This window comes from Myxocyprinus asiaticus, chromosome 6, assembly GCF_019703515.2.
Source record: "Myxocyprinus asiaticus isolate MX2 ecotype Aquarium Trade chromosome 6, UBuf_Myxa_2, whole genome shotgun sequence".
Classification (NCBI taxonomy): Eukaryota; Metazoa; Chordata; class Actinopteri; order Cypriniformes; family Catostomidae; genus Myxocyprinus; species Myxocyprinus asiaticus.
The window spans coordinates 1,544,435-1,688,613 of NC_059349.1; the positions used below are offsets into that span (position 1 = coordinate 1,544,435).

At 45.3% G+C, this 144,179-nt stretch overlaps 1 pseudogene; it reads right to left on the reverse strand.

Moving 5' to 3' along the window:
• Window positions 1-1,595: 1,595 nt before the first annotated feature.
• LOC127442158 (zinc finger protein 830-like) lies at window positions 1,596-64,678 on the reverse strand (annotated as a pseudogene).
• Between the last annotated feature and the right edge of the window lie 79,501 nt (window positions 64,679-144,179).

A 144,179-nucleotide genomic window follows, 5' to 3' on the forward strand; every position in this document is an offset into this window, starting at 1 on the left:
CTGATTGGGAGATATGATCCCTCAAAGTTCATTGTCTTGTCATAGTAGGAAACAATTGTTTTCATGGGCAAGAGCCTTGCCATAGTATGCTTATGGGGGCTTTTGGGCTGGTTTTAAGGCAGCATTTTACAGTTTTCGGATGCAGCCATATAGAAATGACGTGAGACAGAAAGGATAATGGATAAATAAACACATAATTCCAGACATAAGTAAACATATCCCTAAAACAATGTGACAGTTAATCATGTCTGTCAACTTGACAAATATGTTTTCAATATTTTTAGGATATGTAAAAATTAAGGTGATATTTGATTATCTATAATCATTTTGGAAATCACAGATTTATTTGCAAACTAATATTATAAAAGTCAGAAGACATTGTCAGTATTCCACGTTTCTTCAAATAAATTTATATGTATTCATATACTCATTAAAGCCTTAGACTTATTAGAATTTAGTATGATTCCACAGAATGTCCTGTTTTCCATATTTACTCAGTTTTGTGAAGTTTGGCATTTGTGCACACAAGATACAGGAATATTAGTCATAATGGCCCACACTAGTCAAATATATCGGATTGTATCTTCTAGACGATTTAATGGATCAAAATTATTTTGATAACTTTTTGCCTGCATGGTCTAGCGCTGACCTGGGCCAAGTTTGGTGAAGATCTGATTAATGCCATAGGAAGAGTTCGAAAAAGTAGGGTTTTCAGTAAATTAGAATGGCAGAAACATTTTATAAAATGAAATAAATCTGAGATATACATTTTGTAGGACTTGATGCTAGGATTTAGAGGTAAAAAGCATTTTGATTTTAATGTGCTCAGATGCAAAGTAATTAGCAAAAACGTAAATGTTTTTGTTATAGCACCACCTTATGGCCGTTTCTCACAAAACTTGGTACATAGCCTCATTTTGACACTGTGTATGAACATCTCAAGTTTTGTAATGGCCGGCTATTCAGATTTGATGTTATTAGCTGCTGAAATTTGATTGGCTGCTGGCAGCCATGTTTTTAAAGATATGCAACTGTGCTCATAGACCTTGATAGCACCTTGGACAAAGACAGTGCATGCAAAATTTCAAGTCGATCGGACCAACGGTTCCATAGTTAGAGCCATTTTTTCATTATTATAGCGCCACCAAGAGGCAAAGGTGTGCAATATTTTGTGTGTGACCTCAGCATGAGCCCATACATAAGTTTACCAAATTTGGTGATAATACCTCAGTCTGTTCAAAAGTTATAACCGTTTTAGCAAAATGGACACACCCACTACGAACATTTTGGCAAACCGTTTGATGATAAATCAGAATTTCAAAACTCCTTTGATAACTTTTCATACTGGGACTCTGCTGAATCATTCTGCACTGGTTTGGTTCCGATCGGGCAAACGCCTAGGACGAGTTCGTTTTGAATTTTTTTCAAACAATCCAAAATAGCAGGAAAACGAAGGGGCAGAGCAAAATTCTGTCCTTCGGCATGACGCAAGGAATCAGAGGAAAAAATAATTTTGTTTCTAGCCCTCACGGTTCAAGATTTATAGCGCCACCTAGTCTCTGAAGGGGGGGGGGGGGGGGTATTTGGAACCATCCTGCCAAGTTTAGAATCTCTACGATTTACGGTCTCTGACGGCCAGTCACTTTTAGGGCAGAAAAAAAATAAGACAAAGAAAAATAAGAAAATCAGAACAAATACAATAGGGTTCCTGCACCTTCGGTGCTTGGACCCCTAATAATAAGAAGAAGAAGAAGAAAATCGGAACAAATACAATAGGGTTCCTGCTCCTTCGGTGCTTGGACCCCTAATAAGAAAAATAAGAAAATCGGAAGAAATACAATAGGGTTCCTGCACCTTCGGTGCTTGGACCCCAAAATATATATAATTTTCGGTGCATCCCTAATGGTTACTGTAGTAAAACCATGGTTACTTTCGTAAGGGACGGATAGCGCTATTGCAAGTGAACCCAAAATAATTGAAATGGGAAACTATTGAGATGGAAAGTAAAACTATTTCATAAAATAAATTATTGTTCTGTCCTGTAAGGGGCTCCATACAAAACATAAATTACAAATTTGGAACAAAAGTATTTTTACAGTTTACTTGCAAATATATTTATTTTAATGTTTATAATTTCATTTGTTCATTTTTGATCCGGTCCACCTTAGAAACATTGTCTTTTTTCGCATACAGATGGTACTGTCATTAATGAGAGATGCTCTTACACTTTAAACCTGTATTTTCAACTAACTGAGTTTTACTGTAAATTAATTTGTTTCATAAATTTTTCTGAACTCATTTCAAATATAGACTATTCAAAATCAGCTTGAAATATTGTGTTTAAATTAGTTCTAAGGTAGATCAGTTGTATCATGTCTAGAGTCTACTATAGAATTATTATAGACAACAGCTTTGATTATTGAAGAAAACAACACCACCAGAGAAATCTTTGAGTGAGAAAAGTCCTGAAACTCAAACAATCAACAGAAGAATTGTGCTGAGAATAATGAAACTTTCTGCAATAAAATAAGTCCACATTTCTTATTTCCAAAAGTCTTTGTAGATGGATGAAATACAACAATACTTGGAAATAAACAATATTTAATATGTAATAAACAGTATTTTGAGGAAAAATTGTTAGGGGTCAAAACTGGTGGTAGTACACAAAGCCAAAGTGACTAACATGAAAATCCCAGCAACACCTCATGTATGCCTATGTCTCTTTAATGAATGCTAAGCGAGAGCCCCTTTAGCCCTCCAGTCCTGCGTCAACACATGCATCAGTTCTTCCTCGTCCTCCTCATCACTGCCATATTGCTGCATCTCATCTCTCTGTTGTTTCTCTTTTGCTATCATACTCTTCACAATCTCTTGTTTAGCTCGTAACACCTCCACTCGCCCGTAATACTCGATCTGCTCGTCGATTTCTTCAATCTGTTGCTCCAAACGACCTTCCTTATCATCTTCGGCAACTATGGCATCAGACGCGGTGTTCACCAGCCGCATCTTCTTCTGAAACTCCTCCCACTCTTTATCCAGCTGACCTTTTGGCATGTCTGAGTTACGGACTTTGGCATCTCGTATGGGATTGTCGAAGAAGCCCTTAGGTAAAATTTGGTTGTGTTGTCCTTCTCTGCCACAATCTCTTCATTATCGCCAGCTTTGGACACTGAACCCGAGTGAGACACAGCTGCAACACTGTTGTTGATGAAGTCTGCGGAAAGAACGGCAGCAGCAGGGACAGTGTCTTTAGCTGGAGTTTTACTGCTAGTGTCCATGTCTGTGTCCTCTTCATCATCATCATCATCATTGTTCTGTCCAGCCAAAAGCCCCAGACCTGCAGAGCGATGTGAAGATGCAGCTTTGACCTCCCGGAGTTTGACTGCAACACCTTCACAGTCAACACATGTCAAGCAGTGACAGTTGCCTATGATGTGCTATTACCTAAAACTACTTTAGAAAAGGATTTTCTAATTCTTGTATAATAAGTCATTATTATTATTTTAATAACCTCATATTAGTTACCATACTATGGCTACATGTAATATTTAGATTTTTAAATTAGGCTACATTGATATAGAAATGGCCAAAACCAGAAGGGTACCAGAAGCTGTTTGCTAACTGTTTTTCATGTTCCACAAAAATATACACTTTAAACTAAGTGAAATTACATACTTCAGTGAAATCACATTCCAGTCAAATCAGGCATCAACACAATATAATATACAGTTGGAAAAATGAATAACTGATTAGCAATTTTGAAACCTAACACAGAAAAAAATATACAGTACTGTGTAAAGGGTTAATCCAATTTAAATGGTCCAACATAGGTTGTCTGATTTTTAATTTTCCCAATGTTTTTTTTTTTTTTTTTGGAGTGATTATGTATTGGTATTGCAAAACCACCCGTTTATTTTAATTTTACTTGGTTTAATCATCTTTGTGTCATGGCGCATGACTAATTTTAGTTATACAGATGTTTACAGAAACCTCAGTATCTCAGCTTAGGATGGTCCTAGCTCCTTGGAACAAAAACTGATCTCTAGAACACATTACAAGGTACTTGTACATATATAAACATTTTGCACATTCTTGTTCCTTAGACTAAGAAATTAAGTCCTAATGTAATGATCAAGATCGCTGAAAGTTCCACTTTTAGGGTCAATTTATAATGGTTAGGGTTTGAGTATCAGTCCTAATTTTTTTAGGGGGTACCTAGGTAAGTGTAGTGTGCATGCAGAACTTTTCATGTTTGAGACTTCTTTTTTTTATGAGGGCGAGAAATAAATATAAAATCATTTCTGCAGAGCTACACGCCCACTAGAAGCCTGCGGTTGGCTAAGGAACGTCGCCTTGTTGTACCAACACAAAGAGGCACCAAAACATTTTCCCAGACCTTCGGCTTCATCATACCACATTGGTGGAATGACCTTCCCAACTCCTTCCGTGAAGCTGACTCACTTTCTGTCTTCAAAAAATGGCTAAAAACACATCTTTTCCATGAGCACTTAACCAGTCACTAAAAATAATAAATAAATAAATGAAAATTTCTTGTTGCACTTTAATCTGTTTTGAGTGCTACTATTCTGATATCTGCTAAGCCTGTAGTAAAGACTGTAAAGAAATGGACCAATGAAGCAGTGCTGGAACTACAAGCCTGCTTTGATTGCACTGAGTGGAATGTTTTTGAGGTTGCAGACACCAATCTGGACACGCTCACAGATACTGTTACATCATATATCAGTTTCTGAGAGGATATATGCATTCATTCATTCAACTCAGGCAGCTTTGTCATGCCAAAGAGGATGCTTACAGAGGTGGAGATAAAGTCTTGTACAATCAGGCCAGGAACACACTGAATAAGGAAATCAGAGTGGCTAAAAGAAGAATACTCTGAGAAGCTGAAAAATAAGTTTTCACTACCTCCCCTGGAATCACAAGTTCGAATCCAGGGCATGATGAGTGACTCCAGCCAGGTCTCCTAAGCAACCAAATTGTCCCGGTTGCTAGGGAGGGTAGAGTCACATGGGGTAACCTCCTCGTGGTCACTATAATGTGGTTCTCGCTCTCAACGGGGCATGTGGTGAGTTGTGCGTGGATGCCACGGAGAATAGCGTGAAGCCTCCACACGCGCTATGTCTCCGCGGTAACGCGCTCAACAAGCAATGTGATAAGATGCAGGATTGACGGTTTCAGACGTGGAGGCAACTGAGATTCCTCCTCCGCCACCTGGATTGAGGTGAGTCACTACGCCACCACGAGGACTTAGAGCGCATTGGGAAGTGGGCATTCCAAATTGGGGAGAAAAGGGGAGAAAAAAAAGTAATTGAGTCTGTCCTCTGCACTTCAGTAACTGTCTGGTTTGGTTCAGCTACAAAATCGGATATCAGAAGACAACAAAGGACAGTTCGGACTACTGAGAGGATTATTGGTTGCCCCCCTGATCTCCCTTCAAGAACTGTACACTTCCAGAGTGAGGAAAAATCACTCTGGACCCAACTCACAATGCCCACTACCTTTTTGAACTGTTGCCTTCTGGCCGACACTTCAGAGCTCTGAGCACCAGAACCATCAGGTACAGGAGCGTTTTTTTCCCTCAGGCTATCCATCTCATGAACAGTTAAAACTGCCCCATTGAGCAGTAATTATGTGCAATTCACAGTTTAGTCTTTTTATATTTATCCAACACATCCAACCTCTTCTGCCATTACATTCCCTTGCACTGTATATAACAGATTTGTATTTAAATTTGCACTACGTATGTGTGTGTGTGTGTGTGTGTGTGTGTGTGTATATATATATATATATATATATATGTCTTTTTGTGTATTCTATATATACTTTATTTTCTATTCAATGTTTATTTTATTCTATTTTTTATTATCTCTGTCTTGTTGCTGTATTGTATTGTTGTGCACTGGAAGCTCCTGTCACCAAGACAAATTACATGTATGTGTAAGCATACCTGGCAATAAAGCTGATTCTGATTCTGATCATTCCGGTCCCCCCCCCCAAAAAATAAATAAATAAATATATATATATATCACAGGACTTAATGGCTATAAACCTGTCACTCTCATGTCTGTGGTCATGAAGTCATTTGAGAGACTGGTTTTGGCCTACCCCTGCTGGACCCCCTTCAGTTTGCTTACCAAGCAAACAGGTGTGGATGATGCTGTCAGTATGGGACTGCAAGGATCCTATTTGTGGACTTCAGTTCAGCCTTCAATACCATCATGCCTGATCTTCCCTCAACCAAACTGACCCAGCTCTCTGTGCCCACCCCAATCTGTCGGTGGATCACCAGCTTTCTGACAGATAGGCAGCAGCTAGTGAGACTGGGGAAACTCACATCCAGGACCCTCAGGGATGTGTTTTCTCTCCACTGCTCTTCTCCCTGTACATGAATGACTGCACTGCAAAGGACCCCACTGTCAAGCTCCTGAAGTTTGAACGTGGTGTCATCTGCATTGGCCTCATCCCTGACAGTGAGGAGTCTGCATACAGACGGGAGGTTGAACAGCTAGCTGTATGGTGTGGTCACAGTAACATTGAGCTGAACATGCTCAAAACAGTGGAGATGATAGTGGACTTCAGGACCCCCCCCCCAATCCTGAACAGCACTGTGGCAGCAGCGGAGTCATTCCTGGGCTCTACCATCTCTCAGGACCTGAAGTGGGACACCCACATTGACTCTTGTGAAGAAGGTTCAGCAGAGGTTGTACTACTTTCGCCATCTGAGGAAGTTCAACCTGCCACAGGAGCTGCTGACACAGTTCTACTTGGCCTTCATTGTGTCTGTCCTGTGTACATCTATAACTGTCTGGTTTGGTTCAGCCACCAAATCAGACAGAAGGAAACTACAACAGACAGTCAGGACTGCTGAGAGGATCATTGGTGCCCCCCTACCCACCCTCTAAGACCTGTACGTTTCCAGAGAGAGGAAATGTACAGGTAGAATCACTCTGGACCCCACACATCCTGCCCACTCCCTCTTTGAACTGTTGCCCTCTGGCCAGCGCTACAGAGCACTGACTGCCAGGACATCCAAGCACAAGAACAGTTTTTACCCTCAGGCCCTTTACCACATGAACAATTAAACTGTCTCAGGACTCCCCCATAGTGCAATAATGTAAATAAATATCTCATGTACATATGTAACTTCACATATTTAATTCAATAACTGTACATACCCCTACCTTGCACATACATTACCACTTGCACATGTACATATGCCATTCTGATATATGTCCTATTATTTGTATGTCTGTTTATACTCTTACCTTGTTTTATATTCTGTGTCTCACTGTAATGTTCTGTGTGCACTTATTTCTCCTATCACCAAAAAAAGTCCTTGTGTACGTGAAAACACTTGGCAATAAAGCTCATTCTGATTATGATTCTGACATGTCCGATGAGCAATGAAACAACAATGGCCAATAAGAGATTAGACCTCCTTCCTATCAGTAATGACAACTGATCACAAGTTATAAACAGTCTGATGCCCTGATGCTTGCTTTATGCTTCACATCTGTTTGCGGTGGCACACGAAAATGAATACTGAAGAAACATCACATGCCACTCGACAAGAAGCAATAGAACAAAAGCAAAAACACTTTAGAATTATTTTGGATTCATTGCATGTTGCACCACTCGCTTGCAATACAGGTGGTAAATACACTGCAGATGGTAAGTACACTGCAGTAAATAACTGAGTTATGCTGATTAGCAGGCATGGCTGGTCTATATGGGCAGGTAGTGCAGAGCCCCACCTAAATATTCATCCTCTTGAAAACATAGATTCATACTATAAACTGCCAGTAATGTAATTTGTTTGCCGTTTTTATCCTATTTTTAAGTCGAAATGTTGCTGAAAGCTCCGTTACACAGTTTTTGATATAGATTTTCAAGCGTGTATGGCAGAGGGTCTGCTGCCCTCCCGAACTCCACAGCGCCCCTCAGTTTTTCTAATGGAAATCTGTGGTCAAATATGGTACTGCAATGAGCTCTCATTGAGACCCATTGGGGCAGAAATAAATCTGCTCATAGACGTTCTGCCAAACCAGAGGTAACATTAGTATTAGTGCAGGCCAGCAGTGTGACAGATCGCAAACATGCCGAGCACAGTCGATGAACGTATGTAACAGTGTGTTGTTTCTACTGCAAATTCAACCAAAAAAAAAAAAAAAAAATGGAGAGGGGGTATTAACATTTAGTGGTATGGCATCTTACATTTTGGAACCACTGGCACATGCCATTCGAAGTTGTGGCACATCCAGTGGCATATCCAGTTTTTAGTGGCATGTGCCACTGACATTTGTGGCACATGCCGCTGGATTTCGTGGCATATGCGATTGCGAGTGGTGCGTGCCAGTGATTTTGTGGCACTGACACATGCCGTTGCATTTTGATGCCGCGTTCGGCTAGGAATTGGCAGCACTACAGTAGACTATACTGTGTAAATCTCCTGACGGTTTTTAGGCGTAAAAATAAGGTAAGTGGCTTGTTTGAAGTTGCTACTGTCGGTGTTGTGTAAACTAATCGAGTTAGTTATTAGCTAACTCGCTAAATCTAGCCAAATCTATCTTGTTTGAAAGTGTATTGCTACACATTTCATTGGAAATTAGTTACTTTTATTGAACTCTTTCTTGGTAATACTAGACATCATCTTTACTTGGTGATACCTAATGTATTCTTTATTCTTTAAATGGCCTTAAATGCGAAATCACTATATCAGCATGAAAGCCCTGAGCTGCTGGAGACCACTTCATATTGTGGTAAGTGTAAACTATGGAGGTATTGCAATTGGGTTTAAAATGTATGCTGTATAGAGCTATATATAGCTTCATATAGCTATAGTTCAGTCAAATATTGCAATTTGCACATTCTATTGCATGTTAATGTAAAAGTAGGTAAATGTTAATTAACTTTCAATATCAATTCTAGGTAGCGGTTTTCCTTTTCAGATAAACAATTATGTTGTCTGTCATGCATTTAGTCATGTTTAGAGTCAAAGTGGCTGATCTCTTATCAGAAGGAAGCCAAAAACAACTGTGGAGTATTTGTGTGCACTGTGAGAAATTAAGAAAGTTACAATAAACACAGTTATTTACTGTTTGTAGTTAGATATGTTGCTTAGCATCAGATATTATTTTTTACTTAAGATCAACAGATGTAGTAACACAGCTGAAAGGCTGCAAGTTGGCCACAGGTATTATCAAATATTATCAAACAATACCACGCAACAAAATATGATTAAAGGTACTATAAATGTCGGTTATCAAATAGATTGCATTTCATTGATCTGAAATGAAACTGCTATTTGTAACAGTATCTGGAAGTTCATTAACTTTTAACATTTTACCTCACAGAACTTCATGAATAAACAGTAAAAGTAATTGGAGTGCATCACTGGTGACTTGCATGCTGTTTCTAAAAAGTGGGCCAAGGGCAGGACTTCACTTTTAAATAATTCACATTTAACTCTGTGTGTAACATCTCACATAAATGGGTCATTGTATCCAAGTGTTGCAAAGCAGTGGGTACTGTGTGATCCATGTTCGGGTTGGCTGCACAGTTATTCTGCTGGAGTTGCAGAGAGTAAGACCAAGCCTACACTTCTGATAGGTGGGTTTAATTGAATATTCAGGTTAAAAACAAGTGACAGCATTTTTGACATAATGTTGATTACCACAAAGTATTTGGACTCATCTCTCCTTTTCTTTAGACAAAAGCAAAAATCAAGGTTACAATAAAAGTGAGGGTGGCCAATTTTTGGAGGGTGTAAAGGCAGAAAATAAAAGCTTATAATTTAATAAAAGCACTTACATTATTTTTTCCCCTCAAACTTTTGTATTATTTGAGCTGTAAACTTTAAATCATAAAACCATAAAAAAATATATTTTATTTCCTTAACTCAAAAACATTAATTTAAATGGACCACAGTCAGGGCATGTGTGTGCGCTAGCGCTCTCTCTCCCAGTCTCTAGCGTGGTTCCTCCTTATATCGCTCTCCCCATTGCTCACTGCAATCAGAAACAGGTGTTAGACATATTGTGCTCAGGTGTGTGCACCCTTACCGCTTCTCTCTCTCCGGACAAACGCTCCACCACGCCCCCCTTCTCCACAGCCACAAATGCTGTTTATTGAGCTTTACTTGTATTAAACCTGGAATATTTTTTAACTGCAAAGCATGGGTTTAGGTCATGGTCTAGAACAGAAACCTTGACATCTGCCACTATCCAGCCAAAGTTCTATTGGATTATGATTGATTTAAATCGGACAAAACACAAACGCACACAGAGAAGGTAGTATTGGCCATAATTTAATTACTATAAACTCTCTTGTCTTGCCACTAGTCAAGCTTTAAAGAAGGATTAATTAAACTTTCACACTGTAAAGCTCTAACAGCTAACAACCGGACATGACGTGCCACTGAAATTAGTGTCATGTCTGGTTGTTAATGGAGCAAGGCTGCCTGTTCTTTTAGTTCATGGAGCCAGCCAAGCAGACATGCCACTAAATTGAGTGGCATGTGTCACTGAAAATTGTGGCACATGCCACTAAATTTAATGGTGTGTCCATTATTAATTTATTCTTTTTGTTTCTGGATCCTTACAGTTTGAAAGTTTTATTAGTCCTTCTTTAAAGCTCAACTAGTGACTAGTTGAGAGAGTTTATAGTTAAGAGATCCTGGTCAGTGCAGCATTCTTTGCATGCATTTGTGTTTCAATTGTGTTTAAAAAAGTACATATGCCAATTTTCAGTAGCTTGTGCAAATGGCAGCAGAGTGAAAGATGCTATGCCACTAAATGCTGCAGTGGTTATAACATTAAACTGTATGGCATCTTGTGGCTCATCCAGTGGCATTTCAGGTCACTAGTGGCATCTGTCACTGTAAGTGCCACTGTAAATGCCACTAAAATTTGTGGCATGTCTGGTAGCAACTGACACATCGTACTGTATTTTGAGGTACTTGGGTGACATTTGAAGTTGACAGCTTAGACAGGCTGTTTCGTGATGTCACTGGGTGTTAGGTTTAGGTGTTATAAGTGAGCTGTGTGTGTTTTTGTGTATGATGCTCCTAGAGGTTAATTTAAATGGTTTATGAAATTAATTATCATCAGTTGAATCTTGTGTTGTATGTACAGTATTTTAATAAGTTGAGCCATTTCTAATTAATATGTTTTCTAGGGTACCACGGTGATACCTCTGCTAGCATGGACAATATGGGATGTTTTTGTCCCCTTGTAGAGAACACAGAATTTAAAACTGAGTTCTTGGATGTTCACAAGTAAACTTTGTATGTATGTGCACTGCATGTTTTTGCAACATTATGCATAAAACTTTGTAATTAAGCACTTTTTCTCTCTAAAGCCTTTGACAAAGGCATACATATAACAACTCCGTGTGTGTGATCAGATGAAGGCACAGATAACCTCTCTGTGTGAGAAGACACATAATCTCTCTTTGTGTTATCTAATGAAGATAATTAAAAGCATGTGTATCCCAAACTTCGTCTCCTACTTTCTCTCTTCTCCTTGACCTCAACCTCGAGTATGAGAAAAAATGGTACTCTATTCTTATTGATAAACTATTAGCACACCATAGCACCCAAATCCCTTTTACCAGTAAAGTATTTTGCATATACAGAGTTAAGTCTATTTACTTTCATGCCTGCTGGAGAGGTTTACAGTGTATAGCAATTGAAGTGCTATTGGCTAAATGGGTAAGATTCTTAATGCAGGAATGTCTACAAGTTCATTATAAATACAGATAAATCAAAGATAATTAATATGTAGGAAAAAATTCACATTGGTGGCTTTGATATATTTGAGTTATGTATGAGATATAACTATTTCTGTGTTGCATAAGTGCATTGATTTAAATAACTTTAGTAGACATGTGTTAATGAATGAATATTAATGTTTTTTTGCATCCCACTGTACAGTACATTCATATAATAATGGGAAAACTTTTGGTTTTAGATGGCATCTCTAGACCTATATTTACACTGAATTGTGAGGTACCAGTTCATAGATGCACAGGACACTTGCAATTTCTAATGTACAGTAGGGTCATTCCAGACAAAGGATGATAGGTGTCAATGTATAATCATGCATGACATTCCCACATTGCTAGATGTTTATAATGGTCTAAGCCAGTCCTGATTGTAAATTCTTGGTGGCACATTACCTTTTTTACTCTTAAATTGTACACCTGTAGTCACCATTCCACATGGACTCTGAAAAATAAATTTGAGTATTGGTGATCACAATTAAATATTAACCATACAAATATGAGGCATAAGGTTGTTAAAATATAAAGTGGCAATGGCAATACTGTAGGTGTGTTAAACTTTTCAAAATAAAACAAAATATTTTTTTAAGCAAAGTATTAAAAGACCAACATGTTGATGACAGAATGGCTTTATTAAAAGAAAATAAATACATTTTGTGCATACGCGTATTACAGCGGGTCACTAGACACCTAAGCTACAGCGTAAAACAGTCCTTGTATATGTTCAATACAATTTAAGTACGGTTAGCATGATAAAAGCTAATGACTGGAAATTACCGTGCTTAATATGTCTGCATGCCATCACTACCGTTAAGTAAAGCGCTGCGTGTCGCTGACAGCATCTACAATATGCCTCAAATTACAGTGGCATGTATCAGCCGACCAGACATGCCACAAATGTCAGTGGCACATGCCACCTACAACCGGATATGCCACTGGATGTGGCACAACTAATGGTACATGCCATTCCAGATGGCACTGATGAGAAGGATATTTCCTAAGAGTATGCTGTAACAGATGTTCGTATTTGGATCAAAAGGAGGATGTGGGACACAGCGATTCCAACACAGGAATGTCTTTAATTCAACTCAAATACTTGTTCTCTTTACAGTGCAACGGTACAGCTTCAGACGCACACAAAGTGCTTCAATAAAAGAACAGCAACAGCTGCCAACACACATATAGCTTCTCAGCTGGACTCTCTCTATCTTTCTGTGGACTGGGCCGTCTTTTATCTCCCTTGACTCTCACTGTGAACATGGAAACGGTAATTAGTCACAATTCATCTCAAGTGGACGTCCTTACCAATTTCTCTCTCCCCAGATGGGTGCTCGACCACGCCCTCACCTCCACATATACCAATTAGATAAACTTGCAATAAAAACATACAAATTCATTAAAAAAAGGTTTGCTTTATTGTCATTATTGTGACAGCAAGAATAATTTCCTCAATCGTTGACAGAACATGCATATTGTAGGAGCGAAATAAGGTACAGGATAAAAATGTTGGATCTCAAATTACCTTTATTAAAATAGCTTTACATAATAGGCTATAACAAGGTTGTAATACTATGACACTGCATGCTTTTTTACACAGCATATACGGCAGAGCCGCAACGTCCTTACTGTATCAAAAAGCCTAAATGGATGTTAAATAACTCCGGTAATATCCTGCTAATGTTTGGGAGCTAATATTTTAAATGTCATCATATCGCTACTACCACTACCATACCCTCAAGAACGCATCAAACACAAAAGCAATATGACATGAAATCCAGCGGCATGTGCCACAAATGTCATTGACACATGCCACTAACAACCGGATATGCCACTGGATGTGCCACAACTTCGAACGGCATGTACCAGTGGCACAAAACGTAAGAAGCTATACCACTAAATGTTAATATCGCTACTGACAAAATGACCAAACATATTGGCCCTAAAGAACCAGACATAAAAAATATGGCAATCAAAGGATAAGGGTAGGTGATAAGACATTGTATGTTTTGTATGATGACAAGTCGTACGTCAAAAAGCCTTGGCTCTTGAACTTTGTTTTAAATTTACTGTGATTTAAAACATTATTATTAATATAAAGCATTTAGTTTTTTAGTACTGTGGAAACGTGTAAATGATAGATAGTTATATTTCTCTCCATCTCCTCCATGGTGTTCTTCAACAACATTTATCATTGTAAAATAACATTATGACCTGCAGCAAGTCAACATTTTAAGATAAATTGTTCTTACTGAGAATATTAGAATCAACATTACGTTCTTAGGGTGCCGCCTTGTGGTGGAATAAGGCAAGGTCACCACATATTGTGTCAGCACATTTGTGTTTGAATAATGAGCTGAATAATGTAAAAAAAAAAAAAATATGAAAAAGAAAAAATAAATAAAAAAAAAAAAAGGGTCACGAGCAACTACTGCTGATTAGACAGCTTAGATTTTAATGAGAGCATTCGCAGAGAGCAGAACTCTGTTTGGAGCGTCATTGAGCTCACACTGAACTGCAGGGCTCAAATGTAAACTGCAGCGAGTAACAGCTTCAGTCATTGTAATGGGAAAGTTCGTTTCGTTGCTTGATTTCTCTGTACAATTTATTAAAACTTAAATAACCATTTAGATTTGTTTGTCATGTTTTTTTATGATTAACATTTTTATTCAAACACAGAAAAGCAAAACATAAATACACAGAATCAACTTTTAACAACCACTACCACCCCTCCCCATCCCCAACCCCACCCTGACCCTCAACAAACACCCCTGTGGTCATACATGAGCACATACAAAAGAAAACAACAAAAACAAAACAACTAATAAAAAAATTAAAAAATCACACACATTAATAACTACCCCTCTCTCTCCACCCCGAGAACCCTCCAAGAACACCAAGTATCTACCCCATTTCTCAACAAACAAATCCAAATTCCCCTTCTATATGACCCTTCTTCTAAAGCCGCCACCCTCCCCATCTCCGAGCACCACTCCTGAAATGGGGGTGCTCAAAATCACCTGTCTGGTGACCATAACACTGGTTAGGACCCAATCCTCCATATGTTTACTACCCACATTGATGATCGCCCCATCTCCCAAAATACAGAGTCTGGGGCAAAAGGAAACCCGAGTGCCCAAGACGACACATACAAAACTCTGAACCCTCAACCAAAACCCTTGGATCTTAACACCCCCCCCCCAAAAAACATGGGTTGTGTCTCCATCCTCCGATTGGCATTTCCAGCAGGTGGATGTGTCTTTAAGACCAAGCCTATACAATCTAGAGGGGGTCGAATAGAATCTATGTAAATCTTGAATTGCATAAGGCGTACCCTTGCATCTCTAGATACAGACTTGACATTTTTTAGAATCCTAGCCCACACTCCCTCCTCCAATACCAAGTGTAAATCTTTCTCCCATAATCTCTTGATAGAAATTAGAGCACCGTCCCCCAGACTCTGAATTAACAGGGAGTAATACACTGATGCCTCATGACCTTTTCCAAAAGCAGTAATTACCTCTCCCAGAGTATCTGCCACTTTAGGGGGGTGTGCTACTCCCAAAAACAATACAGAGTAGGTGGTGCAGCTGTAAATACCTAAAGAACTGAGATCTGGGTTCCCAAAATGTTGAACCAAATTTTCAAAGGATCTCAACACTCCACTCTCAAATAGGTCACCGAGTGTAGTAACCCCCCTCACAATCCACTCTGACCAGCAGAAAGGGGACTTATCAATACATCATTTTGGGTTCAGCCATATGCTTGAGGCAACATTAAAATAAATGTTCTAATTAAATACTCTGGACACTTTTGTTCATACTGAGTGCAAATGCGAGATAACGGGGTGTAACTTAACTTCTCCAAGTTTAATAGAAAGGCTTTCCAATGGCGAAATAGGGGCAATAACTTCCTGTTCAATACAAAACCAGGGAGGGGCTCTCTCAGGTGGAAGCAACCAATGAGCAAAATATCTGAGACCGAATGCATAATAATAAAACAAAATCTTGGGTAGGCCTAGCCCACCTTTGTCAGTCTGCCTATGTAACTTATTAAAATGTAATCTAGGATGCTTACCATTCCAAATGAAGGTCTTCGCTATGCTATCAAATTGCTTGAAATAAGAGAGGGGGACATCTACAGGGAGAGATTGTAGCAGGTAGTTAAATTTTGGAATACAATTCATTTTAATAACATTAACCTTCCCAATCATAGATAAATGTAATGAAGCCCACCTGCCCACATCACTCGAAAACCTTTTTATTAAGGGATCAAAATTAACTCTAACTAAATCAGACAAATTTGCTGGAATAAAATGGCCAAATACTTAATGCCCTGTTTGGGCCACTGGAAGGCACCCAGCTGGAAAGCTGTTACTGAGCAGTATGCTGTCAGAGCCAAACCTTCGGATTTAGACCAATTAACTCTGTATCCTGAGAACTTAGAAAAGGAATTAATAATTCTGTGGAGACAAGGCATAGATCTAGTGGGGTCGGAGATGAATAAAATATCATCTGCATAAAGCAAAAGCTTATGCGCCACACCTCCCGTCACCACCCCTTGAAAATCATCTTCCCTTCTTATCATGGCTGCTAATGGTTCCAGGGCAAGACAGAACAATAATGGGGAAAGAGGGCAACCCTGACGGGTGCCCCTATCCAGAGTAAAATAATCTGAAATTAATCCATTTGTTTGTACCACCACTACCGGGTGTCTATATAGTAACTTAATCCATCCAATAAAAGTATTCCCGAACCCATATATTTCCAAAATCTTAAAAAAGATAATCCCATTCTACCATATCAAACGCCTTTTCAGCGTCAAGTGAGATGGCCGCGACCGGAGTCTGATCATTTGCCACTGACCACATAATATTGATGAGATGCCTAATGTTATAAGAAGTGCTATGGCCCTGAATAAACCCCACCTGATCTATATGTATAAGAGATGTCATAACTTTATTTAATCGGTTAGCCAAAATTTTTGACAATATTTTAATGTCTAGCTGGATCATGGAAATTGGACAGTAACTCTTACACTCGCTTGGATCTTTGTCTTTTTAAAGAATCAGACTGATCCGGGCTTGTGTCATGGTTGGCAGAAGCTTTCCATTCTTTAATGATTCTGTATAAACTTCTATCAAAAGTGGAGCCAGTTCTGTAACATAAGATCTAAAAAACTCAGCGGCAAAGCCTCTGGCCCCGGAGACTTGCCTGTAGGCAAAGCCTTAATTACCACTCCAAGCTCCTCCAAGTTTATCTCAGAATCAAGAAAATTTTTTGCTCTGTCGTCAGTTTAGGGAGTTCTAATGGTTCCACAAAATTTCTAATATCCTCATCAGTAGACGAAGACGTGGAACTATAGAGATCAAAATCGAATTCTTTAAAAGCATCATTACTATCAATGGCTGAGGTAAAAATTTCACCACCAGCAGATTTCACTGAGGGAATAGTAGAAAAAGACTCTCTCTGCTTTATATATCTAGCCAAATGCTTCCATGCTTTGTCCCCCGACTCAAAATAGTATTATATCTGTATTTCAATCGGGTCAATTCTCGGGTCAATTCTCTGAGGCCATCAGACGACATTCAGTGCTTCAGCTCTGTCTCTGCACTTTTAATATTTCCTTCCAACTCCACAAGTTCTCGTGCTTTGGATTTTTTATGAATGAGGCATACCAAATGATCTGACCCCTAAGAACCGCCTTAAGTGCCTCCCAAGCCATGCCCACAGAGGATACTGAGGACCATATAAACATTGATTTCAGCCTTTAACATTTGTTGGAATTCAGGATTTTGCAAAAGGGATATATTAAAGCGCCAACTATATGATTTCTTTTTTTTGTGGCAACACCTCTAAACTCACCAGGGTATGATCTGAAACTAAGATGTTTCCAACTGAACAATTAACAAGAGATTAAATGAGGGATTTAGATATATATAAAAAATCTATTCTAGAATAAATCTTATGGACGATGAAAAAAATAAATTGTAGTCCCTACCAGATTTTTACACATCCTGTGAAGCATCAATGTTGCTCTAGGGGGCTTGCACACTTTTGCTTCACTATGATCAAGGACTGAATCCATGAATAAATTAAAGCCCTGATCATCAACGTTAGGTGCGTAAATATTAACCAAAATCAACCTTTGCCCCTGAATTTCTGCTAAAACAGTAATGACTCTTCCTAATTTATCTTTAATCTGTTTGAGACATTTGAATGTAGATGTTTACTTATCAATGTAATGACTCCCCTGCTCTTACTTGAGTCAGCGCTAAAGAAAACATGTCCACCCCATATCTTCCCAAAATTTTCAGCTTCCTGCAGGGAAAGATGTGTTTCTTGAAGAAACACTATATCATATTTCTTACGTTTAAGAAAATAAATAACCTTCTGTAACACAACTTCACAGCAGAAGGGAAGGAGAACACAGGGAAGTGGGTTTGCCAGGCTCAGGTAAGACTTTTAATCGGCCACTTCAATGCTTTACAACTTCACAAACTCATCAGCTTCACAGGCACGTAGTCACTTAAACACATCAGATTCACAGGCACGTAGTTAGTTAGATACATCAGCTTCACAAACACAACAGATTAAACACAACAGCTTCAGGAGCACCGTGGCCTTCCTTGTGCCAGACTCTCTCTCTCTCTCCTCTGCAGGTGGTGTGGCTGCTTATATGCCGCTCTCCCCATGCTCACTGGAATTAGAGACAGGTGTTAAACATAATCTAGCTCAGGTGCAAGCGCCCTTACCGCTTTCTCTCTCTCCGGACGGACACTTGACGATGCCCCCGCTGCCACACCTTCCTTCTTTTTATGGGGTGCCCCAACCCATTCACATTCTTCGTGGAGAGAGACAATCCACTCATATTAACATTTGAAAACTGATGAAACAGCCTACAGAGAGGAGGTGCACACTCTGACACGCTGGTGTCAGGAGCACAACTTCTCCCTAAACATCAGTAAGACACCCATCACCATCAATGGAGCACCGGTGGAGAGAGTCAGAAGCTTCAAGTTCCTCGGTGTTCACATCACTGAGGAACTCACATGGTCCGTCCACACTGAGGCCATTGTGAAGAAGGCTCACCAGCACCTCTTCTTCCTGAGACATCTGAGGAAATTTGGAATGAACCAGCACATCCTCACATGGTTCTACACTAGCACTGTTGAGAGCATTCTGACTGGCTGCATCACTGCCTGGTACAGCAACAGCACTGCCCTCAACCGCAAAACCCTGCAAAGGGTGGTGCGAACTGCCAGACAGATCATCGGAGTTGAGCTTCCCTCCCTCCAGGACATCTATACCAGTGTGGGGAAAAAGCTCGGAGGATCATCAGAGACTCCAGCCACCCGAGCCATGGGCTGCTCTCACTGCTACCATCAGGCAGGTGGTATCATAGAATCAGGACCCGCACCAGCTGACTTCATGACAGCTTCTTCCCCCAAGCAATCAGACTTTTGAACTCTTGATCGCTCACGATACATATATTAGCACTGCACTTTATTAGCGTCAGACTGGACTCACATTTTATACTTCTCTTAATAACACACTGACTATCAACCGACAGCTGAATGTCAACACAACACTTCATATTTATGGGGGGGGGGTATAGTGTATTTTTATTGTATAAAGTCTTCTTATTTTGTGTATACTGTATATTGTATATAATTAGGTGTATATTGTATATTGTGTAACAAGATGTGTAAATTGTGTTATGTGTAAATCAGATGTTTATTGTAATTGTCATACTGCTGTGTTGCTTGGAATTGCACCCAAGACTTTCACCCACTGATGCACTTGTGTATATGGTTGAGTGACAATAAAGGGATTTGATTTGATTTGATTTTGATTTGACATTTTAAGATATGAGAAAAAATAGATTGTGTCAAAAAGAAAATTATAAAGACTATATTCCAACATTAGTGCAACAGTCAAACCCCGAACTTCCCCCTGAAACAAACAAACAGACAAAAGAAAAACGTGCACATTAACGCATCCCTCTAAACTCAAACAGTCCATGTATGCCTACGAGAGTCCCCGCGACAACTTTGCCATCGGATTGCTCAAGTCCGGTGTTTTTAAACAAATTTTGTAAAACAGAATTACATAACAGAAAATAATCTATTAAACAAACTGTTGAAAACAAAGTTTCCTCAGACAGTCAAATGAATGTTCAGTGAGCCGGCTGTTAATGAGTGCAGCAGATTACCTAATCCTTCCAATGTCCTGCAAAAAATACTCCACAAAACAAATTCCAGCCAATAGGAGGCATAAACACAATGAACATGCAGATTCATCCACAACTGTCCCGAAGGTGTGTTATTCCACAAAACAAACTCCAGCCGCTAGGCAGAACCAGCACAAAAAGAAACAAAACAGGCACCCAGTTTCCTCGGACGGTCAATTGAAAGTTCAGTGAGTCAAGCTCAATTGGCTGCAACGTGAGAAACACACCATGACTTCCTCAGTCCATTTATTTTATGAAAGACATCGCTTGTTGTGGGCATGTAAATATTTTGCGGCCATCCTTAGTATCTATTCACAATTTGGCCGAGAACATCAGTGCAAAATCGACCTTCCGTTGATGTAAGAGTTTCTTGCATTCCATCGATGCAAAAGTTTCTTGAAGGTGTGTTATTCCACAAAACAAACTCCAGCCACTAGGTGGAACCAACACAAAACTCCACCTTCCGTGACAAAATAGTATTATATCTGTATTTCAATCGGGTCAATTCTCTGAGACGACATTCAGTGCTTCAGCTCTGCCTCTGCACTTTTAATATTTCCTTCCAACTCTACAAGTTCTCGTGCTTTGGATTTTTTATGAATGAGGCATACCAAATGATCTGACCCCTAAGAACCGCCTTAAGTGCCTCCCAAGCCATGCCCACAGAGGATACTGAGGACCAGTTGGTCTCCATATAAACATTGATTTCAGCCTTTAACATTTGTTGGAATTCAGGATTTTGCAAAAGGGATATATTAAAGCACCAACTATATGATTTCTTTTTTTTGTGGCAACACCTCTAAACTCACCAGGGTATGATCTGAAACTAAGATGTTTCCAACTGAACAATTAATAAGAGATTAAATGAGGGATTTAGATATATATAAAAAATCTATTCTAGAATAAATCTTATGGACGATGAAAAAAATTAATTATAGTCCCTTTATTATATATCCCTTTTCAAAAAGAAACAAAAAGGCACCCAGCTTCCTCGGACAGTCAAGTGAATGTTCAGTGAGTCAGGCCCACTAGGCAGCAACATGAAAATCACCAAATGGCTTACTCACCCCAATGTAAATATTTTGTGGCCATCCTTAGTATCTATTCTCAATTTGACCAGAAACATCAATGCAAATGCGACCTTTTGTTGATGTAAGATGGTCTTGCATTCCTTGAATCGATCACATTTCTCTTTTGTTGAATTCGCAAAGTCTGGGAACAAAAAATGTTGTGGTTTTTCCAAGAAAGCCTTCCTTTACTCCTTGCCTTGCATAACACGAGATCTTTATCGAATGATCTCAGAAATTTGGCCAGAATTTATCGGGCCTGTCTCCCTCAGCGGATCTCCGAGCCGGGACTCTGTGAGCTTGCTCGATTTCCAGCTTATGGCCTGTTATGTCGAGCAGATCCGGAAAGAGCTTGTACAGGAGTTTTACCATATATCGGCCTTCCAACAGTTTGGACGTTGTTTCGCCGATTACGATTCTCAAGGTCTTCCAGGTTCCCTATCTGTCACTCACTCGACGTTGTGTTGATGTGGTGACACTAGGGGTCACTCTTGGGAGCCCGAGACACCTCTGGTCTTTGATAAAAGGCCAATGAAAATTGGCGAGTGGTATTTGCATACCACTCCCCCGGACATACGGGTATAAAAGGAGCTGGTATGCAACCACTCATTCAGATTTTCTCTTCGGAGCTGAACGGTCGATGCTGACTGAGCTGAATTCCCATGGCTGTACATTCACCTCTGCTGGATCTGATGGCGCATTTCAGCGGCTTCTCCCCCCTCTGCACTGGTGCACTGCAGAGAATGCCCCTGGGCGCATCGGCAGAAATAAAAGATTATATTTCTCTAAAAGAGTATATTTCTCTAAAAGAGCAGCACACATGGAACGTCTTTTTAAAGAAGCGTCTTTTTAAAGATGCCTTTCCGTTTGTGTGTTATTCCTGGTTTCGCTCGTTATCTCTCACCCTCTGACGGCCACAATCACTGTCTTTCGTGTCTGGGCGCTGCTCACACGGAGACAGCATTTGTGGATGGGTCATATACTCATTGCGAGAACATGTCCATGGCAACAATGCGGTCGCGGCTTACCTTCATAAGAAAGGCCTGTAGATTTACATCATCCCTGACGGCCAAAGCCTACGGTGCCGCTGGACAAGCCGCCTCCGCCCTGCATGCCATGGCTCTCCTGCAAGTCCACCAAGCCAAGGTGCTGAAGGAACTGCATGAGGGTAGTTCTGCCCCGGGATTGATGCAGGAGGTGCACTCGGCGACCGAACTCACTCTCAGGGTGACGAAGGTCACGGCACGGTCTTTCAGGCGGGCGATGTCCACCTTGGTGGTCCAGGAGCGCCACCTTTGGCTCAACCTGGTCAAGATGGGAAAGGCCGACAAGGCACGGTTCCTTGCTACCCCCATTTCCCAGGTTGGCCAGTCCGGTGACACCATCATGGACTCTGCCCTGCAGTACTCAGCGGTGAAGCAGCAGATGGAGGTTATCTGGCACATCCTGCCCCGGCACGGCTCAAGATCCCGCACCCCATCTGCTCGTCACCAAGGGCGTATCCTGCGGTGACTGCACCGGCTCCGACGCAGCCCGCCCCTGTGACCCGGCCCTGGCGTGGAGCCCACCGCAGGAAGCAGACACCACCCATCTCGTGGCTGCCAAGAACCCGCGAAAGGCTTCGAAGCGCCCCTGAGATGGGCGACCCAGGGATGATGAAACCCGCTGCTCTGGAGCTGATAAGCAGACCACTCCATCCCCCGGTGGAGGGCCGGGAGGAGAATCTTTTGTTACCTTTGCATTTAATTGCGCCACATGCCCAAGTGGCTGCGGTACCCAAGAGTCCCACCCCCAGTGGTCAATATAAATACAAATAAAGGACTTACATATATAAACAAACACACAGAAAAAAGTGATTATCCAGATTGAAAAACAATAAAAAAAAACAAATACAATTTAAATGACTACATATAATGAAACAACATTGTCTATCTCCACTACCCGTTATTAAAACCCTCCAGGAAGGCAACATATCTGCCCCATTTCTTCCTGTATGCCTCCATGTTACCCAGCCGCCTATATGTAATTTCCTCGAAAGCCGCTACCTTGCCCAATTTGGTGCACCACTCCTGAAAGGAGGGAGAACCAGCTGCCTTCCAACCCCTAAGAATTATTTGCCTCCCAACCATCACACTGGATAGAACCCACTTTTTTATATATATACCAGAAATCCTGAATCATCGCACAGAACCAAAAGGCATGGGCTATATCTCCATCTTCCGACTGGCATCTCCAACAGGTGGGTGTATCTATTAAACCAAGTCTATACAACCTAGAGGGGGTCCAATAGAAATGATGTATGACCTTAAATTGCATAAGACGTATCTTAGCATTTCTGGACATAGATTTGACTTTTTTTTAATCCTTTCCCACTCCTGATCCTCCAGTGCCATGTTCAAATCCTTTTCCCATAACCCCTTGAGAGATGATAGAGCTCTGTCGCCAAGACTCTGAATCAGCAAAGAATAGTACAACGATGCTTTGTGACCATTCCCTAAAGTAGCAATCACCACACTAAGGGTGTCCGCCACTTCAGGGGGCTTTATACTACTCCCAAAGACAGTACATATTAAATGGCACAACTGTAAATATCTGAAGAATCGAGACATCGGAATCCCAAATTGCTGTATAATTTTATCAAAAGATCTCAATACTCAGTTTTTGTACATGTCTCCAAGCGTAGCAACACTCCTCTCAATCCACTCCGTCCAGCAAAAGGGGGACTTATCAATGCGTAATTTAGGGTTCAACCATATGCTTGAGGCAACATTCAGATAAATATCCAAATTGAACATGCGGGAAAACTTTGACCACACTGATTGCAAGTGCGAAATGACGGGATGAGATTTTACCTTTCTGGGCAATTTGGTAGAAAGACTTTATAATGGTAAAATAGGGGCAAGGTCCCTAAAATTAGGGGAACTTCAATGGGGAGAGACTGTAGTAAGTAGTTGAATTTTGAAATACTATTCATTTTTATAACATTAACCTAACAATAACATTAACATAGACAAATATAAAGAAGCCTACCTGTCCACATCACTCGAAAACCTTTTTATTAAAGGGTCAAAATTAACTCTAATTAAATCACTCAAACTTGATGGAAATAAAATGCCCAAATACTTAATGCCCTGCTTGGGCCACTGGAAAGTGCCCGGCTGAAAAGCTGTTACAGGGCAATACGCTGTCAGAGCCAAAGCTTTGGATTTAGACCAATTCACTCTGTATCCTGAGAACTTAGAAAAGGAATTAATAAGTCTGTGGAGGCAAGGCATAGATCTTGCCCTGAATAGCCAAAACTTCACCTTCCGCAACAAAATAGCTGGACAAGCCACCTCTGCCCTGCATGCCATGGCTCTCCTGCAGGTCCACCAAGCCAAGGCGCTAAAAGAACTGCACGAGGGTATTTCCGCCCCAGATTTGATGCAGAAACTGCGCTCGGCGACCGACCACGCTCTCCGGGCGACGAAGGTCACGGCACGGTCTCTCGGGCGGGCGATGTCCACCTTGGTGGTCCTGGAGTGCCACCTTTGGCTCAACCTGGTCGAGATGGGTGAGGCCGACAAGGCACGGTTCCTTGCTGCCCCTATCTCCCAGGTTGGCCTATTCGGCGACACTGTCAAGGACTTTGCCCAGCAGTTCTTGACAGTGAAGAAGCAGACAGAGGCTATCTGGCATATTCTGCCCCGGCATGGCTCAAGATCCTGCACCCCGCCTGCTCATCACCAAGGGCGTCCCCCTGCGGTGACTGCACCGGCTCCGCCGCAGCCCGCCCCTTCAGCCAGCCCTGGCGTGGAGTCCACCGCAGGAAGCAGATGCCACTCGTCTTACGGCCGGCCGCCAAGAACCCACGGAAGGCTTCGAAGCGCCCCTGAGATGGGCGACCCATTGAAGACGAAACCCACCTTGGAGCCGGTAAACAGACCATTCCATCCCCTGGTGGAGGGCCTTTTTCATTTAATTTCGCTGCATGCCCAAGTGGCTGCGGTACCCAACAGTTCAGCAAAAGAGCGGGTTCCTCATTCCCTGGGTCACATAACCAGCCATCATCACAACCACCGTCCACCTTTTTATCCTTGCAGGATTGGTGCTCCAGCAGCAGTCTCCCTGCCCCTGCACGCCCAACTGTGGCACAGATCCGCCCCCGATGTGACAGTCTCCACGGGTTGCGAGGACAGGCCTCTTCCTCCCCTGTCCCAAGCTGTTCCCAAGGTGGTCACAAGGAGCCAGGTAAGTGCTTCGATGTCCCTAGACTAAGCACGGCCACGACGTGGTGTGGCATCTCGAGCTTTGCCCCGCCACGAGGCCCCACCTGCCGGTACGTCCGACGATGTTGTCCCTTTTGTCCCCCTTGTGCGGAACTTGGACACGTGGCTCGCGCTTTACAATCCGTAGCAATGGCTGATCCGGACCGTCCGACTCGGCTACATGATTCAGTTCGCCATGCTCCTGCCCAGGTTCAGCGGTATCCACTTCACCTTGGTGAAGGACGAAAATGCTGCTACCTTGCGCGTGAAGATCGCCACCCTCCTACAGAAGGGTGCGATAGAACCTGTCCCTCCGGCCGAGTTGAAGAAGGGATTTTACAGCCCCTACTTCATCATACTGAAAAAAGGCGGTGGGTTGCGGCCAATCTTGGACCTGCGAGTACTGAACCGGGCTTTACACAGAATCCTGTTCAAGATGCTGATGACGTGTACTTCCAAGTCTCGATTCTACCTCGAAACAGACCCTTCCTGTGGTTGGCTTCAGACTCGAGTCCCGAGATGGGCATGGCGCCGCGGAACACATCGCGTGGTACCGCCTCTTCAGCCCTTGGACCGACTTCGCGTTTCTACTGGCAGGTGTTCCCCTAGAGCAGGTCTCCAGGCACGTTGTGGTCATGACAGACACCTCCGAGACGGGCTGGGGCACCGTTTGCAATGGGCACGCAGCCGGCGGCTTGTGGACGGGCCCACGGCTGCGTTGGCACATCAACTGCCTCGAGTTGCTGGCAATTCTGCTTGCCCTGTGGAGGTTCCGGCCATTGATCCAGGGCAAGCACATGTTAGTTCGGACAGACAACATGGCAACGGTAGCATATGTCAACCGTCAAGGCGGTCTGCGCTCCTGTTGTATGTCACAACTTGCCTGCCGTCTCCTCCTCTGGAGTCAGCAGCACCTCAAGTCGCTGTGAGCCACTCACATCCTGGGCGACCTCAATACTGCAGCGGACGCACTGTCATGGCAGATTACCCTCAGGGGAGAGTGGAGACTCCACTCTCAGGTGGTCCAGCTGATCTGGAGTCGATTTGGACAGGCATAGGTAGACCTGTTTGCCTTCCAAGAATCCTCCCACTGCTCGCTCTGGTACGCCCTGACCGAGGCATCTCTCGGTATAGACGCGCTGGCACACAGCTGGCCCCCTGGACTGCGCAAATATGCGTTTCCCCCAGTGAGCCTACTTGCACAGACCCTGTGCAAGGTCAGGGAGGACGAGGAGCAAGTTGTCCTGGTAGCATCCTACTGGCCCACCCAGACATGGTTCTCAGACCTCACGCTCCTCGCAACAGCCCCCCAGCGAATTCCCCTGAGGAAGGACCTTCTTTCTCAGGGACGGGGCACCATCTGGCACCTGCGACCAGACCTCTGGAATCTCCATGTCTGGCCCCTGGACGGGACGCAGAAGACCTAAGCGGTCTCTCAGGCTAGGGCCCCCTCTACGAGGCGCCTGTATGCCTTTAAGTGCCGTCTGTTCGCTAAGTGGTGTTCTTCCCAACGGGAAGACCCCCAGAGATGTGCAGTTAGATTGGTGCTTTCCTTCCTGCAGGAGAGGTTGGAAGGGCGGCTGTCCCCTTCCACCTTGAAGGTGTACATAGCTGCTATAGCAGCACACCATGACACAGTGGACGGTAAGTCCTTAGGGAAGCACGACCTGATCATCAGGTTCCTGAGAGGCGCCAGGAGGCTGAACCCCTCAAGACCATGCCTCGTTCCCTCATGGGACCTCTCTGTAGTTCTTCAGGGTCTACAGAGAGCTCCCTTTGAGCCTTTGCAGTCAGCTGAGCTTAAGGCACTCTCCTTGAAGACTGCCCTCCTGACTGCACTCACTTCCATCAAGAGGGTAGGAGAACAGCAAGTGTTATCTGTCAGTGAAATGTGCCTGGAGTTTGGTCTGGGCTACTCTCACGTGATCCTGAGACCCTGACCGGGCTATGTGCCCAAGGTTCCCATGACCCCTTTTAGGGACCAGGTGGTGAACTGCAAGCGCTGCCTCAGGAGGAGACAGACCCAGCCCTGACGTTGCTGTGTCTGGTGCATGCTTTATGCATCTATTTGGATCGCACGCAGAGCTTTAGTGTCTCTGAGCAGCTCTTTATCTGCTTTGGTGGACAGCGGAAAGGAAGCGCTGTCTCCAAGCAGAGGATCGCCCACTGGCTCATTGATGCCATAATTATGGCATATCACGGCCAGGACGTGCCGCCCCCGGTAGCGCTACGAGCCCATTCTACCAGGGGTGTAGCGGTCTCCTGGGCCCTGGCCAGGGGCGCCTCTCTAACAGACATCTGCAGAGCAGCGGGCTGGGCAACACCCAACACCTTTGCGAGGTTCTACAACCTCCGGGTGGAACCAGTTTTGTCCCGTGTAGTGGCACGCAATACAAGCAGGTAAGTCCGGGACAGCCAGCCGGGTGTATCGCTTCACATAGCGCCTTCCACCTCCCCTGAGCTGAAGACGTGCACCATTAACTCCCAGTAATGTTCACAAACTGTGTTCCCTGGTTGACTTCCTCTGAGCCCTGTGGCATTCGAGTTTTCGGAGAGACTCACTGCCGGCCCAGTACACGTGCTAACTAAAGCCCTGTAATGGGTTAGGTGCTCCGCATGTGGCGGTTCCCCGTAGGTAACCCCATGCGACGTATATGTTCCGCTAATTCGTTTCCCTGCTGGCAAACCGCGTCTTCCTTGGGCAGAGACCCCTCTGCCCCAGTCTCCATGTTTGTAGTAACTCTTCCCCCATTGGGTAGGACCTACCATGAGACTTCTACACATGACATACTTCTGACATAACTCGGCAAAACCATGTGATGTATTTCCACTTAAATACCCGCACTCTCTCTGGGCGAGATGTGGTCTCTGCGGTGTCCTCCCATTGGGAGGGACACCCACCAACTAGACCTGGTCGACCCAGTCGGATAATCCCCCTTTTTTTTAGGGAGTGGAAAAAAGAAGGGGAAAAGAGGCCACGACTGGGCTAGCCTGTCTCTATCTTTTAGATAGTCGACTTGTCCCAAAGGGCTGTTCGACACTCATAACAGTGTTGGGGGAGGTTACATGTCACCTGGTGCGCTGGCTACAAGGCACACAGTGGTCTGCCCATCACACACACCGCCAGTTCACATTACACAGTTCAGCCAGTTTCTGCATTTTGTATAGGGAACCCTAGTGTCACTACATCGACACAACATTGAGTGAGTGACAGATAGGGAACGTCCTGGTTACTTGTGTAACCTCTGTTCCCTGATGGAGGGAACGAGACATTGTGTCCCTCCTGCCACAATGCTGAACTACCCACTGAAATGGCCGGACCTTGTCTCGGCTCCTCAGCATAAAACCTGAATGAGTGGTTGCACGCCAGCTCCTTTTATACCCGTATGTCCGGGGGAGTGGCATGCAAATACCACTCGCCAATTTTCATTGGCCTTTTATCAAAGACCAGAGGTGTCTCGGGCCCAAGAGTGACCCCTAGTGTCACTACATCGACACAACATCTCGTTCCCTCCATCAGGGAATGAAGGTTATTCAAGTAACCAGGACGTTTTTACATATGTGATACTTATGCTATTTACAATAATGTACTACATGCTAACAATGTAAACTATTCATTGTAAAAGAGCTAACCAAATTATCGTTTTAGAGGATGATGGAGCTGGATGCTGCTGTGAATCATCACAAGTATATTTTTTGACGATGCACGTTTTAATCTGGAAAAAACCAGATGCCATGGAGGTAACCTTATTGACCAGCGAGCAACCATCCAAGTGCCTGGACAACGTGGGGGAAACATCTTAATGTATTCGGCTATATGTGAAGATGGTGTGGTAGGACATAGATCAGTTCTTGGATCATACAACACTGAACACCTGATAGCCTTTGTAAATGAACTTGAGCAGGCCTGTCAGGGTGAAGATATCAGCTATGTTATTGTGTGGGACAATGTCAGTTTCCACCATGCAGAGCTGGTTCGGGAATGGTTTCAGGCTCATCCTCGGTTTATGACCCTGTATCTCCCACCATACTCCCCTTTCCTCAACTCAATTGAGGAATTCTTCTCTACATGGAGGTGGAAGGTGTATGTTTGCCATCCCCATGAGCATGTCACATAACTGCAGAGGATTCATCATACTAGAAGGTTTTTCCCTCTATCTATTTCAAAACCCTCTTAAATTACAATATATTTTTTGAGAATTCAGTAGTAAATAATTGCTTTTAATTGATTAATAATTGTAGCCAAGACTTCAGTGTATGTGGCTATACAGATATATGACTTTAAAATATAAACCATCCAACCTACTCTGAAAAATATTTACTGAAGTAAATGAGTGACATCTAGCACAGGACGAGAAACATTTGGAATCTGATGATGTGTTTAATAGATAATGTCTTAATATATATACATCTTAATATATATACAGTTGAAGTCATAAGTTTACATACACCTTAGCCAAATACATTTAAACTCATTTTCACAATTCCTGACATTTAATCGTAGAAAACATTCCCTGTCTTAGCTCAGTTAGGATCACTACTTTATTTTAAGAATGTGAAATGTCAGAATAATACTAGAGAGTGATTTATTTCTGCATTTCTTTCTTTCATTACATTCCCAGTGGGTCACAAGTTTACATACAATTTGTTAGTATTTGGTAGCATTGCCTTTAAACTGTTTAACTTGGGTCAAACATTTTGGGTAGCGTTCCACAAGCTTCTTACAATAAGTTTCTGGAATTTGGGCCCATTCATCCAGACAGAACTGGTGTAACTGAGTCAGGTTTGTAGGCCTCCTTGCTCGCACACGCTTTTTACAAATTCTCTATCGGATTGAGGTCAGGGCTTTGTGATGGCCACTCCAATACCTTGACTTTGTTGTCCTTAAGCCATTTTTCCACAACTTGGAGGTATGCTTGGGGTCATTGTCCATTTGGAAGACCCATTTGCGCCTGAGCTTTAACTTCATGGCTGATGTCTTGAGATGTTGCTTCAATATATCCACATAATTTTCCTTCCTCATGATTTGATCTATTTAGTGAAATGCACCAGTCCCGCCTGCAGCAAAGCACCCCCACAATATGATGCTGCCACCCCCATGCTTCACGGTTGGGATGGTGATCTTCGGCTTGCAAGCCTCACCCTTTTTCTTCCAAACATAATGATGGTCATTATGGCCAAAAAGTTTTTTATTTCATCATACCAGAGGACATTTCTCCAAAAAGTAAGATCTTTGTCTCCATGTGCACTTGCAAACTGTAATCTGGATTTTTTATGCCGGTTTTGGAGCACTAGCTTCTTCCTTGCTATGCAGCCTTTCAGGTTATGTCAATATAGGACTCGTTTTACTGTGGAAATAGATACTTGTCTACCCGTTTCCTCCAGCATCTTCACAAGGTCCTGTCCTGTGCTGTTGTTCTGGGATTGATTTGCACTTTTCACACCAAACTAAGCTGATGAAAAAATGGAGTGGTGGTGGCGTAGTGGACTAAAGCACTAAACAGGTACGCAGAAGGTTGTTGGTTCAATCCCCACAGCCACCACCATTGTGTCCTTGAGCAAGGCACTTAACTCCAGGTTGCTCCAGGGGGATTGTCCCTGTAATAAGGGCACTGTAAGTCGCTTTGGATAAAAGTGTCTGCCAAATGCATAAATGTAAAAATGTAAATGTAACTACATTAATCTCTAGGAGACAGAATGTGTCTCCTTCCTGAGTGGTATGATGGCTGCATGGTCCCATGGTGTTTATACTTGCATACTATTGTTTGTACAGATGAATGTGGTACCTTCAGGCATTTGGAATACTATGCAAGATAAAAGAAAATGCAACCCAGGATACATTAAATGTGTAAACTGTGTAATGATGTGTAAACACCCAAGACTTTCACCCACTGTTGCACTTGTGTTTATGGTTGAGTGACAATTTAGAGATTTGATTTTATTTGAAATACAGGTTATGTTTTTACTATGGTGGGTCACCACTTGATTTCCAAAGTAAAATTTGGGTCTCGAAGCAAAACCAGTCGAGAAACACTGCTTTAACTTTACATGTCGTTCTTTTGATAAACACAGTTAACTAAATAACACAGATACAGATACTTAGACTATGCAAAACAGACTGCGCATATGCGAGAAGTTGACGAAAGAGGCGATTTTGCGATCTTGCCAATTCAACCAATCTCCACATTATTTGCGGTAGCTTGCCATTTTTATAATTCCCACAAATTTTCCACCAAAAAACCCCCCACAAATCTGAGGGATTCCCATCACTTTCCTTCATGTTTGACAGCAGCCAAACAAATGCTTGAAAAGCCTGAAGCAGTCGCAACATTTCCAAATATACAGCAGCTGTTTGTATAATCTACATATTACTGGTGTATCCTTCTAAACTTTCGCGGCACCGCAGACAGCACAATGTGGGGCTTTACTGGTTGTTTAGATCAGTGTTACTATCAGAAATAATTAATAATTATTTCTTTAGTTATTAATATTTAAATTAATTAATTGAATCTAACTCATTAAAACCTCATATGGGGCTCCAGTAAATGTAGTGCGCTACGTTTAGGAGCGGGTTTGGTTATTAGCAATAATTAATAATTATCAAAGACAATTATTAATTATTAAATTCAATTGAACATTGATGAGAATCAATGTTAGCTTTTTCTAATCCTTTAAATCAACAATTATCAAAGATAATCATTAACTGTTAACATCGATGAAACATTAATTAAAATTAACACTAGCTTATTTATCATTCAAATTCAACAATCATCAAAGATAATAAATCAATAGAATATTAATAACCTACAAAGTACAAAGGCTAATAAAATAAGGATTAACATTGATGGGGCACCACCCTGGAATCAGGGACTAATAACCAGATAGTATAACAGTCTCAATATTAGATTGTTTTCTTAGGAAAATCGACATCTGAAGAATCGATTTTCGGGAAAAACAATGAATGAAGGCTTGAATCCGAGCACTGACATCCCATCAGCATGACACAGGCGTATGCAAAACAAACCAAAACACTTATCTTTGTAATATAACAAAGTTTATTTATGCAGTAATTAAGAATGAATACAATGCAGTCAATAGACTTCCGACTTACAACTACAAACTAAACAGTGATATGATTAGATATGGAAATCAAAATAATCCTATAACACATGAGGGTGTGTGTGTTTGTGAGGGGTCGCGTGTGTGTGGTTAGTACGAGAGAGAGAGAGAATAAAGTGACGGCCCCAAAGCCGATTTTGCGATCGTGGGAGAGAAAGCAGCTGTTAGTTTATCACTCAGAGACGCGGTGGACGGCTCGTAAAAGTCCCGCGTTCTTTGACTCTTTAATGGATAAACTCAGTTTACCGGTCTCACCCGTGATGGCGAAATTGCACAACAGTCCAATTTGGTTGGACCACAATACAGCAAAACAAATTCGTGATAATTAATACCCTGAGTATTAATAATGAGCGGACATGGCGGTCCGTAAACTGTACAAGCAAAAACCTTGAAACAGAAGAATAACACACTATAATATTCTATCTCTGCCCAGACGTAAACCTCTTACTTGAATCGTATGAGGACGCAGAATGTGTGTTCATCCGTCCATTAACTCCGACCCGGTTCCTTGAGGCTCGGGTGATGACGGGAGGCCGTATCCTCGCTCTGTTGGCGGGCACGGCTGCTGATTCTCGGCGGGCTGGCGGAGAACTCAGAAATGTCGACTTGATTGAAGATGGAAGAGAAATCTTTAATCTCTTCACTTCTGCAGGCAAACGGATGAAGATGCGGATTGCTCGGCGGTCTCCTTCGGATCCGTTAGAGTGTTCGGTTGAACACAGAGTAATCTCAACTCGTCCAGCGAGATGGAGATTGTATGGCCACAGTTTCAAGTCGGACGTTACTTCCTTGTGCCACGAAGCTGCACCTGAGAGCAGCGATGAGCTGCGTCTACACCTGGCAGGCAAAGTTGCTGGAAGCAAATCCCGGAAGCATTTCAGAGGTATTTCTACTCCTGATGATGTCATGGTTTGAGGGACGTTCTGTTATGTGCCTCATCCAACAGGAGTTGAGAGTTTGATCCTTTAGTGAGCAAGGCTTCATGGGATTTGTAGTCTGTTTTGGACTTCCTTTGTTTGATTTTGCCACGATTTTTATCAGTATAATTTATGACCTGGTATGTGGGGGCCTGAGTTAGGTTTTTATGACTGTGTTAGGCCTGCCTTTGTCTTCTATCTGAATACATGAGGCTCAACAACAAACATCACAGCTCGCGTTTAATCTTCACCCTGTGTGCTGAGAATGAGACGCAAAAACCTGAATTTATAAAAAGAATCCCTAACATTCACTTTAAATCCCTATTAGTTGTGTAATAAAATGTGATTAGAATTTGAAGTGTTATTAATACAGTAAGAGAGAGTGGGGCACAAACTAACACTTTTTGGTAAATGACTTCTGTGCTCATATTAAAGAATTACATTTGTTCATTTAATTTAAAGCCGGTTTATGGATAAATAAAAATGGTAAATAACTTCATTACAATATAATCTTTAGATATTTAGACAACATTATGCCAAGACATCAAAGATGCTAAATTGCGAACAGATTTTTAAATATCGAATGGTGTTGCCATGGCGATTCACTAAATTAATGGCAAAAATAGGCAAACAGGAAGTGTCTCATATCTTCTGCGTGCATTGTGTGATTTAGATAAAAATTGAGCTGTATGTTTTTTCTTGGGGGCTAATCACATGGACATGGCTATTGTGCATCACGGTCATAGCGCCACCAACTGGCAGCAGGAAGTATGGCATTAACAACAGACTGAAAAAGTTCTCTTACTTTTACCCAAATTGCTTAAATTGTTTAGACACTGCTGATGGAAAATTTTGAAGGGATGCTTGATAGCTTTAATAGTGTTATCATGGCAATGGATTAAATTACATGAAGTTGTAGTCAAACTGGAATGGTGGCATATATCTAATACACATTTTATGTTTAGGGTCCAAGTTTACATTAATGTTGAGTTGTTGCTTTATCCATCATGCTTTGCTTTCCGAAAGCCACCGAGTGGAAATGGACCCATGGTGCTTGGGCCCGTCATCGCTGCTTGCAGCTATATTTATTTTTATTATTATTCTTTTCAAGGTTTTCGGTACTTTTGGGGTCCATAACATGCGTGAAAACTCTTGAAAGTTTGCACACACATCAGTGTCATTGGCCATTAGGGCTTGGCAAAGTTGCAGGGGGGGTCATGCAGGGGGGGCTCTGCAGCATCCCCTTGAACATGGGCCTGTTTGGGGGCACAACCTCTGTAGCACAACCTTTTTGAGCTAAAGTCACCAAACTTTGTACACATATAGATCTCATCAAGCTGGACAACATTCGCACTGACAGTCATTGGCCCAAAAGGAAGTTGGCCATTTTTGATTGTTTGAAAAATGCATGCTCTGAAATTTTATATACTCCTCCCAGGGATTTCATGTTACAGGTACCAAATGTGGGTGACATCATGCCAAGACATTGACGATGCTAAATTGCGAAAGGATTTTTGATATATTGAACGGTGTTGCCATGGCGAAGCGATAAAATAACGTCAAAAAAATGGAATAAGGAAATGTCTCGTATCTTCTGCATGCATGGTGTGGCGAAGCAATAAAATAACGTATGCATGCATGGTGTGATTTTACATAAAAATTGAGCCAAATGTTTGTCCTTGCAGGTTGATCACATTGATGTGGCTATTGTAGGTCACGGCCATAGCACCACCAACTGGCGGAAGGAAGTGTGTCACTTTTAACAGACTTTAAAATATCCCTATTATGTTAACCTGAATTGCTTCAACATTTTTAGAACAATGTCAAGAGAGTGCAGTTTTAAAACTATGAAGGGATTCTTGATATCTTAAATAGTGTTGCCATGGCAACTTATTAAATGTTATTATTCTTTTTTATGTATATTCACATGTTTTTGAGGAACTTGGCATGCTTGAATTTTTCATGATATTTTGCACACACATCAGAGTTGTCAGCCATTAGGCCTGGGAAAAAGTTAACACATGGGCATGGCTGGGAAGCTCTGTAGCACCACCTTTTGACAAAAGTTGTGTGGGTCAGTTTCTTCTATGATCACCAAACTTGCTACATATATTGTTTTCATCAAGCCGGACAACTTTCAAAATTACAGTCATTAACTCCGCCCAACAGAAAGTCAGCCATTTTGGATTGAATGTGCATTTTTTGAAAATTGCAGGCCCTGAACTTTTGAATACTCCTCCTAGGGAAATCATGTGACTGTCACCAAATTTAGGCAATATTATGCCAAGACATTGAAGATGCTAAATTGCGAACAGAGTTTTTATATATCGAACAGTTTTGCCATGGTGACGCAATAAATTAAGGGTAAAAATGTGAAACAGGAATTTCCTTATATCTTCTGTGTGAATTGTATGATTTTGATGAAAATTCAGCTATATTTTGGTAATGGGGGCTGATCACATTTATACGGCTATTATGGGTCACGGCCATAGCACCATCAACTGACAACAGGAAGTGTGACACTTTGTATGACTTTGAAAAAGTCCTCTTATATTTACCCTCTCAAATGCATGTGGCCACCATGCTTTGTTTTCCTAGAGCCACCAGGTGGTGATGGCGCCATAGTGCTTGGGCCCATCATCGCTGCTTGCAGCTATATTTATTTATTATATAAATTAATATTTATTATTAAAGCACTATTGTTTTTGGAGTGTTTTTTCAGAATTATTATTAGGGCCCAAGTGCGTAGCCCTATTGTTCTTCTAAGGATTATTATTTTTATTATTATTATTATGCTTCTTTTCAAGGTTTTCAGTACTTTTGGGGTACATAACATGCGTAAAAACTCTTGAAAGTTTGCACACACATCAGAGTCACTGGCCATTAGGGCATGACAAAATTTCGGGGGGGGGGGGGCTCTGCGGCACCACCTAGAACATGGGCCTGTTCGGGGGGCTCTGTAGCACATCCCTTTTGAGCTACTGTCACCAAACTTTGTACACATATAGATCTCATCAAGCTGGACAACTTTTGTGCTGACAGTCATAAGCTCTGCCCAAAAAGAAGTTGGCCATTTTTGATTGTTTGAAAAATGCATGCTCTGGAATTTGATATACTCCTCAGAGGGATTTCATGTTACAGGTAGCAAATGTGGGTGACATCATGCCAAGACATTGACGATGCTAAACTGCGAAAGGATTTTTGATATATCGTACGATTTTGCCATGGCGAAGTGACAAAATAACATAAAAAAAATGGAATAAGGAAATGTCTCATATCTTCTGCATGCATGGTGTTATTTTACATAAAAATTTAGCCAAATGTTTGTCCTTGCAGGCTGATCACATTGATGTGGCTATTGTGGGTCACGGCCATAATGCCACCAACTGGCGCAAGGAAGTGTGTCACTTTTAACAGACTTTGAAATATCCCTATTATGTTAACCTGAATTGCTTCAACATTTTTAAAATAATGTCAAGACTGCAGATTTAAAATTCTGAAGGGATTCTTGATATCTTAAATACTATTGCCATGGCAATGCATTAAATTTCATCATTCTTTTTTGTGCATATTCACGTTTTGAAGCATTTGGCATAATTGGATTTTAAAGTTCATTGTTAATAAACATATTTCTTAATTTTTACATAAATAAAATATTATAAAAATATCAACTGAAATGTAAAAATACTAGAAAATAACACTGAGAAGATTTTCGTGTTGTCTCTAGAAGGGATCCCTCTTTTGTACATTATGTATATGAAGTATGTGTAACTACGTTCTTCAGTTAATTATATTTCTCATTTCATGTGTTAAACATCTCCAGTTCTTGAGTTGGAGTTTCTTTTTCATTTGATCTGTGTATGTTTTGATTGCCGATCCAGCGCTGGAATGTGTTATTTTGAATTTATGATAAATATTTGTTCTGGCTGTTATCAGTGTCATTTAGTGACTCTTGGCTGTATTGTTTGTGTGTATGTAGAGCGTGTGTTTTGGCTTTATCACTCTCTCCCTCTTAATCACTCTCAGGTGTGGGGTAACCAGGTGATCTGATTGTTAATGGAGAGCAGTGGCACTCAGTGTGTTTCCTTCCTTTATAAACCTGCGATCATGGCTGCGATGAGTGTTCGTGAGCTGTGCCATCTTGGTCACCGGTGCTCTCGCGCAAATTCCCACTGCTGGAGTGGATTTTTCTGTGATTTTTTTTTACATTTTTTATCTACACAGTGTTGATATGGCAACAAGTAAACAAATTAAGTTTAGTTTTACCAGCGTGTGTGGAAACATTTATATCACGTGTGTGACAACTAACCCTGTGTTAGTTTGTGCCCCGTGCTCCTCTATGCTACGAATCTGAAAATGGAAATATATGCTGAACCCTTGTATGCTGAAAGTAAGTGTTCATAAATGTATTTACTGATATAAAAATGTCAATTATTTACAGTAGATATATGCAATATACAGAATATGACAATGACAAAAATGACAATTTTCATATGTATCTTGTTTTTAAACACTTGTGGAATTTAAATGTGTACATAAACGCTCAAATATATTAACTCTAATTGTATTTGTTCGTATATGGCCAGTGGCGATTTCTCAGGGCCAGCAAAGCCTTCTCTGCTGCATAAAATGCCTAATAAATATTTTTTCATCCTTTCATTCTCATTGACCTTTTTGCTTGTGTATTTTCAATCGCTTTCCACTCATAATTCATCTACAAACGAACAGCAAAAAATGAAAATGTATCCAATCAGAATTTATTCCTTGATGCTTACAAGCAAATGTGACAACTGTTTCACAAATCGCATGCCCGAAGCAGCTCGTGAGTTTGAGCTCCACCCGTCAAGCCTTCAGAATTCCACAGAATCCCTCAACAGTGCAGTGAACAGGTATCTAAAGTCAGATTGTCAGATTCATCAGCCAATCAGATTGATTTATTTGTTCTTGTGGGTGTGGTCTTTAGGATATGTTCCAGTCCACTTGCCTTCTGTCTTGCTTTGAGTGATGCAGTCATGCTTTAAGTGATGTACGTAATTTGAAATCAAAGAGCCTGAGATCTTGCTGACGAGTCTGTCACTCATAGCTGGTATAGTCGTTGAGAAAGAGAGCCTTATGGATTTACAAACCTGAGATGTTCTGCATGATCATGCGATTGATAAATTAAACAGGAAAGGAAGGCTGCTTTTCACATCAGGCATATTGGTAAGTGCTTTTTGCGTTGTTATAGCAACATCAGGAGTTTAAGTTTAAATTAGGCTGCTTGAGCATTCAGTGTCGTATCAAGTTTTGAAAAGTAACCGTGTACCCTGACGAAACAATTTACTTCATGGGCCGCAGCTGTATTTGTACAGATTTATTTAGGGTGACCATATGTCCTCTTTTTCCCAGTCATGTCCTCTTTTTCTGACCTTAAAAAAGCATCCGGCGGGATTTCTAAATTTGCGAAAATGTCCGGGATTCAGCTTTAGTTCCATCATGATGTGCATCTGGTCTAATACTTCATTGTGTGTGCGCGCATATTTGCATTGCTTTAAACCCTCTTTGTAAATCCTGCGTTCTCGCACGCCAATTGGTCGATTATAAGAGGCTTGCAGCAACTATTGGCCAAATTTCTGCCTGTTAATCTCTCCATGAACGCACAAAGCGCTGTTGTGTTAGGCATCAACAGTTGCTTGAAAATAGCAGCAAATGACAGCTGAGTGGAAACAATGCCACTCAGATGTATGACACTTATGTGTCAGTTGCTAATAAAAGTGATTTAGAAGCACACATTAGCTCTGCAAAGCATAAAGGGTCAGCAAAAGGTGAAAGTTCATCAGGTAAATTAACGGACTACAAATTTACCAGGTAAAATTGTTATCACATTGCTTCATTTTCCATTGCCATTCAAAATAATAGTAATAGTAAATGAAGGTACACTCATGGCATCAAATATTACATTTTAGTACATGGACATTCAAAAGAATGTTGGAACTTTTTATTTATTTATATATATTTATGTTATGCTAATAGAGTGTCTTTTTCACTGTATTAAAGTTTGCATTCATAGTATCACTGTTTTGAACCCTATTACCCCCCCCCCCACCCCGGTGAAAAAAAAGGTGTCCTCTTTTTGGAAAACCAGAATATGGTCACCCTAACTAATTTGATAGGAAAATTAGGTTAATTTAGAAACCGCTATTGATTTTTACCTGAACAACCCAGTCTCAAGAAATCAATCTCAATAGAACAGTTATTAAATGTAAAAAAACTGAACTCTCCGATTGGACAAGTACTTGTAAAATCCCAGCGCAAATTGTCGAGATGGAAACCTGGGGATCATATTCCTTAATCAAATAGACATTGTTCAGATGTCAGCCAGATGGTCCACTTGGCCACCAAAAACAGTTGATAAAAAAATAAGATGGTTAAATAGATCAAGATGCACTCTTCCACAGACGTCTCCACGACGTACCTGTGCTATCTGGGTCAGCTCAGCAAATTTGTTATTTTTTTAGTGTGTGTTTAGTACATTTTTGACTATTTTGTGAATAACAAAAAAATTGAATAACATTTTTTGGACACTTTAATGTTTTGTTGCTTAAAGGTGCAGTATGTAACAATTTTCATGTAATATGCGCCTGTTTTTTGTTTTTTGTGAACGGCTTGCAGGGTTGGGGAGTATTGGAATATATGTAATGGTGTTACGTATTTAAAATACAAAATATTAGTAACTGTATTCCACTTCAGTTACAATTTAAATAATTGGTAATTAGAATACAGTTACATTCAAAAAGTATTTTTTGAAAAAAAGAGATTACTTTGTATTTTATTGTCATTTGTTTCATTTAATATTTAGTCCTTTCAGATGGAAAACATTTATACATATAAATGATGTGATCCAAAGTGCATTTGAACAGCGGTGAAACACTTTCTTATGATGTGTTACAATCATATGAGCAGACAGAGAATTAAGTTTGAAGTAAGTTTGGAGCAGAAGAAATAGAAATAAACCTTGTGTAAATTGTCAGCTTTACACTAAGCTAAAATGCTATTTCTATCCATTTTACATGCACATATTACCAGGCAAGATCATATTTTTTGTCAAGAAAGTTCACATTGGATCATAATTTCTATTTTTCTAGTAAGACCTTTGATATTAGGGCAAAAATCATATTCTTGATAATAATTTTTGTATTGTTTTCCTGTAAAAATATCTAAAAATCCTTAAAACAAGATCAATTAGATTTTTCTTGTTTTAGAAACAACACTGCATAAGATGTTTATGTTTTTCAGAGAATGTATTTTTAACATGTGTATTTTGTCTTACTGTATTGGCAGAGTTTTTATAGTCAAAACAAGTGAAAAAATCTAACAGTGCTGAAGAAGTAATCCAAAGTATTTAGAATACGTTACTGACCTTGAGTAATCTAACGGAAAATGTTACAAATTACATTTTACAGCATATATTCTGTAATCTGTAGTGGAATACATTTCAATAGTAATCCTCCCAACCCTGACGGCTTGTAATGCAACTTAAAAAAATGAGCCCTTCCCAGACTTCCTAGGCTGCCTATTAAAGCCTGTAGACTGATTTTTATGGGAAGGGTGTTTTGCCGGGAAAATCCAAAGGATGTGACGTTTATATGCGGTCCCGGGAGCCTTGCCTCAGTGCTTCTCTTCTGTTATTCAACAGCGACTACAAACTGCAACACTAGGTAACGCTATTTTAGAGATGGAATCCAGCAAACGTCCGGCTCCCAGCACAACACAGACTCCTATACAAACTCAGAGTAAGCCAAAAAAAAAAAAAAAAAAAAAATTATCTACTGAATCCCGTCTGGCTAAGCAGAAACGTGATCGTGGTCAAGCGAAAACTAGAGTGAACAAAGGCAGGGCATTTGATTCCTAGTGGGACCTTTGTTCGGTTTTGGGGATCAAAACCGACCCTGAATTGGCTTCTTATTGGTAAGCAGGTAAGCTTACATAACTGCGAAGCATGTGAAATATAGTGCCATAAGGATTGATCTGTGTAATTTTAGTTAACTTGATCTTGCCTGCTAACGCTGACGAATTGCAAGCTACCTTGCTTTGTAACTTTCAGATAATTTAAACGATCTTCTCTTTATACTAGAAGTCAGGTATACAGGATAAATTTAAGCAAATACGCTGGTTTCTTGATCGTAGTACAACATATGATATACAAAACATACAATAGTGCAACATAACAGTGCAGTGCAACAGTAAACTGTCTGGTATAGTTCGGTAGTATGTAGCTGTGTGTGAGTCTGTATGTGTTAGCTGATAAGTAGTTTTAGTTTAGTCTCAAAGTTTGTAGTAAAACAATCATAACTGTGTAATTTTAATTATGCTACCTCATCTGTCAGCATGATGCCAGTAAATCACGTTCAGTCTCTGTACGTTACGTCATTTTGGCTGATGCTCGCTCGCTCGCGTCTTTATGGAGTGTGTGCACCAGCCCGAGCATGAGCAAAAGGTAGCAGGCTGCAGTTCACTTAATGGTCACAGGTGTCATTAATAACAAGGGTTCCCTATCTGTCACTCACTCGACGTTGTGTCGATGTAGTGACACTAGGGGTCACTCTTGGGAGCCAGAGACACCTCTGGTCTTTGATAAAAGGCCAATGAAAATTGGCGAGTGCTATTTGCATACCACTCCCCCGGACATACGGGTATAAAAGTGACTGGTATGCAACCACTCATTCAGATTTCTCTTCGGAGCCGAACGGTCGATGTCTACTGAGCTGACTGTTCATTCACTTCTGCTGGATCTGACAGCACATTTCAGCGGCTTCGCCCTCCTCTGCACCGGTGCACTGCAGAGAACGCCCCTGGGCGCTTCGGCAGAAAAAAAGAGTATATTTTTCTAAAAGAGTAAATTTCTCTAAAAGAGCGGCACACACGGAACGTCTTTTTAAAGACACATCTTTTTAAAGATGTCTTTCCGATTGTGTGTTATTCCTGGTTGCGGTTGTTACCTCTCAACATCTGACGATCACGATCGCTGTCTTTCGTGCCTGGGCGCAACCCATGCAGAGACAGCGTTCGTGGATGGATCATGTTCTCACTGCGAGAACATGACCATGGCAACATTGCGGTCGCGGCTTACCCCAGCGGCTCCCCGCCTCGGTCCTTCTAACTGTGGGTATGAGGCCAGCGCGGCTGGCACTGGGGGCAATTTGGGGACCCCAATGGGACCACCTGCGCTGGGTATCCCCCCATGGACCTCCTATTCCCCAGCATGCTCGTCTGCCCCGATCAGGCTTCCGGATGAGCTTGTCTCACGGCGAGTTCGACCTCTTGTTCGGAGCCCGGGAAGCTGATGAGCTCTCGAGCGCAGCATCGGAGAGCGGGCTCGTCCAGTCGGACGCAGATGCGGAAATGATGGACATGCTTTCCCGGGCAGCCACGAGTGTCGGGCTAGAGTGGAACCCTCCGCTCTCCCCTGAACCCTCGCGGCTCGATGATTGGTTCCTGGGCTCGCGGCGCCGCTCAAGGCAGTCACGCCCTGCTCCAGTTCCATTCTTCCTGGAAGTGCATGAGGAGCTGACAAGATCGTGAGAGGCACCTTTCACTGCCCGGTCCCGATCTTTCAGCTCCCCGCCCTCACTACCCTCGATGGCGGGGCGGCCAGGGGCTATTCGGCCATTCCCCCAGTGGATAAGGCTCTCACGGTGCACCTATGCCCGCAGAGAGTCGCCACCTGGCGCAGACGCCCAAAGTTCCCGTCCAAGGCCTGTAGGTTCACATTGTCCCTGAAGGCCAAAGCCTGCAGTGCCGCTGGACAAGCCACCTCCACCCTGCACGCCATGGCTCTCCTGCAAGTCCACCAAGACAAGGCTCTGGAAGAACTGCACGAGGGTAGTTCCACCCCAGATTTGATGCAGGAGCTGCGCTCGGCGACCTGGCTCTCCGGGCGACGAAGGTCACGGTGCGGTCTCTTGGGTGGGCGATGTCAAGGTTCCTTGTTGCACCCATTTCACAGGTTGGCCTATTCAGCGACACCGTCGAGGACTTTGCCCAGCAGTTCTCGATGGTGAAGCAGCAGACGGAGGCTAACTGGCACATCCTGCCCTGGCACAGCTTAAGATCCCGAACCCCGCCTGCTCATCGCCAAGAGTGTCCCACTGCGGTGACTGCACCGGCTCCGCCGCAGCCCGCCCCTTCGGCCCAGGGACCTGGTGCTCTCGCACCTCAGCCGACTTGGGCTTCAGGTCAACTGGGAAAAGAGCAAGCTCCTCCCGGTTCAGAGCAACTCTTTTCTCAGTTTGGAGTTGGACTCAGTCTCATTGATGGCGTGCCTCACGAACGAGCGTGCACAGTCGGTGCTGACCTGTTTGAAGGCATTCAAACAGAAAACAGCGGTTCCACTGAAACTCTTTCAGAGGCTCCTGGGGCATATGGCATCCTCAGCGGTGGCCACTCCGCTCGGGTTGATGCATATGAGACCGCTTCAGCACTGGCTTTAGACTCGAGTCCCGAGATGGGCATGGCACCACAGGACACATCGCGTGGCCATCACGCCGATCTGTCACCGCTTCTTCAGCCCTTGGACCGACCTCACATTTCTACAGGCAGGCGTTCCCCTAGTGCTTGTCTCCAGGTGCGTCATGGTTACGACAGACACTTCCAAAACAGGCTGGGGCACTGTATGCAACGGGCACGCAGTCGCCGGCTTATGGACGGGACCGCGGCTTCGTTGGCACATCAACTGCCTCAAGTTGCAGGCAATTCTGCTTGACCTGCGGACGTTCTGGCCATTGATCAAGGGCAAGCATGTGTTAGTTCAGACAGACAACACGGCAGCGGTAGCATATGTCAACCATCAAGGCAGTCTGTGCTCCCGTTGTATGTCACAACTCTCCCGCCGTCTCCTCCTCTGGAGTCAGCAGCACCTCAAATCGCTGCAAGCCACTCAACACTGCCACGGCATGTTACTCTCAAGGGAGAGTGGAGACTCCACCCTCAGGTGGTCCAGGTGATTTGTTGTCGATTTGGACAGGAACAGGTAGACCTGTTTGCCTCCCAAGAATCCTCCCACTGCCCACTCTGGTACGCCCTGACCGAGGCACCTCTCAGTATAGACGCGCTGGCACACAGCTGGCCTCCTGGACTTCACAAAAATGCATTTCCCCCAGTGAGCCTACTTGCACAGACCCTGTGCAAGGTCAGGGAGGACGAGGAACAGGTCATCCTGGTAGCACCCTACTGGCCCACCCAGACGTGGTTCTCGGACCTCACACTCCTCGCGACAGCCCCCCCCCAGCGAATTCCTCTGAGGAAGGACCTTCTTTCTCAGGGGCAGGGCACCATCTGGCACCCGTGACCAGACCTCTGGAATCTCCATGTCTGGCCCCTGGAAGGGATGCAGAAGACCTAAGCAGTCTACCACCCACGATGTAAGACACGATCACTCAGGCTAGGGCCCCCTCTACGAGGCGCCTGTATGCCTTTAAGTGGCTTCTATTCGCTAAGTGGTGTTCTTCCCGACAGGAAGACCCCCAGAGATGTGCAGTCTGATCAGTGCTTTCCTTCCTGCAGGAAGTGCAGCTGTCCCCCTCCACTTTGAAGGTGTATGTAGCCGCTATAGCGGCACACCACGACACAGTGGACGGTAAGTCCTTAGGGAAGCATGACCTGATCATCAGGTTCCTAAGAGGCGCCAGGAGGCTGAATCCCTCCAGACCGCACCTCATTCCCTTATGGGACCTCTCTGTAATCCTTCAGGGTCTACAGAGAGCCCCTTTGAGACTTTGCAGTCAGCTGAGCTGAAGACACTTTCCTTGAAGACTGCCCTCCTGACTGCGCTTACTTCCGTCAAGAGGGTAGGAGACCTGCAAGCATTCTCTGTCAGCAAAACATGCCTGGAGTTCAGTCCAGGCTACTCTTACGTGATCCTGAGAACCCCGACCGGGCTATGTGCCCAAGGTTCCCACGACCCCTTTTAGGGACCAGGTGGTGAACCTGCAAGCGCTGCCCCAGGAGGAGGCAGACCCAGCCCGACGTCACTCTGTCCGGTGTGCGCTTTACACATCTATTTGGATCGCACGCAGAGCTTTAGAGTCTCTGAACAGCTCTTTGTCTGCTTTGGTGGACAGCGGAAGGAAGCGCTGTCTCCAAGCAGAGGATCGCCCACTGGCTTACTGACGCCATAACTATGGCATATCACGCCCAGGACGTGCCGCCCCCGGTAGGGCTACAAGCCCATTCTACCAGGGGTGTAGCGGCCTCCTGGGCCTTGACCAGGGGTGCCTCTCTAACAGACATTTGCAGAGCAGCGGGCTGGGCAACACCCAACACCTTTACGAGGTTCTACAACCTCTGGGTGGAACCGGTTTCGTCCCGTGTAGTGGCACACACAAGCAGGTAAGTCCTGGACAGCCAGCCAGGTGTATCACTTGCGCATAGCGCATTTCACCTCCCCTGAGCTGATGACGTGCGCCATTAACTCCCAGTAGTGTTCACAAACTGTGTTCCCTGGTTGATTTCCTCCGAGTCCTGTGGCAGACGAGTTTTCGGAGAGACTCGCTACCGGCCCAGTACACGTGCTAACTAAAGCCCTGCACTGGGGTAGGTGCTCCGCATGTGGTGGTTTCCCATAGGTAACCCCATGCGATGTATATCTTCTGCTTATTTGTTTCCCTTTTGGCAAACGGTGTCTTCCTTGGGCAGAGGCCCCTCTGCCCCAGTCTCCATGCTTGTAGTAACTCCTCCCCCATAGGGTAGGACCTACCATGGGACTTCTCCACATGGCATACTCCCAACATAGCTCATGTGATGTATTTCCACTTAAATATCCCCCCTCTCTCTGGGCGAGGTGTGGTCTTCGTGGTGTCCTCCTCTTGGGAGGGACACACCCCCCGATTAGACCTGGTTGGCCCAGTCGGATAATCCCCCTTTTTTAAGAAGTGGGAAAAAAAGGGGATAAGAGTGTCCCATAACTTGTCCCAAAGGGCCGTTCGACACTCATAACAGTGTTGGGGGAGGTTACGTGTCGGCCTGGTGCACTGGCTACGAGGCACACAGTGGTCTGCCCATCACACACCGCCAGTTCACGCAACACAGTTCAGTAAGTTGTGGCGTTTTTTTATGGGGACCCCTAGTGTCACTACATCGACACATGTCGAGTGAATGACAGATAGGGAACATCCTGGTTACTTCCTGGTTACCCCTGAACGTCCTGGTTACCCCTGATGGAGGGAACGAGACGTTGTGTCCCTCCTGCCACAACACTGAACTACCCGCTGAAATGGCCGGGACCTTGTCTCCGCTCCTCAGCATAAAACCTGAATGAGTGGTTGCATACCAGCCCCTTTTATACCTGTATGTCCGGGGGAGTGGTATGCAAATATTCATTGGCCTTTTATCAAAGCCCAGAGGTGTCTTGGGCTCCCAAGAGTGACCCCTAGTGTCACTACATCGACACAACATCTCGTTCCCTCCATCAGGGAATGGAGGTTACGCAAGTAACCAGGACGTTTCTGAATCTTACATACTGCACCTTTAATTGTGTCATTAAGGTTGTAAAGGCTTTGATATAATGGTTAACGTGTGCTTGATTCTCACTATTTGGGCATTTTTTATACATTTGGGTGAGTTTTGAACAATCATAGGGCTGGAAAACATCAAACTAATATGGCAACACTGATTACATTTGTTTATTTAGACATAGTCCAGCAAACATGAGACATCTGCCAGACGTGTAGATCATGTCTATATTGCGTCGGTGCTGGACCATATCTGTATGTCTGCACGATGTGAAAATCAGGTTCAGTTTCTGGACGTCTGACTATGACTCCTCTTGGAATTAGATAGACAGTTTAATATTTGAACATCTGGCTAGGTGTTTTTCTGGACGTGCAAGACAGGTGCAGGAAATCGACATATGAATTGTAAATTCAATTCAAATATTGTCAGTGTCAGTTGCGGTGCGTGGTTGCCTGTCGTAGGATGTGAAGTTATTGTGTACTGTCCAAATATTTGGACAAATTGTTTGATGCTTTGGCAGTTGTTCTTGAAACTTTCATGCCAATAAAGCCCCTTTGAATTGAATTGAAAAAAATGCCATGCTACGACCATGCGACGCCGTCCAAAATAATCATTAGCAAATGTAATCATAATCACAAACTTTTACTGCATTTCTGCATGTTTGTCCAAGTGGTGTTGCCACCTAGTTTTCCAAGATGGCGGACGCGCTGGTGCATGCGCTACTCAGATCGTGTAAGCTCATTTTTGTTAGATTACATACATATGATCATTTTGGGAGTTGTTAGATGCCTGTTGACTTGTGGCCCAAAATATTGTTGTCCATTTGTAAGGCAAAAGGATGAAATATACCAAAAACTAAATGCACTGAGAGGGAAGATGCCGATTGAATTTGCTTGTAAACCCTGGAGTTTACATGAACTTGAGAGGTGGAAGGCCACCAAACAACGACAGTTTTTGTTATATACGGGACCTGTGGTACTAAAAAATATGTTGTCCCCTGAAAGATACAAACAGTTCATGTCCTTGACAGTAGCCATGTCGATAATGCTGGAGTCAATGGGAGGACCCGGAATGCTTACCTCAAGCAGGTAAAAGTAATTGATGGTCAACTGATGGTAATTGATAGTCAACAGCTCCAGCCTAATGTCGCGCTCACATATCTGTACTTTTCCATTATTAAAGAGCGATTGTATGGAGTGACGCAGGACACTCAGACCAAAGAAAATACAACTCAACTATTAGTACCAAAGAGCCGTTGGGAAACACTCTTCCAGGTGGCTCACCATAACCCAATGGCTGGCCACTTAGGTCACGAAAAGATTTTAAACCATATAATGGACCTTTTTTTTTTTTTTTGGCCGGGCATTCACGTCGACGTTCGCAAATGGTGTGCAGCGTGCTGTGAATGTCAGTTGGTAAATACACTGGCCACTCCAAAAGAGCCATTGCATCCTCTACCACTGATCGTGGTCCCCTTCGAGAGAACTGGCATGGACCAATGCGGCCATTGCTTTGTATTAGTTCTGGTGGACTATGCAACACCTAAGAACGTCAACACCAACTGTACAACAGGGGCACTCGACTATGTGAATTCACACAGGGAGATAGAGTGCTTGTATTGCTGCCCACTTCGAGCTCCAAATTACTTGCCAAGTGGCAAGGACCTTTTGAGGTTAAACGAACGGATAGTGGAGGGGCACATCAAATCTACCACCTCAACCTACTCAAATATGGAGGGAGGTGGTGCCTGTAGCCTTGGCTATGGTAGTTCCGGAGAGGGCGGAGCTCGGGCCGGAGGTGACTCCCAATCCAAATTCATTCACCCCGGTCCCTTGTGGAGACCACCTCTCACCTTCGCAGCTTACAGACATAGCCCAGTTGCAAGCGGAATTGTGTTCTCACCCCTTCCCGGTCGCACAAACCTCATAAAGCACCATATCGAGACCACCCTGGGGGTGGTGGTTCATAGCCACCCCTATATTCTTCCTGAACACAAGAAAAAGGTTGGTTAGGAAGAATTAGAGGCAATGCTCGAGATGGGTGTAATACAAGAGTCGCACAGCGATTGGGCCAGCCTGGTGGTTCTGGTTCCTAAGAGCGACGGGTCGGTCCAGTTCTGTGTGTACTAACGGAAAGTGAATGCGGTGTCCAAATTTGACGCTTACCCAATGCCACGAATTGACGAGTTACTCGATCGGTTGGGCGTGGCTCAATTTTACTTGACGCTGGACTTGACAAAGGGTTATTGGCAGATCCCTTTAATTGCTTTTTCCACTCTGTATTACACCAATTTGTGACTCTTCCGTTTGGTTTGTTCGGGGCCCCGGCCACATTTCAGCACCTCATGGACAAGATTCTCAGACTGTATACGGCATATGCCACTGCTTATCTAGATGACATTATTATATATAGTAATGACTGGTGGCGGCATATGCAACATCTGAGGGCATTCCTGAGAGCACTGCAACAGGCGGGACTCACAGCAAACCCAAAGAAGTGTGCAATTGGGCGGGTGGAAGTTAGGTATCTGGGGTTCCGCTTGGGTCACGGGCAGGTGTGTCCACAGGTTAACAAGACAGCGGCAATTGCGAACTGCCCGAGGCCCAAGACCAAAAAGGGGGGTGAGACAGTTCCTGGGGCTGGCTGGCTATTATAGAAGGTTCGCACCTAATTATTCAGACGTCACCAGCCTGCTGACTGATCTCACTAAAAAGGGAGCTCCAGACCCGGTCCAGTGGACGGAGCAGTGTCAGCAGGCGTTCACGCAAGTTAAAGCCGCACTTTGCGGGGGGCCACTTTTACATTCACCTGACTTCTCTCTCCCTTTTGTTTTACAGACAGATGCTTCAGACTGGAGGGGGAGGAGCGCCCAGTGCCATACATTAGCCGTAAGCTCTCGTTGAGGGAAACTAAGTACAGCACCGTGGAAAAGGAGTGTCTCGCCATCAAGTGGGTGGTCCTCACTCTCCGATACTACCTGTTGGGGCGGGCCTTCACCCTCTGTTCCGATCACGCCCCACTCCAGTGGCTCCACCACATGAAAGATACCAATGCCCAGATCACCCGTTGGTATCTGGCTCTTCAGCCGTTTAAGTTCAAGGTGGTCCACAGACCGGGAGCGCAGATGGCTGTCTCCAACTTCCTTTCCAGGAATGGGGGGGAGTGGTAGGCAGGCCGGATGCCACCCCGGCCTAAGTCGGGCGGTGGGGATATGTGGCAGCGGGGGCGTGGTCAAGCATCTCTCCGGAGAGAGAGAAAGCGGTAAGGGCGCTTACACCTGAGCTAAATTATGTCTAACACCTGTCTCTAATTTCAGTGAGCACAGGGAGAGCGGCATATCATCACTAGAGCCACACCGCAAGTAGACGAGAGAGAGAGCCTGGGTACCAGAGATCTTATTGTGAAGCCAAGAGTTTATTATTGCGAAGCTGAGAGTTTATTATTGTGAAGAAGTTTGTTTATTTTTAGAGTGAATTATTGAACAGCGTGAAAACCCTGAAAGTGTATCTGCTGCAGTGAGGAGAATAAAACGCTTACCTGAACCAGGAAATCGTCATGGTTACTTGTGTAACCTCCGTTCCCTGATGGAGGGAACGAGACGTTGGTGTCGATGTAGTGACACTAGGGGTCACTCTTGGGAGCCCGAGACACCTCTGGTCTTTGATAAAAGGCCAATGAAAATTGGCGAGTGGTATTTGCATGCCACTCCCCCGGACATACGGGTATAAAAGGAGCTGGTATGCAACCACTCATTCAGGTTTTATGCTGAGGAGCCGATATAAGGTCTGGCCATTTCAGCGGGTAGTTCAGCGTTGTGGCAGGAGGGACACAACATCTCGTTCCCACCATCAGGGAACGGAGGTTATACAAGTAACCATGACGTTCCCTATCTGTCACTCACTCGACGTTGGTGTCGATGTAGTGACACTAGGGGTCCCTATACGAAACGCCACGTGAACTGGCAGTGTGTGGTGGGCAGACTTGCTGTGTGCCTCATAGCCAGCACACCAGGTTGACACGTAACCTCCCCCAACATAGTTATGAGTGTTGCACAGCCCTTTTTGGGGACAAGTCGTCTACCCAAAGATACAGACAGGCTTAACCCAGTCGTGGCCTCTTTTCCCCTTCTCTTTTTCCACTCCCTAAAAAAGAAGGGGGATTATCCGACTGGGCCGCCAGGTCTACCACGGAGACCACACCTCGCCCAAAGAGAGGGGGGATATTTAAGTGGAAGAATACGTCACATGGTCTTTCCAACCATGTGGAGAGCCTTCAAGGTAGATCCTGCCCAATGGGGGAGGAGTTACTACAAACATGGAGACTGGGGCAGAGGGGCTCTGCCCAAGGAAGACGCAGTTTGCCAGCAGGGAAACGAACTAGCGGAAGATATAGATCGCATGGGGTTAGCCTTACAGGGAACCGCCACATGCGGAGCACCTACCCCAGAACAGGGCTCTTAGTTAGCGCGTGTACTGGGCCGGCAGCAAGTCTCTCCAAAAACTCGACTGTCACAGGGCTCGGAGGAAGTCAACCAGGGAACAGTTTGTGAACACTACTGGGAATTAATGGCGCATGTCTTCAGCTCCAAGGGAGGTGGAAGGTGCTATGTGCAAGCAATAGACCCAGCCAGCTATCCCGGGCTTATCCGCTTGTGTTGCGTACCACTACCTGGGACGAAACCGGTTCCACCCGGAGGTTGTAGAACCTTGCAAAGGTGTTGGGTGTTGCCCAGCCCGCTGCTCTGCAAATGTCTGTTAGAATGCGTTTTTGCACCAGCATCTTGAACGGGAGTCTGTGTAAAGCCTAGTTCAGAACTCACAGGTCCAAGATTGGCCTCAACCCACCGCCTTTTTCGGTACGATGAAGTAGGGGCTGAAAAACCCCTTCTTCATCTCGGCTGGAGGAACAGGTTCTATCGCGCCCTTCCATAGGAGGGTAGTGATCTCCACGCAAAGTAGCAGTGTTTTCGTCTTTCACCAAGGTGAAGTGGACACCGCTGAACCTGGGCAGATGCCCGGCGAAGTGAATCGCGCAGCCGAGTCGGACGGTCTGGACAAGCCCTCGCGACGGATTGGAAAGTGCAAGCCATGCGTTCAAGTTCTGTGCAAGGAGGACCAAAGGGACAACGTCATCGGATGTACCGGCAGGTGGGGCCTCGCGGCGGGGCGGAGCTGAGTCTAAGGACATCGAAGCACTTACCTGGCTCCTTGTGACCACCCCCGGAACAGCCTGAGACAGAGGAGGAAGAGGCCTGTCCTCGTGACCCGTGGAGACTGTCTGCCCGGGAAAGCATGTCGTCATCTCCACGTCAGCCTGTGACTGGGCAATCGACCCCGAAGGGAGGAGCCCAGTTGAGGCTTCCGACTGGACGAGCCCGCTCTCTGATGCTGCGCTCGAGAGCTCATCACTTTCACGGGCTCCGAATAAGAGGTCGAACTCGCCGTGAGACGAGCCGGCGGACTCATCCGGAAGCCCGATCGGGGCAGACGAGCGTGCTGGGGAATGTGAGGTCCGCGGGGCGATACCCGGTGGAGGTGGTCCTATTGGGGTCTCCAAATCGCCCCCAGTGCTAGCCGCGCTGGCCTCATACCCGTGGGTAAAAGGACCGAGGCGGGAGCCTCTGGGGTGGCTCACTTTCTTACGAAGGCGAGCCGCAACCACAACGTTGCCATGGACATATTCTCGCAATGAGAACATGACCATCCACGAATGCTGTCTCCGCGTGAGCAGTGCCCAGACACGAAAGACAGTGATCGTGACCGTCAGAAGGCGAGAGATAACGAGCGCAACCAGGAATAACACACAATCGGAAAAGCATCTTTAAAAAGATGCATCTTTAAAAAGACGTTCCGTGTGTGCGCTCTTTTAGAGAAATATATACTCTTTTAGAGGGGAAAAATGCTCTTTCAGAAAATATACTCTCTAGTTTTTCTGCCGAAGCGCCCAGGGGCATTCTCTGCAGTGCACCAGTGCAGAGGAGGGAGAAGCCGCTGAAATGCGTCGTCAGATCTAGCAGAGGTGAATGAACAGTAGTATTCAGCTCAATGAGCATGTCTGTTCGGCTCCGAAGAGAAAACCTGAATGAGTGGTTGCATACCAGCTCCTTTTATACCCGTATGTCCGGGGGAGTGGCATGCAAATACCACTCGCCAATTTTCATTGGCCTTTTATCAAAGACCAGAGGTGTCTCGGGCTCCCAAGAGTGACCCCTAGTGTCACTACATCGACACCAACATCGAGTGAGTGATAGATAGGGAACTGCTTCTCGCCTCCTCCTTTCACTGAGAAGTGTTACACCCCTAATTACAAAATAAATAAATAAATAAATAAATAAATCATTCTTTTTACTTATAAAGTGCTTCAAAAGTAAATTAATGTGAAAGCGACATCTCCCCAACCCTCCCCACCCCACCCCACCCCGAATTAATGAAAGAGCCAGAAGTTTAATTCATTGTTGAGGTTTACACTCATTGAGTATAGATGCTTTAACTCTACAAATCTGTGCTACAATTCTGATCATTTGACAAACTAAATGATAAGGCTCTCTCTTAAACATTTCACATAAATGTTTTTAAATACATTTCCATGGTAACCAAATTTCCTATGTCCTGGTTTCTCATAGTGTGTGTGCGTGTGTGTGGGAGGGGGAGCACTGGGGCAGAGAGAGATAGAGAGAGAGAGATAAATGGGGGTGGGTAAGTGTGAGAGATGAGGCAACATGCGATGCTAAAGGATCCCATTCAGTTACAGATCACAGTAACAGTGTAACAGGTAATACAAATTGTACTGCACCACATTGGTCATCGAAACAACAACCATTTGTTTGGAAATTGAGAAAAATTGGCTGGATATTTCCTGAATTTCACATTTCATAGCCTGAGAACATTTGGTAAGGATTTAAAAGTGTCAACAGAACACATCTGAGAAAAGGACAAAATGCTTTGAAAAAGTGGTACAACCTACTGATAAACAGGACTTGATTTTTTATTAAAGTTTTTTTTTTTCTTTTCTTTTTTTACACAAAAAGTTATTGTGTGAAACAACAGAACTGGAGCATAACCACTTGCAACATTCTCCCAGCTGATTTTTGCCAAGAAGAATGGAGTAAAACTGGGATCTTCTCCTTTGAAAGCTAAGACTGTTTCCTGCACATCTTGAGACATCGCTCAAACTGAAGACATGCCTAAGCAGGTGAGCGTTGAGGGTGAGGGAGAGAGCGAGTCCGCGGGGGAGATAAAACGAGCTCGGACCAAGGCTCTATATAACCCCATCCAGCCAAACACAACTGTCTCACCGTTAACAGGTCTCTCTTTATCTTTGCTAAGAATAACAGCATAAGAAAATATGCAAAAATGATCATAGAGTGGCCATATCCTTTAACAAGCTTTCACTCTTAGATGAATGATATGCAATTATTATAATGGTTTGATGGTTGTGATTATTGTAATAATGAGTTGCCAGTTGTTGCAGTTTTTTAGCTAAATAATTTCCCACACATCAGATGACGTGAACTGTACAGAAAAAGTTCAAACAATATTTCTTCATCTGTTGGCAAGAAATCCAACACAAAGAGTCATTACAACAGCGCATATAAAATTCACATTTATTGTTTATTTTTCATAGGACAATTTTATTTTTTATCTCCCATCGATGAAGGTCAGTCAGCACTAATTGGTTATAGTCTAAAAAACAGTGTAAAAGACAATTGTTCTGAGGTGCAACAGTTTAATATTTGTTGCGATATATTGTCAAAGAACTGTGTAGTCTGCGAGAGGTCTAGTTAACTTATATAGAGATACAACATTAAAACTTTACCTAACCCTTAAAAAAAAAAAAAAAAAAAAAGACCAGCTCAGAACAATGCCAGACAATTGTTTTGTGGATGGTTAATTTGGTGCTGGTCTAGTTGCTGGATGTTCACCTACAAACTTTAGCTAAAGAAGTTGGTAAAACTGGTTTGGTTGAACTTGTGGTGGTTCTAGGAAATTTTGCTGTTAAAACTAGTTAAGGAGCCTGTGAATCCAGTGCACCAACATCCCATGCTGGTGACCAACATTTAAAAAGCAACATATGTTGGCAACATTCAATGTTAGTGGTCAATCTAACCAATCTTGTGAGCTACAGTAAGACCTTAAGACATTGTTTCCGAATGAAGAACTAATTCGTAATAAGCCTTTCAGACTATCTTATGTTTGGGACAATAAATTGCAAATTGACCTGTAGCAACCAACTATTTTGGATCAAAACAACAGAGCTTCAGAGATTTCACTAATATTGTAAAGGCAGACAGAATATTGTATGTTATACAATGGTGGGAAAGTAGCCAGGGTGAAACGGTATGAAACAACTACACTGAAGGCACCCAGAGCATGTTAGAGGTTGTTGCTCACAGCTCAGGAGATTTACAGTAATTGGATTCTTAGTTATGTTTCAATAAGTATCAACTTTGTGTCAGATTTTTCTTAAAAAATTCAGCAGAAGACAATTAATTTGTAAAAATAGACCCAAATAAGAGTACAGAACCATATAGTTAATGTGGATAGCGTAGCTCAGATCATTTGGTCTTTGAAGAATTTAATGAGAAATGTTTGAGTTTATATTGAGATCTCTGACTTTTGTTGTTACGTTATGTTATATGTTATGTTATGTTATGTTATGTTATGTTATGTTATGTTATGCATGTGTGTGTTGAGAGGGAGGGGTTCATTGAGCAGTTCATGTCTTAACAGTTTTTTAATGTTATAAAGATTTACTTTCAGAGACAATAAATTGGTTACAGTTCTCAAATAACAGCCAAATACCCAAAGGAAAAAAAAAAAATGACATGAAGGACTGAATGATTGTTTACAGATCTGAATGATTTCATTTAGCTACTCACTGACAATATCTGACTTACCAGATTATTTAATTTAGAAGTAAATCAGTGCCAAGTTACAAATACACTCACTGAGCACTTTATTAGGAACACCTGTACACCTACTTATACATGCTTGTTTACTGAAGAAATTGGTCATGACATCACATAAGAGTCTAGAACACATTAAAATAAACCCTTGAGATAATGTTTGGTTTCTCAGGTGAACACAACTCACAGTTAACCTTCCCTGGAGGAGGTTAAGTGTAGAATGCAGGTTGCCATGGTGATCCACACTGCTAGAGAGATGCCAAAAATAAAAAAGCTGAAAATTCTAGATTAGACACTCACTTAACTGACATTACTATGTTTATTATTTTATAATGCCACTTCATCATGACTGTTTTATCAGATAATCAAACTGTTTTTTTTTTAACAGATTTTTGTTATTGGCTTCACGTATTTTACATTCTTTTCTGACATGAATGTTCACAATAAAAACTGTTCATTCAGAAAATTCTTATTTGCTCTTCTTACTGACTGTTTAAAGATTAGTTTATATCGCTAATATTGCTTCGTGTTCATGATGATGGTTCATATGGTTCAACTTTACAATAATATTGTATTCGTTAACGTCATGGTTACTTGTGTAACCGCCGTTCCCTGATGGAGGGAACGAGACGTTGTGTCGATGTAGTGACACTAGGGGTCACTCTTGGGAGCCCGAGACACCTCTGGTCTTTGATAAAAGGCCAATGAAAATTGGCGAGTGGTATTTGCATGCTACTCCCCCAGACATACGGGTATAAAAGGAGCTGGTATGCAACCACTCTTTCAGGTTTTATGCTGAGGAGCCGAGACAAGGTCCGGCCATTTCAGTGAGTAGTTCAGCGTTGTGGCAGGAGGGACACAACGTCTCGTTCCCTCCATCAGGGAACGGAGGTTACGCAAGTAACCATGGTGTTCCCTATCTGTCACTCACTCAAAGTTGTGTCGATATAGTGACACTAGTGGTCCCTATACAAAATGCCGCAACTGGCTGAACTGTGTTACGTGAACTGGCGGTGTGTGACGGGCAGACAACTGTGTGCCTCATAGCCAGTGCACCAGGCCGACACGTAACCTCCCCCAACATAGTTATAAGTGTCGAATGGCCCTTTGGGACAAGTCAACTACCCAAAAGATAGAGACAGGCTAACCCAGTCGTGGCCTCTTTTCCCCTTCTTTTTTTCCACTCCCTAAAAAACAAGGGGGATTATTCAACTGGGCCGCCAAGTCTAGTCGGGGGGTGTCCCTCCCAAGGGGAGGACACTGCGGAGACCACACCTCGCCAAAGAGAGGGGGGTGATATTTAAGTAGAATTATCCTTCACATGGTCTTGCCGACCATGTGGAGAGTCTCATGGTAGATCCTACCCAACGGGGGAGGTGTTACTACAAACATGGAGACTGTGGCAGAGGGGGCTCTGCCCAAGGAAGACGCAGTTTGCCAACAGGGAAACGAATTAGTGGAAGATATACATCACATTGGGTTACCTTACAGGAAACCGCCACATGTGGAGCAGCTACCCCAGAACAGGGCTCTTAGTTAGCACGTATACTGGGCCGGCGGCGAGTCTCTCCGAAAACTCGACTGCCACAGAGCTCGGAGGAAGTCAACCAGGGAACATAGTTTGTGAACACTACTGGGAATTAATGGCGCACATCTTCAGCTCAGAGGAGGTGAAAGGCGAATGTGCAAGCGATACACCCGGCAGGCTATCCCGGGCTTATCCGCTTGTATTGTGTGCTCCTTGTCCTCCCTGACCTTGCACAGAGTCTGTGCAAGTAGGCTCACTGGGGGAAACGCATATTTGCGTAGGCCAGGAGGCCAGCTGTGTGCCAGGGCGTTTATGCCGAGGGGTGTCTCGGTCAGGGCGTACCAGAGCGGGCAGTGGGAGGATTCTTGGGAGGCGAACAGGTCAACCTGTGCCTGTCCGAATCAACTCCAAATCAGCTGGACCACCTGAGGGTGGAGTCTCCACTCTCCCCTGAAGGTAACCTGCCATGACAGCACGTCCGCTGTAGTGTTGAGGTCGCCCGGGATATGAGTGGCTTGCAGTGACTTGAAGTGCTGCTGACTCCAGAGGAGGAGACGGCGGGCGAGTTATGACATACAACGAGAGCGCAGACCGCCTTGGCGGTTGACATGTGCTACCGTTGCCATGTTGTCTGTCCGAACTAACACGTGCTTGCCCTTGATCAATGGCCGGAACCTCTGCAGGACGAGCAGAATTGCCAACAACTCGAGGCAGTTGATGTGCCAATGCAGTCGCGGGCCCGTCCGTAAGCTGGCGGTTGTGTGCCCTTTGCAAACAGCGACCCAGCCCATTTTGGAGGCGTCTGTTGTGACCACAACGCCCCCGGTAGGGCTATGAGCCCATTCTACCAGGGGTGTAGCGGCCTCCTGGGCCTTGACCAGTGGCGCCTCTCTACAGACATTTGCAGAACAGCGGGCTGGGCAACACCCAACACCTTTGCGAGGTTCTACAAACTCTACAACGTCGAGTGAGTGACAGATAGGGAACGTCCTGGTTACTTGCATATCCTCTGTTCCCTGATGGAGGGAACGAGACATTGTGTCCCTCCTGCCACAACGCTGAACTACCCACTGAAATGGCCGGGACCTTGTCTCGACTCCTCAGCACAAAACCTGAATGAGTGTTTGCATACCAGGTCCTTTTATACCCGTATGTCCGGGGGAGTGTTATGCAAATACCACTCGCCAATTTTCATTGGCCTTTTATCAAAGACCAGAGGTGTCTCGGGCTCCCAAGTGTGACCCCTAGTGTCACTACATCGACACAACATCTCGTTCCCTCCATCAGGGAACGGAGGTTATGCAAGTAACCAGGACAGTTTCCTATTATCCCATATATATTTACAAAGTAGTTTATTCCATTGTCTAAAAACACTTTTTTGATATACAAACTGGTAGATTTTGAAAAAGGAAAATAAACTTAGGGATACTATTAATCTTTATAGTCTCTATTCATTTTGTAATCGATAGTAGCCTATATTTATTTGTAATAGTTTTGAATGATATATAAAGTTTTCAATTCAAATAAATATAAAAGCTTTTATATTTTAAATACATTTAAACTTTTAAAATTAAAAAGCCTGTGTGTTCTTTTTGTGGATCTATATGAATTCACTGACGCATTGATATAACAGCTGTTTTATATTTTTATCACATTCAGAATTTGTTTCCAGAAGTCCTCTTGAGCTCTCACATCATCAGCCATGGTGTTTCTTCTTGCTGTTTTTAAATGACTTTAAATTCTTCATAATTGTGCAGTTATCCCTTTTTGCTGTGTAAACCATGTGTTTTAATTCTTCATGATGGCATGGCAATCTCTTGTGCAGTGTAAACATGTTTTAATTTTTTATATTTTTATAACAATCTCTTGTTGTGCTGTGTAAATGGCCATCTACACAGAGGAAAATCCCTCTCGCGAGAAGTTAATCTCTCTCCATGTTTCATGCGATTGGCTGTTCGCTGCAAACATCACTCATTCATGTGAAAGCACATGTGAACTAATCCTAAACTCAGGATCAAAGCCTGAGTTGACAGAGAAAGTTGATGAGCAGTATCATAGTATCAATTAAGCCTGATTAGACTGCTTTGATTTTGTTAACTCAAAACCAATCCTGCAACCCTGAGTTTGTTCATCTTGCATGAAGATATAGGCCTCTGGGGCCTGTACCATGAAGCTAGCTGAAGCTAGTTTGAACAAACTCAGGGTTACAGGATTGGTTTAGAGTTAAAACTAAACCAATCCAATCAGGCTTAATTGGTACCATGATGCTGCTCATCAGCTTTGATCCTGAGTTAAAAATTACTTCACACTGCATATAAATGAGTTCAAAATGATCCCTCTGTTTTAAAAATTCTTAATTCCCAACCTCACATAAAACTCTTCCCACAAACCTTATTGTGGAAAATTTTAATCTTACTGAATCTGTATCAACTGAACCAGTACCCAATATTTTATTTTTTGCAAAGCCTTCCATATAGCCATCTTGGCTTATCCCAACAAGAAATGTAATAAACACACTTTTCTCCTTTCATGGAACTTATACTTTGGACCACTGATTAAACATTGATGAGAGAATTCCTCAACAATATTTTCAAAACAGCTCCTTCAAAAATTAACAAGAACTCTCAACCTCACACAATGAATAAACAAATGGTCAACAGTCTCTTCTGTCCCAAAAAAAGGGACAGTCATTCTCCACCGCTGGATTCAGGTAAGCCATGTTTCTGTACGTAGGTATAATACGAAAGATCAATTTCCACTGTAAATCTGCTGCATGATACTCAATGGGAGGCTGTAACACAACTTCACAGCAGAAGGGAAGGAGGATACAGGGAAGCGGGTTCCAGGCTCAGGTAAGACTTTTTAATCGGCCACTTCAATGCTTTACAACTTCACAAACTCATCAGCTTCACAGGCACGTAGTCACTTAAACACATTAGCTTCACAAACACAATAGGTTAAACACAACAGCTACTCGAGCTCTGTGGGCTTCCTTGTGCCAGACTCTCTCTCAGTCTCTCTGCTGGTGGCGTGGCTGCTTATATGCCACTCTCCCCATGCTCACTGGAATTAGAGACAGGTGTTAGACATAATCTAGCTCAGGTGCAAGCGCCCGTACCGCTTTTTCTCTCTCCGGATGACGCTTGTCCACGCCCCCGCTGCCACATATCCCCACCGCCTGACTCAGGCCGGGGAGACATCCGGCCTGTCTACCCCCCCACCCCCCCCCCCCCATTTCTAGAAAGGAAGTCGGCGACAGCCATTTGCACTCCCAGTCTGTGGACCACCTTGAACTTAAATGGCCGAAGAGCCAGATACCAATGGGTGATCCGTGCATTGGTATCTTTTATGAGGTGGAGCCATTGGAGTGGAGCGTGATCCAAGCAGAGGGTGAAGGCCCGCCCCAACAGGTAGTATCGGAGAGTGAGGACCGCCCACTTGATGGCAAGACGCTCCTCCCACTCCACCACCTGCGAGAGTACGGCCCCCAGCCCTCTGTCTGAAGCATCCGTCTGCAAGACAAAAGGGAGAGAGAAATCGGGTGAATGTAAAAGCGGCCCCCCGCAAAGTGCGGCCTTAACCTGCGTAAATGCCTGTTGACACTGCTCCATCCACTGGACCAGGTCTGGAGCTCCCTTTTTAGTGAGATCAGTCAGTGGGCTGGTGACATCTGAATAATTAGGCACGAATCTCCTGTAATAGCCAGCCAGCCCCAGGAACTGTCTCACCCCCTTTTTGGTCTTGGGCCTCGGGCAGGTCACAATCATCGCAGTCTTGTCAATTTGGGAACGCACCTGCCTGTGGCCCAAGTGGACCCCAGATACCGTACCTCCACCCGCCCAATCCCTCATCGCAGCGATCTCAGAACTGCCCTCAGATGCTGCGTGTGCCGTTGCCAATCATTGCTGAAAATGATGATGTCATCTAAATAGGCAGCGGCGTAAGCTGAATGCAGTCTGAGGATTTGGTCCATGAGATGCTGAAACGTAGCCTGGGCCCCAAACAAACCGAATGGAAGCGTCACAAATTGGTGTAATCCAAACGGTTAGAGATGGCTGTTTTTTCATGGGAAATTCAGTGTCGAATAAAATCAAGCAGTGCCCAACCGATCGAGCAACTCATCAATGCAAAGCATTGGGTACATGTTGGCTTTTCTATAATCCACACAGAACCGTACAAACCCGTCATTCTTAGGAACTAGAACAACCAGGCTGGACCAATCACTGTGGGATTCCTCTATTACTCCCATATCGAGCATTGCATCCAATTCTTCCCAGAAAATTTTCTTTTTGTGCTCAGGCACAGGGGCGGCTACGTACCACCACCCCCGGCACAGTCTCAACGTGGTGCTGGATGAGGTTTGTACGACCCGGTAGAGGGGGAAACATGTCTGCAAACTCCTGATGCAACTTGGCAACCTCTGCGAGTTGGCATGGTGAGAGGTGGTCTCCGCAAGTGACCGGGGTAATATGACTGTGTTTTGTATTCACTTCCGGCCCGAGCTCTGCCATCTCCGGAACTACTGTAGCCACAGGGACTGCCTCCCTCCATAATTTCAGGAGGTTGAGGTGATATATTTGATGTGTGCCCCCTCTATCGGTTCACTTTACCTCGTTGTGTGACCCCAAAGGGTCCTTGCCACTTGGCGAGTAATTTGGAGCTTGATGTGGGGAGTACATTATCTCCCGGTGCAAATTCCCGCAGGCGAATTCCCGTTATACAGTCGGCTCTGTCGTTCTTGAGCTTGGAGCAAATTCTCTGGTGTTAGTTGCTCCAAGGTGTGGAGTTTTGCTCTAAAATCAAGAATGTATTGGATTTCATTCTTACTGTTTGAAAGTCCCTCATTCCAGGCTTCGTGTATGACATCAAGCACGCCGCATGGGTGCCGTCCAGCACCTCGAATAGGGAGAACCCAGTGGAGGCTTGCAGGACCTCTCATACTGCGAATAACAGGGGATCGAGCCATTTGTCCTAATTTCTAGCATCCTTGTGCACGAACTTAAGAATCATGTTCTTAACGGTTTTATAAAATCGCTCCACCAGGCCATCTGTTTGTGGATGGTAAACGCTGGTGCGAACTGACTTAATGCCCAATAATTCATTAAAGCTCACGTAGTGTCCATGACATAAATGTTGTACCCTGATCAGTGAGGATTTCCTTCGGAATCCCCACCCGGGAGATTATTTTGAAGAGTCACAACACTACGTGCTGAGATGTTGCGCAGAGGCACTGTTTCCGGATAACGCGTTGCATAGTCCACTAGGACCAATGCAAAGCGGTTTCCACATGCTGACCGCTCTAATGGCCCGATGAGGTCCATGCCAATTCTCTCGAAGGGGACCTCGATCAGTGGAAGGGAGTGCAATGGCGCTTTTGGGGTGGCTGGCGGATTCACCAGCTGACATTCACAGCAAGCCGCTACGGTTCAGTGTTATTCTTTCCCCTAGATGACCCGCCATGGGATTATAATAAGCTGCCTGGAAAACCATTTCCCGACGGCTCCGCAGGACTAAGAGCTGTGTTGTATCTTCCTTTGTTTGAGCGTCCTGCGTCACTCTATATAACCACTCGTTTTTTATTGTGAAATAGGGATATGAAAGTGCGACACCTGACCGGAGCTGATGACCATCGATCACTCTCACTTGTTCGAAGGCGTGCTTGAGGGTTTCATCTCGCGACTGCTCCAAAGGGAAATCCCCTTCGGGAAATCCCCTGAGGATGGGAGGGGCCGCAGCCTCTTTCCCCTCCCGTCATGCTGACATGGAGCTGACGAAGTTGGCCCCGGCTCAGCCTCCCCTGCCAGTGGTGGCTCAGCGGTTAAGGCTCTGGGTTACTGATCAGAAGGTCGGGGGTTCAAGCCCCAGCACTGCCAAGATGCCACTGTTGGGCCCTTGAGCAAGGCCCTTGACCCTATCCGCTCCAGGGGTGCCATATCATGGCTGACCCTGCACTCTGACCCAACTTAGCTGGGATATGTGAAAAAAAATAATTTCACTGTATATGTGCAAATGTATAATGTGTGATAAATAAATAAAATTATTATTATTAATTATTTTGCAGGACCCATCCACGCATATTCCCTTTAATACATTTCTAAATTCAGGCCAATTAGTCTCCAAAATCAGCAGATGGGTGAGGCGAGAACTAACCGCGGCCTTCACTCTATGTCTTGTTCCCCGGAATTTAATCACAAGGGTCACCACAGGGTAGTTGTGAATATCCCCAAGCACACACTTCACCCTCACCATTTTAGCTGTGCCCAAAGCCTTGTGTTGAACCAAGCGTTGGTGGATAGTGGTTTGATTACAACCCATGTCCACCAATGCTTGATGAGTACCCCCTTGACACTTACCAGTATCCGGTACGCTCCGGCCTGGTCGGGGGCAGCCTGCGGAGTGTCGGGGATCCAGACCACCGTCCCCAGCTCCATCACAGGGCACTGATCCCGGAAGTGTCCCGGATCTCCGCAACTCCAGTAGTCTGGCCCATGCACCACGCCTGCACCTGCAACAGCAGGGCACCGTAGATGTTGGGGGTACCAACCCCTGTGCACGGGGAACTGGCCTCGGTGGCAGGAACGGACTCTGGAGAGAGAGCAGAGTGAGAGGGAAGAGGGGAGGGGGAAGAGAATGGGGAAAACACAGGGGGAGGGGAGAGAGAGTAGGAGGGCTCTTCTGCCCTCGGTTACGCCACCATATGGTCCTCTGCCAGTCGTACAGCTTCCTCCAGCGACGCCGGGCGGTGGCACTGGACCCACTCTGCCATTCCTTTTGGCAGTCAATGGATTAGCTGCTCCAGCACCACTTGGTCGATCACTCCCACGACGTCACGATTCCCTGCCAGCAGCCATTTCCGGCAGGTGTCTCAGAGCCGTTGGGTGAAGGCAAATGGGCGGCTGGTCTTCTCCAGCTTCATGGACTGGAAGAGCTGGTGGTACTGCTCTGGACTGCGGCAACCCGCTGCAGGATGGACTTCTTCAGGTCTTCATAAGCCAGGAGGTTAGCCACCGGCAGTTGTTGAGCGGCAAGCTGGGCTTCCCTGGACAACAATGGGAAGAGCCTGGCCACCCATTGGTCATGTGGCCAGCCCCAGATCTCGGCGGTTCACACAAACAGGTTGAGGAAGGCTTCGGGGTCATCTTCCGCCCCATCTTCAAAAGCTTGGGTGGGGGCAGGGGGCTGTGGTTGTCCAGGGACGTGGCCGGGGCTCTCTCCTGGCTGAGGAGGCTCCGGATCGCATGCCGGTCCTCTGCTTGAGCTCGTAGGATCTCGAAGAACTGACGATCTTGGTCTTGGCGAAGCTCAAGCAGGAATTTTTGGAGGGTCTGGTGTAGGTTGGCGAGGGACTTCAGGACCTCTGCCAACTGCGAGGACTCCATGGGACGTACTTCAATGTCCCGGGTTTTGGCACAAGTGTAACATGACTTCACAGCAGAAGGGAAGGAGGACACAGGGAAATGGGTTCCAGGCTCAGGTAAGACTTTTTAATCGGCCACTTCAATGCTTTACAACTTCACAAACTCATCAGCTTCACAAACACAATAGGTTAAACACAACAGCTTCTCGAGCACCGTGGGCGTCCTTATGCCAGACTCTCTCTCAGTCTCTCTGCCGGTGGGGTGGCTGCTTATTTGCCGCTCTCCCCATGCTCACTGGAATTAGAGACAGCCCTTACCGCTTTCTCTCTCTCCGGACGGACACTTGACCATGCCCCTGCTGCCACAGAGGCTTATACAGAGATCTCCAGCAACCTCTAAAGTCTGGTCCAAACACTTCTGACCACCTCCAAGCTTAGATTTTTCTCTGGACCGCCTGATGGGACACTTTAACACAAACAATTTATAATGCATTTTTGCCAATATATTGAAATAATACCAACTCTGGAGTTTTGAAGGACAAAATCGTATCTCCATTTTCTTGGTTCTCCTCTTGTGCAGCAGTAGAAACACAAATCGATGGAAATCTATAGTTCATCCCCCAGCCCTGCAAAAGCTGATGTTTTAACACTTGTTTGCAGGCTCCTGGCAATGCTGCACACGCTTCCTCCATCACTTGATTCAGGAGATATAAGGAACGAATCCATGTAACCTGCTGAAGCATATCTGCTGTTTTCCATCCATTGCCATCTCTAAGATGCTCAATCTTAGTGCATCAAGCTCTGATCAGACAATTCCTTATGCTGCTTGAAGACAGATTTTTTTTAGTTTGAATTAATGGATTATGAAACAAAGGTTCCCCCATAATCCAGTCCTGCAGATGTAAAATTTCTCGATCTACAGAAAAATTAATATGCCACACTCCTTACATTGAGCAGTAAAATAGAGTCACACTGCTCAAATCCAGTTCATTTAGTAACCCACTTCTGGTTCTTGGGGATTTAAACATACTGGACAAGCCCCAGGCAGCTGAACTTCATGCTGTTCTGGCCACATTCGACCTGAACAGATTGCACTACTGCAATGCACAGATCAGGCAACCAGCTGGATCTGATTTTTACACTTAACTTTACCGCTAACAATGTTCTAGTTATCCCTCTACATGTTTCCGCTTCTTTGTTCAATTTAACATGACACTTTCATCCAGTCTAACACATGCTCCCCATCTGGTTTCCTTTTGTTGTTACCTACATTCTCTCTCATCGACCTGCCTGTCCTTTGCGGTTTCTACCTCTCTTCCCTCGCAAAATCTCTTCCTTTCTGGATGTAAATATTGCAACAGATACTCTATGCCCCACTTTAATAACCTGTCTAGACAGCATCTGTTCTCTCCTCCAGGCCAGCACGGATGACACCCACAACCCTTGGCTCTATGACGTTCTTCATTAACATCGGACTGTCCTCAGAGCGGCTGAGAAGAAAAGGCAGAAATCTATAGATCCTGCAGTTATGAGTATCAGTCTATGCTTTCCTGGCTATTATCAGGACAAGATCAACAACACTGCAGCTTATTTAGGACATTTAACACACTCCTCTGTCCTCTCCCTCCCACCTCCTCACTGACAGCAGATATCTTCTCCACTTTTTTACTGATAAGGTTACAGCCATCAGCAGTACATTCTCAGCACCACACACTCTCAAACACCCACCACCTGCATGCAGCTCTTCTCTCTCTGTGTTCTCTCTAACCAACACTGACATCTCTAAACTCCTCTCTAAACACCCCACCACCTTACCCCTTGACCCTATTCCTTCCCACCTTCTCCAAGCCATCTCTCCATCCACCCTACCTGCACTCACATATATAATTAACACATATCTATTTACAAGCACATTTCCCACTGCATTTAGGCATGCTTGAGCAACTCCACTGCTTAAAAAACCAGCGCTTCACCCGAAACAAGTAGAAACTTACGGACCAGTTTCTCTCCTCCTATTCATGGAAAAAACTAACAAAAGGGTTATTTTCAATCAGATCTCTGCCTTTCTCTCACAGAACAAACTGCTAGATAACAATCAGTCAGGCTTCAAAAGTGGACATTCCACAGAGACTGCCCTGCTGTCTGTCACTGAATCCCAGAGACAGGCGATAGCTGGCTCAAGATCATCTGTTCACATTCTGCTGGACCTAACTGCAGCCTTTGACACAGTTAGCCATCAGATCCTCCTGTCTACCCTCTCCACTCTGGGCATCACAGGAACTGTGCTTGGTTGGTTCAAGTCTTATCTCACAGTTGGGTCTTTCAAGATAGCCTGGAAAGGTGGGGTGTCCAAGTCACATTGGATACTTACTGGGGTACCTCAGGGCCAAGTGCTTGGCCCACATCTCTTCTCTGTATATACAACATCACTGGGACCCATCATTCAAGCACACAGGTTTTCTAACCACTGCTACTTGGATGACACGCAGCTCTACTTGTCTTTCCAGCCCAATGGCCACAATGTGACTGCTCAGATCTCGGCCTGCCTGGCAGATATCTCGGCCTGGATGAAGGAACACCACCGTCAACTAAACCTAGTGAAGTCCAAGCTTCTTGTCTTTCCAGACAATCCTGCTGTTGAGAACAACATCAGCATTCAGCTGGGTTCATCTATAATAACACCATACAAAACGGTCAGAAACCTAGGGGTAAACATTAACAACAAACTCAATTTCACCGAACACATCTTAAAAACAGCCCAATACTGTAGATTTTCTCTCTACAACATTAGCAAGATAAGACCTTTCTTCTCTGAACATGCCACACAACTCCTTGTTCAGACTATTGTCATATCTAGACTGGATTACTGCAATGCTCTTTTAGCTGGCCTTCCTGCATGCGCAATTAGGCCTCTGCAAACGATCCGGAATGCAGCAGCACAGCTGGTCTTCAACAAACCCAACGTAGGGGGCCTGGGTAGCTCAGCGAATATTGACGCTGACTACCACCCCTGGAGTCACGAGTTCGAATCCAGGGTGTGCTGAGTGATTCCAGCCTGGTCTCCTAAGCAACCAAATTGGCCTAGTTGCTAGGGAGGGTAGAGTCGCATGAGGTAACTTCCTCATGGTTGCGATTAGTGGTTCTTGCTCTCAGTGGGGCGCGTGGTAAGTTGTGCGTGGATCGTGGAGAATAGCATGAGCCTCCACATGCTGTGAGTCTCCATGGTGTTGTGCACAACGAGCCACGTAATAAGATGCGCAGATTGACTATCTCAGAAGCGGAGGCAACTGAGACTTGTCCTCCACCACCTGGATTGAGGTAACCATGCCACCACAAGGACCTAGTAAGTAGTGGGAATTGGGCATGCCAAATTGGGGAGAAAAGGGGATAAAATAAAAAATATATAAAAAACATAAAAATAAAAAACAAACCCAATGTAGCGCATGTTAACTCCCCTCCTTGTCTCTCTACACTGGCTGCCGGTTGCTGCACGTTTCAAGTTCAAAGCTCTGATGCTGGCATGCAGTTTACCTACAATCATCCCTGCAGAGCTACGTTCCCACCAGAAGGCTGCGGTCTACAAATGAGTAGCGCCTTGTGGTACCAACACAAAGAAGCACCAAATCACTTTGCCAAACTTTGTTTCACAGTACATCGATGGTGGAACGACCTTCCCAACTCCATTCATGAAGCAGACTACCTGTCTGTCTTCAAAAAATGGCTAAAGACAACATTTTCATGAGCTCTTGACCCTACACACATAAAATATTTCTTTAAAAAATTGTTGCACTCTAATCTCTCTTGGCTAGTACTTTTCTAATAAAATTGAAACTTTGTAATGCAGCACTTTTAGTGTTACTGTCTCATTATGATGAATTGCTTGTGTTGTATCCTTCCTTATTTTGTAAGTCTGCTAAATGAATAAATGTAATGTAAATGTTAATTTATTTTGAATAAACCTGATCATAACCTATCTTTGAAAGATCTGACACATGAAAAATCAGACAAAACACATCATCATCATCATCATCATTGTCCATTTCCTCTTCAGCTAATTCTGAAGGCACTGTTACTTGCAAAGGAACTATCCCTCCACTTTCCATTTCAGCAGTAGAGTTCAACATATCTGTACTATCAATGTTCATCTGGCCTACATTCTCTGAACTCTCCACAGCATCGAACTGCTCATACACCTGTTCCTCAGCATCTCCATCACCAGCCACAACAGTGTCAGCAGAGCAAGAGTTGCATTCTCAGTACTTTTCTGTGTTCGTCCATTACCATAATTCTTATTGTTAGGTGACTGAGCCTCAGTTGCCATTCCTTCTTTCACAGCATTTGAATTTCAGTTCTCATTATTCAGTGATTGAGCTTCAACAATTAAATTTTCTGTACGCTAATCTAAAGCATTGCTCATGCCCACCTCACTCTCAGCTACAACTCTAAAAGGACATGACAGCTTATCATGCCTGATAGAACCAAATTTACACATCTTCCCCATACTTGCATACAAGTTGTACAACATATAAACTTCCCTTCATTAATGCAGTGAAAGGAAACATTAAAAGTCTGTGACTTCAGAAACATATACACCTGTCATCTAAATTACAATACATGTTTCAGAGTTAAATTTTTGCATCCTAAAGGAACCATTCTAACTCCACTGGCAGACTTGACAAACTAAGAGAGCACATGCTTAATATCTGCATAAGGAATGTACGGGGGAACATTAGAAATTGTCACCCTTGTTGTTGGAGAAACTAAGGGTTGTACAAGAACAAATATATGCCACTTACCAAAATCCAGCTCTTGACCAGTTGGTTGACAAGTTGTTCATCCTTCAGGAAGACCACTATGGCTTTATTCATCCAATAAGAATCAGAATCAGAATCAGCTTTATTGCCAAGTATGCTTACACATACAAGGAATTTGTCTTGGTGACAGGAGCTTCCAGTGTACAACAATACAAAAACAGCAGCAAGACATAGATAATAATAAAAAATAAAAAATAATTATACACATACATACAGACACACACATACATACATACACACGGGTAGTGCAAATCTAATACAATCTGTTATGTACAGTGCAAATACAAATCTGTTATGTACAGTGCAAATGTTTTTTTGTTTTTTTGTTTTTTTCAGAGGAATAAAATGGCAGAAGAGGTTGGATGTGTTGGATAAATATAAGAAAGACTAAACTGTGTATTGCACATAGTTATTGCTCAATGGGGCAATTTAACTGTTCATGAGATGGATAGCCTGAGGGAAAAAACTGTTCCTGTGCCTGATGGTTCTGGTGCTCAGAGCTCTGAAGCGTCGGCCAGAAGGCAACAGTTCAAAAGGTAGTGGGCAGGGTGAGTGGCGTCCAGAGTGATTTTTCCAGCCTTTTTCCTCACTCTGAAAGTGTGTAGTTCTTGAATGGGGGGCAGGGGGCAACCAATAATCCTCTCAGCAGTCCGAACTGTCCTTTGTAGTCTTCTGATGTCTGATTTGGTAGCTGAACCAAACCAGATAGTTATTGAAGTGTGAGGACAGACTCAATGACTGCTGAGTAAAACTGTATCAGCAGTGCCTGTGGCAGGTTGAATTTCCTCAGCTGGTGAAGGAAGTACAACCTCTGCTGTGCCTTTTTCACAATGGAGTCAGTGTGGGTCTCCCACTTCAGGTCCTGTGAGATGGTAGCGCCCAGGAACCTGAATGACTCCACTGCTGCCACAGTGCTGTTTAGAATGGAATGCAGGAGGTGTTGGTGTTTGTGTGAAGTGAAGGTCAGAGTGGGTGTGGGGTGTGAGATTGGGCCTTTCAAATCTGCAGTAGAACAGATTCAGGTCGTCAGCCAGTTGTTGGTTCCCTACAGGGTTGGGGGTAGGAGTCCTGTAATTTGTGAGTTGTTTCATGCCACTCCACACTGATGCAGGGTCGTGAGCTGAAAACTTGTTTTTCAGCTTCTCAGGGTATCTTCTTTGAGCCACTCTGATTTCCCTGTTCAGTGTGTTCTTGGCCTGATTGTACAAGACTTTATCCCCACCCCTGTAAGCATCCTCTTTGGCCTGACGAAGCTGCCTGAGCTAAACCACGGTTCACTATCTGTCACTCACTCGACGTTGTGTCGATGTAGTGACACTAGGGGTCACTCTTGGGAGCCCGAGACACCTCTGGTCTTTGATAAAAGGCCAATGAAAATTGGCGAGTTGTATTTGCATGCTACTCCCCCGGACATACGGGTATAAAAGGAGCTGGCATGCAACCACGCATTCAGATTTTGTCTTCGGAGCCGAACAGTCATGCTCATTGAGCTGAATACTACTGTTCATTCACCTCTGCTGGATCTGACAGCGCATTTCAGCGGCTTCTCCCTCCTCTGCACTGGTGCACTGCAGAGAACGCCCCTGGGCACGTTGGCAGAAAAACTAGAGAGTATATTTTCTGAAAGAGCTTTTTCCCTCTAAAAGAGTATATATTTCTCTAAAAGAGCGCACACGGAACATCTTTTTAAAGAAGCGTCTTTTTAAAGATGCCTTTCCGATTGTGTGTTATTCCTGGTTGCGGTCATTATCTCTCAACTTCGGACGGTCATGATCGCTGTCTTTCGTGTCTGGGCGCGACCCACACGGAGGCAGCGTTTGTGGATGGTTCATGTTCTCACTGCGAGAACATGACCATGGCAACGTTGCGGTCGTGGCTTGCTTTCGTAAGAAAGCAAGCCACCTCAGCGGCTCCCCGCCTCGGTCCTTCTACCTACGGGTATGAGTCCAGCGCGGCTAGCACTGGGGGCGATTTGGGGACCCCAATGGGATCGTCTCCGCCGGGTATCCCCCTGCGGACCTCCCATTCCCCAGCACACTAGTCTGCCCCAATCGGGCTTCCGGATGAGTTCACCGGCTCGTCTCACGGCGAGTCTGGCTTCTTGTTCAGAGCCTGCGAAGATGATGAGCTCTCGATCGCAGCATTGGAGAGCGGACTTGTCCAGTCAGACGCAGAAGCCTCAGCTGGGCTTCCCCCTTCGGGGACGATTGCCCAGTCACAGGGCGATACTGAAATGACGGACATGCTTTCCTGGGTGGCCGCGAGTGTCGGGTTAGAGTGGAACCCTCCGCTCTCCCCTGAACCCTAGTGGCTTGATGATTGGTTTCTGGGCTCGCGAAGATCTTTACGAAGATCGCAGAGGCTGCCCTTGCCCCATTAAGGGAGGTGTGCATTCGCATTCTCAACTATCTCGATGACTGGCTAAACCTAGCTCACTCTCGAGACATGTTGTGCTCACACAGGGACCTGGTGCTCTCACACCTCAGCCGACTAGGGCTTCGGGTCAACTGGGAAAAGAGCAAGCTCCTCCCGGTTCAGAGCATCTCTTTTCTCGGATTGGAGTTGGACTCAGTCTCCTTGATGGAGTGCCTTATGAACGAGCGCGCCCAGTCGGTGCTGGCCTGTTTGAAGGCGTTCAAACAGAAAACAGCGGTTCCACTGAAACTTTTTCAGAGGCTCCTGGGGCATATGGCGTCCTCGGCAATGGCCACCCCGCTCGGGTTGATGCATATGAGGCCGCTTCAGCACTGGCTCCAGATTCGAGTCCCGAGATGGGCATGGCGCCACGGGACACATCGCGTGGCCATCATGCCGGTCTGTCACCGTCTTTTCAGCCCTTGGACCGACCTCTCGTTTCTACGAGCAGGTGTTCCTTTAGAACTGGTCTCCAGGTGTGTCGTGGTCACAACAGATGCCTCCAAAAGGGCTGGGGCGCTGTTTGCAACGGGCACACAGCCGCCGGCCTCTGGACGGGCCCGCGATTGAGAGAGTGTGAGAGAGAGAGAGAGAGAGAGAGAGAGAGAGTGCAATTCACTTCTCACAAGAGTGTCAGTGGGATTTATCCTATTCTGCAGAAGCCAAATAATTAAAATAATATAAAGAATTTAAATACATTTAACAAAAAGATTATAAAGATATGTCACTGTACAAGAGATCACCATGAAATCATGAAGAACTAATACAAATGATTTACACAGCACAAGGGATCACTTTACAATTATGAAAAAATTAAAGACATTTACACAGCAAGAAGAAACACTGCGGCTGAAGCAAGATGACTGCTGGAAACAAATTCTGAATGTGATAAAAATATAAAACAACAGATATATTAATGTGTAAGTTCATTCATTTAGGTCTACAAAAAGAATACACAGCCTTCTTCATTTTAAAATATTAACACTTCATTTAAAATATAAAAGCTTTTATATTCATTAAAGTTTTCACCAAGCACAATGCAAAGAGCTCAATCACAACAGAGGTACAGTGTTTAAACCAGTTGAGTTGGTGACTGAACCAGGGTTCACCCAGTCTTTTAAATTGGAGCCGAGTGTTCTAACCGCTTTAAGAGAGGCGGGGGATTTTTTATATTAAATGATATAACTAAATTAGTTTAGTTTTAAGTTACCTACTTTTATAAACTAAAAACTTCTTCAAGAAAAACTAGTCAACAGAAACTGAATATGAGTGATTCCATCTCTAGTAAACTGAATTAAACAATTATTGAAATCAGTATTAAATTTGCGTTTGACTTCGCCTTATCTGCCATGATTTTTCGTCCATCATAAAACTCTAGGCCACTGTAATTGGTTAAGAGGATAAGCAGTGTGGAATGTTGGGTAGTAGACTGCTGTGGAGCTCACACCAGTGTGGGCTCCTCTGAAGGGCGCATTGAGGGCACAAAGGTGGCACTCATGAGCACCTTTCTGAGCGTTAAAAAATCAAATGGAACACCCTACGGTCTTAGGGACTTCATAGGCATGCTCAAATGAAGGCCACGAGACTGCAAGCCCACATTAAGTGTGCCATTTGGGAGAGGGCCATTGTGATTTTGTATAGGAGCTATGTATTCCATTTCAATAGAGTCATTCACACCTGGGCTGAAAAATCAGCCGCCAACAAACCAAAGTTGTTGTTGTTGTTTTTTGTTTGTTGTTTTTTAATGGAGAGCAGTGCAATTTATTTTTCTTTAGACTTAGAAGAAAACTGAATGATTAATGAGATATGAGCTTTTTGGTCATGTTTCCGGAGTCATTGCTATGGCAAAGTCCAACACATTGGTGGTACAAATCAAACGGAATAAGAATACACCAGCATTGGATGTGCAGCTGCTAATACACTCCTGAAAAATTACACAATTTAAAACAAAATAATTGCAGTTCAGGATTTTTTATTTTTTATTTTAAGTCTGCAAATAATATCAGTATGTACAGTGCATATAGTCTACTAAAAATGCATAAAATGCTTTGCAATGTCACACTTTATTTCAGCCCACGTAAGAATAATATCCATTCAGTTTATAAGACTAATTTGCCAAAAATCATGCTGTTCACAGTTATCTCCCACTGATTCTATGAGAAGTTTTACAAAGCTTGTCAGAGTGAGCAACTCTTACCAAGGGGGGCGGAGCTTAGTGAAGGGTCAATTGAAACCTTATTGTTATAGTCAAGTCATTTTTATTTGTATAGCACTTTTCACAACACACATTGTTTCAGAGCAGCTTTACAGGAAATCATGCATTAACAAAAAATGAAACTGTAATATCTATAAAGTCTTAGAGTGATCATTGTGTAGTTTGATTAAATATGATTGTAAATTGTGTATAAATAATAATTGTATTTAATACCCCTGTGAGCAAGCTGAACTTGACTGTGGAAAGGAACACAAAATTCCATAAGATGTTGGTTAATGGAGAAAAATAACCTTGGGAGAAACCAGGCTCACTGTGGGGGCCAGTTCCCCTCTGGCTAAACAATATGAATATAATGCCAATATTAGTTATTTGTGTGCAGTGCAAGTCATGGTTTAAAATTTGTAAACTAAGTGTTCAGGTCCAGTGTTTAAAAATGATTTGTTATAAACTGTAAGATCAATGACTAATGTCTTTGAAGTCCATCCTGGATTAACTGCAGAAGTTCACATAGATGCATTGTCCTTTGTTAGTTGGCTGATGAAGGCTTTTGTTGGCAATTAAATGATTGTCTATGTATTCCATTTCAAGAGTGTAGTCCATCAGTAGATAAAGGTGATGTAGGCAGAGATCAATGAGGTGTTTTGCAGTTAATCTGGCAAATCATCTCGTTGAGGTTCTGTGGGGTCCATCTTAAGTCCAAGGTTCAGGCAGTGGTATATGAAGTATCCGATGTCTTACAGTTGGAGTTGGCATCAGTTCATCCTCTGGAGTCCATTGTAAAATAATTAAGTGATGTCTGGTTAGCAATGGCTGTAGTTTGTCATCATCACTCAGCGACACGTAGCAGTGGATTCCGACACCAAGCAGGAACGGAGCTGGATCTGGCCGGCTCTGGTAACCTTCATGGAGACATGGAAACAAGTAATATTATCTTAGAATAATATTAGCTTAGATTCCATTACATTTTATGCAGCGTTAATAGATCATGATAGATGTTTCTGGTTCCGGCAGACCTAGCTAAAGCAGCCTAACTGTGAGTTGGTGGATAAATTAGGTGTATGCCTGGCTAAATAGATGAGTCTTTAGTCTAGATTTAAACTGAGTGAGTGTGTCTGCGTCCCGAACAGATTTAGGGAGACTGTTCCATAATTTAGGAGCCAAATAAGAAAATGATCTACCTTCTTTTGTGGATTTTGATATTTAAGGAACTATTAACAAGCCAGAATTTTTTGATCATAATGAACGTGATGGAATATAGCATGTCAGAAGGTCACTTAAGTACTGTGGAGCTAGACAATTCAAAGCTTTGTATGTAGTTAACAGAATTTTAAAATGAATACAAAATTGAACAGGTAGCCAATGTAACGACGATAAAATGGGGCTGTTATGATCATATTTCTTGGTTCTAGTTAGCGCTGCTGCATTTTGAACCAACTGAAGTTTATTCATTGAACTTGCTGGACATCTTCCCAGTAATGGACTCAACCAGTGTTGAGGAGTAACGAAATACATGTAACGGGAATACATATTTAAAATACAAAATATAAGTAACTGTATTCCACTACAGTTACAATTTAAATCATTGGTAATTAGAATACAGTTACATTCAAAAAGTATTTTGATTACTGAAGAGATTACATTTTATTGTCATTTGTTTAATTTAATATTTAGTCCTTTCAGTTGGAAAAAAATTATACATATAAATGATGCGATCCAAAGTGCATTTGAACAGCGGTGAAACACTTTCTTATGATGTGTTACATTCATACGAGCAGACAGAGAAGTAAGTTTGAAGTAAGTTTGGAGCAGAAGAAATAGAAATAAACCTTGTGTAAATTGTCAGCTTTACGCTAAGCTAAAATGCTATTTCTAGCCATTTTACCTGCACGTTACCAGGCACCGTAACGCTTTCCCCCGGAGATAAATGGTTTAGTCCGACAAATCACGGAGCCAAACAGCAAAAGTCTGTATTCCACACATTTTATGGCAGATACACAGGCTGCATGCTCTTCTCATACATGAGAAAATTAACAAACCATTAGTGTCACAAAACACAAAAGTATAATAAAGGTCAGGGAGAGCAGATCGGTGATCATCCTCCTGCACCTACACACAGACTGAGTAGTAACTCTCTAATCACACAAAACATGCATATGCAAATGAGATGTTCAGCGTCTTAAAGATACCCTGCATACCAATAGAATGCATGTAAATACATTGTCATAATCATTACAGGACGATCATATTTTTTATCAAGAAAATTCATGTTGGATCTCTGAATTTCTTTTTTTCTAGTAAGACCTATGATATTAGGGTAAAAAAAATATCTATATATATTCTTGATAATAATTTTTTATTGTTTTCCTGTAAAAATATCTAAAAATCCTTAAAACAAGATCAGTTTGATTGATCTTGTTTTAGAAACAACACTGCATAAGATATTTAGGTTTTTCAGAGAATGTATTTTTAACATGTGTATTTTGTCTTACAGTTTTTATAGTCAAAACAACTTAAAAAATCTACCAGTGCTGAAGAACTAATCCAAAGAATTTAGAATACGTTACTGACCTTGAATAATCTAACGGAATACATTACAAATTACATTTTACAGCATGTATTCTGTAATCTGTTGTGGAATACATTTCAAAAGTAACCCTCCCAACCCTGATTACAATAATCTAGTCTTGAGGTCATGAACACATGAATTAATTTTTCAGCATTAGCAACAGAGTGCATGTGTCATAACTTAGCAATATTTCTGAGGTGGAAGAATACTGTTCTACAAACATTGAAAATTAGATTTTCAAAGGACAGATTGGTATCAAATATAACCCCTAAGTTCTTTGCTATAGAAGATGCAACTGTACATCCATTGAGAGTCAAATTATGTTTTAGCAGCTTATTCTTTGAGGTTTTTGGTCCAATTATTAGTGCCTCTGTTTTGTCAGAACTGCACACGGTGCCCCAGCCACGCTTGGAGGCATCCGTCGTAACCACGACGCACTTGGAGACCTGCTCTAGGGGAACCCCTGCCCATAGAAATGCTAGGTCGGTCCAAGGGCTGAACAGACGGCGACAGACTGGCGCGACAAGCACGCGGTGTGCCCCGTGGCGCCATGCCCATCTCAGGATTCGAGTCTGAAGCCAGTGCTGAAGCGGTCTCATATGCATCAACCCAAGTGGCGTGACCACCGCTGAGGACGCCATATGTCCCAGGAGCCTCTAAAATTGTTTCAGTGGGACTGCCGTTTTCCGTCTGAACGATGGATGAGGCGCGCCATCATCGAGACTGAGTCTAACTCCAGTAGCGAGAGCGGGGGAGCTGAAAGACCGGGACCGGGCAGTAAAAGGTGCCTCCCACGATCTTATCAGCTCCTCATGCACTTCCAGGAAGAAAGGAACCAGGGTGGGGCGTGGCCGTGGTTGGCACCCCGAGCCCAGGAACCAATCGTTGAGCCGCGAGGGTTCAGGGGAGAGTGGAGGGTTCCACTCTAGCCCGACGCTCGTGGCTGCCCGGGAAAGCATGTCCGTCATTTCCGCGTCGGCCTGGGACTGGGTGACCATTCCCGAAGGAGGAAGCCAAGTCGAAGCCTCTGTGTCCGACTGGACGAACCCGCTCTCCGATGCTGCGCTCGATAACTCGTCTTCTTCCCGGGCTCTGAACGAGAGGTTGAACTCGCCCTGAGACGAGCCGGTGATCTTGTCCGAGCGTGCTGGGGAATGGGAGGTCCGTGGGGGGATACCCGGCGGAGGTGGTCCCATTGGTGGTCCCAGTGCTAACCGGCACGGCCTCATACCAGTTGTTAGAAGGACCGAGGTGGGGAGCCACTGAAGTGGCTTGGTTTCTTACAAGCCGTGACCGCAACATTGCCATGGTCATGTTCTCGTATTGAGAACAAGACCCATCCACGAACGATGTCTCCACGTGGGCAGCACCCAGACACGTAAGACAGCGATCGTGGCTGTCAGAAGTGGAGAGATAACGACCACAATCAGGAATTTAATTTAAAAAGACGTTTCGTGTGTGCCGCTTTTTTAGAAAGAAAATGTACTCTTTTTAGTATATACTCTTTTAGTTGTTTCTGCCGAAGTGCCCAGGAGCTTTCTCTGCACTCCACGGGTGCAGAGGAGGAGAAGCCGCTGAAATGCTCCGTAGAATCCAGCAGATGAGCTGAATGAACTTCGCGGATGAATTCAGCTTCAATGAATAGAACCGCTCAGCTCCGAAGAGAAAATCTGAATGAGTGGTTGCACACCAGCTCCTTTTATACCCGTATGTCCGGGGGAGTGGCATGCAAATTCCACTTTGGGGCTCCCAAGAGTGACCCCTAGTGTCACTACATCAACACAACGTCGAGTGAGTGAAAGATAGGGAACTGTTTTCCATCTGAAAGGACTAAATATTAAATGAAACAAATGACAATAAAATGCAAAGTAATCTCTTCAGTAATCAAAATACTTTTTGAATGTAACTGTATTCTAATTACCAATGATTTAAATTGTAACTGTAGTGGAATACAGTTACTTATATTTTGTATTTTAAATACGTAATCCCGTTACATATATTCCGTTACTCCCCAACACTGGTAATGACACACATTTATACATGCATTTTGCATATATGTGTGTGCACAGGTGAAGAGAAATGATGACAGGTCTTTCCTCTCTCTCATGTAGGAGGATAGTGTAATTACTGTGACATTAAATGTGTGGAATACCAACACTGCTGTCACTTTTACAAAGTTCATCATTGGATTTCACACTTAAATCATCTGATAAAACTGAGTGATGTTATTGTGATCATTGACTATATCACTGGCATACACAGACCTCAGCAGGGACGGGGGCATCAAAAATAAAGAGGGGCACTGATATATATATATATATATATATATATATATATATATATATATATAAATATATTAATGAGTATTACTTATATATACTTTATTGCTTTTAGAGTATTAAACCATGTTTATCTTATTTTCCATTATTTTTATATCACAAACATTAGCCTATTCTGTAATATATTTCACAAAAACACCATGGCCTAATCAGAAAGCTCCTTCAGTATTCTATGAAGTTTTGTATTAAATGTATATATACAAGGAAAGTGACACGACCACACCCATTATAAACAATAATGCTGTCTACACTGCAAGTGTGCGATGTCGGAAGTATGGTACCAATCAATTATTACTCTTTTGATGAATTTTCAACACAATACATTTACCTTGACCCGTATGCCATCACTCCTTTTGAATATATGATCCTGGCCACCATCATAGCCAACTGCATTGTTTTAGCACTGGAACAGCATCTACCTGGTGAGGACAAGACACCTATGTCCAAAAGGCTGGTAAGCATAGCAAGCACAAATACTGTATATACATACTTTGGATAAAGAGTGAAAGTCCCTGAATCTTACAAAGTTCTTACTAATAAAACTAATATTACTAAAAACGTTTTGATTTCCAGAGACGGTATCCATTCTAAAGTGTACGAAACAGACCGCATACTGTACTTAACTGTGAAAATCAATATCTTAAGACTGGGGAAAAATAGAAATCAATCAGGAATCCAGCATTTAAAGGCACTTTTCAGTTTATCATGATTAGAAATTCCAATCTAGAATGTTTATGGCTATATTTTCTGCTTAATTTTCCATATTTAATCATTTGCTTTATTCAATCTTTCTATGTATATCTTTATTGTTTGCCCGATTAGGAGAAGACAGAGCCCTATTTCATTGGAATCTTCTGTTTTGAGGCTGGTATCAAGCTAGTGGCACTTGGTTTTGTTTTTCATAAGGGTTCCTATCTAAGAAATGGCTGGAATGTAATGGACTTCATTGTTGTGATGAGTGGGTAAGTGAAATTCATTTTCAATTTCAATTTCAGTTTGGAATAGTTTGATCTATCTATCTATCTATCTATCTATCTATCTATCATCTGTGTGTGTGTTAATTATTGATTGATTATTTATGTTGTTTGATATTTTTTTTTTATTTTGTTTTGTTGTTTGTTTTGTAGAAAATAGTTTTAAACATAGATTATTATGCTTTTTTGCATTATAAACCCATGAATACAATTTGTATATATCCTTTAAATGGATAGATGTCATATACCTGTATACTTGTTTTACCAAAGCAAAGGTTTGGTTCCTACCCAGACACAGTGCGTCATTGGGAGTCGTTGAGAGTATCATGACTGCTTATTGCAAGACATTGTTTACTGTGCAATGGGGCTTTCATACATTTATTTTTGCCCCACCTAGAAGCTTGACTTCTTTATATGATGATTAAGAGAGATCTCAACTGGGTGGGCCCTGCAACAAATGACCAGTACTTGATATGGTTGTAAGATAAAACAAATAAATAATTTGTTTTCAGAATCTATCGGTATTCAGTCCACCAATATATGTAGGAAATTAGCATAATGATTCGCTTATGACTTTGAGCTTGTGTCTGTATCATTCTCTGACCATTAATGCTAGGAATGCAAAGGTGATTAGTCAACGGCTGATGTTGGTTGACTGAAAAAATTAACTTGAAAAATGTTTAACAGATAAGGTGTCTAATGTCCTTTCCCTATCTGTCACTCACTCGACGTTGTGTCGATGTAGTGAAGCTAGGGGTCACTCTTGGGAGCCCGAGACACCTCTGGTCTTTGATAAAAGGCCAATGAAAATTGGCAAGTGGTATTTGTATACCACTCCCCCGGACATACGGGTATAAAAGGAGCTGGTATGCAACCACTCATTCAGATTTTCTCTTCGGAGCCGAACGGTCGATGTTTACTGAGCTGACTTTTCATTCACCTCTGCTGGATCTGACGGCGCATTTCAGCGGCTTCTCCCTCCTCTGCACTGGTGCACTGCAGAGAACGCCCCGGGCGCTTTGGCAGAAAAAAGAGAGTATATTTTTCTAAAAGAGTATATTTTTCTAAAAGAGTGGCACACACAGAACGTCTTTTTAAAGACGCATCTTTTTAAAGATGCCTTTCCGATTGTGTGTTATTCCTGGTTGCGATCGTTACCTCTCAACTTCTGACGGTCACGATCGCTGTCTTTCGTGTCTGGGCGCGACCCACGCAGAGACAGCGTTCATGGATGGATCATGTTCTCACTGCAAGAACATGACTATGGCAACGTAGCGGCTCCCCGCCTCGGTCCTTCTACCTACGGGTATGAGGCCAGCGCGGCTAGCACTGGGGGCGATTTGGGGACCCCAATGGGACCACTTCCGCCGGGTATCCCCCCCGGATCTCCCATTCCCAGCATGCTCGTCTGCCCTGATCGGGCTTCCGGATGAGTCCGCCGGCTCGTCTCACGGCGAGTTCGACCTCTTGTTCAGAGCCCGTGAAACTGATGAGCTCTTGAGCGCAGCATCGGAGATTGGGCTCGTCCAGTCCCGATCTTTCAGCTCCCCCGCCCTCACTACCCTCGATGGCGGGGTAGCCAGGGGTTATTTGGCCATTCCCCCAGTGGATAAGGCGCACACCATGGCTCTCCTGCAAGTCCACCAAGCCAAGGCGCTGAAAGAACTGCACGAGGGTAGTTCCACCCCAGATTTGATGCAGGAGCAGCGCTCGGCGGCCGACCTCGATCTCCGGGCAACGAAGGTCACGGCGCGGTCTCTCGGGCGGGCGATGTCCACCTTAGTGGTCCAGGAGTGCCACCTTTGGCTCAACCTGGTCGAGATGGGTTCCTTGCTGCCCCCATTTCCCAGGTTGGCCTAATCGGCTACGCGATTTAGTTCGCCAGGCGTCCGCCCAGGATCAGCAAAATCCACTTCACCTTGGTGAAGGACGAAAACGCTGCTACCTTGCACGCGGAGATCGCCACCCTCCTACGGAAGGGTGCAATAGAACCTGTCCCTCCGACCGAGATGAAGAAGGGGTTTTACAGCACCTACTTCATCGTACCGAATAAAGGCGGTGGGTTGCAGCCAATCTTGGACCTGCGAGTGCTGAACCAGGCTTTACACAGACTCCCGTTCAAGATGCTGACGCAAAAACGCATTCTGGTGAGCGTCCGGCATCAAGATTGGTTTGCGGTGGTAGACCTGAAGGACGCGTACTTTCACGTCTCGATTCTACCTCGACACAGACCCTTCCTGCGGTTTGCATTTGAGGGTCAGGCGTATCAGTACAAGGTCCTCCTTTTTGGCCTGTCCTTGTCCCCTCGCGTCTTCACAAAGGTCGCAGAGGCAGCTCTTGCCCCGTTAAGGGAAGTGGGCATTCGCATTCTCAACTATCTCAATGATTGGCTAATCCTAGCTCACTCTCGGGACATGTTGTGTACACACAGGGACTTGGTGCTCTCGCACCTCAGCCGATTAGGGCTTCGGGTCAACTGGGAAAAGAGCAAGCTCCTCCCGGTTCAGAGCATCTCTTTTCTCGGTTTGGAGTTGGACTCAGTCTCATTGACAGTGTGCCTTACAAACGAGCACGCGCAGTCAGTGCTGACCTGTTTGAAGGCGTTCAAACAGAAAACAGCGGTTCCACTGAAACACTTTCAGAGGCTCCTGGGGCATATGGCATCCTCAGCAGTGGCCACCCCGCTCGGGTTGATGCATATGAGACCAGCACTGGCTTCAGACTCGAGTCCCAAGATGGGCATGGCGCCGCTGGACACATCGTGTGGCCATCACGCCAGTCTGTCACCGTCTCTTCAGCCCTTGGACCGACCTCTCATTTCTACAGGCAGGTGTTCCCCTAGAGCAGGTCTCCAGGCATGTCGTGGTCATGACAGACGCCTCCAAAATGGGCTGGGGCACTGTTTGCAATGGGCACGCAGCTGCTAGCTTATAGACTCAGTTGCTGCCTCGAGTTGTTGGCAATTCTGCTCAACTTGCGGAGGTTCCGGCTGTTGATCCAGGGCAAGCACGTGTTAGTTCGGACAGACAACATGGCAATGGTAGCATATGTCAACCACCAAGGCGGTCTGTGCTCTCGTTGTATGTCACAACTCACCCGCTGTCTCCTCCTCTGGAGTCAGCAGCACTTCAAATCGCTGCGAGCCACTCACACCCGGGCGACACTGCAGCAGACATGCTGTCACGGCAGGTTACCCTCAGGGGAGAGTGGAGACTCCACCCTCAGGTGGTCCAGCTGATTTGGAGTTGATTTGGACAGGCACAGGTAGACCTGTTCTCCCACTGCCCGCTCTGGTACGCTCTGATGAGGCACCTCTCGGCATAGACGTGCTGGCACACAGCTGGCCTCCTGGCCTACGCAAATATGCGTTTCCCTGTGCAAGTTCAGGGAGGACGAGGAGCAGGTCATCCTGGTAGCACCCTACTGGCCCACCCAGACATGGTTCTCAGACCTCACACTCCTCGCGACAGCCCCCCCCCCGGCGAATTCCCCTGAGGAAGGACCTTCTTTCTCAGGGATGGGGCACCATCTGGCACCCGCGACAAGACCTCTGGAATCTGGCCCCTGGACGGGACGCGGAAGACCTAAGCAGTCTACCACCCACGGTGGTAGACATGATCACTCAGGCTAGGGCCCCCTCTACGAAGGGTCTGTATGCCTTTTAGTGGCATCTGTTCGCTAAGTGGTGTTCTTCCCGACGGGAAGACCCCCAGAGATGTGCAGTCAGATTGGTGCTTTCCTTCCTGCAGGAGAGGTTGGAAGGGCAGCTGTCCCCTTCCACCTTGAAGGTGTATGTTGCTGCTACAGCAGCACACCACGACACAGTGGACGGTAAGTCCTTAGGGAAGCACGACCTGATCATCAGGTTCCTGAGAGGCACCAGGAGGATGAACCCCTCCAGACTGCACCTCGTTCCCTCATGGGACCTCTCTGTAGTTCTTCAGGGTCTACAGAGAGCCCCCTTTGAGCCTTTGCAGTCAGCTGAGCTTAAGGCACTCTCCTTGAAGACTGCCCTCCTGACTGCGCTTACTTCCATCAAGAGGCTAGGAGACCTGCAAACACCCAACACCTTTGCAAGGTTCTACAACCTCCGGGTGGAACCGGTTTTGTCCCAGGTAGTGGCACGCAATACAAGCAGATAAGCCCGGGATAGCCGGCCGGGTGTATCGCTTGCACATAGTGCCTTTCACCTCCTCTGAGCTGAAGACGTGCGTCATTAATTCCCAGTAGTGTTCACAAACTATGTTCCCTGGTTGACTTCCTCCGAGCCCTGTGACAGTCGAGTTTTCGGAGAGACTCGCTGCTGGCCCAGTACACGTGCTAACTAAGAGCGCTGTTCTGGGGTAGGTGCTCCGCACGTGGCGGTTCCCTGTAAGGTAACCCCATGCGATGTATATCTTCCGCTAATTTGTTTCCCTGTTGGCAAACTGCGTCTTCCTTGGGCAGAGCCCCCTCTGCCACAGTCTCCATGTTTGTAGTAACTCCTTCCCCGTTGGGTAGGATCTACCATGAGACTTCTCCATATGGTCAGCAAGACCATGTGAAGTATTTTCCACTTAAATATCCCCCACTCTCTTTGGGTGAGGTGTGGTCTCCGCGGTGTCCTCCCTTGGGAGGGACACCCCCCAACTAGACCTGGTGGCCCAGTTGGATTATCCCCCTTGTTTTTTAGGGAGTGTAAAAAAAGAAGGGGAAAAGAGGCCACGACTGGGTTAGCCTGTCTCTATTTTTTGGGGTAGTCGACTTGTCCCCAAAGGGCCGTTCGACACTCATAACAGTTTTGGGGGAGGTTACATGTCAGCCTGGTGCGCTGGCGACGAGGCACACAGTTGTCTTCCCATCACAAACTGGCAGTTCACGTAACACAGTTCAGCCAGTTGCACCGTTTTGTATAGGGACCCCTAGTGTCACTACATCGACACAACGTCGAGTGAGTGACGGATAGGGAACGTCCTGTTTACTTGCGTAACCTCCGTTTTGTCTGTTTTGTCCCTTCTGCCACAACGCTGAGCTACCCACTGAAATGGCCGGACCTTGTCTCGGCTCCTCAGCATAAAACCTGAATGAGTGGTTTTACCGCGTAACACTCTGGTCAAAACCGGGTCTATGCGTAGGTTATAAAACCTTGCAAAGGTATTGGACGTAGCCCAACCTGCAGCTCTGCATATGTCTGCTAGAGAGGCCCCCCTTGCCAGTGCCCAGGAGGATGCAACTCCTCTAGTGGAGTGCACCCGGACTCCCAAGGGGCACGGCAAGTCCTGAGACTGGTATGTGAGAGAAATGGCATCCACAATCCAATGTGCCAACCTCTGCTTGGAGACAGCTTTTCCCTTCTGCTGTCCTCCAAAACAGACAAAGAGCTGCTCCGAGCGTCTAAAGCTCTGCATGCAGTCCAGATAGATGCGCAGGGAGCGAACTGGACACAGCAACGACAAGGCCAGGTCTTCCTCCTCTGAAGGGAGCGCTTGCAGGCTCACCACCTGGTCCCAAAAAAGAGTGGTGGGAACATTGGGCATGTTACCGGGCCGGATATTAGGCGTTATTGCTAAAGCAGACAGCAACTCTAAACAGATTAACAGCACCTATTTATTATTGATTGACTATTTTCAAAGCATTGACAAGCTGCTTAAAATACATTATTTTAAAGGATTAGTCCACCATTCACAACATTCAACCATGCACAATAAAATATTAGAATATTTTGGGCAATGAAATGTTTTGTTTATCATTTAATTACAGACTATAAAATAAATGTATTATTCAATGACAGAGTTTGTGTATGAAGCTAAACTTCATGTTACGAGATGAATTTAGTTGGTTATGACGTTTTTATTTTATTTTTATTGTAACTTATGTACGTCTTTGTTTTAACCTATATCTCTGACACTTTTGAAGGACAGTTCTGTTAAATTTATGACTAATGTATGACTAATTTATGATAAATTTATGACTCAAAATTATTATTCTCCATGTTTTTGCAGTTAAAGTCTTGAAATTGAAATAAAATGTTCTCAATAAAAATGTCTTCGGTTGGTTTTAAAGATTTCAGACTGATTGCAGACCAACGCGGCTGCCGCTCAATCAAATATCAATTTTTATTTGTTTTCATCTTCTGCGGCAGCTGCTGCGAGACATCAGGGATTTAGTAACATGACCAGCATGCAGAACTATCCTGCATTGTGCGGTTTCCTGCAAATTAACTAGAAAATCATGTCCTTGACAACATGGCCCTAATGTTATCAGCGGGCTTTTCCAGTGTTTTTGGATGTAGCATTTGAAGTCAAATCGTGAGACGTAAATTCTGAGCGAGTGCTATTACTACTGTGTTGACTCATTTGTATGTACTGTATTTTCCCAAATCAGTTGGCAGATAGAGAAAAAAGATTCAGAAACAAATCTCATTATAGACTGTTTTTTCTTTAGATAAGGATAATTTTATTTAATTAAATTAAATTGAATTGACAAATTGAAAATGAAGTAGAAATAAAAACTAAATTAAAATTCGAAACATAATAATCTGGGTTGTAATGACTAACACAGATTTAACTTTCTTTAGTCTATGTTTGAGTGGAGGGGAAAAAGCAACAAATAATTGAAATGTCAACAGAATTGTGTTGGAGGACAGGTTTGTCTTCATATACCTGTTCAGCAGGATACTAATCATAAAATATATATATGAAAGGCAACAGAGGTGTTTTTGTTACATTTATATTGACAAACTGTTTTTCTTAGTTGTGAAGTTTAAAATAAGCTTAAAATATAGATGTTGAGTTTACGGTTACAATTTTAATTCAGATTCATAAACAGATTCATTCGGACTCAACTTGGACTCGGCCTGTTATGGACTCGATCTTGAGTCTGACTCAGACTTGACTCGGACTCAACTAAGGTGGACTTGAACCCAACACTGCTGTAAAGAGTTTACATAGAAAAGAATGACAATGACATAATTTAACACTCACGGCACAACACTGTTACAGCACTGGTCTATTCCTGGTAGTTAGTGAAAAAGCCCCAAGTGTTTGCTCTGAAATACCACACATAAAATAATTAAGTACAAAAATGTGTCTGCTTAAATGTATAATTTGTCTTGCGACAATGTAAAGGTGTGACTAAAAGTGATTAAAAGTGACTGAAGATTTGATTCATTCGTCATGCAAAATTTTGACCTTAATATGATACTAAAAAGAATAATTTAAAAATACAAACTTTTTTGGAGGCCAGTAGTCAGAATATTGATGTCAAATCTAATGCAGGTTTCTACAGCAAGAAACTATTTTGTGCCCTCAATTTTGAGTAATTAATAGATGGAATTATAACGAATCATGTGAGCTTTATTTCACCCTTTAATGGAAAGACAGATTTGTCCATCTTGCCTCCACTTACTGATCTTAAAATTCTGTAAATTAATCTGATTATTCCTGCTACATATCTGACACACTTTCCTGCTACATATCTGACACACTTTTGGGCTGCACACACCTGGCCTCTTTAAAAACAGCAAAAGTAAGTCACATTTAAAAGAAAACGTCCTGGTTACTTGTGTAACCTCCGTTCCCTGATGGAGGGAACGAGACGTTGTGTCGATGTAGTGACACTAGGGGTCATTCTTGGGAGCCTGAAACACCTCTGGTCTTTGATAAAGGCCAATGAAAATTGGCGAGTGGTATTTGCATGCCACTCCCCCGGACATACGGTTATATAAGGAGCTGGTATGCAACCACTCATTCAGGTTTTATGCTGAGGAGCCGAGACAAGGTCTGGCCATTTCAGCGGGTAGTTCAGTGTTGTGGCAGGAGGGACATAACATCTCATTCCCTCCATCAGAGAATGGAGGTTATGCAAGTAACCAGGACATTCCCTATCTGTCACTCACTCGACGTTGTGTCGATGTAGTGACACTAGGGGTCCCTATACAAAACGGCGCAACTGGCTGAACTGTGTCACGTGAACTGGCGGTGTGTGACGGGCAGACAACTGTGTGCCTCGTAGCTAGCGCACCAGGCCAACACGTAACCTCCCCCAACATAGTTATGAGTGTCGAACGGCCCTTTGGGGACAAGTTGACTACCCAAAAGATAGAGACAGGCTAACCCAGTCGTGGCCTCTTTTCCCCTTCTTTTTTTCCACTCCCTAAAAAACAAGGGGGATTATCTGACCAGGTCTAGTCGGGGGTGTCCCTCCCAAGGGGAGGACACCACGGAGACCACACCTCACCCAAAGAGAGGGGGGGATATTTAAGTGGAAAATACTTCACATGGTCTTGCCGACCATATGGAGAAGTCTTATGGTAGATCCTACCCAACGGGGGAGGGGTTACTACAAACATGGAGACTGTGGCAGAGGGGGCTCTGCCCAAGGAAGACACAGTTTGCAAACAGGGAAACAAATTAGTGGAAGATATACATCGCATGGCGTTACCTTACAGGGAACCGCCACATGCGGAGCATCTACCCCAGAACAGGGCTCTTAGTTAGCACATGTACTGGGCCGGCAGCGAGTCTCTCCGAAGACTCGACTGCCACAGGGCTCGGAGGAAGTCAACCATAGAACATAGTTTGTGAACACTACTGGGAATTAATGGCGCGCGTCTTCAGCTCAGAGGAGGTGAAAGGTGCTATGTGCAAGCGATGCACCCAGCCAGCTATCCTAGGATTATCTGCTTGTATTGCGTGCCACTACCTGGGACGAAACCGGTTCCACCCGGAGGTTGTAGAACCTTGCAAAGGTGTTGGGTGTTGCCCAGCCCACTGCTCTGCAAATGTCTGATAGAGAGGTACCCCTGGCCAGGGCCCAGGAGTCCGCTACACCCCTGGTAGAATGGGCTCATAGCCCTACCGGGGGCGGCACGTCCTGGGCGAGATGTGCCATAACTATGGCGTCAATGAGCCAGTGGCCGATCCTCTGCTCGGAGACAGTGCTTCCTTTCACGTGAGAGTAGCCCAGACAGAACTCCAGGCACATTTCACTGACAGAGAACACTTGCAGTTCTCCTACCCTCTTGATGGAAGTGAGTGCAGTCAGGAGGGCAGTCTTCAAGGAGAGTGCCTTAAGCTCAGCTGACTGCAAAGGCTCAAAGGGGGCTCTCTGTAGACCCTGAAGAACTACAGAGAGGTCCCATGAGGGAACGAGGTGCGGTCTGGAGGGGTTCAGCCTCCTGGTGCCTCTCAGGAACCTGATGATCAGGTCGTGCTTCCCCAAGGACTTACCGTACACTGTGTCGTGGTGTGCTGCTATAGCAGCAACGAACACCTACAAGGTGGAAGGGGACAGCCACCCTTCCAACCTCTCCTGCAGGAAGGAAAGCACCGATCCGACTGCACATCTCTGGGGGTCTTCCCATCGGGAAGAACACCTCTTAGCAAACAGATGCCACTTGAAGGCATACAGCCCTAGCCTGAGAGATTGTGTCTACCACCACAGGTGGAAGACCACTTAGGGCAGGAGGCCAGCTGTGTGCCAGCACGTCTATTCCGAGAGGTGTCTCGGTGAGGATTCTTGGGAGGCGAACAGGTCTACCTGTGCCCATCCAAATCGACTCCAAATCAGCTGGACCACCTGAGGGTGGAGTCTCCACTCTCCCCTGAGGGTGACCTGCCGTGACAGCACGTCCGCTGCAGTGTTGAGGTTGCCCGGAATGTGAGTGGCTCACAGTGACTTGAAGTGCTGCTGACTCCAGAGGAGGAGACGGCGGGTGAGTTGTGACATACAACGAGAGCGCAGACCACCTTGGCGGTTGACATATGCTACCATTGCCATGTTGTCTGTCCGAACTAACACGTGCTTTCCCTGGATCAAAGGCCGGAACACACTGGGTATATGACCCAGGGAAGGAGGAAACCGCTCTTTTGCTGAACTGTTGGGTACCGCAGCCACTTGGGCATGCGGCGAAATCAAATGAAAAGGCAACAAAAGATTCTCCACCCGGCCCTCCACCGGAGGATGGAGTGGTCTTACTACCAGCTCCAATGCAGTGGGTTTCGTCGACCCTGGGTCGCCCGTCTCAGGGGCGCTTTGATGACCTTCGTGGGTTCTTGGCGACTGGCCATGAGACGGGTGGCATCTGCTTCCTGCGGTGGGCTCCGCGCCGGGGCCGGGCCGAAAGGGGCGGGCTGCGGCGTAGCCGGTGCAGTCACCGCAGGGGGACGCCCTTGGCGAAGAGCAGACAGGGTGTGGGATCTTGAGCCGCGCCGGGGCAGGATATGCCGGATAGCCTCCGTCTGCTGCTTCACCGTTGAGAACTGCTGGGCAAAGTCCTCGACGGTGTCGCCGAGTAGGCCAGCCTGGGAGATAGGAGCAGCAAGGAACTGTGTCTTGTTGGCCTCACCCATCTCGACCAGGTTGAGGCAAAGGTGGTGCTCCTGGACCACTAACGAGGACATCGTCCACCCGAGAGACCGCGCCGTGACCTTCGTTGCTCGGAGAGCGAGGTCGGTCGCCGAGCGCAGTTCCTGCATCAGATCTGGGGCGGAACTACCCTCATGCAGTTCTTGGCGCCTTGGCTTTGTGGACCTGCAGGAGAGCCATGGCGTGCAGGGCAGAGGCAGCTTGTCCAGCAGCGCTGTAGACTTTGGCCGTCAGGGATGACGTGAACCTACAGGGCTTGGACGGGAGCTTTGGGCATCCGCGCCAGGTGGCGGTGCTCTGCGGGCCTTATCCAGGCACTGGAGTGGGGCGCGGCTGCTTTGAGCTGCCCGGGAAAGCTTGTCCGTCATCTCTGCATCACCCTGTGACTGGGCAATCGTCCCTGAAGGGGGAAGCCCAGCTGAGGCTTCTGCATCCGACTGGACAAGCCCGCTCTCTGATGCTGTGCTCGAGAGCTCATCAGCTTTGCGGGCTCCGAACCAGAGGTCGAACTCGCCATGAGACGAGCCAGCGGACTCATCCGGATGCCCGATCAGGGCAGATGAGTTTGCTGGGGAATGGGAGGTCCACGGGGGGATACCCAGCAGAGACGGTCCCATTGGGGTCCCCAAATCGCCCCTAGTGCTAGCCGCGCTGGCCTCTAAACCGTAGGTAGAAGGACCGAGGCGGGGAGCCGCTGGGGTGGCTTGCTTTCTTTCAAAAGCAAGCCACGCCCGCAACGTTGCCATGGTCATGTTCTCGCAGTGAGAATATGAACCATCCACAAAAGCTGCCTCCGTGTGGGTCGTGCCCAGACACGAAAGACAGCGATTGTGACTGTCTGAAGTTGAGAGGTAACGACCGCAACCAGGAATAACACACAATCGGAAAGGCATCTTTAAAAAGACACATCTTTAAAAAGATGTTCCTTGTGTGCCGCTCTTTTAGAGAAATATACTCTTTCAGGAAAATATACTCTCTTTTTTCTGCCGAAGGGCCCAGGGGCGTTCTCTGCAGTGCACCAGTGCAGAGGAGGGAGAAGCCGCTGAAATGCGCCGTCAGATGCAGCAGAGGTGAATGAACAGTCGTGAGAATTCAGCTCAGTGAGCATGACCGTTCGGCTCCGAAGAGAAAATCTGAATGAGTGGTTGCATACCAGCTCCTTTTATACCTGTATGTCCGGGGGAGTGGCATGCAAATACCACTCGCCAATTTTCATTGGCCTTTTATCAAAGACCAGAGGTGTTTTGGACTCCCAAGAGTGACCCCTAGTGTCACTACATCGACACAACGTCGAGTGAGTGACAGATAGGAAACTACATATGCCATTTCTCTCATCTGGGAACCAAAAGCAGGCCAGTAGGCCATAGCTGCTGGCTGTCAATTCATCTGAAATTAATGAATCGAAACAAGTGATTCTGCTGCGACAGAGCCAATTTGATATTTTTTTTCCTTCACAGGTGTGTAGGGAACATGTGGAGAAACTTTTAACATGATAAAAAAATATGAGTATCAGAATGTGTGATTGACAGCTCATACACACACCCACGCACACTCTCTGTGCTGTTCCCTTTAAAGGACCATCCAATTAATGTTTGATAGTTGCAGTGTGTCTGAATTATCTCCATTTACATCAAGCTGGCATTTCAGCCATTTCAGCCATTTCTAAGAGCTCGCTTTGGTGCTGTGTGTGTAGGTGTTCATGTGTGGGTCAGCCCATATTCTTTTCAAGTTTGCATTTCAGCTTTTTCACTGGCAGGTGCATAGAACTCAAATTTAGAAATAATTAATAGTTTTTGTCAATGTTACACTGATTGACAGAAATGTATGCAACTACTCAATGGTACAAACATAAAAGCTAACTATGACATATAATTACACATTGCATTTGATTTAATTACACTATCATAAACTACAATAAATATTTAAAATATTGTTAAACATTAAATCTAGTCTACATGATATTTGAAAAGGCATATGTTTTTTGTCAAAGTGAAAAAAATATTTGAAGGATGATAAACTACTGTTTTGCAAAACCAGAAAGAATGTACAAAATTATTTTTGAAGTAATTTTTCAGATTTTTCAAATAATATAAAGCAGATTTTATATCTCATTTGTGTTCCTGTTGCAGATCTGAAGGATTTGTTGCTGAAAATCATGATGTACAAGAGTACGGACATGCTACAGGCTACAGAAAGATTCACAACCTTGAATTTTCACACCATTTACACCCCCGAGCAAAGCAATGCTTTCATTCAGTCACCTACTCACTCGCTTTACATCTCTCTCTCTCTCTCTCTCTCTCTCTCTCTCTCTCTCTCTCTCTCCCTTTTCATATTTCCTCTTACATTTTGTAATTAATATTCTCTTATTCCAATTTGTTCTTGAGCTCTTGGCTTCTAATTCCTACTAAATATCGACAGTTGCCAAAGTGCTCACAGATATTTTTTGCAACACACAGTTGCATTTGTCTATTCAGATGGCTTTTCTGTACTGGTAACAACTCATAAAGCACCTGATGCCCTAACAGCTCTAACTCTTTGTCTGTCCCTGTCTGTATGTGTGTGCAGGATTCTGGCCACGGCTGGCTCTCATATGAATATTCCAGTGGATCTGCGAACACTCAGGGCTGTACGTGTGCTAAGACCGCTCAAACTAGTCTCTGGTATCCCCAGTGAGTAGCTCACCCCTTAATTTTAACCACTACATTTATTATACAACAGCAACATCATCTTGTCACAATGGAAACCTTGGAAAACGATATAGTTTTGGTAGTGAGGGCTGCTGCACACGTCCCCAAAAAACACCAACAAATACCAACATTTCAAACATTCTAAAGTTGCCTGTTGGATTCAAATCAAATCAAATCAAATCACTTTATTGTCACACAGCCATATACACAGATACAAGTGCAATGGTGTGTGAAATTCTTGGGTGCAGTTCCGATCAACATAGCAGTCGTGACAGTGATGAGACATATACCAATTTACAATAGCATCAAATTAACACAACACAATTTAAACATCTGTTATACATAATTAAACTCAACTTAAACATCAAATTAACACAACACAATTTAAACATCTGTTATACATAATTACACAACTTAAAACATCAAATTAACACAACACAATTTAAACATCTGTTATACACATAATTACACTCAACAATATACAAATAATAACATACACTGTACAGTATACAATATGCTGTTTTTGTTTTTTTGTTTTTTACTATATAGATACTATATAGATACACATTATTCAATAAAAATTAAAAAATAAAAATATATAAAAAAGTGTATATATATATATATATATATATATATATATATATATATATATATATATAGAATGTACAGTATTGTACTGTATTGACATTCAGGCTGTCGGTTGATAGTCAGTTGTTAAGAGAGACATAATATAATAACAGTAATATAATTTATGACAGTCCGGTGTGAGATAAAAGAGTAATAAAGTGCAGGGCTGATGTATTTTGATCGTGGGAGATCAAGAGTTCAGAAGTCTGATTGCTTGGGGGAAGAAGCTATCATGGAGTCGGCTGGTGTGGGTCCTGATGCTGCGATACCGCCTACCTGATGGTAGCAGTGAGAACAGCCCATGGCTCGGGTGGCTGGAGTCTCTGATGATCCTCCGAGCTTTTTTCACACACCGCCTTGTATATATTTCCTGGAGGGAGGGAAGCTCACCTCCGATGATGTGTTTGGCAGTTCGCACCACCCTTTGCAGTGCTTTGCGGTTGTGGGCGGTGCTATTGCCGTACCAGGCGGAGATGCAGCCAGTCAGGATGCTCTCCACAGTGCAGGTGTAGAACCGTGTGAGGATGTGGCGGTTCATTCCAAACTTCCTCAGCCGTCTCAGGAAGAAGAGGCGCTGATGAGCCTTCTTCACAACGACTTCAGTGTGGACGGACCATGTGAGTTCCTCAGTGATGTGGACACCCAGGAACTTGAAGCTGCTGACTCTCTCCACTGGTGCTCCATTGATGGTGATTGGACTGTGTTCTCTGTCTTTTCTTCTGAAGTCCACCACAAGCTCCTTTGTCTTACTGACGTTGAGGGAGAGGTTGTGCTCCTGACACCAGTGTGTCAGAGTGTGCACCTCCTCTCTGTAGGCTGTTTCATCATTGTCAGTGATCAGACCTACCACCGTCGTGTCATCAGCAAACTTAATGATGGCATTGGAGTTATGTGTTGCCACACAGTCATGTGTGTACAGGGAATACAGTAGTGGGCTGAGAACACAGCCCTGCGGGGCTCCAGTGTTGAGGGTCAGTGATGAGGAGATGTTGCTGCCTATTCTAACCACCTGGCGTCTGCTTGACAGGAAGTCCAGGATCCAGCTGCACAGCGAGCTGTTTAAGCCCAGAGCCCGGAGTTTCACATCTAGCTTGGAGGGCACTATGGTGTTGAATGCTGAGCTGTAGTCTACAAACAGCATTCTCACATAAGTGTTCTTTTTTTCCAGGTGGGAGAGAGCAGTGTGTAGTGTAGATGCAATGACATCATCAGTGGAGCGGTTGTTGCGGTATGCAAACTGCAGCGGGTCAAGAGAGAGTGGTAATACAGAGCAGATGTAATCTCTGATTAGTCTCTCAAAACATTTGCTGATGATGGGGGTCAGAGCAACAGGACGCCAGTCATTTAAACAAGTTGTTTTTGATTGTTTTGGAACAGGCACAATGGTGGATGTTTTAAAGCATGTGGGGACTACAGACAAAGAGAGGGAAAGGTTGAAAATGTCCGTAAAAACACCAGCCAGCTGGTTCGCGCACGCTCTGATGATGCGGCCTGGAATGCCGTCTGGACCCGCGGCTTTGCGGATATTCACCCGTCGGAAGGATTGGGTTACATCCGCTACAGAGATTGAGATTGAACTAACCTCTGTAGCTTCAGCCGCGAGAGCTCTCTCCGCGAGGGCGGTGTTATTTCCTTCGAAACGAGCATAAAAAGTATTTAGCTCATCCGGTAGAGAGGCAGCGGTGTTCATGGCGGAGTTTTTATTCCCTTTAAAGTCCGTGATGATGTTAATTCCCTGCCACATGCTTCTAGAGTTGGTGGTGTTAAACTGTCCTTCAATCTTGCTCCTGTACTGGCGTTTTGCTGTTTTGATAGTTTTTCGGAGGGCATAACTGGCTTGTTTATGCTCCTCCGCGTTCCCGGAATTAAAAGCGGAGGTCCGCACATTAAGTGCCGCGCGAACATCGCTATTGATCCACGGCTTCTGATTCGGATAGATTCGCACAGTTCTGGTCGGAATCACTTCCTCTACACACGTTCTGATGAAACACATTACGCTATCAGCGTAAAGCTCGATGTCATCATCAGAGGCGGACCGGAACATCTCCCAGTCCGTGCGATCAAAACAGTCTTGTAGTGTAGAGTCTGATTGGTCCGACCAGCACTGGATCGTTCTGAGTGTGGGTGCTTCCTGTTTCAATTTCTGCCTGTAAGCGGGCAGAAGCAGAATGGAACAGTGGTCCGATTTGCCAAATGGTGGGCGGGGGAGGGATTTGTAGCCATCCCGGAACGGAGAGTAGCAATGGTCCAAAACCCGGTCCCCTCGTGTGTTGAAACTAATGTGCTGGTGATATTTTGGTGCGACTGATTTTAAACTGGCTTTATTAAAGTCCCCGGTCACAATGAACGCGGCCTCAGGGTGCGCAGTTTCCTGCTCACTTATACTCCCATACAGTTCCTTGAGTGCCCGGTCTGTGTCGGCTTGTGGGGGGATGTACACAGCTGTGATAATGACCGCTGTGAATTCCCTCGGTAGCCAGAATGGTCGACACAGAAGCATAAGAAATTCCAGATCAGGAGAACAGAAAGACTTGATGGAATGTACGTTCCTCTGATCACACCAGGATTTGTTGATCATAAAACATACACCACCTCCTCTAGTTTTACCTGAGAGGTCTTTCGCTCTGTCCGCTTGGAGCATGGAGAACCCCGCGGGTTCAATGGCTGAGTCTGGAATCTCCGCAGACATCCAAGTTTCCATAAGGCAGATAATGCAGCAGTCCCTCGTCTCTCGTTGGAAAGAGATCCGCGCTTTCAGCTCGCAGAGCTTGTTATCCAGAGACTGAACATTTGCCAGTAGAATAGTGGGTAGCGGGGGTCTATTTGCGCGGCGTCTTACTCTGATGAGAACGCCGGCTCTGTTTCCCCTTTTCCTCCTGCGTTTCCGCGGCCGTGCTGCCCAGACAAAGGGCTCCGCTTGCGTGTTTGTAAACAGCGGGTCGGCATTGAGGAATGTGAAGTCCGGTTTTCGGTGTGAGATCGCTGAACCAATGTCCAAAAGTGTTTGTCTGTCGTAGACAATAAGGCAGACAACATCCAAGACAAAAAACATAAGAATTGTAAACAAAACAAACAAACCATTGCTATGTTGTGTCGGAGCTCGCAACGCAGCAGCCATACTCGGCGCCATCTTGAGTCCTTTTTTCGATTTAGTATGTTGAGAAACTTGTGCTGAAATGTAAAAACACCACTGTCAAACACAGAGGCTCACAGTTATTGACAATCTGTTGTAACACATTAAAGCTGAAGTGTGTAATTTGACTGGAGGGAGGAGCCTCTCAACTCTCAGTCCCTAAACAGTGAGAAATCAGTAGTGCAGCAAAGCTATGCAGTATCTCGCTCCCTCTATTTTGGGAACCAAAGTTACATTTGTAACCAAGACATTCCCTTTCAAGTTGGTTTCTCGACACCATGTCAGTAGCTGACTTTATGGGAGTCGTATACCATAACGCTGTGCCCCAGTCTTAAGGACTGCCTTTGACAAGCCCAGTCCAAGCTTTAAACAAGACTGCCTTGTCAAAGAAAGAGCTCTGTTCAAGGGCCAAACATGGAGTCTCCACAGCTCTGGCTGGGGATGCCAGATAGTGCCTTGAGCTTGCAAGAGCAGATCTCTTCTCAAATACATTTTCGATGAAGGAGCATCCAACAGCTTTTCCAGTTCTGGAAAACAAAGGCAGTTGAACCACTCCGGCCTAACCAGCAGCATGATTTCTCTGTCTTTATGAACCTTGCACAACACTTAATGTATAAAGCGGACAAGATGGAATGCATACTTGCATTTCGCTGGCCATTTGTGAGCTAGGGAGTGGATCATGTGTCAAGGAGAAATGAAGGCAACAATGCATCATCTGTGGGGAGGCAAAAAGGTCCACCTCGGCTTCCCTGAATAACGTCATGGTTACTGGTGTAACCTCCGTTCCCTGATGGAGGGAACGAGACGTTGGTGTCGATGTAGTGACACTAGGGGTCACTCTTGGGAGCCCGAGACACCTCTGGTCTTTGATAAAAGGCCAATGAAAATTGGCGAGTGGTATTTGCATGCCACTCCCCCGAACATACGGGTATAAAAGGAGCTGGTATGCAACCACTCATTCAGGTTTTACGCTGAGGAGCCGATATAAGGTCCAGCCATTTCAGCGGGTAGTTCAGCGTTGTGGCAGGAGGGACCAACGTCTCGTTCCCTCCATCAGGGAACGGAGGTTACACCAGTAACCATGACGTTCCCTATCTGTCACTCACTCGACGTTGGTGTCGATGTAGTGACACTAGGGGTCCCTATACAAAACGCCACAAGGCTGAACTGTGTTACGTGAACTGGCGGTGTGTGGTGGGCAGACTTGCTGTGTGCCTCATAGCCAGCACACCAGGTCGACACGTAACCTCCCCCAACACAGTAATGAGTGTCGAACGGCCCTTTTTGGGGACAAGTCGACTACCCAGAGATAGAGACCAGTCTAACCCAGTCATGGCCTCTTTCCCCTTCTCTTTTTCCACTCCCTAAAAAAGAAGGGGGATTATCCGACTGGGCCGCCAGGTCTAGTCGGGGGGTGTCCCTCCCAAGGGGAGGACACCGCGGAGACCACACCTCGCCCCAAGAGAGGGGGGGATATTTAAGTGGAAGAATACATCACATGGTCTTTCCAATGTGGAGAGCCTTCAAGGTAGATCCTACCCAATGGGGGAGGAGTTACTACAACATGGAGACTGAGGGGCTCTGCCCAAGGAAGACGCAGTTTGCCAGTAGGGAAACGAACTAGCGGAAGATATAGATCGCATGGGGTTAGCCTTACAGGGAACCGCCACATGCGGAGCACCTACCCCAGAACCGGGCTCTTAGTTAGCGCGTGTACTGGGCCGGCAGCGAGTCTCTCCGAAAACTCGACTGCCACAGGGCTCGGAGGAAGTCAACCAGGGAACAACCTTTGTGAACACTACTGGGAATTAACAGCGCACGTCTTCAGCTCAAAAGGAGGTGGAAGGCGCTATGTGCAAGCGATACACCCAGCCGGCTATCCCGGGCTTATCCGCTTGTGTTGCGTGCCACTACCTGGGACGAAACCGGTTCCACCCGGAGGTTGTAGAACCTTGCAAAGGTGTTGGGTGTTGCCCAGCCCGCTGCTCTGCAATGTCTGTTAGAGAGGCACCTCTGGCCAGGGCCCAAGAAGCCGCTACACCACGAGTAGAATGGGCTCGTAGCCCTACCGGGGGCGGCATGTTTTGGGCGAGACATGCCATAGTTATGGCGTCAATGAGCCAGTGGGCGATCCTCTGCTTAGAGACAGCGCTTCCTTTCCGCTGTGCACCGAAGCAGACAAAGAGCTGCTCAGAGAGTCTAAAGCTCTGCGTGCGATCCAAATAGATGCGCAAAGCGCGCACCGGACACAGCAACGCCAGGGCTGGGTCTGCCTCCTCCTGTGGCAGCGCTTGCAGGTTCACCACCTGGTCTCTAAAAGGAGTGGTGGGAACCTTGGGCACATAGCCCGGTCGGGGGTCTCAGGATCACATGAGAATAGCCCGGACCGAACTCCAGGCACGTTTCGCTGACAGAGAACGCTTGCAGGTCACCTACCCTCTTGATGGAAGTGAGCGCAGTCAGGAGGGCAGTCTTCAAGGAGAGTGCCTTAAGCCCGGCTGACTGCAAAACTCAAAGGGGGCTCTCTGTAGACCCTGAAAAACTACAGAGGTCCGATGAGGGAACAAGGCGTGACCTGGAGGGATTCAGCCTCCTGGCGCCTCTTAGGAACCTGGTGATCAGATCATGCTTCCCTAAGGACTCACCGTCGACTGCGTCATGGTGTGCTGCTATGGCAGCAATGTACACCTTCAAGGTGGAAGGGGACAGCCTCCCTTCCAACCTCTCTTGCAGGAAGGAAAGCACTGATCTGACTGCGCACCTCTGGGGGTCTTCCTGATGGGAAGAACACCACTTAGCGAACAGACACCACTTAAAGGCATACAGGCGCCTCGTAGAGGGAGCCCTAGCCTGAGTGAATGTGTCTACCACCGCAGGTGGAAGACAGCTTAGGTCTTCCGCGTCCCGTCCAGGGGCCAGACATGGAGATTCCAGAGGTCTGGGCGCGGGTGCCGGATGGTGCCCCTTCCCTGAGAAAGAAGGGCCTTTCTCAGGGGAATTTGCCCGGGGGAGCTGTCACGAGGAGCGTGAGGTCCGAGCACCACGTCTGGGCGGGCCAGTAGGGTGCTTACCAGGACGACCTTCTCCTCGTCCTCCCTGACCTTGCACAGGGTCTGTGCGAGCAGGCTCACTGGGGGAAAACGCATATTTGCGAATGCCAGGGGACCAGCTGTGTGCCAGCGCGTCTATGCCGAGGAAGGCCTCGGTGAGGGCGTACCAGAGCGGGCAGTGGGAGGATTCTTGGGAGGCGAACAGGTGCACCTGTGCCTGACTGAATCGACTCCAAATCAGCTGGACCACCTGAAGGTGGAGTCTCCACTCTCCCTTGAGGGTAACCTGTTGTTACGGCTCGTCCGCCGAAGTGTTGAGGTTGCCCGGGATGTGAGTGGCTTGCAGCGACTTGGTGCTGCTAACTCCGTTGGAGGAGACGGCGGGCGAGTTATGACATACAGCGGGAGCGCAGACCGCCTTGGCGGTTGACATATGCTACCGCTGCCGTGCTGTCTGTCCGAACTAGCACGTGCTTGCCCTGGATCAACGGCCGGAACCTCCGCAGGGCGAACAGAATTGCCAGTAACTCGAGGCAGTTGATGTGCCAACACAGCTGCGGACCCGTCTAGAGGCCGGCGGCTGCGTGCCCATTGCCAACAGCGCCCCAGCCCATTTTGGAGGCGTCTGTCGTGACCACGACGCGCCTGGAGACCAGTTCTAGCGGAACACCTGCTCGTGGAAACGAGAGGTCGGTCCAAGGGCTGAAAAGACGGTGACAGACCGACGTAATGGCCACGCGGTGTGTCCCGTGGCGCCATGCCCGTCTCGGGACTCGAGTCTGGAGCCAGTGCTGAAGCGGCCTCATATGCATCAACCCGAGCGGGGTGGCCACCGCCGAGGACGCCATATGCCCCAGGAGCCTCTGAAAATGTTTCAGTGGAACCGCTGTTTTCTGTTTGAACGCCTTCAAACAGGCCAGCACCGACTGGGCGCGCTCGTTCGTAAGGTGCGCCGTCAAGGAGACTGAGTCCAACTCCAAACCGAGAAAAGAGATGCTCTGAACCGGGAGGAGCTTGCTCTTCTCCCAGCTGACCCGAAGCCCTAGTCGGCTGAGGTGTGAGAGCACCAGGTCCCTGTGTGCGCATAACCCGTCTCGAGAGTGAGCTAGGATTAGCCAGTCGTCGAGATAGTTGAGAATGCGAATGCCCACCTCCCTTAACGGGGCAAGGGCAGCCTCTGCGATCTTCGTAAAGACGCGAGGAGACAGGGACAGGCCGAAAGGGAGGACTTGTACCGATACGCCTGACCCTCGAATGCAAATCGCAGGAAGGGTCTGTGTCGAGGAAGGATCGAGACGTGAAAGTACGCATCCTTCGGGTCTACCGCCGCGAACCAATCTTGATGCCGGACGCTCGCTAGAATGCGTCTTTGCGTCAGCATCTTGAACGGGAGTCTGTGTAAGGCCCGGTTCAGTACTCGCAGGTCCAAGATTGGCCGCAACCCACCGCCTTTTTTCGGTACAATGAAGTAGGGGCTGTAAAACCCCCTCTTCATCTCGGCTGGAGGGACAGGTTCTATCGCGTCCTTCCGTAGGAGGGTAGCGATCTCTGCACAAGGTAGCAGCGTTTCCATCTTTCACCAAGGTGAAGTGGACACCGCTGGACCTGGGCGGATGCCCAGCGAAGTGAATGGTGCAGCCGAGTCGGACGGTCCGGACCAGCCCTCGCGACGGACTGGAAAGCGCAAGCCATGCACCATGCACCATGAGTAGATGGGGGGATCTTGAGCCACGCCGGGGCAGGACAAGCCGGCTAGCATCCATCTACTGCTCTACCATCGAGAACTGCTGGGCAAAGTCCTCGACAGTGTCGCCGAATAGGCCCGCCTGGAAAATGGGGGCAGCAAGGAATCGTGTCCTGTCGGCCTCACCCATCTCGACCAGGTTGAGCCAAAGGTGGCGCTCCTGGACCACTAGTGTGGCCATCGTCCGCCCGGGAGACCGCGCCGTGACCTCCGTCGCTCGGAGAGCGAGGTCGGTCACCGAGCGCAGTTCCTGCATCAATCCCGGGGCGGAACTACCCTCGTGCAGTTCCTTTAGCGCCTTGGCGGACTTGCAGGAGAGCCATGGCGTGCAGGGCGGAGGCGGCTTGTCCAGCAGCGCCGTAGGCTTTGACCGTCAGAGACGACGTAAACCTACAGGCCTTGGACGGGGGCTTTGGGCACCCACGCCAGGTGGCGGCGCTCTGCGGGCATAGGTGCACCGCGAGCGCCTTTATCCACCGGGGGATTGCCGAATAACCCTTGGCCGCCCCACCATCGAGGGTAGTGAGAGCGGGGAAGCTGAAAAGATCGGGACCGGGCAGTAAAAGGTGCCTCCCGCGATCTTGTCAGCTCTTCATGCACTTCCGGGAAGAAAGGAACGGGGCGGGGCGTGGCTTTGAGCGGCGCCGCGAGCCCAGGAACCAATCACAGAGCCGCGAGGGTTCAGGGAAGAGCGGTGAAATCCGCTCTAACCGACGCTCGCGGCTGTCCGGGAAAGCATGTCGTCATCTCCGCGTCAGCCTGTGACTGGGCGATCGACCCCGAAGGGAGGAGCCCAGCCGAGACTTCCGACTGGACGAGCCCGCTCTCCGATGCTGCGCTCGAGAGCTCATCACTTTCGCGGGCTCCAAATAAGAGGTCGAACTCGCCGTGAGACGAGCCGGCGGACTCACCCGGAAGCCCGATCGGGGCAGACGAGCGTGCTGGGGAATGGGAGGTCCGCGGGGGGATACCCGGCGGAGGCGGTCCCATTGGGGTCCCCAAATCTCCCCCAGTGCTAGCCGCGCTGGCCTCAAACCCGTGGGTAAAAGGACCGAGGCGGGAGCCTCTGGGGTGGCTCGCTTCCTTACGAAGGCGAGCCGCGACCGCAACGTTGCCATGGACACATTCTCGCAATGAGAATGTGACCATCCACGAACGCTGTCTCCGCGTGAGCAGTGCCCAGACACGAAAGACAGTGATCGTGACCGTTAGAAGGCGAGAGATAACGAGCACAACCAGGAATAACACACAATCGGAAAAGCATCTTTAAAAAGACGCGTCTTTAAAAAGACGTTCCGTGTGTGCGCTCTTTTAGAGAAATATATACTCTTTTAGAGGGGAAAAATGCTCTTTCAGAAAATATACTCTCTAGTTTTTCTGCCGAAGCGCCCAGGGGCGTTCTCTGCAGTGCACCAGTGCAGAGGAGGGAGAAGCCGCTGAAATGCGCCGTCAGATCCAGCAGGTAAATGAACAGTAGTATTCAGCTCAATGAGCATGACCGTTCGGCTCCGAAGAGAAAATCTGAATGAGTGGTTGCATACCAGCTCCTTTTATACCCGTATGTTCGGGGGAGTGGCATGCAAATACCACTCGCCAATTTTCATTGGCCTTTTATCAAAGACCAGAGGTGTCTCGGGCTCCCAAGAGTGACCCCTAGTGTCACTACATCGACACCAACGTCGAGTGAGTGACAGATAGGGAACTCCAAAATTCTCTGAGGATGAAGTCTCCATTCCACTGGTCTGAACCCCTGATGTGAGCACAAGTCTGCTCTGTAGCTCAGGCGGCCAGGGACATGGGATGCATTGCACGCATCGACAGGAAATGTTTCTCTCTCCAGAGGAGAACAAGGAGTGCCAGAGCCAACATCAGGTGCGAACTCACTCCCTCTTGGCAGTTAATGCATGCCACAGTGGAACCTTGCACATCTGCCCAAAACGCATCCAGAGCCAAGAGGACTGCAAGCAGCTCTAGGCAATTTTTCTGCAATGGCAAGTCAACGTGGTGAAACCATTTATTCAGACACTTTGTTCCGTTTTCTGCCCAAGGGGGGGAATAACTGTAAACGCCTTACCTAAGCACAATATGTCTCACTATTGGAAGGCCTAGCAACAAGGTATCCCTCACATCATCTCCATTGCCAAACGTGATCGATCGCATAGCGCTAGAGCGGGCCGCAGATCATCAGTGGCGTGCTGTGCAGGCGAAGCCGCTCAAGATGAAGAAGATGAGAGACACGAGGACTAAGCCAGCAACAAATCATCCTCAAACTCTCTGTGCTCATATACTGTACGTCCTCACTTTTCTTGCTCGTGTGGTCCCTTGGGTGCCGCTGAGATCAGATATCGGGAGGAGAAGGGACCGCGTCAGATTTCAGAAGCAGCTTTCAAAATACTCACTATTTCAAAAGTATAGCCATTAGACCTAAACAATATGCGTGTTAAAATGATTTTTAACATGATTATAGTGTGATAAAATCGCTCACTAAGCTTTTCTGTGTAAAGTAATATCCAATTTTACAACTTCGTTGACATAACGACATTACGCCTTAAATCCCAAAATGACTGCAAAAACAATAATTTTGACAACTTTAAAGCTCAAATAATACACAAGTTTTAACAGAACATTTATGGAAGTACTTTTATAAAATTATAAGCTTCACATTTCTCTCAATTTATTTGTTGGTCACTAGATGGAGTGGGAGAGTTGATTATTAAGCTTTTTCAAAGCCACTTCTCCAATTAGAGGGACACACCTGTTGTTTGTTCAAGTTCTCCTTGATGTCTGAGGAAGGCCCTGAGGGTGGCCGAAACTTCATGTATTTTTATTCAAATAAAGTTTTTTTTTTTTTTTTTTTTTTTTTTTTGCTTAAAGAGTGAGTGTTGCACCTCCTTCTTTTGAAAGTATGGTATTTCGATTTTCGGTTGCACCTCCTCTTTAGTTGGTTGAGCACCTTTTATGCACTTTTTTTTAAGCTTCAGGTTTCTGCCTTTAAATCCTCCAAAATTGGCCCCATTCACTTCCATTGTAAGTGCCTCACTGTAACATTGATTTTTGCTTTTACAGAGGGAGGGATGAGTCAGAATTATTTTTTGTGGTAATCTTTATTATGCCACAAATGCTATAGATTGAGCTCAACTTGCATTGAATGAGGAGTATTCTTTTCAATGCATGAGTATTTTGCCAAACATTATTACTTATCTCAGGTCTTCAGTGACCCAGTACAAATATTTATCACAATTAGATCTAAAAAATACCCAGATAATGTAAAAATTTCAAAGCGTTTTCAATACAATTAGAAAATAATAGAATAGTAAATAGTTAGTTATATTTTGATGTTTTATTTTTCATATAAAAAAGATTAAACAAATGAATGAGTTAAACGAATGAGTTTCATTATTTCCACGCTGAAATATTAAGAGAAGAAGCTGGCTGTCAAACACATGTTGAGCTGCAAATAACACACAAGCTACACATATATATTTCCAGGCACTTATTGAATCAACCCACATCATACTGTTCATGTGTTGTACTTGCTATAGTTCACTTCCACGTTGCTTCTTCATCCAATAACAATGTCAAATGCAAATCAAGTAAATCACTAAAACAATAGTGCCACCTTTGAGTAACAAATAGCATGTATAATATGTATGTGTACAAGGATACTGATTATTCACCATCGTTGATTTGATATAGTACTCATTTGTATGAATATAGTACTTATTTGTCTTGTAATAAATAAAGTAGATATCCTTTGATAGAAAACTGATATACATTTAAAATAAAAAATAAAAATGCTGAAAGTGCAAATATACTGTATATTGTGACACTATTACATATTTCGGGTAACAAATAACTTCTTTTAGTAATTAAACAATAAAAAAAAAAAAAAACTTTTTTTTCCCCTCTAAATTTGTCATTTTTTTATTGTTACACTATTCATAAGAGAAAGTTAAGGAATACTTAAGAGGTGGGGGCATAACTTTTAAAAAATAGATGAGTTAAAGGGGATGAAATGAGGTCCTGGGTTACTAAAGACTGGAGACCTATCAGAAGGTCTTATTTTTGTCATTTCACTGATTAGTTAGAAGTTCAAGAAGCAGCTTTTGGGTGCAACATTGCAGACACCAAAATAAAATAAAGAGTGTTTTCCCACTCTTGAAAAGCACCAGCCACCAATGGAACCAGTGAAACCCAAGCTTGTTTGTTGCCGTTTGTTGGAGCCGCGTGAATTAGCATTAAGTGTGCGATCATTTATACATTTTATGTCATTTGACCAGGTTTACAGATAGTCCTGAAGTCCATAATGAAAGCTATGGTGCCGCTGCTGCAGATTGGTCTTCTGCTTTTCTTTGCCATCCTGTTGTTCGCAGTCATTGGTCTGGAGTTCTACAGTGGGAAATTACACCACACCTGCCTGCCCTCCCTTGATATCCTTGGTATGAAACATCTATGTGTACCGTTAGTCAAATATAACAGGAGAACTCTGAGCCTGTGTGCAGCTAAATCAAAACTGCAAAATGTGTTAATGTTAATTAGGTGGAGGGAAATATGTCTGTGAGGAGAAATATAATTCATTTAAATAAAAAAAAATGAGTTAATATTGGGCTGAAAGTTCGACCCAAGACTAGGTTGAATTACATGTTTCAAGTTTAACGATTAAAACAGGCTCTGTGTATGTAAGCTACTGTATGTTAATAAATAGGCTATATTAACATGACAAAAAACAAAACTCTACTAACTCGATTGGTCATAATATATATATATATATATATATATATATATATATATATATATATATATATATATATATATATTTATTTATTTATTTATTTATTTATTTATTTTTAATACCATAAATGTTTTCTGAAGTGTAAATTTAAGGTACTGTAGCTTTGTAACATATAGTAGTTTGTTGATTAAAAAGACACACAGGCCTATAGTCTTTGATCCCTTAGATGAATATTTTTGTAAGTCAGTACTTACTTGTAGTAAGTCATAGTAGATGCATTTGGCAGACACTTTTATCTAAAACAACTTAATGCGTTCATTTTATCAGTATGTGTATTAAACCCATAACCTTGACATTGCTACTGCTATACTTTTACAGCTGAGTTATAGTTCAGGAGCTACAGTACATACTGTGTCATCATAACAGACACTGACCCCTTCAGACAAGAACACCATTCTAAAGCTCTGCAATTTGAGCCATACATGAGATTGTAAACCTGTTTTCTTTCAGATAATGAGACAGTGGACTCGTCTGAGTTTGAGTTTGCGTGTGGTGTGAGGAAGTGTCCAGACAAATACACCTGCAGTGGCTCATGGATCGGGCCCAATGACGGCATCACTCAGTTTGATAACATCCTCTTTGCTGTACTGACAGTGTTTCAGTGCATCACTATGGAGGGATGGACTGCGGTCCTCTACAATGTGAGCTCCTATGGTTTTGTAGTTGGCTGACTGGATTTATTTGTACTTTTACAGAATGCTCTCTGTATTTTCAGCATTATCTAATTTTATGAAAGATCATCATGTATCTAATCTTTATGTAACCTCATTAACCAAAACGGCCTATATTGACCTAATTTTCTCAAACTGCATACCTTTGATACATGTGATAATGTTGTTATTTCTAGCTGTTATGGACAAAGTCGTACATGTACATGAAATGGAATGCTGTAATCTGATGAATGGTGAAATCACTGTAAATTCAAACCTAACATTTGCTTTGCTGCACTAACCATAATTTAAAGGCCTGTAAAGTAAAACACAGATTTAACACAGTGCATAACTGTTATTATCCTCAAATGATCATTTTGCTCTGAAGTTATATTCTATATTCTATATCTCCTCAGACTAATCATGCTTTGGGACCCACATGGAATTGGATTTACTTCATTCCTCTCATCATTATTGCCTCATTCTTTGTGCTAAACCTTGTGTTGGGTGTCCTGTCTGGGTAAGAATTTCACAAAAATTATGTTCAATGTGTTCAATCTTTGTTGATAAATAATCTTAATCTAATAATATCAAGGTTTGATATGTAAAAATGAAAGTGCTCTCAAGCCCCTTGTTGATGGTTTCTAGTGAGCATTCAATCAGGGGTGTGCTGTTGGAAAACCAACATTGGTTGAGGCAGTTTTTATCATATTTTTAGTAAATCTTATATTATTTCTTGTATCTCAGTCCTACAAATCTGTGATTAACTTAGCTGTCAACACCCCATTAACCATCTTGTTGCAGTAAGACACCTGAAGATATTTCACTCGGAATTGATCGCTAAAAAATATACAATTAAAGTTTGCTACATTAAGTTATACGGAGTTGGTTTTAGGCGACAGAGAGCGGCATTGTCCTGAATAGAGCACTGCCCGGCACATAGCTATCACTGCTGTAACACTCCTTCCCTATCTATCACTCTTAACGTTGTGTCGATGTAGTGACACTAGGGGTCACTCTTGGGAGCCCGAGACACCTCTGGTCTTTGATAAAAGGCCAATGAAAATTGGCGAGTGGTATTTGCATACCACTCCCCCGGACATACGGGTATAAAAGGAGCTGGTATGCAACCACTCATTCAGATTTTCTCTTCGGAGCCGAATGGTCGATGTTTACTGAGCTGAATGTTCATTCACCTCTGCTGGATCTGACGGTGCATTTCAGCGGCTTCTCCCTCCTCTGCAATTGTGCACTGCAGAGAACGCCCCTGGGTGCTTCGGCAGAAATAAGAGAGTATATTTCTCTAAAAGAGCGGCACACACGGAACGTCTTTTTAAAGACTGCTCTAGGGGCAGGCGTTCCCCTAGAGCAGGTCTCCAGGCACGTCGTGGTTATGACAGACGCCTCCAAAATGGGGTGGGGCGCTGTATGCAACGGCGTAAAACACATTGTTTTTCATAATTGGGGTAATACATTTATGTATAATGTTCAAAGTGGGCTCACATTGACTGATCCTAACACAATGGAGAGGGTAAAAGGAGAGGGCTAAAAGGTTCCCTCACCACTTTTTATTTATTTATTTTTTTTTTTTATATTAAGAATTTTAAGAAAGCATTTTAATCAAAACAACCTTCCATTATTATTTCTTTCATGAAAATTTGCTCAGTCAATATTCAATAAAGATACATTTATTTTGATACACTTTGCGACCAGAAAAGGCACATTTTTCTTAAGGGGTGCTTTAGCCTTGTTCCTACATGTACATGTAATCAAGTCAAGTCATTTTTGTTTGAATAGAGTTTCACAATACACATCGTATCAAACAGATGCAACTATAATTTATTGAAAAAAGTTCAAATTCAAACTTGCAACTTGCCCAAAGCAAGAAATATTCCTGTAAGCCACTTTGGCTCACACACAGGTTATGGGGCTGAGCATCTCTAACACTGAAATCCCAAAATCAGCCCTGATCTCCAGTCTCATTTAACACACATTTATAGGTTGACAAAAGTCAGTAATTAAATAATTCTGATATAAATATTCCTCAAGGGAATTTGCTAAAGAGAGAACAGACGTGCCTTCATGAAGCTCAGACGCCAGCAACAGGTGGAGAGAGAACTCAGTGGCTACCGTGCCTGGATCGACAGAGCAGGTACTGACAAGTGCTAAACATTTATTTATTATGGGAGGTTAAGGAACCCAAAAGTCCATAAGATGTTAGTAAATGGAGGAAAAGAAAAACCTTGGGAGAAGCCAGGCTAAGATGGGGGAGCCAGTGCCCCTCTGGAATTAGTGATAGAGTTAGGGTCTTTGAAGGCCATCCTGAAATTGACTGTGGAAATCCACGTTGATGCAGTGTCCTTAGCTGATAAAGGCTTTAGTTGGCAGTAAGTTATTGTCTATGCATTCCATTTTAAGAAAAGTGATGCAAGCAGTGACCAGAGAAGTGTTACTCACTGTTTGATTGTATTGTGGTTGATAGCAGTTTATTCACTGTGCAGTCCATCTTAAGACCAAGATGATGCAGGCAGAGGTCAGTGAGGTGTGCCTTGCAGTCCGGCTGGAAACTTGTAGCAGTTCATTTTCAGTTAAATCTATCCTAAGACTGAGGTGTAGGCAGTGGCCTTGCTGTCTGGTTGGCACAGGCTGCAGTTAGTGGTCATCGCACAGCAACGCATAGCGGTAGGAGTGGGACATTGGGCTTGACCAAAAAACAATAGAATACTATTAGGGTAGATGCCATTCACTTTAAAACAGGATTATAGAATATGAGAAGTATTTCCGGTTCTGGCAGACCTAACTAATACAGCACAACTATGAGTTGATGGATAAATTAGGTGTATGCCTGGCTAAAAAGATGAGTCTTTAGTCTAGACTTAAACTGGGAGTGTGTGTCTGAGTCCCGAACCATGTTAGGAAGACTATTTCATAGTTTAGGAGCCAAATAGGAAAATAATCAACCTCCTTTTGTGGATTTTGACATTCTAATTATTAACAGGCCAGAATTTTGTGATCGTAGTAAACATAATGGAACATAGCGTGATAGAAGGTCACTTAAGTATTGTGGAGCAAAACCATTCAAAGATTTGTAAGTAGTTAACAGAATATTACAATTAACACAAAATTTAACAGGTAGCCAACTTAGCGATGCTAAGATTGGGCTGATATGATCATATTTCTTGGTTCTAGTCAGCACTCTAGCTGCTGCATTTTGAACCAATTGAAGTAATGCATTACAATAATCTAGTCTTGTGGTCATTAATGCATTAATTCATTTTTTGACATAAGAGAGCATGTATTGTAACTTAGCAATATTTCTGTGATGGTAGAATACTGTTTTGGAAATTTGTATTGAAAATGTGATTTTCAAAGGACAGATTGCTATCAAATATAACACTTAAAGGTGCTGTAAGCGATTTTAGACGTTCTAACTTCCAAGAGACTGAGCCCTTGATTTAGCCATGACCTCTCCTTCCAAAACACCGCACCGATACTGTTGAGACTGACACAAAGCATGTTCCCACAGTTGTCAAAGACAACAGTAGTGAAATAGCACCCTCAACTGACAAATTATAAATCAGAATATGGCATTAAGCCTCAATAATTTGCTATAAGGACAACACAATGAGAACACGCAAAATGATTGACAGGTAGAAAGAGTCAGAGACCGCTGCCCGTGAACACATTTTTGTTTGTGACAGCTCTAGACTTTGTAAACAGCAGAGACTGGTGCGATGTCTCATGACACTTATTTCAGTGATATCTTTCAGGGAGTAGGAATAATGTTTGCATACCTTTTCATTAAAAAAATCGCTTGCAGCACCTTTAAGTTCTTTGCTGTAGAAGATGATGTGACAGTACATCCATCTAAAGACAAATTATATTTTAGTAGCTTATTTTTTAGAGATTTTTGGTCCAATAAATAGTACCTCTGTTTTGTTGGAATTGAGTAGAAGGAGATTATAGCTATCCAAACTTTTATATTATTGATGCATTCTGCTAACTTGGAGAATTGTAAAATTTAGTTGGGTTTCGTCTGCATAACAGTGAAAACTAATTCCATGGTTCCTGATAATGTCTCCCAGAGGAAGCATATATAAGTAGAAAATCAGAGGCCCTAAAACTGATGCCATACTTAACTTTAGTTTTATCTGACAACTCCTCTTTACACAGACAATAATAATAATTTCATTTACAATAAGTGCTTTGGATGAAGGTGATCTAATGTTTAGTAGCCCTACCTTTATATGTTTATCTTAAATTTTTTTTTTGTGCTATTTTCAAGTTTGACATCAATAAAAAAATTTCTGAATGACTTAATGAGGGTTTTGTATTTGGTAGTTCGGGGAACAGACACAGTCTCTATATGGTATTTAGGTGATACAGTCTCAATGTGTTGTAGTTTATGTGACCTGTATGACATCTCAAGGCAGCTATCAGACTTTTGGATTCCTGACCTGGGCCCCAGTTAAACACTATTACTATTAAGACTATGAGCCAAATGATTAGAAAGACGAGCGGCACCTTCCCTTGAGGGATGGAGTCCATCTCTCTTTAGCAGGTCAGGTCTACCCCAAAAACTCATCCAATTGTCCATAAATCCTGTGCTATTCCCCGGACACCACTCAGATATCCAGCCATTCAGTAACACTAATCTACTATAAACCTTGTCATCACGATGAGCAGGGAGGATGCCAGAGCATATTACAGTGTCTGACATCATTTTTGCAAGTTCACACACCTCTTTAACATTATCTTTAGTGATGTCTGACTGGTGAAGCTGTACAGTTAGTGCCGACATGAATAACAATCTTAGAAAATTTAAGTTTAGCATTAGCCAACATTGGTTAATTTGATTTGATGTCAGACACTCTGGCTACCGGAAGACATTTTACTATGGTGGCTGGAGTCTGTATTTCCTTGTTCCTTACAGAAGAATCACCTATAACCAGGGTGTTTCCAACAGGCTTCTCAGTGGGCGCATCACTGAGTGGGGAGAATCTACTGGTAATCCTAACAGGAACAGGAGAGTGGTATCGCTTTGACCCATAAGTATGCTGCCGAGATGTCACCCAAATGCCCTGCTGCATTTTAACAGGAAAAGAAGTATATATGGTGTCAAATTTCAGCATTATCAAAATCTGTGATTAATCGCGATTAACTACAAAAACTTACAGTATGCAATTAATTGCAATAAAATGTTTTAATTGTCTGACAGTACTATTTAAGACATTACACAAACAGCAATTGTTTAAGAAGGTATACTTTTAAGCATTTACAAGATTTTACAAAAATGTATTGGATAATACATGTGCATGAAAAAGAATAAAAATGTTACAAACAGCAATTAAGCCTAAATAAATATGCATGAAAGACAATTTTACAACTCATATTGTTGTACTGTATTTGAGTATTCTTTAAATAAAGAACATATTATGAATTCAGAATATATGTGAAGTATTTAATTAAATTTCAATGAGGAGTATGCACTTAAAAGAATTTAGCAGGCCTAAACAAAATGAATATGTTTTAAAAAATACAGTTTGGTAAAAGGCAAAGCATATTTTCTTTGGCATTAACTGACCTCATTTTGTACATAGCAAACTTAAACATGTTTACAGAACTTAAACCTTTTGTTTGAATCAAACTTGGAAATAATTTTGAGTGAAACAGCAATTGCTGTGCATTGCTCTGTACTCATTTTCTCCTTCCACCATCTTTAATCCAGAGCTTTTTTTCATGTCATTGCGCAACATGACTTTCCAAATCTGTATACGGGGAATTCTTTGTTTAAGAGTTTTTCTTTACTGTACTTGTAAAGAGTAAATAATAGAGTACAAGAAAATATAAATAAAAGCAACATATTCAAACTGAATGCAATCATGAAATAATATATCTTCAAATGTAGGTCAATTTTTCATATATTGCCAACACCTGTATGTTGTTTGATAGACTTTTCACAATAAGCAGCTGTATTAATATTAAAATGTTTGTAACATCAAGTAAAACTAGTATATTCATGTATTTTTCTCCGTTAATCACTATCCAGAAACAATAACAGTGGAACAACAAAACAAGGCTTGTTTTAGCAGCAAAAATACACATTCAAAATCAATATCTATGTAAACATATATCCATTCTCACTCCATTCTTTCACTACTGTGTCTCACATTCCTCTCTACTTGTAGGGGAGAGCAGGGCACAAACTTACATGGGGCTAGTTGTAACACACATTGTTTAAATGTTTCCACACATGCTGGTAAGATGAAACTTCATTTATTTACTTGTTGCCATATCAACACTGTGTAGACAAAAAAATGCGGTAAAAAAAAAATCTTTGGGAGATATCACCAAAAGTTTGTTTTACAGTAGCAAAAGTAAAAATTCACATGAAAGTTAATTTTCATCTCTGTTTTTAATGTTTATTTAAAACAAAGAAAACTTGATCTCATTTTAATCTCCAATTTGTTAGCTAGCATATTGCATAGTCTTTTCATTCTGAGCTAGCCAGCAGAAGTGACTAGTTTAAATCCTCATTGCGCTGATGGGGCACAAGCATTACAACGTGCCCCAGTAAGAACAAACTATGTGCAGTTCCATGCAGTCAGATATGTAATTTACATAATTCCCCTTTATCCGTGCGTGCATGTGTTATGTCATCAATCCATGCATTATTTCAGCCAGTGCTGTGGCTTTGTTGTGTATTCATTGTCAAGTGTCAAAATTATTGCTGTATTATATATGACAAAGGTAAAAAATGTCTTTTATTGACATAAAATTTTAGTTAATCTTCTACTCATTTTGATTAGATCAGATACAGTTTTTAGAGATGGATTATAAGCTGTCATAGGGTCATGATACAATGTGCCCTGCCTGTGGGGGAGGTTGTAACATTTCACTTTCCTTTTTTCCAAGTAGATGCTGCAAAAGTATATGCTGTATTCATGAAACATGACCACATATTTGTAAAAGGCATGTGTAAAATTAATGTGAAAAAGAAAAATACTTTGAAACCCAAGTGCATTTACACAAACTTAAGTTCCCTCTCTGTCACTTACTCGATGTTGTGTCGATGTAGTGACACTAGGGGTCACTCTTGGGAGCCCGAGGCACCTCTGGTCTTTGATAAAAGGCCAATAAAAATTGGCGAGTGGTATTTGCATTCCACTCCCCCAGACATACGGGTATAAAAGGAGCTGGTATGCAATCACTCATTCAGATTTTCTCTTCGGAGCCGAACGGTTGATGTTTACTGAGCTGACTATTCATTCACCTCTGCTGGATCTGATGGTGCATTTCAGTGGCATCTCCCTCCTCTGCACTGGTGCACTGCAGAGAACGCCCCTGGGCGTTTCGGCAGAAAAAGAGAGTATATTTTCTGAAAGAGTATATTTATCTTAATGAGCGGCACACACGGAACGTATTTTTAAAGACGCATCTTTTTAAAGATGCCTTTCCATTTGTGTGTTATTCCTGGTTGTGGTTGTTACCTCTCAACTTCTGATGGTCACGATCGCTGTCTTTCGTGTCTAGGCGTGCCCCACAGCGTTTGTGGATGGATCATGTACTCACTATGAGAACATGACCATGGAAACGTTGCGGTCGCGGCTTGCTTTCGTCCCTCTACCTATGGGTATGGGCCAGCGCGGCTAGCACTGGGGGCGATTTGGGGACCCCAATGGGACCACCTCCACCGGGTATACCCCCACAGACCTCCCATTCCTCAACACGCTCGTCTGCCTCGATCGGGCTTCCGGATGAGTCCGCCGGCGAGTTAGACCTCTTGTTTGGAGCGTGCAAAGCTGATGAGCTCTCGAGCACAGCATTGGAGAGTGGGCTCATCCAGTCGGACACAGAAGCCTCAGCTGGGCTCCCCCCCTCGGGTGCGGTTGCCCAGTCACAGGCTGATGCGGAAATGACGGACATGCTTTCCCAGGCAGCCGCGAGCGTCGGGCTAGAGTGGAACCCTCTGCTCTCCCCTGAACCCACGCGCTCGGTTCCTGGGCTCGCGGCGCCATTCAAAGCAGCCACGCCCCGCTCCAGTCCCTTTCTTCCCAGAAGTGCATGAGGAGCTGACAAGATCATGGGAGGCACCTTTTACTGCCCGGGCTCGATCCTTCAGCTCCCCCGCCCTCACTACCATCGATGGAGGGGCGGCCAGGGGCTATTCGGCGATTCCCCCGGTGGATAAGGCACTCGCGGTGCACCTATGCCCACAGAGCGCCGCCACCTGGCGCGGAGGCCCAAAGCTCCCATCCAAGGCCTGTAGGTTCACGTCGTCCCTGATGGACAAAGCCTACAGTGCCACTCAACAAGCCGCCTCCGCCCTGCAAGCCATGGCTCTCCTGCAAGTCCACCAAGCCAAGGCACTAAAAGAACTGCACGGGGGTAGTTCCGCCCCAGATTTGATGCAGGAGCTGCGCTCGGTGAAGGTCACGGCGCGGTCTCTCGGGTGGGCAATGTCCACCTTAGTAGTCCAGGAGCGCCACCTTTGGCTCAACCTGGTCGAGATGGGTGAGTCCGACAAGGCACGGTTCCTTGCTACCCCCATTTCTCAGGTTGGCCTGTTCGGCGACACCGTCAAGGACTGCTGGTAAGCAGACCACTCCATCCCCCGGTGGAGGGCCGAGAGGAGAATCTTTTGATGCTTTTTCATTTAATTTCACTGCATGCCCAAGTGGATGCGGTACCCAACAGTTCAGCAAAAGAGCGGTTTCCTTGTTCCCTAGGTCACGTACCCAGTGTGCATGGCCGTCATCACGACCACCGTACACCTTTCCATCCTTGCAGGTTTGGCGCTTCAGCGGCGGTCTCCCCACCCCTGCGCGCCCAGCTGTGGCACAAATCTGCACAAAATGTGACAGTCTCCACGGGTCATGAGGACAGGCCTCTTCCTCCCCCATCCCAGGATGTTCCGGGGTGGTCACAAGGAGCCAGGTAAGTGCTTCGATGTCGCTGAACTCAGCTTGCCACAACATAGCATGGCACCTCGAGCTCCACCCCGCCGCGAGGCCCCACCTGCCGGTACGTCCGACGAGATTCTCCCCTTGGTCCCCCTCACTCGGAGCTTGGATGCGTGGCTTGCGCTTTAGAATCCGTTGCAATGACTGATCCGGAATGTCCGACTCGGCTACGCGATTCAGTTCGCCAGGCATCCGCCCAGGTTCAGCGGCATCCACTTCACCTCGGTGAAGGTCGATAACGCTGCTACCTTGCACATGGAGATCGCTACCCTCCTACGGAAGGATGCGATAGAGACTGTCCCTCCGGCCGAGATGAAGAAGGGGTTTTACAGCCCCTACTTCATTGTACCAAAAAAGGCGGTGGTTGCGGCCAATCTTGGACCTGCGAGTACTGAACCTCCCGTTCAAGATGCTGACGCAAAAACACATTCGGGCGAGTGTCTGGCATCAAGATTGGTTCTCGGCAGTAGACCTGAAGGACGCATACTTCCACATCTCGATTCTACCTCGACACAGACCCTTCCTGTGGTTTGCATTCGAGGGTCGGGCGTATCAGTACAAGGTCCTCCCTTTCGGTCTGTCCTTGTCCCCTCGCATCTTCACGAAGGTCGCAGAGGCAGCTCTTGCCCCTTTAAGGGAAGTGGGCATTCACATTCTCATCTATCTCGATGATTGGCTAATCCTAGCCCAATCTCGGGATATGCTGTGTGCACACAGGAACCTGGTGCTCTCGCATCTCAGCCGACTAGGGCTTTGAGTCAACTGGGAAAAGAGCAATCTCCTACCGGTTCAGAGCATCTCTTTACTCAGTTTGGAGTTGGACTCAGCCTCATTGATGACGTGCCTCATGAATGAGCGTGCACAGTCGATGCTGACCTGTTTGAAGGCGTTCAAACAGAAAACAGCGGTTCCACTGAAACTCAGAGACTCCTGGGGCATATGGCAACCTCAGCAGTGGACACTCCGCTTGGGTTGATGCATATGAGACCGCTTCAGCACTGGCTTCACACTCGAGTCCTGAGATGGGCATGGCACCATGGGACACGTCGCGTGGCCATCATGCCGATCTTTCACCACCTCTTCAGCCCTTGGAACGACCTCACGTTTCTACGGGCAGGCGTTCCCCTAGAGCAGGTCTCCAGGTGCGTCGTGGTTATGACAGACGCCTCCAAAACGGGCTGGGGTGCTGTTTTCAATGGGCAAGCTGCCGCTGGCTTATGGACAGGCCCGCGGCTGTGTTGGCACATCAACTGCCTCAAGATACTGGCAATTCTGCTCGCCCTGTGGAGGTTCCGGCCATTGATCCAGGGCAAGCACGTGTTAGTTCGGACAGACAACATGGCAACAGTAGCATATGTCAACCGTCAAGGCGGTCTGCGTTCCCGTTGTTTGTCACAACTCGCCAGCCTTCTCCTCCTCTAGAGTCAACAGCACCTCAAGTCTCTGCGAGCCACTCATATCCTGGGCGACCTCAACACTACAGCGGATGCGCTGTCATGGCAGGTTACCCTCAAGGGAGAGTGGAGACTCCACCCTCAGGTGGTCCAGCTGATCTTGAGTCGATTCGGACAGGCACAGGTAGACCTGTTCGCCTCCCAAGAATCCTCCCACTGCCCACTCTGGTACGCCCTGACCGAGGCACCTCTCGGTATAGACGCGCTGTCACACAGCTGGCCCCCTGGACCTTGCAAATATGCGTTTCCCCCAGTGAGCCTACTTGCACGAACCCTGTGCAAGGTCAGGGAGGACGAGGAGCAGGTCATCCTGGTAGCACCCTACTGGCCCATCCAGACGTGGTTCTCGGACCTCACACTCCTCACGACAGCCCCCCCTGGCAAATTCCCCTGAGGAAGGACCTTCTTTCGCAGGGACGGGGCACCATCTGGCACCCGCGACCAGACCTCTGGAATCTCCATGTCTGGCCCCTGGATGGGACATGGAAAACCTAAGCGGTCTACCACCCGTGGCGGTAGACACGATCACTCAGGCTAGGGCCCCCTCTACGAGGCGCCTGTATGCCTTTAAGTGGCGTCTGTTTGCTAAGTGATGTTCTTCCCGACCCCCAGAGATGCGCAGTCGGATCGGTGCTTTCCTTCCTGCAAGAGAGGTTGGAAGGGCGGCTGTCCCCTTAGGGAAGCATAACCTGATCATCAGGTTCCTGAGAGACACCAGGAGGTTGAATCCCTTCAGACCGTGCCTCGTTACCTCATGGGACCTCTCTGTAGTTCTTCAGTGTCTACAGAGAGCCCCCTTTGAGCATTTGCAGTTAGCTGAGCTTAAGGCACTCTCTTTGAAGACTACCCTCCTGACTCCGCTCACTTCCATCAAGAGGGTAGGAGACCTGCAAGCATTCTCTGTCAAAGAAATGTGCCTGGAGTTCGGTCCGGGCTATTCTCACGTGATCCTGAGACCCTGACCGGGCTATGTACCCAAGGTTCCCATGACCCCATTTAGGGACCAGGTGGTGAACCTGCAAGCGCTGCCCCAGGAGGAGGCAGACCCAGCCCTGACATTGCTGTGTCCGGTGCACGCTTTACGCATCTATTTGGATCGCACGCAGAGTTTTAGAGTCTCTGAGCAGCTCTTTGTCTGCTTTGGCGGACAGCAGAAAGGAAGCGCTGTCTCCAAGCAGAGGATCGCCCACTGGCTCATTGACGCCATAACTATGGCATATCACGCCCAGGACGTGCCGCCCCCGGTAGGGCTACGGGCCTATTCTACCAGGGGTGTAGTGGCCTCCTGGGCCTTGACCAGGAGCGCCTCTCTAACAGACATTTGCAGAGCAGCGGGCTGGGCAACACCCAACACCTTTGCGAGGTTCTACAGTCTCCAGGTGGAACCGGTTTCGTCCCATGTAGTGGCACGCACAATCAGGTAAGTTCGGGACAGCCGGCCGGGTGTATCGCTTATGCATAGCGCCTTTTACCTCCCCTGAGCTGAAGACATGCGCCATTAACTCCCAGTAGTGTTCACAAACTGTGTTCCCTGGTTGATATCCTCCAAGCCCTGTGGCAGACAAGATTGCTTAGAGACTCGCTGCTGGCTCAGTACATGTGCTAACTAAGCCCTGTACTGGGGTAGGTGCTCCACATGTGGTGGTTCCCCGTAGGTAACCCCATGCGACGTATATCTTCCGCTAATTCGTTTCCTTGTTGGCAAACGTCATGGTTACTTGTGTAACCTCCGTTCCCTGATGGAGGGAACGAGACGTTGTGTCAATGTAGTGACACTAGGGGTCACTCTTGGGAGCCCGAGACACCTCTGGTCTTTGATAAAAGGCCAATGAAAATTGGTGAGTGGTATTTGCATGCTACTCCCCCGGACATACGGGTATAAAAGGAGCTGGTATGCAACCACTCATTCAGGTTTTATGCTGAGGAGCCGATATAAGGTCCGGCCATTTCAGCGGGTAGTTCAGCGTTGTGGCAGGAGGGACACAACTTCTCGTTCCCTCCATCAGGGAATGGAGGTTACACAAGTAACCATGACATTCCTTATCTGTCACTCACTCGACGTTGTGTCGATGTAGTGACACTAGGGGTCCCTATACGAAACACCACAATTGTCTGAACTGTGTTACGTGAACTGGCGGTGTGTGGTGGGCAGATTACTGTGTGCCTCATAGCCAGCACACCAGGTCGACACGTAACCTCCCCGAACATATTAATGAGTGTTGAATGGCCCTTTTTGGGGACAAGTCGACTACCCAAAAGATAGAGACAGGCTTAACTCAGTCGTGGCCTCTTTTCCCCTTCTTTTTTTTCACTCCCTAAAAAAGAAGGGGGGTTATCCGACTGGGCTGCCAGGTCTAGTCGGGGGGTGTCCCTCCCAAGGGGAAGACACCGCGGAGACCACACCTTGCCCAAAGAGAGGGGGGGATATTTAAGTGGAAAAATATGTCACATGGTCTTTCCAACTATGTGGGGGGGGGTCTTCAAGGTAGATCCTGCCCAATGGGGGAGGAGTTACTACAAACATGGAGACTGGGGCAGAGGGGCTCTGCCCAAGAAAGATGCAGTTTGCCAACAGGGAAACGAATTAGCAGAAGATATATAAATCACATGGGGTTAGCCTTACAGGGAACCGCCACATGCAGAGCACCTACCCCAGAACAGGGCTCTTAGTTAGCATGTGTACTGGGCCGTCAGCGAGTCTCTCCGAAAACTCAACTGCCACAGGGCTCGGAGGAAGTCAACCAGGGAACAAAGTTTGTGAACACTATTGGGGATTAATGGCACACATCTTCAGCTCCAAGGGAGGTGGAAAGCGCTATGTGCAAGCGATACACCCAGCCAGCTATCCCAGGCTTATCCGCTTGTGTTGCGTGCCACTACCTGGGACGAAACCGGTTCCACCCGGAGGTTGTAGAACCTTGCAGAGGTGTTGGGTGTTGCCCAGCCCGCTGCTCTGCAAATGTCTGTTAGAGAGACACCACTGGCCAGGGCCCAGGGAGCTGCTACACCCTTGGTAGAATGGGCTTGTAGCCCTACCGGGGGCGGCATGTCCTAGGCGACATATTCCATAGTTATGGCGTCAATGAGCCAGTGGGCAATCCTCTGCTTGGAGACAGTGCTTCCTTTCCGCTGTGTACCAAAGCAGACGAAGAGCTGCTCAGAGATTCTAAAGCTCTGCATGTGATCCAAATAGATGTGTCAAGCGTGCACCGGACACAGCGATGACAGGGCTGGGTCTGCCTCCTCCTGGGGCAGTGCTTGCAGGTTCACCACCTGGTCCCTAAAGGGGTGGTGGGAACCTTGGGCACATAGCCCAGTCAGGGTCTCAGGATCAAGTGAGAGTAACCTGGACCGCACTCCAGGCACGTTTTGCTGACAGAGAACGCTTGCAGGTCACCTACCCTCTTGATGGAAGTGAGCGCAGTCAGAAGGGCAGTCTTCAAGGAGAGTGTCTTAAGCTCAGCTGACTGCAAAGGCTCAAAGGGGGCTCTCTGTAGACCCTGAAGAACTACAGAGAGGTCCGATGAGGGAATGAGGCACGGTCTGGAGGGATTGAGCCTCCTGGTGCCTCTTAGGAACCTGATGATCAGGTTGTGCTTCCCTAAGGACATACCGTCGACTGCATCGTGGTGTGCTGCTATGGTGGCAACGTACAACTTCAAGGTGGAAGGGGACAGCCTCCCTTCCAACCTCTCCTGCTGGAAGGAAAGCACTGATCCGACTGCTCATCTCTGGGGGTCTTCCCGATGGGAAGAACACCACTTAGCGAACAGACGCCATTTAAAGGCATACAGGCGCCTCGTAGAGGGGGTCCTAGCCTGAGTGATCATGTCTACCACCGCAGACATGGAGATTCCAGAGGTCTGGGCGTGGGTGCCAGATGGTACCCCGTCCCTGAGAAAGAAGGTCCTTCCTCAGGGGAATTTGCCAGGGGGGAGCTGTCACGAGGTGCGTGAGGTCCGAGCACCACGTCTGGGTGGGCCAGTAGGGTGCTACCAGGACGGCCTGCTACTCATCCTCCCTGACCTTGCACAGGGTCTGTGCAAGCAGGCTCACTTGGGGAAATGCATATTTGCGCATGCCAGGGGGCCAGCTGTGTGCCAGCGCGTCTATGCCGAGGGGGGCCTCGGTCATGGCGTACCATAGCAGGCAGTGGGGAGGATTCTTGGGAGGTGAACAGGTGCACCTGTGCCTGTTGAATCGACTCCAAATCAGCTGGACCACCTGAGGGTGGAGTCTCCACTCTCCCCTGAGGGTAACCTGTAGTGACAGCACGTCCGCTGTAGTGTTGAGGTTGCCCGGGATGTGAGTAGCTTACAGCGACTTGAAGTGCTGCTGACTCCAGAGGAGGAGACGGCGGGCGAGTTGTGCAACGAGAGCGCAGACCGCCTTGGTGGTTGACATGTGCTACCGTTGTCGTGTTGTCTGTCTGAACTAACACGTGCTTGCCCTGGATCAACGGCCGAAAACTCCGCAGGGCGAGCAGAATTGCCAACAACTCGAGGCATTTGATGTGGCAATGCATTCGCGGACCCGTCCAGAGGCCGGCGGCTGCGTGCCCATTGCAAACAGTGCCCCAGCCCATTTTGGAGGCGTCTGTCGTGACCACGACGTGCCTTGAGATCAGTTCTATAGGAACACCTGCTTGGAGGTCGGTCCAAGGGCTGAAAAGACGGTGACAGACCGGCGTGATGGCCACGTGATGTGTCCTGTGGCACCATGCCCATCTCAGGACTCGAGTCTGGAGCCAGTGATGAAGCGGCCTCATATGCATCAACCTGAGCGAGGTGGCCACCACCGAGGAAGCCATATGCCCCAGGAGCCTCTGAAAAAGTTTCAGTGGAACCGCTGTTCTCTGTATGAATGCCTTCAAACAGGCCAGCACCGACTGGGCACGCTCGTTCATAAGGTGCCGTCAAGGAGACTGAGTCCAACTCCAAACCGAGAAAAGGGATGCTCTGAACCGGGAGGAGCTTGCTCTTTTCCCAGTTGACCCGAAGCCCTAGTCAGCTGAGGTGTGAGAGCACCGGGTCCCTGTGTGCACACAACATGTCTCGAGAGTGAGCTAGGATTAGCCAGTCATCGAGATAGTTGAGAATGCGAATGCCCACCTCCCTTAACGGGGCAAGGGCAGCCTCTGCGATCTTCGTAAGATGTGCCACACCACGTCGTGGCCGTGCTGAGTCTAAGGACATCGAAGCACTTACCTGGCTCCTTGTGACCACCCCGGAACAGCCTGGGACGGGGGAGGAAGAGGCCTGTCCTCGTGACCCATGGAGACTGTCTCATCGGGGGCGGATTTGTGCCACACCTGGGCGCTCAGGGGTGGGAGACCGCCGCTGGAGCGCCAAACCTGCCAAATAGAGTGGTGGACGGTGGTCGTGATGACGGCCGTGCACACCGGATACGTGACCCAGGGACAAGGAAACCGCTCTTGCTGAGCTCTTGAGTACTGCAGCCACTTGGGCATGCAGCGCAATTAAATGTAAAAGGTTACAACAAGATGGAAAGATCTGCTTACCAGCTCCAGAGCAGCAGGTTTCCTTGTCCCTGGGTCGCCCATTTCAAGGGCGCTTTGAAGCCTTTCACGGGTTCTGGGCTGCCGCGAGACAGGTGGCGTCTGCTTCCTACGGTGGGCTCCATGCTGGGGCCGGGCCGAAGGGGCGGGCTGCGGTGGAGCCGGTGCAGTCACCGCAGGGGGACGCTCTCTTGGCGATGAGTAGACAGGGTGCGGGATCTTGAGCTGTGCCGGGGCAGGATATGCCGGCTAGCATCTGTCTACTGCTCCACCATCGAGAACTGCTGGGCAAAGTCCTCGATGGTGTCACCGAATAGGCCCACCTGGGAAATGGGGGCAGCAAGGAACCGTGTCTTTTTGGCCTCACCCATCTCGACCAGGTTGAGCCAAAGGTGGTGCTCCTGGACCACTAGTGTGGCCATCGTCCTCCCGAGAGACCGCGCTGTGACCTCTGTCACTTGGAGAGTGAGGTCGGTCGCCGAGCGCAGTTCCTGCATCAATCCCGGGGCGGAACTACCCTCGTGCACTTCCTTTAGTGCCTTGGTGGGCTTGCGGGAGAGCCGTAGGCCTTGACCATCAGAGACGACGTAAACCTACAGGCCTTGGACGGGGGCTTTGGGCACCTGCGCCAGGTAGTGGTGCTCTGCGGGCATAGGTGCACCACAAGCGCCTTTATCCACTGGGGGATTGCCGAATAGCCCTTGGCCGCCCCACCATCGAGGGTAGTGAGGGCGGGGAAGCTGAAAAGATTGGGACAGGGCAGTAAAAAGTGCCTCTCACGACCTTGTCAGCTATTCATGCAATTCACGCCGTGAGCCCAGGAACCAATCACGAGCCGCGAGGGTTCAGGGAAGAGCAGAGGGTTCCACTCTAGCTGACGCTCGCGGCTGCCCGGGAAAGCATGTCGTCATCTCCGCCTCAGCCTGTGACTGGGCAATCCTCCCCGAAGGGAGGAGCCCAGCTGAGGCTTCCGAATGGACGAGCCCGCTCTCCGATGCTGTGCTCGAGAGCTCATCACTTTTTCGGGCTCCGAATAAGAGGTCGAACTCGCCGTGAGACTAGCCGGCAGACTCATTCGGAAGCCCGATCAGGGCAGATGAGCGTGCTGGGGAATGGGAGGTCCGCGGGGGGATACCCGGCAGAGGTGGTCCCATTGGGGTCCCCAAATCGCCCCCAGTGCTAGCCGCACTGGCCTCATACCCGTGGGTAAAAGGACCGAGGCGGGGAGCTTCTGGGGTGGCTTGCTTTCTTACGAAGGTGAGCCGTGACCACAACGTTGCTATGGACATATCTCGCAATGAGAACATGACCATCCACGAATGCTGTCTCCGCGTGAGCAGTGCCCAGACACGAAAGACAGTGATTGTGACCGTCAGAAGGCGAGAGATAACGAGCGCAACCAGGAATAACACACAATCGGAAAAGCATCTTTAGAAAGACGCGTCTTTAAAAAGACGTTCCATGCGTGCCGCTCTTTTAGAGAAATATATTCTTTTAGAGAAATATACTCTTTTATTTCTGCCGAAGTGCCCAGGGGCATTCTCTGCAGTGCACCAGTACAGAGGGGGGAGAAGCTGCTGAAATGCGCCATCAGATCCAGCAGAGGTGAATGAACAATAGTATTCAGCTCAGTGAGCGTGACCGTTCGGCTCCGAAGAGAAAATCTGAATGAGTGGTTGCATACCAGCTCCTTTTATACCCGTATGTCCGGTGGAGTGGCATGCAAATACCACTCGCCAATTTTCACTGGCCTTTTATCAAAGACCAGAGGTGTCTCGGGCTCCCAAGGGTGACCCCTAGTGTCACTACATCGACATAACGTCAAGTGAGTGACAGATAGGGAACTGCATCTTCCTTGGGCAGAGGCCCCTCTGCCCCAGTCACCATGCTTGTAGTAACTCCTCCCCCATAGGACAGGACCTACCTTGGGACTCCCCCACATGGCATACTTCCAACATAGCTCAGCAAGACCATGTGACGTATTTCCACATAAATACCCAAACAGCACAAACATGGTGTTTCACTGCTGTGAATGCATGAATGAAACTTGTGTACCTGTACACATTAGTGTGCTTTTATAAAGCAAATTGTGTCACAGTCTGTCTCCCTCATTCTCTTCAAGGACTCTTATTTTGAAGTTTTCCCCTGGACCTCATTTCACAGAATTCTCTGCCCCTAATCACTTCAACTTGTTCCTTATTTTCCTCACCTGTATTCCATTCCTTCATTTAGTGCTTTGTGTATAAATACCCTTTAGTTTAGTTAATTCATTGGTCAGTCCTTGAAGTGTTTCGTTGAATTAATGAAGTGCCACATTGTAAAGTGTCACGTTGAGTTGATGAAGTGTCACGTTGAGTTAATGAAGTGTTACATTGAGTTTAAGAAGTGTTACATTGTGCTTAGTTTTTTATATTAAGAGTTAGCATTTGTTCCACTCCAGCGATTACTATTGTTGAGCCTTGTGTTTGTTTCCACTCCAGCGTTTGTTCTATTCCAACGATTGTGATTGTGTACTCCTGTGTCTCCTCTTTTCCTCTTCCACTCCTAGACACACAACGTTTCAGAAGAACTGACCAAACCAAATGGATCTACCACCCGCAGTAGCTATCCTCCTTCTAGAACAAGGAGACCATCCAGTTGAAGATCACGTACGTGAGTTTCTCCATCTCACGAATTTGGTGCACTATGATGACCACGTTCTAGTTTCTTTAGGGCTGGCCTGAATAGTGCATTGAAGGAGGTCCTCACTGGTCAATCTCCGACTTTGTGGAGTTGGCTCTGCAGCTTTGCGGCTTACCATTCACTGTGGTTTGGAGGATGAGGACTTTGAATCTCTTCCCACAGTGAACATCCTCCAGCCTTCCACTACTCCTCGCCCCACGCCTTCCATGGCCCCTGTCTCCATGCCTTCCATGGCCCCTGTCTCCACGCCTTCCACGGCCCCTGTCTCCACGCCTTCCATGGCCTCTGTCCCCGCACCTTCCACGCCCCCTATCTCCATGATAACTCCTCTCCATTCTATTCCCCTACATTTTTTTGGGGGGGTTCATCCTCTCCTGGTTCCTGTGGTCGATTCCCTGCTGCAGTCAGCGGTAGCGGACACGGTTAAAGAGCCAGTGCCCAAGCCTGCCACGGTTAACGAGCCAGTGCCCAAGCCTGCCACATTTAATGAGCCAGTGCCTGTAGCCTTGACCATCCCAGAGCCAGTGCCTGTTGCCTCGACCGTCCCAGAGCCAGTGTCTGTAGCTTCGACCGTCCCAGAGCCAGTGCCTGTAGCCTCTACCGTTCCCATATCTATGCTCCCTGCTGGCTGGAAGAGGAGAAGGTATCCTCCTCCCCAGTCTCTGCCCATGCTCACGACCACGGAGGTTGTTACTCAGTCTCCATCCGAGCTCTCAACTGTGGAGGTCGATCCCCAGTCTTGGCCTGTACTCTCTTCCACGGCTCTCAGCTCCGAGCCTTCCACTGCTCTCAGCCCTGAGCCTTCCACGGCTCTCAGCACCGAGCCTTCCACGGCTCTCAGTCCCGAGCCTTCCACGGCTCTGTCCCTCGAGCCTCCCATGGCTCCACCTTTCACGGCTCTGTCCCTCGAGCCTCCCATGGCTCCACCTTCCATGGCTCTGCCCCTCGAGCTTCCCATGGCTCTGCTCCTCGAGCCTCCCACGGCTCCACCTTCCATGGCTCTGTCCCTTGAGCCTCCCACGTCTCTGCCTTCCATGGCCCCACCTTCCATGACTTTATCTCTCGAGACTCTCACGGCCCCGCCTTCCATGGCTCCACCCCCAGAGTCTTCCACGGCTCTGCCTTCCCCGGCTCCACCCCCAGAGTCTTCCACAGCTCTGCCTTCCACGGCTCCTCCCCCAGAGTCTTCCACGACTCCGCCTCCAGAGTCCTCCACAGCTCCTCCCCTCAAGCCTCTCACGGCTCCGCCTCCCTTGGCTCCACCTCCCTTGGCTCCGCCCTCAGACTCTTCCATGGCTCCGACCGCTTCCCCAGAGTCTCCTTCTCCAGCGGTTCCGCCTCCTGACCCAGTCCTTGCCCTGTGGCCACCTCCTAGGCCTCCTGACCAGTCCTTGCCCTGTGGCCGCCCCCCAGGCCTCCTGACCCAGTCCTTGCCCTGTGGCCACCTCCTAGGCCTCCTGACCAGTCCTTGCCCTGTGGCCGCCTTCCAGGCCTCCTGACCCAGTCCTTGCCCTGTGGCCACCTCCCAGGCCTCCCGACCCCAGTCCTTGCCCTGTGGCTGCTTCCCAGTCCTCCCGATCCATTCCCAGCCCTGAAGCCGCCCCCTAGGCCTCCTGATCATCCTCCTTGGATCCTTCATCTGTGTCATCATACCCTCCTCATCCATCGTTGGGCTCCAGGAGTCGCCCTTTAAAGGGGGGGGGGGGTAATGTCACAGTCTGTCTCCCTCATTCTCTTCAAGGACTCTTATTTGAAGTTTTCCCCTGGACTTCATTTCCCAGAATTCTCTGCCCTAATCACTTCCACCTGTTCCTTATTTTCCTCACCTGTATTCCATTCCTTCATTTAGTGCTTTGTGTATAAATACCCTCTTGTTTAGTTAATTCATTGGTCAGTCCTTGAAGTGTTTCATTGAATTAATGAAGTGCTACGTTGTGAAGTGTCATTTTGAGTTGATGAAGTGTTACGTTGAGCTTAAGAAGTGTTATGTTGTGCTTAGTTTTTGATATTAAGTGTTAGCGTTTGTTCCACTAAAGCGATTACTATTGTTGAGCCTTGTGTTTGTTTCCACTCCAGCATTTGTTCTACTCCAAAGATTGTGATTAAAGGATTTAAAGTTTTTACTCCTGCGTCTCCTCTCTTCCTCTTCCACTCCTAGACACCCAACGTTACACACTCGTGCAGTCACATCTCAGTGATTCACCATGTCCATCTTACTATTTATAAATATTTGTTAATTTCCCATCCTGTACAATTGTATATAATTTATATATAAATAATTAGGCATATTGTATGTTTTCATGATTTCAGGACATTAAACATGTGGTTTACAAATGATCAGACATTACAGTGGAATGATGTTCATTTTATGGTAAACATAATGTAGCCTAATAAAGGTCAATCAGAGCCGAATCATTGCCAGAAGAGGCCCAGACCAAGTGGCCTGATCTGGCCCAGCTGTGTTTAGCCAGAATTGGCCCAGTGTTTTAATGTCGTAACTGAAAAAGACGTGGTGTTGCCGGTAACACTTGGCCCAGATTATACCTGCCGATGCCGAGTATGGTGATGATAAAAGGAATGGGTTGCAGAGGTGAAGATTGGAATAGCAGTAGTTAAAGTCTTGTAGTCTGATGACAGATCTGAATGACCTAGTGTACTGTACAACAGGGCACCGGTGGTGAGTTTATGGAATATGGAGTAGATACATGAGAGTTTCTTCAACTTCAGGAACTGTGAATTTCTATAAAGTATAGTGTCATTAAAAAACCTTTCACATGCTTACTATTTTATTAAATTTATTCTTCTAACAATGTCCAGCAGTGTATGCTCAGTACATGCATCACAGGAGATTTGTAATTTTCGTCAAGAAATTCCCACCATAGTGTCATTTCCAGCACATCTCTAATTCTGCATCATGTTTAATATAATTCTGTGCTGGAAATGATGCTGACATTTTATGTATCCTAAATACACACAAATAAATAATATTTTGATGCTTTTTGCATAATCTGCAAAATTACAACTTGATTTGAAATTACTCCCAATAAAATATTCTGTAATATTTGCCTTGAATTTTCTTTGTTTTCTTCAAACATCATATGTTTGTTGACTTGGTTACACACACACACACACACACACAAACTTTATTAGGTGCAAAATTGTTTGGTGTGGCGAAAATGACACCACAATAGTGGGACAGTCGCAATAATAATAATAAAAAAAAAAGATACAAATCTTTTTCACACAAATATTGAAATGGTTTATGTTTATTTAACTTTTTGTTTAGATTATCATAGTTTTTAGCATGCAATAATTTGTATTTTTATAATGAATTTTCATAGTTTAATATTGACAGTTACAAGGCTAAAACTGTTAAATCTATTCATAAATGTCATTTGAAAAGTACCAAAATTAAATGGAGACCTGGTAAAAAGTTTCAATTGTGACATTCATACATCAAAAAAGGAAAGAAAAAAAGTTAGTAATAAAAATCAACCCATAAGATATTACATTGTCTGAAGTTGAAGAAACACTCAAATACAAATGGCTTACTAAGAGGTTAAAGTAGGAATTGACTAAGCAATTCCAAGGGGAGGAGTCCTTGGCACCGTGAATTTTAGTGGTGGCTATGAAGGTCATATTTCACACCAAAATCAAAAGAAAGAAATAAGTTATATTTGCTAAAGTGAAGCCTACTGGTAGCATCATTAAGACTTTTTACATGATGACATTATTTTGAAGATAATTAAACAGTAAAACTATATTATTAGATTAATTTATTATATATTATTATATTATTTTAACAGATAAATTATTATATTAAGCATTTATAGACAATGTTAAGATCCGTTGTACTGCCTTTCATTTGTGCTGATTTAAAAAACACTGTATTACAGTTTTTTTCTGGACAGCACAGTCTGGTAACTTTTTATTTACAGTAACTTTTACTAGTATTACAGTATTGAGAATCTAATGTTTTTTTTGTGTGTATGTGTGTGAGATTTGCCCAAGAAGACTACTGTGCTATTAGTTGCTTGTGTTTAAATGCAATTTCTGTTTATTTTAGGTTTTTGCATTTTTGTGTAGGGTATACAGTATCATAACAACTGCTCCATCACACTAGCAGATAATATTTATAAATATTAGAAACTGTCATTATTTAATGCATTAAAAGAAATGTCCTTCATCACACCTTTTTCTCGTTGTGTTTCAGACATGCTGAATAATTTAATCCAGGCTTGTGAAGTTTCACAGTCTTTTTCCAGGTTCAATGAAAGAGTGAGCTTTGATTGTGTGCTACACCTACACCACTCTTTTCACATTTCACCCTCCACCCACCACCTGAGCGCAACATTCAGGTGAACATGAGTGTGTAAAGCTGCTCAGGCTCCCACACAGTGAAGGGTCAGAAAAAGGTCATACTGTCTCACTGACTGGAGTGTTTGTATATGTGCCTGTCTGTGCTCAGAATAGTTGATGTGTTCCACAGTACAACAGATCACTTTAAGGAGGCCTACAGATTGCCATTCTCTTTACTGATGTAACTTGTCATGAATTCCTTCATATTTTGAATAAATATTTGCCTACCAAATACCAAACACTATATGTTTGATTTATCAATGCATTAACATTATATATCCAGTGTTTGCTGATAATTTTTCGTTTTCAAGATGCTTATGGATATTAACCTTCATGCATGATGTTTTCAGAAAGCTTTTTTTTTTTTTGTTCTTTTTTTTTTAGAGGAAGCAATGCTTACAGAGGAAAACAAGAATTCTGGGAGGTCGGCATTAGATGGTATGATTTTAATTTAAAGAGAGTCAACAAATAAGTATTTTGGATGATGTATGGTAACATTTTGTTAAGCTTTTTTTTCTTTCTTTTTTTTTTTTTCTTAATATGATGCTTTACTTGTTTTCATCCCAAAGATTCTCTTGATCCAATCTCTATAATCTCAAACATTTATCCCTTTTACAAAAATTTGTTTTACACACAATTTGTTCAAGTCTGCATTGGAAGCTCAGATTTAAAGACTGTTATTAATTAAACTGATTATTGTTACATTAATAAGCATATATTTATGGCCAGAGTAAGTATTTTAGCTTGTTCCTCAAAATAAGTGCCAAGTACCCTAGCTCTGAACTCAGCAATGCAGTCTATTGTAACAAATTAGAAAATGCATGCCACAACCTAGAAATTGGTAAGATAAGGCTGGCCTACTTAACTTAGCCACTGGAATGGGACAATTATCAGAGAACTGACCAGGGTAAGTTTGCACCAGCTGTGCGTAGGTTCTCACATAAGTTGGGACGTACACAGCAAAAATCCCCAGTGTTAAATGTACACTCCTGGTGTTTATATAGTTCTCACTCACTGGTGTTAAAAACTAACACTGGAGCAGTGTTGAATCTACAGCTGATAATTAAATAAAGTAGGTACACTCTCTGAGTGATGATTGATCATTAGTGATGACATCTGATGTTACAAGCAGTGTCTACTGAAGGAAAGAGGAACAATAAGAACAAGAGAACAAACCAGCAAACACCACAAAAATTACATCTGTCTTACAGCCACACAACATTAGATGTACATCAACTGCAAATAAAATATGTTATTAGACAACAATCTTTCAATATGTTGAGTGAGGATGTTTTCATATGTTTGCAAAAGTTATTTACTGATAATTAATAGAGGGTTGTCTCTATTTAGTGTTGCTGATGTCATTTTGTTGTTTAATTTGAAGTCACCATTACGGTGATTATTGTTCTCTTTGGTTAGATACCTGAAACTTGACCGTATGTAAGGCAGTGTTGTTCATATACAGAACACTATGATCAAGAGGCTCCACCTGCCTGTTATCTGGTATATTTAAGTGAGATTTCATCTGAAGTATCATTATTAAAATCATATGAATTTCAGAAAAAACAATGGAAAAATATTAACAAAAAGGGTGAATTCAATGCTTTGATACGGTGACCAGAAACTGTCTCTTATGAAAGATAATTTATGAGTTGTCAATGATACACACAGACATCAAGACGCAGCATTCAAAACTCATCAATGGTGACAATCAACAAATTCAATTTCAGATTCATGCCATAATGCATTATGGGTGTTTGCATAATACACAACTCAACAATGGCACCCAGCATGCATTGCAGCATGGATCTAAAAATGAGTTTGTTGATTGTCACCATTGATGAGTTTTGTACAATTGTGCAAAAGTTATATTTTTTTATTTTTACAAGTGGCTGTTGCATCCTTCACTGGCAGTATCTGCTCAACTTGACAAATATATGTTGCAGTAACTCTTTTGTATTTATTGCTATTGGAATGAATACTGTAGTTTTAATTTTATTTACAGTGAGCATCCATCAAATGGAATCATTGCATCACTCTTCTAACTGATCCTTTTTAAAATAAGAAAAACCTGCTTTCAGCTAATTGTATTCTCTCTCATCATAGTACAATTACACTTGTTTTAATGAAATATTAATGCACTGTTGGAAGAGAACTTGATAATACAGAATAAGGTTCAAGTGCCTAACCAAAGATAACACCGTAATGGTGACTTCAAATAAAAAAATAACATAAAATCAGCAACACTAAATTAAGCTAAAGCTTTATCTTTTGCACACATGAAAATAAATCCCAAAGTTACTTATAATATTAGAACATGGCAATGTTGTATTTTGAGCATTTTCAAGCTTTCTCTCGTGAGATGTTGAGACATTTAATTTGTTGTCCAAGAGCATATTTTAATTGCAGTTGATGTACATCTAATGTTGTGTGACTGTAAGACAGATTCAATTGTTGTGGTGTTTCCGGGTCTATTCTCTTGTTTTCCTGTTCTTGTTGTTCCTCTTTCCTTCAGTAGACTCTGCTTGTTAACATCAGGTGTCATCACTAATGATCAATCATCACTCAGAGAGTGTACCTACTTTATTTAATTATCTGCTGTAGATTCAACCCTCCTTCAGTGTTAGTTTTTAACACCAGCGAGTGAGAACTATTTAAACACCAGGGGTGTACATTTAACACTGGGGATTTTGCTGTTTAAAGTTCACACTAAGGGCTTAGTAACTACTAGTTAGTTTGTAACTAAGTCAGTGCTTAATTTGGTTGCACCACCTCTTCTTAAGGCAAGACTTAACTAGTCATAAGCTTTCCGTAAAGTAATGCGTAGTCGCATAATATGACATTTACCTGTATTGATCCAATAAACAGCCTTCAAATTTGTACACAGAAATATTAAAAAGCCGTGCATTTCAGTTTTATGTCGTTACGGTTGATGTTCAAACCTTGTTTGCTCATGTAACTGTCAGCTGTAATAAATTATATCCCCATTAAAATACAATATGTAATAAAACAAGATATAATTAATGGTATTTTAGCCTATGTAAATAACATTATTCAATAACTGTATCTAAAACAAATAAGGGACAATAAATAAATAATTACTTATACGATATAAGATATTAAAATGAATAAATGTCTATTTTTTTCCAGCCTGTTGTATATGTTGAAACTTGACATCGTACACAGGAAAGTGCACCGTTAGATCGGGTTCATGCTGAAGAGTTACGTTTTTTACATAATGTTTTCTCCCGTAAATGTAAACGAGTATAGATGCCAACCTCATCATATACATGTAGAAATGATTGGAGCCTGTCACGCAAAACATGAGCTCATTGATGTCATAAAATATCAGTCTGCTTTTTTATTCCATCCGTTACTCCTGGTCGGAGGCTTCAGTAAATATTTAGTTTATACGTAGGTTTACGGCCTACCTAAGTTTAAAGGTGCAACACTCAAATATTTAGTAGAGCGTAAATTGTGACTTAGTGCCCATTTACGTCACAACTAGGCTAAGTTGTAACATACGCATAGCTGGTGCAACCGGCCCCAGGGCCTCATTTCCCAAAAGCATCATAACTTAAGTAGTACATGAACATGCTCATAGATTTCCGAGTGCTCTGGAGTAATTGTACAGCGCAAAGAGCATCGTAAGCACATAGACTTATGCAGACACCTGCAGAACAAACGCGAAATTACACCTGATACAATTTAAACACCTATAGCTACACTTTATGCTAAAGCTTTAATATCAGGATACCTATGTTTTATTTATTTTTATTATATACAACAGTTAGTTCCGGTCCTCGCATCTGATTGGACGAGAGACGTTCTATGAGTACTGATGGTCTCACATCATCAGCACTCGGACGCATCACTGTGTGTATCACTCCGCTTGTGTTCGTGCTGTTCTAAACTAAAGTGTAAGAGCAGTGCAGATGTGTTAAGAGCTACTGTATATGTGTCTCGCATCATTTGTTTTGAACTAGCAATGGCAGGTTCTGATTCGCGGCGTAAGAAAGTAGTTCCATGTACAAATTAGTTTTTTATGACTGTACTCAGTTTTTCCTCATTTTTAAAAATGTACTTGTTCATTGAACTGTTGTATATAAGCAATGTCACACTCGCAATCGTGATATATGACCCTAAATCAGCACTGCTGTGATTACCTACGGCCGAATCACAGCAGTGCTGATGTAGGGCCATATCGCACTCTTGCTCGTGTGATATTGCTTAATTAACAGAGAAGTCTAATAATAATAATAATAACAAAATGCATAAAATAGTTGCATAAAAGAGTCTGTATATATGGATGAATAGATTAATTACTAAACAAATAAAGTTATTTGTGTGGACTAGTTGGTAACAGAAAAGTGGTGGCATGATTGTATAAATTAAATTCAGAGAGAGAAGAAAAAAGTCAATAACTGCATGAAAATCATCATATATACTTGGCTCACTATCCTTGTCTCCGCTTCCTATCTGACACCCAAAGGCACTCTCGCCAGCACTACAAGTTGTGTAGCACATGCAGCATTGCTGTCACCGTTATCAATTTTGGGAGTAAAGAGCAGACCTCCACGTCGTTGGTGAATGTCCCTAAAGTGCATCTTCTAAACGTCTCCTTAGTTTGCGCTGCGTGATAACACATATATTACTCATACATGGGGCCTCCGCTGTCTTCACTAATCCTGGAAGCTTTCATATCGAGAGAAATGTGTGAAAATGAAATATTACACATGCACACCTGATTATGGAAGCAGATTGTGTAAAAGAAATAGATTGTTCTGCACAAAACTATTGTTAAACAATATGTAAATATGTAGTTAATTAGGTCGAATATTTAAGAAAATATTTTTAACAAATATTAGCGAGGTAAATTACAAATAATTGTAAAGAAAATATGTTATTCTGATCACTCTACCTGTTTACTAGAAACACAAGGTGGACAAGTAGTTGTGTAGTTTAACCTCTTCTTTTATTTTAGTGTTGAAACATGCCACAAGCAAGAAAAATGCCAGATGTCGAGGACCAGGGGAGGAAAAGTATTCTGAAATCTCCACAGTTGGTGAGTGAAGTGTAATACATCCTTTCTGTTTGTATTGCTCAGTTTTATGACTTCCTTTGCATTATGATTTTTGTGTGTATAATTAAAAAATGGTGAAATGAATTGTTGTAGTTTTTATTGTCTTTAAAATTTGTACTGAGGAAACAGCTAATGTCCACACACACACACACACACACACACACACACACACACACACACACATATTTGTTTTCTATGATGGTAGGGACTTTCCATTTACTTCTATTGTTTTCATATTGAGCTTATGAATTTTTTTACCCCCTACCCTTAAACCTTTGTCACCTTTAAGACTATGGATAATACAAGTGTGTGTGTGATGTGTGAGTGTGTTTGTGTGTGATGTATGTGTGTGTGTTTGTGGGCAGGTTTGGGTGGTTTACAAGGAAAACATTTTAGGTTACAAACTGGTAATTACAAGGGTATTATGCCATTTCTAGTGTCCCCATAATTCAAATCACTTAAAAAAAAATTAAAAAAAAAATACTAAACTATGTTTTTTTGAAAATGTAAAAATGCAGAAAGTTTTTTGCGAGGTTTAGGCTTAGGGGTAGGGTTAGGGTTAGGGTTAGAATCTATAGTTCGTACAGTATAAAAATCATTATGTCTATGAAGAGTCCTCATAAGGATAGCCGCACCAACATGTGCATGTGTGTGTGTGTGTGTGTGTGTGTGTGTGTGTGTGGGTGTGTGTGTGTGTTTTAGGTGGTCCTCGACCAAGGGTTGGTATACGAACTGCAAGGCGCGGGCCTGCTGCTTATTTCCGCCATAAAGAACGCATTTTGCGGATCTCTATTCGTCGCATGGTTAAAACAGACAGCTTCTATTGGATAGTCCTCAGTCTGGTGGCTCTCAACACCATATATGTTTCCATTGTTCATCACAACCAACCAGAATGGCTCACTGTTATTCAGTGTAAGTCGCCAAATGATCTAATTCTTAATACTACTGTGACTGCAGTACTGTTTACTCTTTGTGCACATGAACTTTTTATAAATTATATTTTATCACATTTAAAATAAGTCAACTTTGAGGATACTGTACATGAATTGGTGGGGTATTGCTGACACGTGGCACTAGTACAAACAATATTGTGGACTACAAGTAATGTCCACTGCTTCATCATTACTTTTTGGAAGTAATGAGTAAAGGAATACAATACTTTCAAACTCACACCATCAGAATCAGAATCAGAATCAGAATGAGCTTTATTGCCAAGTATGCTTACACATACAAGGAATTTGTCTTGGTGACAGGAGCTTCCAGTGTACAACAATACAAAAACAGCAGCAAGACATAGATAATAATAATAATAAAAAAATAAAAAAATAATTATACACATACGTACAAACACACACATACATACATACACACATACACATGGGTAGTGCAAATCTAATACAATCTGTTATGTACAGTGTAAATACAAATCTGTTGTGTACAGTGCAAATTTTTTTTTTTTTTTTTTTTTCAGAGGAATGAAATGGCAGAAGAGGTTGGATGTGTTGGATAAATATAAGAAAGACTAAACTGTGTATTGCACATAGTTATTGCTCAATGGGGCAATTTAACTGTTCATGAGATGGATAGCCTGAGGGAAAAAAAACTGTTCCTGTGCCTGATGGTTCTGGTGCTCAGAGCTCTGAAGTGTTGGCCAGAAGGCAACAGTTCAAAAAGGTAGTGGGCAGGGGGAGTGGGGTCCAGAGTGATTTTTCCAGCCTTTTTCCTCACTCTGGAAGTGTATAGTTCTTGAAGGGGGGGGGGGGCAACCAATAATCCTCTCAACAGTCCGAACTGTCCTTTGTAGTCTTCTGATGTCTGATTTCATAGCTGAATCAAACCAGACAGTTATTGAAGTGCAGAGGACAGACTCAATGACTGCTGAGTAGAACTGTATCAGCAGCGCCTGTGGCAGGTTGAATTTCCTCAGCTGGTGAAGGAAGTACAACCTCTGCTGGGCCTTTTTCACAATGGAGTCAATGTGGGTCTCCCACTTCAGGTCCTGTGAGATGGTAGTACCCAGGAACCTGAATGACTCCACTGCTGCCACAGTGCTGTTTAGAATGGTGGGGGGGGGGGGGGGGGTTGTTTTGACTGCACCAGACAGCCAGCTGTTTAACCTCCCTTCTGTATGCAGACTCTTTGTCATCTCGGATGAGGCCGATGACAGTGGTGTCATCTGCAAACTTCAGGAGCTTGACAGAGGGGTCCTTGGCGACGCAGTCATTGGTGTAAAGGGAGAAGAGTAGTGGGGAGAGCACACATCCCTGGGGGGCACCAGTGCTGATTGTACAGGTGCTGGAAGTGAATTTCCCCTGTCTCACAAGCTGCTGCCTGTCCGTCAGAAAGCTGGTAATCCACTGACAGATAGACATGGGAACAGAGAGTTGGTGTAATTTATTCTGGAGTATAGCTGGGATGATGGTGTTGAAAGTCGAACTGAAGTCCACAAAAAGGATCCTTGCATATGTCCCTGGTCTGTCTAGATGTTGCAGGATATGATGCAATCCCATGTTGACTGCATCATCCACAGACCTGTTTGCTTGATAAGCAAATTGAAGGGGATCTAGAAAGGGTCCAGTGATGTTCTTCAGGTGGGCCAACACCAGTCTCTCAAATGATTTCATGACCACAGACGTCAGGGCGACAGGTCTGTAGTTATTTAGTCCTGTGATTTTTGGTTTCTTTGGGATGGGGATGATAGTGGAATGTTTGAAGCAGCATGGGACTTCACACTGCTCCAGTGATCTATTGAAGATCTGTTTGAAGATGGGGGCCAGCTGGTTAGCACAGGATCTAAGACATGCAGGTGAAACGCCATCTGGGCCCTGTGCTTTCCTTATCCTTTGTTGTTGAAAGACGTGGCTCACATCATCTTCACAAATCTTAAGTGCAGGTTGAGTAGCAGGAGGGTGGAGGAGGGGGGTTGCAGGAGGTGTTGGTGTTTTTGTGAAGTGAAGGTCAGAGTGGGTGTGGGGTGTGAGATTGGGCCTTTCAAATCTACAGTAGAACACATTCAGGTCATCAGCCAGTTATTGGTCCACCACAGGGTTGGGGGCAGAAGTCCTGTAATTCATAAGTTGTTTCATGCCACTCCACACTGATGCAGGGTTGTTAGCTGAAAACGTCATGGTTACTTGTGTAACCTCCGTTCCCTGATGGAGGGAACGAGATGTTGTGTCAATGTAGTGACACTAGGGGTCACTCTTGGGAGCCCAAGACACCGCTGTTCTTTGATAAAAGGCCAATGAAAAACTCGACTGCCACAGGGCTCGGAGGAAGTCAACCAGGGAAAAAAACTTGTGAACACTACTGGGAATTAATGTTGCACGTCTTCAGCTCAAAAGGAGGTGGAAGGTGCTATGTGCAAGTGATACGCCCGGCCGGCTATCCCGGGCTTATCCGCTTGTGTTGCGTGCCACTACCTGGGATGAAACCGGTTCCACCTGGAGGTTGTAGAACCTTGCACAGGTGTTGGGTGTTGTCCAGCCCGCTGCTCTGCAAATGTCTGTTAGAGAGGCACCCCTGGCCAGGGTCCAGGGAGCCGCTACACCCCTGGTAGAATGGGCTTGTAGCCCTACCGGGGGCGGCATGTCCTAGGCGACATATGCCATAGTTATGGCGTCAATGTCTGCTTGGAGACAGAGCTTCCTTTCTGCTGTGCACCAAAGCAGACAAAGAGCTGCTCAGATATTCTAAAGCTCTGCGTGTGATCCAAATAGATGCGTAAAGTGCGCACCGGACACAGCGACGACAGGGCTGGGTCTGCCTCCTCCTGGGGCAGCGCTTGCACGTTCACCACCTGGTCCATGAAGGGGTGGTGGGAACCTTGGGCACATAGCCCGGTCAGGGTCTTAGGATCACGTGAGAGTAACCTGGACCGAATTCCAGGCACGTTTCGCTGACAGAGAATGCTTGCAGGTCACCTACCCTCTTGATGGAAGTGAGCGCAGCTGTAGTGTTGAGGTTGCCCGGGATGTGAGTGGCTTGCAGTGACTTGAAGTGCTACTGACTCCAGAGGAGGAGACGGCGGGCGAGTTGTGACATACAACGAGAGCGCAGACCACCTTGGCGGTTGACATATGCTACCATTGTTGTGTTGTCTGTCTGAACTAACACGTGCTTGTCCTGGATCAATGGCAGAAACCTCCGCAGGGCGAGCAGAATTGCCAACAACTCGAGGCAGTTGATGTGCCAATGCAGTCGAAGACCCATCCAGAGGCCAGCGGCTGCATGCCCATTGCAAACAGCACCCCAGCCCATTTTGGAGGAGTCTGTCGTGACCATGACGTGCCTGGAGACCAGTTCTAGAGGAACACCTGCCCGTAGAAATGAGAAGTCGGTCCAAGGGCTGAAAAGACGGTGACAGACCGGCGTGATGACCACGCAACATGTCCCATGGTGCCATGCCCATCTCGGGACTCGAGTCTGGAGCCAGTGCTGAAGCGGTCTCATATGCATCAACCCGAGCGGGGTGGCCACCGCCGAGGATGCCATATGCCCCAGGAGCCTCTGAAAAAGTTTCAGTGAAACCGCTGTTTTCTGTTTGAATGCCTTGAAACAGGTCAGCACCGATTGGCCGTGCTCATTCGTAAGGCGCGCCATCAAGGAGACTGAGTCCAACTCCAAACTGAGAAAAGAGATGCTCTGAACTGGGAGGAGCTTGCTCTTTTCCCAGTTGACCCGAAACCCTAGTCGGCTGAGGTGTGAGAGCACCAGGTCCCTGTGTGCGCACAACATGTCTTGAGAATGAGCTAGGATTAGCCAGTCGTCGAGATAGTTGAGAATGCGAATGCCCACCTCCCTTAACGGGGCAAGGGCAGCCTCTGCGATCTTCGTAAAGATCAGAGGAGACAGGGATAGGCCGAAAGGGAGGACTTTGTACTGATTCGCCTGACTCTCAGACGCAAACCGCAGGAAGGGTCTGTGTCGAGGAAGGATCGAGACGTGGAAGTACGCATCCTTCAGGTCAACCGTCGCAAACCAATCTTGATGCCAGACGCTCGCCAGAATGCATTTTTGCGTCAGCATCTTGCACGGGAGTCTGTGTAAAGCCTAGTTCAGAACTCACAGGTCCACGATTGGCCGCAACCCACCGCCTTTTTTCGGTATGATGAATTAGGGGCTGAAAAACCCCTTCTTCATCTCGGCTGGAGGGACAGGTTCTATCGCGCCCTTCCATAGGAGGGTAGCGATCTACGCGCAAGATAGCAGCGTGTTCGTCCTCCACCAAGGTGAAGTGGACACTGCTGAACCTGGGCGGACGCCCAGTGAAGTGAATCGCGCAGCCAAGTCGGACGGTCCGGACCAGCCCTCGCGATGGATTGGAAAGCACAAGTCATGCGTCCAAGTTCTGCGCAAGGGGGACCAAAGGGACAACGTCATCGGACGTACCGGCAGGCGGGGCAGAGCTCGAGGTGCCACACCACGTCGTGGCCGTGCTGAGTCTAAGGACATCGAAGCACTTACCTGGCTCCTTGTGACCACCCCCGGAACAGCCTGGGACAGGGGAGGAAGAGGCCTGTCCTCGTGACCCATGGAGACTGTCACATCGGGGTGGATTTGTGCCACAGCTGGGCTCTCAGGGGTGGGAGACCTCCACTGGAGCGCCAAACCTGCCAAATAGAGTGGTGCACACCGTGCACACCGGATACGCGACCCAGGGAACAAGGAAACCGCTCTTGCTGAGCTCTTGAGTACTGCAGCCACTTGGGCATGCAGCGCAATTAAATGCAAAAGGTAACAAAAAGATGGAGAGATCTGCTTACCAGCTCCAGAGCAGCGGGTTTCGTTGTCCCTGGGTCGCCCGTCTCAAGGGCGCTTTGAAGCCTTTCATGGGTTCTGGGCAGCCCCGAGACAGATGGAGTCTGCTTCCTGTGGTGGGCTCCACGCCAGGGCCAGGCCGAAGGAGCGGGCTGCAGCAGAGCCAGTGCAGTCACCACAGGGGGACGCCCTTGGCGATGAGTAGACAGGTTGCAGGATCTTGATCCTTGCCGGGGCAGGATATGCCAGCTAACATCCGTCTACTGCTCCACCATCGAAAACTGCTGGGCAAAGTCCTCGACGGTGTCGCCGAATAGGCCCGCCTGGGAAATGGGGGCAGCAAGGAATCTTGTTTTGTCGGCCTCGCCCATCTCGACCAGGTTGAGCCAAAGGTGGCGTTCCTGGACCACTAGTGTGGCCATCGTCCACCCAAGAGACCGTGCCATGACCTCCATCGCTTAGAGTGAGGTCGGTCACCGAGCGCAGTTCCTGCATCAATCCCGGGGCGGAACTACCCTCGTGCAGTTCCTTTAGCGCCTTGGTGGACTTGCAGGAGAGCCATGGCGTGCAGGGCGGAGGCAGCTTGTCCAGCGGCACCATAGGCCTTGACCATCAGAGATAACGTAAACCTATAGGCCTTGGACGGGGGCTTTGGGCACCCACGCCAGGTGGCGGCGCTCTGCGGGCATAGGTGCACCGCGAGCGCCTTTTTCCACCAGGGGATTGCCGAATAGCCCTTGGCCGCCCTACCATCGAGGGTAGTGAGGGCGGGGAAGCTGAAAAGATCAGGACCGGGCAGTAAAAAATTGCCTCCCGCGACCTTGTCAGCTCTTCATGCACTTCCGGGAAGAAAGGAACGGGGGCGGGGCATGGCTTTGGGTGGCGCCGCGAGCCCAGGAACCAATCACCGAGCCGCGAGGGTTCAGGGAAGAGCAGTGAGTTCCACTCTAGCCGATGCTCGCGGCTGCCCGGGAAAGCATGTCGTCATCTCCGCATCAGCCTGTGACTGGGCAATCGTCCCCGAAGGGAGGAGCCCAGCTGAGGCTTCCGACTGGACGAGACCACTCTCTGATGCTGCGCTCGAGAGCTCATCACTTTCGCGGGCTCTGAATAAGTGGTCGAACTCGCTGTGAGACTAGCCAGTGGACTCATCCGGAAGCCTGATCAGGGCAGACGAGCATGCTGGGGAATGGGAGGTCCACGGGGGGATACCCAGCAGAGGGTCCCCAAATCGCCCCCAGTGCTATCCGTGCTGGCCTCATACCCGTGGGTAAAAGGACCAAGGTGGGGAGCCTCTGGGGTGGCTTGCTTTCTTATGAAGGCGAGCCGCGACCGCAACGTTGCCAAGGACATCTTCTCGCAATGAGAACATGACCATCCACGAATGCTGTCTCCACGTGAGCAGTGCCCAGACACGAGAGACAGTGATCGTGACCGTCAGAAAGCGAGAGATAACGAGCGCAACCAGGAATAACACACAATCGGAAAAAGCATCTTTAGAAAGACGCGTCTTTAAAAAGGCGTTCCGTGTGTATGCTCTTTTAGAGAAATATATACTCTTTTAGAGGGGAAAAATGCTCTTTCAGAAAATATACTCTCTAGTTTTTCTGCCGAAGTGCCCAGGGGCATTCTCTGCAGTGCACCAGTGCAGAGGAGGGAGAAGCCGCTGAAATGCGTCGTCAGTTCCAGCAGAGGTGAATGAACAGTAGTATTCAGCTCAGTGAGCATGACCGTTCGGCTCCGAAGAGAAAATCTGAATGAGTGGTTGCATACCAGCTCCTTTTATACCCGTATGTTCGGGGGAGTGGCATGCAAATACCACTCACCAATTTTTATTGGCCTTTTATCAAAGACCAGAGGTGTCTCGGGCTCCCAAGAGTGACCCCTAGTGCACTACATCGACACCAACGTCGAGTGAGTGACAGATAGGGAACAATAGAAGATTGATTAGAATCAATGTTAGCTTTTTAATCCTTTAAATCAACAATCATCAAAGATAACCATCAATTACCAAATTCAATAGAATATGAATTATTATCAAAGATAATTATTAATTATTAAAATCAATAGAACATTGATCAGAATTAACAGTAGCTTATTGATCCTTCAAAATCAATAGAATATTAATAAGGATTAATATCGCCGGGGCACCACCCTGGAATTAGGGACTAATAACCAGAGAGTATAGCAGTCTCACTATAGGATTGTTCTCTTAGGAAAGTCGACGTTCGGTGAACATCGACATTCAAAAGGAAAACAATGAAGGCTTGAATCCGAGCACTGAAATCCCCTGCCAGCCCTTGACAGGTGCATGCAAAGCAATACCAAAACACTTCTCTTGAAAGTATAACAAAGTTTATTGATGCAGTAATATCAATTAATAATCAATACAATGCAGTCAATAAACTTCCGACTTCCAACTACAAACTAAACAGTAACATGATTAGATATGGTAACAAATAAGCCTGTAATGCATGAGAGGAAGGTGTGTGTGTGTGTGTGTGTGTGTGTGTGTGTGTGTGTGTGTGTAAGGAGTGGCGCGCACAAAATGGCGGACGTGGCTCTCATGGAGAGTACGTCACGCGAGGTTTCCGGCCAGAGAATATGGCCGCGATTGTGGGCAGAGAGACTGCTTAATGGCGTCTGCCCATTCCATGTGTGTCTCTGCTGGTACAATAACTTAGGGACAAAGCTGTGCTTTATCGGCAAGTTATCTACTTGCCAAATGTGTGTGCGGGTATGTTTGTGAGGGGTCGCGTGTGTGTGCAGTTAGTATGAGAGAGAGAGAACAGAATGATGGCCTGTAGGTTTACGACATCCCTGGCGGCCAAAGCCTACGGTGCCGCTGGACAAGCCGCCTCCACCCTGCATGCCATGGCTCTCCTGCAAGTCCACCAAGCCAAGGCGCTAAAGGAACTGCACGAGGGTAGTTCCACCCCGGGATTGATGCAGGAGCTGTGCTCTCCGGGCGACGAAGGTCACGCCGCGGTCTCTCGGGCGGGACACCTTGGTGGTCCAGGAGCGCCACCTTTGGCTCAACCTGGTCGAGATGGGAGAGGCCGACTTGGACGCATGGCTTGCGCTTTCCAACCCGTCGCGATGGCTGGTCTGGACCGTCCGACTCAGCTATGCGATCCAGGCGTCCGCCCAGGTTCAGCGGTGTCCACTTCACCTTGGTGAAGGGCGAGAATGCCGCTACCTTGCGCGCGGAGATTGCTACCCTCCTACAAAAGGGTGCGATAGAGCCTGTCCCTCTGGCCGAGATCAAGAAGGGGTTTTACAGCCCCTACTTCATTGTACCGAAGAAAGGCAGTGGGTTGCGGCCAATCTTGGACCTGCGAGCGCTGA